A 141,599-nucleotide genomic window follows, 5' to 3' on the forward strand; every position below is an offset into this window, starting at 1 on the left:
GGTACTGTATGCATTTTCCCTTGCTTTTCTTACTCATGTCCTCTTCTCGGTGAAACAAACATCCCAAAAGGTCAAATATTATACCATGTTCCCTATGTTCAGTCTTCTGCAGTATATGAGGAGCTCAAGCTGGGAACCTTAGACAGTAGACTACTTACTATCTATGGTTATCCATTTACTGATGTCTTAAAGAAGCAAGAAGTAGAACTCCCAGCCAGCTGATGATGATGCCAGCGGCTCCTCCTAGTCTATCACCTCAAGAGGAGCTGTCAAAATAACAAATGACATATTTTTAAGTCGCAGGATTACCCCTTAGCTGGGCTCTCTTGGTTTGATTAGCAGTTACTTTTCCTTTTAGTGTCTTTCTTCATCTTCTTCTCCTTCTTCTTTTCATTTTCTTCCTCTGCCTCACTCATCAATAAAGGCCACTGCTTTAGGGAAACTGCTTCTCTGGGAAGAATTTAACAGTATCGTATTACAATCACATTGTCTAGTTCAGAATCAGGTGCTATTACCTGTCAACAGGGTTTTGGGCATAGCAAATGCTACCACTCAACTCAGCTGAGCTACCACCTGGCTTCTGGGCAGATAAAGTGGCAAAAGGAAAGAGCCCTTAGGAGGCCTCAAAATCTCATTTTCATTCCCCTTGCAGAGAAGAGACTGACTTTATTGACAAAGACGACTGAAAATTGCTTGAGCGTTCCAATAACCAGTCTGCGTTGAAGCAGAGAGACAGTCTGGCGGAGGCGAGCTCCCTGCTCCACCGCGTAGCTCCGCCGAGCCACGCTCTGCTGCAGCACAAGTCTGTGGCATATGCAGACTAGACTGAAAGGAGCCTCCTGTCGGCCTCCAAAGCAGCCCCCCTCCACCTCCACTCCCAGCCTGCTGGTGCGTTTCCTGGATCCCAACCATAAATCTGCATGAATTCAGGGAATCTCTGCCAGAAACTGAACTCTTAGACTGATTCAGGGGCCTGGGGTCAGGCCTGGGTTAGCTGGGCAAGACCAGTGTCCCACTTGCCACTGGAGTGCTCCGTGGCATGACTGCACATTCCAGGTAGGCCACTAGATGTCACCACCAATGATTCGTGTCCGTATACCCAAGTCCTGTTTGGGTATACAGACAGGAGAACTCCAGACAGAATTCCATCACAACCTTGATTGCAGGGCTGCTACACTTGCTATGACTGTCTGAGCTCCTCAGTGGGCCTCTTCTAAACCAGTTAGCATCTCACACCCAAAACAGTTGGACTGCAAGTTCAGCAAGACCTCTGTTAGCCAAGCAAAGCCCAACTCTCACAATTACATCCTCTGCTATTTCTCTTCTTCTTCCTAGTCACAGTTGGTTGTTGGGTATCCTTCTGGTTCAGTTGGGCCCTCAAAAAGAAATAAATTAATATGTAGCCTCACAGCACCCAGGATTTTAGATGTCGATGTGCTGCTGAAATAATGTAGGTCTGTGGCTTTTAGCAGAGAATATATGACAGACGGAGAATTTATAATGATTCTTGAGACCTGAACTATAATTATGAAGTATTTCTAGGTATCTATTCAGAATGCAAAATGTAAGGAACCTGGAGCTAATGCTAATTTATTACTGACAGCTGTATATATAATAATATATCATGTCTTTTAATCTTGCATTCCTTCTGACTTACATCAAGCAATCTTTTCATTCATTAATAAAATCAAGCCTTGCTATTATTCTTAATGATGAAGTCCCATTTTGAACCCAGAGGACTCCTATAATTAAACTCTGTGCTTCCATATACCAGACATCTGAAGCTCAAAAAAAAAAAAAAAAAGATAAACTGAACTTGTTTTACAAGCTAGGTTAAAACATCGGAAAGATGGAGCCCAACTGCTCACAGTTCCACAGCAGCTAAATAGCAAAATCAGGAATAATTTTTGAGTTTATCTTCTCAGCTCACATCACCACACCCTTTTCCCTTTTGGCCCTCCGGCCTCCTCTCATCCTTCCACAATCTTTCCTTTTTTGAGGCAGTATATTTTCTAAAGGTCATGATAAAAATTACAGCTAAAAGAAATACAGGTCACATGTCTTGTCCAATTTTCTGTGCTGTGCCAAAGACTTACATGATTAATCCCTTCAAAAGAAATCTAATCCAATCTTATTACACCAAAGACAAGGTGTCCTTCATAAGTATCAAGGCTAGAAAAAAGTAAGGTCTTCCTCAAGTTTCAAGTGGTTTGGTGCCTCATTCGGTTTATAACCAGTCATCACCTTGGAAACTTACTGCACTGTCCTTAGTGTCCCCCAAATTCAAGCAGTGCTCTGGTTTGATATATAAAGCACTGTGTATTATCAGACCTGGCCACTTTAGAGATACAGACACATGATACTTGTAGAAAAAAGCAAAACCTTTAACCTCATCGACTAATTAATGACCCCAAAGTAGAATAATGAGGCGTGTGGAGATAGGGATTCAGTTACTGGGTCATCTCTCCTCTGGAAACAGAATCAGATTCTACTGAATAGGCGCTAGATAACTGAGTAAGCAAGTTTCCTATCTATAACTCTAAATCTTACTATGATCGGTTAATTAAATCATGAGAAATAACATTCTACGGAAGGTACAGAGAAGAGTTTAGGTGAAATGTCCACAAGTTCAATGGAACTACATCTCAATGTCTTTACATTCCTGACTCAAAAATATTTTTTGTAAATTTTCTGGAGAGCTCTTTTACAGGAAAGAGAAACACTGAGGTTTTGTGTCACAGGTTTTCTGAAGTTGTCTAGGTTTTTCTCTTGGATTCTGCATCTTATACCTTCTCAGTCTCCAGTAATGAAGTTCCTAATTCTTTTGTTAACATTCCTTTCTGCCTGTAACGATTTCTTCCTATTGGCTCTGGCTCTTCCAGTTACTTTAGCATAGGAAGGAGCATCAGCAATGACTATGTCATGTTCCAGTAACAAACAGGTCCAAAAACCTCAGTGACCTGCTCACCCTACGTACCAACCGTGGGTCAGCTGGGGGCTCAGCTCATCACTGTCCCTCTAAGATGTTGGCCGACAGGGTGGCCACCACTTGAAACATTGCCAGTTATCAAGCCAGAGGGAAGAGAGTACTCTGGCAATTAAAAGCTCAGATATGGAGAGGACGCCCTCACGTCCACACACCATTTGTTAGCCAACCTCAGTAACACCCCCAAGCCACAGGAGAAACGGGAAGTTCTAGCTAACCTTGTGTCGGAAGAGGGGCAGTGGGAAAAGCTGGCGAATACCAATGGTGACTACCACAGGAACTTCAGACAAAGATACACTTTTTTTCATTTGCTTTAGAAGTCTCTTATTTTCCCTAGATTACATTTTCTCTATTTTGTTCTTGCACTGTCCCTAGATCAAATAATTCTCTGATTTCTTTTCTGTCTACTTTCAGATTCATGGATATTACAGTTAAGCCATTACTAAAGAGAAGCCTCTCTTCAGACAATTCTAAACCAGGATTGTCTGGGCCAGTAGCCCAAGGAAAGGAAAGGAAGGGAAAGATTTTCTAACACTAGCCGTTTGTTCTTACTTTCACCCTTTTGTATTTCTGGTTTTCCTTGATGTTTTTCCTTTTACCTTTCCATGCTAGTCTACTACAGAATCTCTTACTTTTTTAAAAAAAAAAAAAAGTACTCAACATTTTGACTTCTTCTTAGCTATTTTTTATCCAATTGGCAAAGGATCCTGTGGAATAGCAGAACTCTAACTTTGGGGGTTTCTCAACCCCCAAATTCGGATGAATTTGTACCCTGCAATAAAGGGAGTTACCAGCCTGTCAGAACTGTGGCTCTAAATTTTGCTAGCTTTTCCTCCCAGGACAAATGACAGCCCAGCCTGCCCTGAAGGCCTCTAACTGTATCTGTGATTCCCACGGGGTATCTCACCAAACAAGCCCAGTCCCTTGCTGTGACCAGAGTCTTCAGTTCTACCCCTTTCCTCCTGTCCATGGCCCACCTACTGAGTCACGACCCACGCTGTGTGTTCTAAATATAGCAAAACAGGATTCTTGGTTGGGCAGAACGCTTCACTCACTCCCTATTTCACTGCATTACCAGGGGACTTACACCTGGTATGTGTCCACGAGACGGACCCAAATGACAACCACCACCGTGCCCTCAGAGGACCGCAGGTGTGTTCCTGGGTCAAGCTACCCAGTCCAGCCCTACGGACCCCAAAAACCTCTCACACAAACACATTTCCAGAGCCATCTCTGCCCCTCAATCGGCACAGCTAAAGTAAGGCCATGAACCCAGCTAGGGCCTCTAGATTTTAGCCAGGAACACCTCAAAAAGTACAGCCCGACGAAAAAGAAAGAAGCAGGAAAACGTGGCTTAAAAGACGTCAGTGCCCGCTGGTGAAAGCCAGTTATGTGGGGGGCGTGGGGTGACGAAGCCGCCCACAGATTCAGGAGACTTGAACACACTCCGACCTCTAGACCTAGACGACCGCTGACACGACAGCGCAGAGGTCATTAGAGTCAGGCCACACGGGCCCGAACCCCACCTGGGAGCCGGCACTGTGGCGAACCCGCCCGGAACCTTCTTCGCGCCCGCCCGGCCTCGGCTCACAGGGATGCCCATGGGCGGGGCCTGGGCCTCGCCCCGCCCCCGCTGCCCGCCATTCGAGTCACCTGACCGACCCGCGGCTCACGTGATCGGTCCCCAGCGCCGCCATTTTGGAGCTCCGGGTGAGGAGGGGGAAAGCGGGGGAAAAGAGGGAAAACAGCCGGGAGGGAGTGGGGCGAGGGCGAGGGCGAGGGCACGGCCGGGTCCTAGCCGGCCAAAGGAGGCTCGCGGAAGCAGCAGCCACCGCCCGACCGCAGGTACTCCGTCCCGGGGCCGCCCCTCAGTCCGCTGTTAGCGTTGCCGCCGGCCATGTGCATCCTCCCCTCAGGCCCCTGCCGGCACCCGCTTCCTCCTCAGCCTGCCGAAACCTGCCTAGTGTTCGCCACATACCCCAAGTTCCGTGTCCCTGTTCTGTCCTCTGTGCAGCCCACGGCAAGGCCTGCGGAGACCTCGGGCTTGCCTTGCAGCTGGGTGGGTGGGAACCTGCTGCTCCCCGCTTACTGTCACCAGCCTGGTCCGCGGGCAAGTCCGCCCGAGGCGTTGCTTCCTTCCCTTCTGCAGATGTGAAATCGCTTAGGCCGGCCAGGATGGTTCTCACCGCATTTCTTGATTACTCTTGTCAACTGCCCACCCCCAGTCGTCCCAGTCCTTTAGCCACTGCGTAGTGTGGAAAAAGCTAGTACGGAAAAGCAGCCTTGGCCTTCTACACTTACTACCACCCTCTTCAATGGAATGATCTTTCCAGAGATCACTGACACCCTTGGAGGAAGCTCCCACCTCTTAAGACCTGGGGGCATCCGGAGTGAATGGTTTGTGTGAAAACCCAGGATGATTAGCAAGGCGGAGGCCACCTTGCCAACCCGAAGGCGGTCTGGGCTGTAATCTGCTATCAGTCAGCATCGCTCTTCTCGGGCAGTTAATGGATTTATCACCTCCTTGAGTTTGTGCTTCAATACTCTGCTCTGGCTAGGTGTAAGGGTTGCCTTATTGATTAAAAGAAAGCCTGGTCCTTCATTCCTTTACCTCACCAACTCCTTAAAAATTAACTTGGGGGAGGCCCAAAGATGTGCCTTCTGCCCTGACAGTGAACTATTTTATTTAACCATAATCGATAAGTTAGTTGCATTGTAGGTGAAACGAATAAGCATTCTCTTATCTTTTAGATGAATTTTAGCTAGTGTAAGAAACAGTAACAAAGAAATATAGGGCCAGGGTAGGAATCTGCATTAGAAGATATATAGGTCACGCCACTGTGTCAGATCTTTTTATGTCGCTGTTTTGCCCACTGTTTGTAAAATTTGCAGAATCACTTTTCAGATTGTATTTTTGGTTAAGATTAAAATAGCGATATTGCAGTTTATTGTTCTATACTCGTTAGAAAGTGATGTCAAAAACCCAATTGTGTTTTCAGTCAATTACTTAAATTCTGAGGTAAAACATAAAATATGCAATTATTGTGAGAAGTTTCCAGAGCTTTTTTTCCTTTTTCTTTTTTTCCCTAACTTCTGGAAAATCCTTAAGTATACTTGTTAGGTAAATTATGTGAATTTGCATCATGTAATTAGCTTGCATGAACATTCCTCTGAATTTCTTTTTGAAGTGGAATATTGGGAAATTTTTCACTGCCAAAACATCATTACTTTGTTTCATCAAGAAAGAGAAATGTTTGATACTATATACTTTCGTTCTTGGCCACAGCTGGATTTTGAAGATTGATCCAAGGGACTGTATTAATTTCAGGAATTGATTTGAAAGACACTGGCTCTGCCACTTAACAGCCATGTAACTTTGGGTAAGTCACTTAAACTGTGCTGAGTGTTTCCTTGTTTATGAAATTGTGTAACATCTACCTAGCCTGTCCCAAACAGTTAAGAAGATCAAATACACTAACATGTTTGATACAGCCTAGATGTAAGGGCCTGTTACTCTTTTCATTATCCATAGTTTATACATTTTTGTTCTCACTAAGAATTAGGAGGAGGAGTGGTATATTTGAGAAATCACGGTTTTAGAATCAGACAGGCCTGGATTTCAGTTCTTAAACCAGTTACTATTTAAATCTGTGAGCCTTAGTCTTCATCTGCCCAAAAAAAAAAAAAGATTAGTATTACCAGGAATTACATGAGTATTAAACAAAATCTACGTAGGTGTTACACCCTGGACTTGCAACTCAAGGGCAAGGATTTCCTTATATGTTTTTGTAGTCTCCAGCACTGTGGTTGGCACATTATAGGTGCTCAATAAATGATAGTAAATCTGAATATTGGTTTATGTTAGTTAGACCTTATGTCTTAATTGCAGCTGCCAAAGTAGAATGTTCTCTCAGGCTAGATGCCAGCTAAGAAACTCTAGACTATGAGATTCATACACTTACGATATTTATACTTAGTTTTTTCTTAGCGGCAATTAATAATTACATTGAGCTAAGGAGATTTTAAGTCAAATAAATTATAGCTGGCATTAGTAAGGTAAATTTATAAATAATGTGTAAGCAGTTTCCAGATAACTTTTTATAGACAGTTTATAATTCAGGGACCTAAAAGTTCATCCATGTCTACCATCTCATTTTACATCTGAGGAATCTAAAACCCACAGAGACAGTGACTTGCCTCAGGTCACACAGCTGACTTGAGGGCACTTAGGGGGAGGGGCCCATAAGCTTATGTCCCCTTCGTTCTTTTCGCTGGAGCAAAATAAATGGGGTTTTTTTTTGTTATTGTTTGCATTTTTTTATTGATTCATTCATTCATTCATTTAGAGACAGGGTCTTGCTCTGTTGCCCAGGCTGGAGTGCAGTGGTGTGATCATAGTTCACTGCAGCCTCCAACTCCTGGGCTGAAGCCATCTTCCTGCCTCAGCCTCCATAGTAGCTGGGACTATAGGCCTACACCACCATGTCTGGCTAATTTTTTTTCTTTTTTTTTCCTAATTTTTTGTATAGACAGGATTTCAGCATGTTGCCAAGGCTGGTCTTGAACTCCTAGCCTCAAGCAATCCTCCCCCTAGGCCTCCTAAAATGCTGGCATTACAGGTGTGAGCCACTGAGCTGGGCCAATGTTTTTATTTTAGAATTATAATCAGGAAGAATGGGGTATTGGCCATTACTTTTATAGTACAATTTTTTTTTCTAGTTGGAAAAGAACAAATTCTTATTCTGAAAGAGAATGTTCTTTTATATTGTACTGCCTTCACTTATATACAGAAAATTACAGCCTTCTCTCCGGGTCCACATGAATTGTTCAACTTGATGACCATGCTGCTATAACTAAAAAGAACTAATTACACAAATAAACCAAATTATAAGGAAATAGAGACAACCAAGATACTTTGGCTTTTAACTTTTCTTGGAAAAGACATTAATTATAAGCTTTTGCCTGTAGATACTGTTGTCAAGGAAAGATTTGAGAGACTTGGTGGAAAAGGCTATAGAATTTTTCTGGTTTGGGATACAACTTTTGTTTGTTTATTTGTTTAATGTATTTGTTCTAATGTTGTTATATCTAAAGATTCCAAACAAGAAATCTGTTTTGCTAATGCCTCTGGTCTTCTCTCCTAGTGAACCTTCCTGTTCAGCCATGTTGATCTTTTCACTAACCCCTAGATAGCATGCTTATTCTCACTTCCAAAAATACAGTAATGTTACGGCTGCCTTCCTTGTCGGTCTTATCCTTGTGTCACCTTGTATCTACAGTATTCTAAAGAAGCAAATGGCACATTCAAATTAGGATAATTCAAGGAGGGTATATTTACGGAGATACTAATAATAAAGGTGTTGGACTTACGTAGTCAAACCACAGGGATAATACTGTCATCTGGAGGTAGCAGCACCAGAAAAAGGAATAGGTACCAGAATCAGAAGAGTCTTGTAGAGCGGCCTACCTGGAGAAAAGTGGCCTCCTTTTGAAGAACACACCCAGCCCAAGGTGACCTAGAGGTAGTGAACCAGGACGATGAATATTCTGATCTCACTTTGCTGCCTCCCTCTGATCTGTCATGGCTCTCCGTTGGCTGACCTCAGCCAGAAACCAGAGAGCAGGGGAGCCTAATGATGTAATCTCTCCTGAGACAGGGAATGGAGTAGAGAGGGGGGATTCAGTGAGTCCAGAGGGCAAATGGGTGACATCTGGCACACTGCCCATCCTTTGGGATCCAATGTACATCTTACCTCTACAGGAAGCCTTTATTTACTTACCTTTTCCTAGCCGGAACTCTTCAGTCTCTTTTAGGACTTTGTCATTGACTATTGCCTTCTGTTTTATGTTGTGTACTATTACATTGTTTAGAAGCTATAACTTAATTCTTTTTAACTTATAAATATGTTTGTCTTAGCCACTTAGCTCAGTTTTAAACTATGAGTCCTATGAATTTAAAATTTTTCCATTCTTCTTAATACCTTGCTTTGTGCCTTGGACATGACAATTTTTTTCTAACTTCTTAGTATGAAAATTTTTAAACATTCACATAAGTAGAAAGAATAGTATAATAGACTCCTAGGTACACATCACTCAACTTCAGTTACAGAACCTGTCATTCTTACTGTATACCTACCCTCTCCACCTTACCCGCACACTACCACTGTGGTCATTTATTAAAGCTGTCTTTACACTGATCTCTGGGAGGCCAAGGGTAGTATGCAGATTATCATAATCCATGTTGAAATCATTATTGAGCCACTGGGATTATATTTGTATTTCTTATTTTCATCTCTTTTTTTATTTAAATAAATTTTACTTCACTTGACATGCAATCTCATATATATGCATATACCTTGCATATATACATGTGTGTATATAAATATATATCTCTGCATTTGTGATGTAAGTAAAATTTTTGTGACAATTTGAGGAGTTAGCCTTAAGGTAACTTCCCCTCTGTGTATCCTTTTTTACGAGCTGTTTATCTAACCGTTTTTTAACAGATACTTTTGTTTTTATGAGATTTAACTTGTGCATTGATTTTGCATGTGAACCCAAACTGGTTTTTCAGGTGTTTCTTGATGTATTTTATGTTGTCATATCTGTTTTATAGCTGCCATTACTGTACTTATCCTCAAATGTATGCAGCCTCTAAAATGAGATACTTACATAAATGTTCAGGGAAAATTGGAGCATCTGCTGCAAATTTCCATTAGCTCTTAATGCCTGAGCAGACACAGCTTTAAAAATCTGAATGTTTTGTCAGATTCTTTTGTATTAGTCTTTTCCTTGAGATAAGATGAACTCTTCTCCTCTTCATTTCACTTTCTTTTTAAGGTACACACTGAAATGTCCATGGGGAGCAATTTGTACTGCTCTTTGTCACTTCTGTTATATCATTAAGTAAAAGAGAGATAACATGAATCACCTTTGTAACCTTGTGGGTGTGCAAAGTCTGTTGAACAAACATTCACTTGTTAACCTCTAGATTATTGTCAGCCTACATGGATGTTACATTTCATGGGGAAGAAGACCTTAGATCTACAGTAGAGAGCCATACCTTGTCCAGAAAATTGAATGTTTGGGGATTCCTATATTAAACTTATTTAACTAATTTGCATTTAAGAATTGAACTGAAAGAAATAAAGCCTTTAAAAGTTAATCACCCTAAAAAGAAATCAGTAGTCACATGAAGAGCCACAGCTCCTCTTGGCCTAAAAATATGGAATTCTAAGGCAGTAGAGTGCCTTAGAAACTCACAGAAGGGTTTTTCTAAAGAAACAAATTGTTTCCCTAAGTCTCCTCTTCAGTGATTTAAGCTTGAGTGTAGCGATCTAAAAAGACTTGTTCTTTCTACCTGAGAAGGAGGAAACAGAACTAGTCTTTTGAGAGGTTGTTCAGGGGAGAGAGTGGCTGAAGGACCACTGGCCTTTGGGAGCTAGAATAGCTGTCACTGTTGCAATGTCTGTGGAACACAGTTCCTGCCATGAAGGCAGTCAGTGGAAAAGACAAAAAAGCCGATCCCATGGGGCAGAGTATTAGGGAGGAGGGAAGAAGTAGTACCAAAGAAGCCAAGAGTAAAATGTTTGTAGTTTTGCCTGGTATGGACCTAAATCTAGAAAGCTGGTGTGCCAGAGAAGTAGAAAATAGGAGAGGAAAAGCTGTAGCTGCTGCCCGAAATTGATGTGGGCGTCCTGGCACTGAAGCTGGTCAGAGCACTGGGGGGAGGGGGTAGTTTAGGTATAATCCTGGCAGGTGCCCAGGGGCCCTTACATGTTGATTCAGCCATGTGAGGAAGAGAAGCCATGATTCACCACCTAAAATAAGAATTCGGAGCCTGTGACTGAAGTTTAAGAATAGTATGGTCTTTGGTCTATAGCTAGTGCCACTAAAAATTTTGCTGGCATTTATTGAATGTTGTGAGTAAGATTCCAGAATGCACCTAAAATGTGGAAAAACAAAACTTGTTGCTGGAAAAAAGCCTAAACTTAAAAATGTGATCCAAGTCAACAAATTAATCTCACTTTAAGCCAAAGGAAATGTTTGAAATGAAAGTACTGCCAGGAAATATAAAGAGTATTCAAGACTTAGGCAGAAAGATTTATGAGTATTTTATGTTTAGTGACTTCCTTGGTCGTAATGCATTATTAGAACCTACAAATAACCTTTTCTAAGGGCTTCTGTTCATATCTGGACCTGAAATACAATTGGGATATAAACTTTTTCCTTCTCTGATGCCCTTTTCCCTTTCAGGAAAAAAAAAAAAAAAATACACATATGTGGGTATGAGTAATAGCTGACCACTAATGTGACCTCTAGAAAAAAACCACAGCATAGTTTGTGGTTTATCTTCAGGAAGATAAATCAAAGGAAGTAAAAGTAGGAACTGGATCATTGCTTTTATTTAGTTTCATTTGCATAGTACTTCTCAAAATTCACTATACCCTTTACAATAGGTTAAATGACTATGGTTTCACAATTTGGAGAGGAAAAAACAGAAATTTATGATTTTAGTAATAAAACTACAGTTATTTCGTGTAAGAATAGTTTCTCAAGAATTGTGTCAATCCGGCTGGGTGTGGTGGCTCAGGCTTGTAATCCTAGCACTCTGGGAGGCTCAGGCGGGAGGATCACTTGAGCTCAGGAGTTCCAAACCAGCTTGAGCAAGAGTGTGTCTCTAAAAATAAATAAATAAAAATTTTTAAAAAAGAATTGTATCAATCATTGGCTTTATAGAATATTATTTCTCAGTAACTTGAGGTGGTTCCCCATGCCGTGAGAATGGCTATATTCCTTTAATCAGGGAATGAGAGTCTTTTTCCTTGGCGTTGTGGAAAAAGGAGTACTGATTGGGTTCATCTGAATGTCAAGGGCAAGGAAAGTGAAGAAAAATCCAGATAAATGTGGTTAAAGTCATTTCCAAAGAAACAAGGGAAGGATAGAAGGATCTTCATCATCAGTCTTTACAGGACATTGCATTCCAGAGGAAATTCTGAACAATTTGTCTATATTGGGAGTAGCCAGGTACATTAAAACAGAACGCGCATCTTAGAAAACACTAAGATTAGCTTAAAATTGGCATATAGTTCCTGAATGCCTGTAAGTATCCTGTAACCTGTATTTTTTCTGTTGTATGTTACCCTTTTTAGATATGGAAGAAAGCAGCAGTGTTGCCATGTTGGTGCCAGATATTGGAGAACAGGAAGCTATATTGACTGCTGAAAGTATCATCAGTCCTTCGCTGGAAATTGATGAACAAAGAAAAGCTAAAACAGATCCATTAATTCATGTTATCCAGAAATTAAGCAAGATAGTGGAACATGAAAAGTCACAAAAATGTCTTTTAATTGGGAAAAAACGCACACGTTCAAGTGCCACAACACGCTCTCTTGAAACCCAAGAACTCTGTGAGATTCCAGCTAAAGTAACCCAGTCACCTGCTGCTGCTATTAGAAGGGCCGAGATGTCACAAACAAATCTTACTCCTGACTCTCCCGCCCAGAATGATGGGAAGGCTATGTCTTACCAGTGCAGCCTTTGTAAGTTTCTGTCATCATCTTTTCCTGTGTTAAAAGATCACATTAAGCAGCATGGTCAGCAGAATGAAGTGATACTGATGTGCTCAGAGTGCCATATCACATCTAAAAGCCAAGAGGAACTTGAAGCTCATGTGGTAAATGACCATGAAAATGATGCCAGTAGTCACACTCAATCCAAAGCCCAGCAGTGCATAAGCCCTTCCAACTCCTTATGTCAGAGAACAATAGAAAGAAATAATGACCCTATTCCTGATGTCCCAGTAAATGTGGACAGTCCACAAACCCATGCTATCCAAACTTCGTCCGTGGCAGAAATGGGTAGGAGGAAATGGTATGCGTATGAACAGTATGGCATGTATCGGTGCTTGTTTTGTAGTTACACCTGTGGCCAGCAGAGGATGTTGAAAACACATGCTTGGAAACATGCTGGGGAAGTTGATTGCTCCTATCCGATCTTTGAAAATGAAAATGAGCCCCTAGGCTTGCTGGATTCTTCCGTGGCTGCTGCACCTGGTGGGGTCGATGCAGTCGTCATTGCTATTGGAGACAGTGAACTGAGTATCCACAATGGGCCATCAGTACAAGTGCAGATTTGCAGTTCAGAACAGTTACCATCGTCACCTCCTTTAGAACAGAGTGCGGAAAGTGGTGTGCACCTAAGTCAGTCCGTTACCCTTGACGCTAGTGAGGAAGAAATGCTAGAGGTGATTTCGGACGCGGAGGAGAATCTGATTGCTGATAGCCTACTTTCATCCGCACAGAAAATCATTAGCAGTAGCCCAAATAAAAAAGGTCACGTTAATGTGATAGTGGAGCGGTTGCCAGGTGCTGAAGAAACTCTTTCACAGAAACATTTCCTCATGAATGCCGAAATTGAAGAGGGGAAAAACCTGAGCCAGGCAGAAGCCCAGATTGGGTGTGAAGGAACAGATGACGTTTATCATGCCGATAAATGTACCGTTGATATTGGGGGTTTGATCATAGGCTGGAGCAATGCAGAGAAGAAAGACGAGTTGATAAATAAAGGCCTGGCCCCTGATGAGAATGCCCCGCCAAGCCGAAGAAGGACAAATTCAGAGTCTCTTAGACTGCACTCGCTAGCTGCAGAAGCCCTTGTCACGATGCCTATAAGAGCTGCAGAACTTACAAGAGCCAACCTCGGGCACTATGGGGATATAAACCTTTTAGACCCAGATACTGGACAAAGGCAAGTAGATAGTACCTTGGCAGCATATTCAAAAATGATGTCACCGCTTAAAAACTCTCCAGATGGATTAGCTAGTTTTAACCAAAGTAATCCTACCTTGGTAGCGCTCCCAGAGGGAAGGCAGGAATTGTCAGTCGGGCAAGTTAAAACAGGCATCAGCATGTCCTTACTCACCGTAATTGAAAAATTGAGAGAAAGGACAGACCAAAATGCTTCAGATGATGACATTTTGAAAGAGTTGCAAGACAACGCCCAGTGCCATCCCAACAGCGATACCGGTTTGTCGGGAAGCAGTGTGGTAGAGTACATCCCTAACGCTGAGCGACCCTACCGTTGCCGCCTGTGTCACTACACGAGCGGCAACAAAGGCTACATCAAGCAGCACTTGCGAGTCCATCGACAGAGACAGCCTTACCAGTGTCCCATCTGTGAGCACATAGCTGACAACAGCAAAGATTTGGAGAGCCACATGATCAACCACTGTAAAACCAGAATATACCAGTGCAAGCAGTGTGAAGAATCTTTTCATTACAAGGTAAGTCTCAGTTGATGAAATCTTTCAGAGGACCTTAGAATTGTAGAGTGAGGTGGGAACTTTGTAGATCTAATCCAACCACCTCCTTTTATAGATGAGGAAACTGAATCCCAGATAAGTCTGACACTTTGCCCCGGGGATCCCAGCTAATTAGTGTTAAAGTTGGGACTGAAATCTAGACCTTCAGAATTTCTGCTGCTAACATCTTTCCCCTGCCTGCTGCCTCCTTAAACAACCTCCGTGTTTATTAGTGTTTTAGTGTGTATGTATATTTTTTAAGTGTTGATTTTCAATTATAAGGGAATATACAGTGGATTGACACGATACACACATTTGACTTACACAAATTTAACCATATATCATCAAGGTAAAAAATATATGTTTTTCATCTTACGTGGCCCCAAAATGCAAGTCATTCACTTCAGCTGCTACACACCCAACAGTAATTTGTATCATTGCAGAAGGAAAAATGGGCTATCTTGGGCTTATTGAAAGGCAGTACAGTGAAAATAGAGCCACATACACTGTTTTTTACAGCCGGTTTAAAGGACTTCAAAGGGTAATTTTGACGTGGTTTTCATCTCATGTGCTGACCTTAAAACCAACAGCCTGTGTGAAATCATTCTTTTGTAAAGAAAACTTGCATTCATTGAATCATTGGTTTAGAATTTTTCTTCTTCAGTAGGCCAGGTGACTCTTTGAAAATGTTTTAAAAATGTATCCTAAAGGGCTAACTGGGATGTAGACTTTTTCTCTCAGACGACCCAGACCTGGGGTCTAGCTGATAGTAAAAAGGTAACCAGGAACAAAAAACCTTTCAGTCTGAGATTCTGTGCTGCCTGGATTACCCTCATGAAATTCCAAGTAGCACGTCCAAATAGGCTGAAATGCAAGTTCCAGAAGTTTCTAGGAGCTTCTTTTGCTGCTGTACTCTTGATTCATGGGGGTGAAAGTAGAAGAGGAGGAGATCACTGGAGGAACAGTCCCAATTAGGTCTCTCTAGCACATTTAGTTGATATTTAAAGGCAAATATTAGGAGTCCAGTGATTACTGATGCGGATTTATTTTTGTGAAAGTGCTGCATTACTCTGAACACTGCTCTTTCCTCCTCTGGGCCAGCCAGCGGTTCAGTAAGCATGCACGTGCCATGCACAGACACCACCTGAGACAGCGGTGACTTCTTTTGGAGAGCATGAAAGAGGAACTGCCTTTTTGAAGAGATTATGATTTATCTAATGTATTTGTTTCTATAAATTGTCAAATATATCAATTAATCTTTTAGCAGATTTGATTTTTAAATATTGATAATATATTCTGGGTACTAGGCCATGAATGCAATAAACCCTTTCTACAGTAGTAACTGCACATGTGTATTTACTGAAAATCATATATTCTCTCCATTTTTTAGAGTCAACTGAGGAATCACGAGAGGGAGCAACACAGTCTTCCAGATACCGTGTCTGTAGCAACTTCTAACGAATCAGGAATTGCCAGTGATAGAACCGATGGAAAGTGTGTGCAGGAAGGTATCTGTGTGTTAATATTTTTTTATACAGGCTACAGTGAGTAACATACGAAGTAAAAATGCCCTTAGTTGTCATGTGGGTTATTTTCAGGACTAAAGTATACGAGTTCTCCCCTATTTTTACATTATGGATGTGAGTGAATCTTATCTCTGTTTCTGAGGAAATACCAAGGGCTAAATGAAGTAAATTATTGCTAGGTCCTAGGTAAGAAACACTAGATTAGTAAGAACTCAGCTTCAGCTGTGTAGGTAGATAGTGCATTTGAAATTCATGCTGTCCTATAAGAGCCAAGCTACAGCATAGACCCTCGGAAGGTGCCGTACCAGCAAGCAGGAGAAGCTGCAACAGAGCTCTCCCTCTCTGAGTACCCATTGACCTACTGAGAATATAGCTTTTGCAGATGGTAGGCCTCCACCTCAAACTTTAACTGAGGCTTCCTGCTGTGATCTTATTCTTATCCAAGTATGACTGCCAGATTTCATCTGCATTATTTTAAAAAACACACACACAAGATCTTTTTATGTACTAGTTAGGTAGCAGTCGGCCGAGTTTCTGGTAATAGGAATATTAGAATCAAAAGATTTAATTAGGGTTCCATGAAAAGGCGGATGCCACATCCGGAGACTTAGGGATAAAGTGCACTAAGCCGTGCTTCCTTGCTTCGGCTCACTTAAATTGATACACTTTAAATGTCTCGAGTGTAGCGCGTAGCGTTTATGGGAAGTAAAACATATTGGGGTGACTTTGCTTTTTAGATTTGCTAAGAATTAAAGTTAGAAACGACTACAGAGTGAAATGTTTTACCATAATGTTTCATTAAATTATACCCCAGAAAGCATAACTGATTCTAGAATGTTTCTGAAAGAACTGATTTTGACACCACTGTAGCACCAAAATTCCCTTGTCAAACAGATGTCATCCCTGTAAAACTATCCAAAACAAAAGGAGTTTATGACATCGCATCTGTTTCTGCAATAGATGGCTGAGCTAAAACAGTTTTGTTTCCTCTTTACAAAATAGCCCTAAATGCCTCCTTTTATTTTAATTCATTATGTTTCCATATCCCCTTTAAAGGAGACATTAAAACATTTGATATGATTGGACCATAAATCCCTAATGAAGGAATAAAGTATGTACTGCTCAGTAGCACCACCTGCAGTTAATACCAGCGCTGGAATATGGCTTTCCTAGCACCAGCTTAAAAATCAAAAATTTTCACTTTCAAAAATCAAAAATAAAACTGTCCAAATGAGTTAACAGATTAAAATTCACAATTTTAATAAAAAGATTAAGATGTCAACTCAAAATTAAACCATTTCCAGCTCTACAGTATTAGTGTCTATTCACCATATTCCAGTTTTGCAGCATCTTTTCTTTGTGGATCATACTTTTTTCCTAGGGACAAATGTATGGATTTTAAACTGCTTATGGTGCCTTTTTCTCACCCCACGTGGCTCCATTTGCTTTTATCTGTCACGGCATTAACAGTTCAGATGACTGTCTTCCTTCCTACTTACACCTGGATGGGTACTTCATTAAATCAATATTAGATATTGAGAAATCTGGTTGTCAGGCCAAAGAACAAATTTTTAGCTTACAAAGAAGGTAATAAATAATTTATGTTTTGTTAAAACTTCTTTAACCATTTAGTAAACTTACTAAACCAGAAGGGAGATGTGTGCCTCTGTGGTCCCTGTTTCTTCTGCCCGTTATGATAGCACAGATGCCTTAGGGCATGTTTTCAACTTAGAGATAGGGTGTAATTGTGCGTCAGACATTCCTTCGGCCAACAGGCATGGCATGCCTGCGTTCAGCGGGACACTGTGCTATGTACTGGGAGTACAATGAAGAGCGTCACTGCCCTTGAGGAACCCAGCTCAGTGAAGAAAACAGAGCTGGACTGATGGGTACAACAGCAGACACCACAGGTGCTCTGATAGAACTGTGGGCAAGGCACTTTCATATGGCCTTTCTTCATGAAATGCAATTAAATAGTTTTTTATTGGAAGCCTGTAATTTACCAAGCCCTGGGGATTCGGTATAAACAAAACAAGCACATCCTTGCCCTCAGGGAATCTACAGCTTAGTGACAGGGCAGAGACTTTACTGAGACATGCAGGTAATGTACAGATTTTCGTGAAGGAAAAATGCAGGACTTATTAAACCACAGCGTGAGGTTCTAGTATTTCCATCTTGTAGATGGGAAAACTGAGACCCCAAGAGGTAAAATAATTTACCCATGATCATACTGGTAGTAAGTGGCAGAGCAAGGACTAAGCCCAAGTTTTTGAACTTTAAATCCAAAATTCTTTCCATTGGAAACAGTTGTGTGAAGTAGCACAGGCTCTCATTCCGTGCTATATTAAGTTTTTCCATCTGTCAGTTTTATTAGTTGTCAATGATCTGTAATATTTCTCACACAAAACCATTATCCAATATTTCACACTTCATTTTTTCGGGATTTTTTTAAAACTGTATTTGGAACAGTGCCATTTATAATCAAGTCCAAGTTTTTAACCTACCAATTAAGAGCAATACTTAGATTATAATTATGATTAGTGTGTATATTAATGTTGTAGATTTATACCAGGAAATTAGGACATTTTGTTCTGCCTGGCAGTAGTTATTAGCAAAAGAAAGTTTCAATTTTAACTTAAGAATTTTCTTTGTTGAAATTTCAGTGTGGGTTTTCTTTTGTACCGTTAATTTTTCTTTTGTGCACTATGTACTAGTGTTCTACCTAAGCTTTCTTCCTGCCAAGGGACACAGCTCTTCCTGCTCTGCTTACTCTTCAGCCTCCATGCTTGCTTTGTTTCTGAATATGAAGCAGTCAGGGTGTGAGTAGCCTGTGGATTTTATGCTGACAGAGAGCAAATAAAGCATTGAATATCTTCAGGAGACACTTTCATATGATCAGATCATTCAACTTGTATTGTCATAAGCCTAGCCTGACTTTAATTACCCAGCCCTCTTGTTGCAGAGTGAGTTTACTAGCATGGCCTATTTCCATTGGATCTATGTTTCCTGCATTTCAGAGAGCTACATTCATGTTAGTCATAACCTTTGTCTCTGTGTCCTGTCAGTTTACTAGATGGAATTATACTACATTATAGAGCACTTAATAATTTGCAGGTGCTTTTTCTTCCATGTTGCAGTTAGCTCACATTTAGTTGTAAAGAAAGAAAACCCACAAGGTGAAAAAGCTTTTAGGCTTTTTATATTGAATTTGTCATATATGCTTCATAGCCACACTGTATAATATTGGATTATAGTATTGAATTACAGCTTGTCAGAGAATCACTGTTTCCTTAAGACAGTATGTCCAATATTGATTAGAGTAGCACCTATTTGTTGATATACATCAACAGCATGTCTCTGGTTAATTTAGCTGCTACACAGTTAGCAGGAAGCAAGTTCATTATAATTTAGAATTTTGTACAAGGTTATGCAGAAACTAACCCAAACTATCTAGGTTTATGGGTTAGAGACGATGTTCAGTTTTTATCAACTTATGCAGGAGAACCTATATAACCACTTCAAACTTGTTAAATTTAAGCAGTGAGAAAGCCTTGATTGAAATGTTACTACTACTGTGTGGTATAAATGTTCGTTTATAATGGAATGTAAATGCTGTCATTTAAATCTTATGAAAACATGCTGCTAAAACTCTGAAATACTTTGTCTAGGGAATAAGTCTTCAGTCCAGAAACAGTATAGATGTGATGTGTGTGACTATACGAGTACAACATATGTTGGTGTGAGAAACCACAGACGAATCCATAATTCTGATAAGCCATACAGGTAAGTGTGATAATCCTAGAATTTTAATACTTGCATTAAAAGATTTGATAGTAAGGAAATAAAACAGAAATAATCAAAAATTCACACCACTTACTGAAACACAGGTTGAGAACCGAGACACTTTTACTGGTTTTATAAGTCTTGTTTACCTTGTGAAGGAACATGAACTTTAAGTTTGAGTCTTGGGATGATAGAGCTTTTGTCTAGTTAAAATATAGGAAGATGCTTTATCTGTCAGATCTGTGTTTTCGTTTCATTTGGATATAAATTATCATGGCAATTTTCAATGCTTTAGAGTACATTTCAGTAATTTGGCTGTTAGATACTCAGTATTCCAGCAAAAGATCCTTAAAACTTAAAGGCAATAAAATTTTCTATGAAAGATTATAGTTTTGAAAATTAAGTTATCATGTGTAGAATAAGGTCACTTAGTTTGATTTTTCACAAAAGCAACTTCAAATATGTCTTTTAGAAAACATAGATATTCTCAGTGAATTAAGGTAGGCTGATAAACAAGCGCTAACCCCGTCACCATGACTGACAGTTTTAGGCCCACGGGCATGAATTCTTTTAACCCCCTTGGCAAAACTTGTTTCACGTTTTAATTCTCTCTCCAGGCTTTATAAGTATGACACAAGTGAGTGTGTGAAAGTTATTCTGTAAATCTAAATGAAAGCCTGACAGACTGTGCCAAAAAGGTCATTATTTGATTCTGTCGTGTGGCACTCTATATGTGGTTTTAAATATTTAATATGTGCTTAATTTCCTAATCAGCAGACTTATTTATAATTACTTTAGACAGTGCCTGTTTGCAAAGCCTTACAGCTCTGTGGAAGGTATTTGACCTTACCTCGGTGTCTATTTCTATTTAAAATGTTTTCAAAACTAGAATCCCTAAGAAAGATTTTTGTCCCAGAGTGCAATGAAGACCATTATTAACAGTAACTCAGTGCCATAACATTCTAGATAAGGATGGATAGGTGAGATGGAACATGTATCCCTTCATAATTTACACTGGGAAATAAATGTTTGGAGGAACATGGTGGAAACGGGACACAGTTTACCTGATAGGAGGAAAAGCTTTGTGTCAAATTCATGTGATTTGGGCAAGAATAAAATAACATTTTTTGAGTATAGAATGATTCTGTTCTTTCATTTATGGAGAAATATTTATTGAAAATGTGTTCCAGGGGCTGTGCTAAGTCCTTGAACTACAGTCATAACAAAAAAGGCCTCATCTTTGCCATCGTGGAGTTTGTAGACAATAAACAAGTAAACTCTAAAATACATAATCATGATAAATTTATTAGAGGTTAATGATTGATTCTGGAGAGTTTCACATCTACCTGAATAGATGAGTGTTACAGCTTAAAGATTCATTTTGATAGGTTTCAATGTCTTAGGGATGTTTTCTTATGTTCTTAAAATATTCACAGACTCATAGGATCGGTTGCAGTTTTTCTAGGATCTTCCTACCAGTAGGCAACATCCTATGAGAATCCTCTTTGTGTAACATCTGAGAAGTCTCAGTTTGTTACAGTTTTCCAAGTTTATTCACACCCCTCTTTGTCAGTGGTTTTGGCCGGAGTGTTTATGTCTTAGAAAAAACATCATACCTTCCTCCAAGTAATTATTACCAGGTTTTTCTCATAAGTCTTATTTTCTAATCTTGTGACTTCCCTTTTCACCCTCTTTAAATAGATATTTATTTTCATGGGATTTGCACTCTGCAGAGTATTGTGGATTAATATGTTCTATTCCAATATGTTTCTGGGACTTTCTCTTCATTGTCACATACCGTTTGCCTTAAGCTGACCTGGTAAGCATAGCCTTCATAATGTCTGATTTAATCTAAGGATTACAGTAGTTCTTCTGGTTTATTTCATACCTGCTTCATTCAGTTTTGTAGCCTCGTACGCTTATGGTCAGAGTTAGGGCTTGTTTTCTCAGAGTTCTTACCCTATGCATTTCAGATTTTACCTAAATTTTAAGAAACACACTCACAAGTAGCAGTGATGAATTTCTTGCAGAGCAAGAATGCGTTGTTGCACAACTTCTAGACCTTGCACAAGAGCACAAAAGGTTTATCGTGTATTTTAATGTGCCTTTTATGCAATGTAATAGATTTTACATGGTGGCAATATCTGTTCCTTGGCTTTTTATGCGGCCATTCTAGTCCTTCACTGTCCCCATCTATGCATCTGGGCAGTACAGCTTCATAGAGGCCTGGCTCGGGGGAGATAATCCTGGGATTGAACCTGAGCTCTCACACTTATGGGATTTGTGACCTTGAACAAACTGTTTCACCTCTCTGTGCTTGGTTCTGTCATTTATAGAATGAAAATGTTGAAGGTTGTAAGGATTAAATGCAATGCCGTGTAAGGTACTAGCACATAATAAACAGCCAGTAAAGGGTAGCTGTCTAATAGTTACTGGGCCCGGCTTTTATTCTCATCCCTTCTCAATGATTCATTGTCTAACAAAAAAAGGAGAGAAAGGGAAGAAAAGGCTGTTGACCTCTCATCCTTTGAGAAACAAAGACTAATTCTGTTCCTGGGTAGGCAGGCACAGCCTACCTTAGAAGAGAAATGCTGTGCCCCATGCTGTCACTGCTGAGGTCCCCATGCCATGTCTGGCTGCTTTAAAGGCAGTGTCTTGGGGAACATCCATGCTCTAGAAAGGTCCCAGGTGTGGACTGTACACTTCTTATACCCCACTGGTGACGGTGGAATGTCAAGCTAAGCCTCCTTTCCCATATGAAACTGGGGAGAATACTGCCTCATAAGGCTTTGTGAAGAGTAATGAGATTATGTTGCCTGATGTACTGAAGAGGCTGGCTCCCTTTTTTTGCTCATGAAGTCATGAGGTCATCCCAGAAACTCTATCCTTACTACAGAATGGAGAGCTGTTTTCCATTCCTGTGTAAGGACAGGGAAAAATTAAAATGGCCTCATCCCATCCCAATTTCTATCAAATGCAGTTAACTTTGTTTTTATTCTGTGTAAAACATATTCCAATTATAGTTATACTTGCTATTTATTTATTTAATTTTACTTTGTGGGGAGGGACAGAGTCTCCTTTCGCCCCAGCTAGAGTGCAGTGGTGTCAGCCTAGCTCACTACAACCTCAAACTCCTGGGCTCAAGCTATCTTCCTGCCTCAGCCTCCCAAGAAGCCGGGACTACAGGTGTGTGCCAACACACTAGGCTAATTTTTTCTATTTTTAGTAGAGACGGGGTCTCACTCTTGCTCAGGCTGGTCTCAAACTCCTGGCCTCAAGCCATCCTCACTCCTCACAAAGTGCTAGGATTACAGGCATGAGCCACAACGCCAGGCCTATACCTTCTATTTATAAAATTGACCCCAAAGTTTTACTGAAAGGTTTGATTCAAAGTTTTTCAATATTAGATTGTCCTCAGTTTAGTTTAATACTGCAGTACTAGAATTCCCCTGATTTACATCCCCCTAATACCACTGTTGTGGAGAACAAGATGGGAGAACAAAACGTTTTTCTGAGGTTACCAGGTTTCTAACCATATGACATTGAACCCATTTTCCCTTAGAAACACAATTGTCTTTGGTACTTAGGTTCTGAAACTCCAGTGTGGCAGGGGGAGCAAAAGGATGTAGAGGAGAGCATGTGGGCTTTGCACTACATACAGTACTCAGCACACTGCCTGGCACATGGTAGGTGCTCAGTAAATGTTGACTGACAGTTACCTGCATACCTCAGGTTTTCTCATATATAAAATGGCTCTCATTCTGTAAGTTTATTGTATAAGCTTAATTTATTATTGAAAATAAATGTGTAGTGTTATTACTATGCTTTTTCTTCCTTAAGTGGAAGAGCTACAACTTCAAATATTTAAGTTGAATTTTTTTAATACTCAGTCCAATTTTAATACCCGGTCCAATTTTAATACCCGGTCCAAAAATACCCAATTTTTCCCTAAATGTTTCAAAATATACTTTAAGAATGAGTTGTTCACATCAGGAACCAAACAAAGTCCAAACACTGCATTTGATTGATAAGTCTCCTAAGTCTCTCCCTCTCGCTCCCTCCCTCCCTCTCTCCCCCCCTCCAAATTTTTTAAATTGACTTTGTAATTGAAGTTAGCATACATCCTAAAAATTGCATAAATCATAAAGGTACAGCCTGATGAATGATCGCAAATTAAAATGTTGTATGCTTGCAACATAAAAAAACCACCTTCATAGGCCTTCCAGTCATTGACTATCCCTCCTTTCTGGTAACCACTATCTTGAATTCTAACATTATTAACATTATTAATTAGTTTTGCCTGTTTTTGAACCTAGTAGAAATGGAATCGTATGGTAAATATTCTTTTTTATGTCCAGGTTTTTTCACTCAACATCACTCCATGTGTGTGGTGTGTGTGTATAATTCAGTGTAGCACTAATACATTTCACTGCTATATAATATTTCATTGTAAGACTATACCACAGTTTTTTCTTTCTACTTATTGATAGATACTTGGGTTATTGCCTAGTTTTTCTCCTCATTATGGATAATGTCATTCTGAACATTCTTTCACATGTTTTTTGGGTGCATATGTGAAATTAGTCCATGTCTATTGAGTTTATAGCAAGGAGTGGAATTTCTTGGTAAGTGGGCACGCATATATGTTCAGCCTCAGCAGATATTGTCAGCACATTTCCAAACTGGTTGTACCAGTTCATATCCTTACCATCACTTTGTATTGTCAGTCTTTAATCTTTATCATTCCAGTAGGTGTATTGTGGTTTTAGTTTGCATTTCCCTGATAATTTATGAAGTTGAGCATCTTTTCATTTGTTTTATGGGCTATTTCCCATTTCTTTATTGGATGGATTGTCTGCCTTTTTCTTACTGACTTTTTAGGAGTTGTATATATTCTTAATTACAAGTCATTTGTTATATATATTGCAGATACCTTCTTTTTTTTTTTTTTTTAAATTTTGTTTTTTCAGACTGAGTCTCACTCTGTTGCCTAGGCTAGAGTGCCGTGGCTTCAGCCTAGTTCACAGCAACCTCAGACTCCTGGGCTCAAGTGGTCCTTCTGCCTCAGCCTCTCAACTAGCTGGGATGACAGGCATGCACCACCACTCCTGGCTAATTTTTTCTATTTTTAGTAGAGATGGGGTCCCACTCTTGTTCAGGCTGGTCTCCAACTCCTGAGCTCAAGCCATCCTCCCAGCTCGGCCTCCCAGAGTGCTAGGACTACCAGGCGTGAGCCACCAGCCTTACAGCTATCTTCTTAACCATGGCTTGCCTTTCTACCCTCTCAGTGATGTCTTTTGATGAACAGAAATTTTCTAGTTTTAATGCATTCAAGTCTATTAATCTTTTTCTTTGTGTTTAGGGCTTTTTTGTCTTTAATTTTTTTTTTCTTAAATAATCTGGTAAGCAAGGTAGATGACAATACAGAAATAAAAATGTGTGTGATTCTCAGGATGGTACATCAACTGGGCTGAAAGTACTGTACTGTGTGCCTATGTATTAATGAGCCCAATTTTCTAGTATTGCACAAAAACTAAAAGAGAAATCTCAAAAAATTCCAGAAAGATTTTGAGCAGTGGGAATGACAGTTTGAATAGGAATGGCAGGTTGCCTCTCAGTATGGTCAGTCATGATAGGATCTTTGAATAAATATATTGGAAATAATAGCTAACATTTTTTAGAAGACTTTGTGGGCCAGGCAATGTACTAAGTGCTCAATGTATGTCAGCTAACTTAATCCTCACAACAGCCCAGTACATAGGAATAATTACTACTCCTATTTTGTAGATATGGAAACAGAGGCTAGGATAAGTTAAATAACTTTCCTCAGGTCTCACGAGTGGCAGAGCCAGGGCTTGAACCCTGGCTCCTAATGACCATGCTGTCCTACCTGTCTGTGCTATGCCAGGGAGATCTCTTCACGAAGTGTACTGCTGCTGCGTGCCAGACCACCCCTACCTGGTGTGAAACATCATCTATTCCATTATGCTGAGGCATTCTGTAGGTCAGGAATTTGGAAAGGGCACATAGAGATGGCTTGTCTCTGTCCCATGCAGTCTTGGGTCTCAGCAGGGAAGACTCGAAGGCAGGTGACTCAGACAGTTGGGTATTATGGGCATCTGAGGGCTCCCTCACCACAGGACGCTGGCTGATGCTGGCTGTTGGTTGGGCCTCAGCCTGGAACACATACATGTGATTTCTCCTCCTGGACTTTGCAGGGATGCTAGTCCCAAAAAGAACCTTCTCAGACAGGAAGTAGGCAAAAGCTGTATTGCCTGTTATGACCTACCCTTGGAAGTCACATGCCATCACTTTCCACCACAGTTACAGACTTAAGTTTACTCTTTTAATCTGTGGGCATATTGACTTTTTAGTCTGGTATTGGCTTGGGGAAAAACTCAAGTCTTTGAAAAACATGAATTTGTTTTAAGGAAAACACTTCAGCAGATAGTTTGATTTGGAGGGAAAACATATGTTTTATTTTGAAGGGATAAATTGTTTTTCACAGTGGCATGTAAAGACTTCTCAGGTTCATCACAAAATTTGAAGTGGCTGTTTTTCTGGGCCCTATTTATTTATTTGCATGCATAAAAAATGAATTGAATGTGGTAAGACAATCCCTACTGCATATTTTCTATTGAAATCCTGGTATGTATGTTTTAATCACACTTGAGTCACCCCAAATCTTGTAAGACATCCAGTGTGTCTGCTTTCTCCTACCTCAAAGGCAGTGTCCTAATTGAATCAGACCGGGAAACTAACCAGGTACGGCCCAGGCCAAGGAAATGGGAGTGTTTGACCAGCACTCTCATCTCCATGGGGTTCTGAGACTGAAGTAACTGACATTAGCAATGGGAGAAACCTGCAAAAAAACTCAGTCCCAAGCTTTTTAGCCAGGTTCGAGAAGTCTTGTGTTTCCATGTTGGCTTTCTTTTGGTTGCCAAAGTAGCCTCCTTGTATCAGGAAAAATTAATTTTCCATACTGGTACGGGTGGGGTTTTATTGGATGACTCAGAAATTGTGTTCATTTTGGCATTCCAACGTTTTGGGCCAGTGGTGGCCTTATTTATGGCTACTTGAGGAGACCAGCAATTGAGTTCTCAGGGTGTTCACGTATTTCCTCGTGTCACAGGTGTGACTTTGCCTTGATAGACTTGAATAATTGAAGTACAAAATGGCTCCATCATCAGGAGCACCAGGCAGTTCCACTAAAGGAGCAAAACAAAATTATGGCAGATGATGTTATGATAAATATGCCCATACGCTGCTATTCTTTTGTCAATGCAGTTTTGTTTGGCTTAGATTTTTTTTGCTCAGTGGATGGGGTGGGGTAGGTAGAAGCAATTTATCCTAAATGGAAATGTGAACATTACTGGTCTGTTGGTGAGGTGGTTAGAAATGATTTGTTAGACATAGCCTCTGTTTTAAAATGTTACTCTCTTCTTTTGCATACATTTTATTCTGTATATTTGAGGTTTATACCATAATATTATAGGATACATATAGATGGTAAAATGGTTACTATATTGAAGCAAATTCACTTGTCATCGGCCGGGCGCGGTGGCTCACGCCTGTAATCCTAGCACTCTGGGAGGCCGAGGCGGGTGGATCGCTCGAGGTCAGGAGTTCGAGACCAGCCTGAGCAAGAGTGAGACCCCCGTCTCTACTAAAAATAGAAAGAAATTATATGGACAACTAAAATATATATATACAAAAAATTAGCCGGGCATGGTGGTGCATGCCTGTAGTCCCAGCTACTCGGGAGGCTGAGGCAGTAGGATCGCTTGAGCCCAGGAGTTTGAGGTTGCTGTGAGCTAGGCTGAAGCCACGGCACTCACTCTAGCCCGGGCAACAGAGTGAGACTCTGTCTCAAAAAAAAAAAAAAAATTCACTTGTCATCTTCCATAGTTTACTTATTTTTGTGACAAGAACAGCTAAATCTACTTATTTAACAAAAATCTCTAATACTGTAAAATTTTAACTATAGTCCTCATGTTGTACATTAGATCTGCAGTCCCCAACCCCCGGGCCATGGCCTGGTACTGGTCTGTGGCTGGTTAGGAAAACAGGGTCCTGCATCACTGCCTGAGCTCTGCCTCTGCCTGGGTCCCCACCCCCCACCTCCCCCACCTGCTTTTTGTGGAAAAATTGTCTTCCATAAAACCGGTCCCTGGTGCCAAAAAGGTTGGGGACTGCTGCATTAGATTTCCAGACAGGTTCATCCTACATATCTGCTACATTGTATCCTTTGGCTTACCTCTCTCCATTTCTTCCCCCTCTACTCCACCCCAGTAACCACTATTTTATTCTCTATCTCTGTATTTTTTACTTTTCCTTTTTTGGATTCCACATATAAGTGAGATCATGCAGTATTTGTCTTTTGGTGTCTTGCTTATTTCACATAGCATAATGTCCACCAGGTCCATCCATGTGATAATAAATGGCAGGATCTCCTTTTATAAGGCTGAATAATATTCCATTGTATTTTTACACCACAACTTCTTTATCTGTCCATCAGTGGACACTTAACGTTGTTTCCGTATCTCAGCTGTTGTGCATAATGCTGCAATAAACATGGGAGTGCAGGTAGCTATACAAAGTGGTGATTTCTTCTCCTTTGTTAAATACCCAGAAGAAGGATTGCTGGGTCATGTGGTAGTTCTAATTTTAATTTCTTTATGAACCTCCATAGTGTCTTCCATGGCTGTACCAATCTACATTCCCACCAACAGTGTGCTAGGATTTCTTCCCCCCGCCCCCACCCTTGCCAATACTTGTTATCTGTTTTTTTCTTTTTCTTTCTTTTTTCCCTCCTCTACTCTGAAGGAACAGTTATCTTTTTGGTAATAGCCATCCTAATGGGTGTCAGGTGATAATTTCATAGTGGTTTAATGTGTACTTAGTTCCCTGATGATGTTGACCACCTTTTCATACACACCTTGACCATTTTTATGTCGTCTTTGGAGAAATACCTGTTCAGATCCTCTGTTCATTTTTTAATCAGGTTATTTGTTTTTCTGGTATTGAGGTGTAAGAGTTCTTTATAAATTTTGGATATTAACTCCTTATGCTGTTTGCAAATATTACTTCCCTGTCCCTAGGTTGCCTTTTCATTTTGTTGATTGCTTTCTCTGCAGTACAGAAGCTTTTTAGTTTGTTGTAGTCCCGTTTATTTATTTTTGCTTTTGTAGCCTGAGCTGTTGGTTTCATATTCAAAAAATCACTGCCAACACCAGTGTCAAGGAGATTTTCCCCTAAATTCTCTTCTAGGAGTTTTATGGTTTCTGGTTTTACATTTAGGAACTTTATCCATTGGAGTTGATTTTTGTGTGTGGTATAAGATACAGGTCCAGTTTCATTCTTCTGCATGTGGACATCCAGTATTCCCAGCACCATTTGTTGAAGAGACTGTTCTTTCGTCATTGTGTCCTCTTGGTGCCCTCGTCAAAAATTAGCCAACCGTATGTGTTTAGATTTATTTGTGGGTTCTCTGTCCTGTTGCATTGGTCTGTGTTTCTGTTTTTATGCCAATAGCATACTATCAAAACATGTTTTCTATTATTTGTTCTTTCTCTGAGTACTACATGTACAGATCAAAAGCCTTAAGAATGGGTCTGTCCCAGGAATGTTCTTAACTCGGGAAAAGGAAGAGAAGGAAATCAAGGTGGGGCACACGGTCTCAAAGGAATGTTGGTAATGTTCTGTGTCCTAACTATGAGTGCTCATTTTTTCTTTATTATTCTTGAAGGTTCTTGGGTGAAAATGAACTTTATCCTAAAGGGTAATCAGTAATGCATTTATATTGACGTACAAGGTATTTGTTATATTAACGGCATTGTTTATAATCTCAAAAAGATCAAAAATATCCTCGATTTATATTACTTAGCAGAGTGGTTTATGTTATACTTTTCATAGGATGGAACATTATACCCCGTTGAAAATGCATAATTCTTAACTTTAGAAAATACTCATGGAACATTGTCAAAACTAGGATTAAAAATCTATAGAATGATTCTGCTTTTGCCTCAGATCTACATATGTACATTAAAAAAGAACAGGAAGTTATGCAAGTAGTTTTTTAGTTTTTGTGTTTGTACTTGCCTGTATATTCCATTTTTGTACAAGAAATATAGATTATATAATCAGAAAAAGTTTTAAAGACAGCATTTGCTGACCAGTTGAGTGGAACAAAAATTGGTGGAACAGCAATTTAAACTAACCATCATAAGCAGGGGGCTCTCATTTCAGACAACATAGTGGACTGGATAACCTGAACAGCTCTCCAAATGATGACTAATATGCTGGATGAGTATCTTAAATGTTTTACTTCTGCAGTTCCTGTCAGGAAAATCGAGAAACTGCAGAGGTAAAAACCAAAGTAAAAGCAGGTACCCTGTAAGGTAAATGAGCTCTACCTGTTAACATGGATGGATCTTGTTTTGTTTTCTTTCTAATTATCCCCAAGTCTGTGACATGGATCTCAAGAACACGGAACTAAAGATACAGAAGCAAGTCACAGAAGAACACATAAAGTATGATTCTGTTTATATACTCAAAAACATGCAAACAAACAGTTGTTTAGTGATACACAAAAGTAAAACTAAGGAAAAACAAGCAAATCATACAATAACAAATTTCAGACAGGTGTGCTTCTTTTCGAGGAGGAAAGGGTATGAGATCTTGGAGGGACACTCAAAGAGCTCTTAAGGTAGTGGTGATGTTCTTCTTTAGCAGATGTAGTTTACAGTGTTTATTATTTTTTTTCAATTGCATATCTGTGGGAGAAGTAATGGTGAGAAAATGGAATTAAGTATGTAGATTTTGTAGGTAGTTCAGTTTCTTAATTGTTGTTTTGAATGGTGAGTAGAAAAAATAAAAACTGTTTTTTCCCTACTCTCACCTCACAATAATCAACATAGAAGACTTCTGTGACCAACCAAGCAATTGGTTCTGCAGCTGACACCAACTGGGTATCCTCCAGAACACTGTGTATACTAGTTTCTTATAAGGGATGTTACAAAGGGTACAGATGAGGAGATAATGTACAGGATGAGCTATGGAGGATGAGGTGGGAGCTTCCATGCCCTCTCTGGGCACAACACCTTCAACTATCTGGAAGCTCTCCAAACTCTGTCCTTTTGGGCTTTGTGGAGGCTTCATTACTATGTGGGCATGACTGATCAAACCACTGGCCATTGGTGATCAACTTAACCTTCATTCCTCTCCCCTCCTTGGAAGTTGGAGGGTGGGGCTGGAAGTTCTAACTGTCTACTCCTGCTTGGGTGCTTCCTGTGACCAGCCCTCATCCTGAAGGGCTGCCTGCCCTCAGTCAACTCATTAGCATACAAAAAGACATTAATTTGGAAATTTTAAGGACTTTAGGAGTTGTATGCAAGTATGGGCTTTTCCGTTTCTTCTGGTCATTTATTCTGTACCTCACTAGTATTTTTAAAGTTTTCTTCATGCATATTATTATGTATATTTCTTATTTTGCATGTGTGTATATGCATACACATATATGTGTATATATATATGTATGCAAGTAGTCCTCAGTTTGTACAATAGCATGGGGCTGTAAAAATGACCAGTGACTGTGCACTTTGGAACCATGCAAAGTGATCTTAATAATAAATTACAATTGTTCCATGAACTTTAAATTTTTATCTTAAAACAGTAAAACCTCCCTTACTGTCAGTTATATAGGGAAATGAAAACTAGGAAAAGTAATATTTATTTAGAACACTGTGTTTCTGAGTCAGTTTTCTGTTGCTATAAACGAATACCTAAGATTGGGTAATTGATTAAAAAAAAGACTTTTTTTAGCTCACAGTTCTACAGGATAGTTCAAGGCGTGGCCCTGGCTTTTGATGAGGGCTTTTATGCTTTGTCACAACAAGGCAGAGAAAGTGAAAAAGGAAGAGGATGTATACGAAGAAGAGAAAAACTGAGGGGCGTCCTGGCTTTATAACAACCCACTCTCGGGAACTGATCCACGCCCATGAGAACCAGTCCAGTCTCAGAAGAGCGAGAGCTCATTACCGGGAGAACAGCACCAAGCCAAATACTTCCCACTAGGCCCCACCCCCAATATTGGGGATCAGATTTCAGCCTGAGTTTTGATGGTGATAAACCATATCGAAACCATACCACTGTGTCTTAGTCTGTTCAGGCTGCCATAGCAAAATATCTTAGACTAGGTAATTTAGAAACAATGTAAATTTATTGCTCACGGGTCTGGAGACTAGGAAGTCCAAGACAAAGATACCAGCTGATCTGGTGTCTGCCCAGGGTTTGTGCTCTACTCCAAAGATGGTGTCCTTGCAGCAGCGTCCTCACACAGTGGCAGAGGTGCTCCCTCAGTCCTCTTTTATGAGGGCACAATTTCATTCACAGGGGTTCCACCCTCAAGACCTAGTCACCTTCCAAAGGTCCCACCTCTTAATGCCATCACCTTGGGAGTTAGGTTTCAACATAGGAATTTCAGGGGGGCACCCACATACATTAGATCATAGCACACTGTAAGTAAATACATAGAAACTTTGAGAATTAAAGTTTTTTTTTAATTTCTTTGTAAGAAACTTGTCAAGAGTGCTTTGAACAGTGCCTGCCGTCTTCTCATCGTGCCCCTCATGATGTGCAGTGAGCATCTTTTCTATGCCTTGGCAGATTGTCCGTTCTAAGCATGAGTTGGCGTTCAATATTTTATCCTTTGCTCTTTCAGTATCGTGAAACATTTCCAAGAGTTCCTTTAATGTGGAATTTTTTGCCAGCATAACTCCCTTTGGGAACCGCAGGCCTCATCTGTGTCATTAGATTCACCTTCCCCAAGATCCTCTGGCTTCACATACAGTGTCTTCAGTGGCAGTAGTGGCAGCATTCCCGTGGTCAGCTATTCGTTCTCCAGCTTACTTACATTTGTGTCTAAATGTGCTTCCAGCATTCACTTTTTGGTTTTCTGCCACACTTCTATTTTTTTGGTCAGTTCTCCTCTTTTGATTATCCATTTTTATAAAATGTCACGTGGGGTTATCCCTGGGAGACAAGGAGGTAACACAACTAACCTGCTTTGCTGTATGTGCGTGAACTGAATGGAAGCACAGTGACCCATCACAAATAGACTTTGAAAGGAGTGACATCACTGGTCACGGTCACGATGCCTCTCTGTTCACACAGTGGACCGAAGAGCTGCCAGTGAACTTTGTGCTCCGTGATTACTCACAGTTAGCCTACCTATGCCAGTTAATAACTGAAATTTGAACAGTTATATGACTGGTGACATTTAACGAAGCCATGGTAACAAATTCATGCGTATCCATGCAAAGTGAGGGCTCTCAACACACATAGGCTTATTCCTGGGTATTTTTTCCATTGCTGTTATAAATTGTTTTTTCCTTCTTCCTAGCATTTTAATATTGTTGTTTTTATATAGGAAAGTTGTTGATCTGTGTAGAATGTTAGCTTTATGCCCTAATTGAGTTGTCTTTTTATAACGGTTTTTACTTTTCTTTTGGATTGTTAACTTATGTAACTATATATAATCTACAAATAATTTCTCCTTCTTTCCTTTGTATTTATACCTCCTCTTTCTTTCTCTTGTCTAATTGTACTGACTAGTACCTCCATAACACTAAACAAAGGGATCGTAAACATTCTTATTTTGTTCTTGGGCTTAATGGAAATGCTTCTAGTGTTTCCTCATTAAGCTTTATATACTAGGTTTGGAGTTGGGATAGATATATTTTATCATGTTGAAGAATTACCTATCTACCATATTGTGTAGAGAAGTTTTATCAAGAATATATATTGGTATAGAAGAGAGAGGGGAAGCTACTAAAAAAAAAAAAAAAAGATTGTACATTGTGTTTGGTATATTTATTGGGTTTAGCTGTCGTCAGCCTGATCTAAGTGCCTCCTGAGTGTGGTGGTAGGAAATACATGGCTGTACCCATGGAGCATATTTGTTGAAAAAAAAAAAAAGGAAGAATTTTTAAAAATCTGACCTTGAATCCAATGAAACCTATAGATCAATGATTCTCAACCAGAGGTGTTCCCCCACCCCAGGAATTTGGCAGTGTCTGGAGACATTATTGTTTGTCACAACTGGGAGAGAGGCTGGTACTAGCACTGAGTGGGCAGAGGCCAAGGATGCTGCTAGACAACCTAAAATGCCCAAAACAGCCCCTACGATAAAGACTTATCTAGCCCAGGCCGGGCGCGGTGGCTCACGCCTGTAATCCTAGCACTCTGGGAGGCCGAGGTGGGCGGATCGTTTGAGCTCAGGAGTTCGAGACCAGCCTGAGCAAGAGCGAGACCCCATCTCTACCAAAAATAGAAAGAAATTATATGGACAGCTAAAAATATATATAGAAAAAATTAGCCGGGCATGGTGGTGCATGCCTGTAGTCCCAGCTACTCGGGAGGCTGAGACAGGAGGATCGCTTGAGCTCAGGAGTTTTAAGTTGCTGTGAGCTAGGCTGATGCCACGGCACTCACTCTAGCCTGGGCAACAGAGTGAGACTCTGTCTCAAAAAAAAAAAAAAAAAAAAAAAAAAACTTATCTAGCCCAAAATGTCGAGTGCTGAGGTGGAGACACACTTTTCTAGATCTCACTACCAGTTACAAGAAATGTGAGGGAGATAGAAACATAATGAACTACATCATGAGAAAGTCTACAAGCCAGATGACCTGGTGTCGTCAACATATAAATGTATGATTAAAAGAGACTTAAGTTTATACCAGCCAAATATAATACATAGATCTTGTTTGGATCCTAATTTGAAAAAGACATTTGTAAAAAAAAAAAAAAAAAATCAGGGACATTTAAGTTGGGAGAATACATGAAACAAGATTGGCAAAATTCCGATAATTATTGACACTGGGTGATACAGATTCATTATACTTTTATTTATAATTCTGTCTTTAATGATTTTCATAAGTTTTTTAATAGATATTGAATATTTTAGATCATCTCAGCAACAATGAAAATATGACTTCTCTTCTGATCCTTTCAATGGTAAATCATAATAATAAATTTCCTAATACTGAACTGTCTGTATTCCTAAAATAAGCATTCCCTAAAAGAAAGCATATTCTGGTGTACGAAATAGTTTGTGGACTATGTTCTCAATGATTTTACCAAAAGCCTTCGGTGCGTAAAATTCTTATACAAAAATGATTGTCAACTTATAGAATTGCATTAATTAATTCCTTTTTGCTTTCTTAAAGAATAGGGTGATATAATGTATTAGTTTTATAAATTTTTCTTTGTGTGTGGTTAAATCATTTAAAGATTTTTTATATTACTATATTAGAAATCTTTCCAAATATTGTAATAGCTAAAGTAATCTGAGATGTTTGTCTTTATTCTTACAAATCCCTTATGATATAAAATACCTCCTTTCATTGACTGATTCTAGGACATCCATTCTAGGACCTCTCTGAAATGGATATGCCTCTCAGAATCAGTGACATCTTGGATTCAGTGAAATATGATATGTCTAATAAGGCTTCAGAAGAAGAAATTTAATAATTGTTATAGAATCATTATAATATTTTAAATGATACTATGGGACCGTTCTGATTTTACTCTTGCCTACCTGTCTTTCAGATGTTCTTTATGTGGGTATGTATGCAGCCATCCTCCTTCTCTGAAGTCTCACATGTGGAAGCATGCAAGTGACCAAAATTATAACTACGAACAAGTAAACAAGGCTATTAACGATGCAATTTCACAGAGTGGCAGGTATTTGATCCTATCCCTTCCCTTTATTGCTATATATACATTAAAGCTAGGATTAAATCTACTAGTCCTACATTATATCCCACTCAAAGTTTGGTGTGTTTTGTTTTGTTTTGTTTTGAAGAGTTCTAGGGAAATCACCTGGAAAGACTTTATTAAACAGCAGTGAAGAGAAAGCTGATCCTATCACTGGAAGTTCAGAAAATTTGGTGTCATCTTCAGAACTGATTTCCCAGGCTCCCAGTGAAGTTGTAGGTCCCAATGACAATGAGAAACTGAGCCCTACAAATAATACCTCATATAGTTTAGACAAAATCTCCAGCCTGGCCCCTGCTGGCATGGAGTATTGCGTTTTACTCTTCTGTTGTTGTATCTGTGGTTTTGAATCAACCAGTAAAGAAAATCTCTTGGAGCACATGAAAGAGCATGAGGGTGAAATTGTAAACATCATCCTAAACAAGGACCACAATACAACGCTGAACACGAATTAATGGAATAATTGCTCAAAGAGGAAAACAGAAGAGGATTCCTTTAAACCACAGTTTCACCTTTGCGCTGTCAAATAATAGACACAGAAGAAATAGTTGGTGTGATGTTTGAGAAATGACAGATGTGACTTTGGACCCAAACTCGTAATCTAATAAAAGGAATTCTAAATGGATAAGCATTAATGATATTTAAATATTTTGAGTGAGGGGAAGTGGGTTGAGGAGGAAGCAAAGATGTAATCCTGTATTAACTCTCTGTCACCTCTTCTTAGTGTTGAGTGTATTTATTAATAAAAGCTTATTATAGCATAGAAATGCAAGCAAAAGAGTTAAGAAAGGGCTTTTCAGGATCTATTCTAAAACTTGTTATAAAAGTGTCACAGTCATAAGCAGAACTTAGTTTTCTTCTCATTTTGACAAGCCAGCTCTAGAATGACAGGCCTCCTGTGAGAAATGGGAGGCAGCTCTTGTTTTTTTGGTTTGTTGGGTTTGGGTTTGGGTTTGGGTTTGGTTTTGGTGTCAACAACAGAGTCAACAAGGAAACATAATTAGAGGGCTTTGAACTTACATCCCTAAATTGATAGGAATTAATGATATACTCAATCTAAGATATGTTCCTTTACTCCTTAGAAAAGAAAAGAAAGACCTCTAAATTCAAATCTAGACTGCAAGCAGGCATTTGAAAAGTAAATTATTGTCTTAAATTTACAGTGAATTTCTTGTGCTCTAAGGAGGAAATAGGTGAATTCCCATCAGACTAAAACCAAATCTCAAGTTCATAGAAATGGTAACTGGTTGAGCTCAGCACACTTCTCAGAGGTTCTTTTCAGAGTGTTTGTCAGGACATGGCACACTTTCTGCATAGTTACATGGGCCTTCTGATCCTCTCTGCTAAATGAGACCACACTCATTGTGTGAAAGTGTCTGTTAAAACAGCAAAGTATGAAAATTTGCATTTGGTCATCAGGCCTTGAAAATAGTTTGAACTATTTCCAAAAATCACTTGGGGGATGAGGGGTGAAACTCAGAAGCTCCTTAAAAAGAGTACTGCTACTGAAATTTTCCTTCCTGGAGTTTTTTGATGTAGTTATATTCAGCGGAAGAGGAATAACCAAATGTGACTGAAATACAGTAAAAAATTCAGGTTGTTTATAAAAATCTTAATAACAGCATTTGGCAAGTCTGTAGGACTTCCATCTAGGAAATTCCATTTTGTTAGAGTACGACAGCACATAGGGCAAACCAACTACAAGTGCTTTTGCATTAAAACTTGCCACCAAATAGATGTAATCTCCTCGTTACTTACACATTTTGTATTATAATTATTTCAAAGAGTGAAGAAAATGGTGTTTTGGGTTTTGTAGTTCTGATCACTTATGCATTGTTTTGCTTAAGTAAATTCTGCCTACAAGTCAGGGTCAGTGCACTGTTTGGTGCACCATCTTCACGGTGCTATTTCTGAATATCTGAATATTCTGAATGTTGATTTCTAACATCTAGAATTGAGGCTGTGACTCTGATAAACTTAGAACATCCAGAAGGTTTTGAATGGGCTACTGTTTGAATGGGATACTGTAGGCACATTTTAGGAAGGAATTCTGTTCCCAAAGTCCGATGTGAATTAAATGAATTAATATTTTTAAAATTATTACTATTAGGAACTATTTAAGTGGGGCCAGGCATTTTGAAACATTGTCTGATTTGTTTTCTTAATCTCATCTGATGATGATATTTAAACAAACATAATTGATTATAATTCTACAGCTTTTTTATTTAGGTAGCTTTAATTTATTTATGAAAGTTAATCCATTTCTGATGTCATTTTTTTAAAAAGATAAAATGAATTTATAGATACTAAATTATATTCCCCAAATCCACTGAATGTGGATTTATATTCATTTTCTCCTATTTTCAGAATTGAAATATTTGTATTTCAAATTCCAATAAAATATTTTAAATAGTTTCACTATTATCACTCATTGTTACCACTCTTAAGTCAGTTTTTTCATCGCTGGTAACTATGACTCAGTGTTCCTTTATAAAAATATGTTATTCTGAAAATTAACAACCTTAGGATTTTGTTCTATAAATTTTCCTTGGCTTTGATTTTATGTTGTATTTGGAAAATATTAATAACCAAAAAAAAAATCCCAAAAATTTCAACAGTGTGAATTTTTAAATTACCTGTCTTCATTTCCTTAAACCACTTCCATTGATTCTTTCTTAAATTTTCCATTTGGAATCATGGATTTAAAATTTCCCCAGCTTACAGGGAAAAATTAATCCAAAAGTTCAAAGCCTCTGTTTTCATCTGATTCTGTCCTTAGAACGTCCTTAAAAGCTGTCCCATGGCCTGTCGGAGGAAGCATATATCAAGGATGTTCTGTACCTTTGCATTATCATTTTGTGGCAAGCTTTCAGTTAACAATGTCTCTCCCAAGAACAATTGAGTTTTCTAAAAGTTATAATGAATATTAAATATGTGCAATTATAATTGTAGAAGAAATAGCTCTTAAGAAGTAGGAACTCCCTTTATAGGAATAACATTTTATTTATTGGTACAGACCTTTTGTCATACAAAGCTCATAGTATTTGTTTTCTGCTCTAAACACTTAAAATTCTAAGATTTGATAGTGAGAATAGTTTTTAAAGGAAACCTATGGATATGGCAAAGGTGGGAAGGGGGAAGACGATGCATTCTGATCATTATAAATAATACTTATCAGGGCTCTATCATTTTCTCCCTTTCTCTGATAATCTAGAATATGATGGGTGTCCTCAATGTTCCAAAAATACCATGCTAATATTCCATTTCATCTGTAGACGGAGTTCTGTGGCCAGGCAGTGCAATGTAGCGACACTGACTGAAGCCTTTGTTGTAGGTCTTTCATCCTGTTCAAGGTAGCCATTGGTGGCTTTGTAATTATTTTTTCTGTTTTTTTCTCACAAAGCAAACGGTGGGCGTCCATGTTTACATTGTATCTCCCCGCAGTGTACTTGCCTTGACAAAGACAAGCAGGCTTCTCTATTGAGACTTACTATATTTTTAGTTTTCATAGACACTTATTTAATCTTTTTTATTGTACAGCAAGGTGCTCTAAGTAATATTCGATAAAATATATTTAATAGAAATTTGAGTTTGATATTCATGGACATGAATACATGTATTTTTTTAAGAAATAAGTATTGTGTAACACTATGGCATTGCTTCTATAGCCAAAGTATAAAAATTTCTGGAACACTGACATGTAAAGACTACAGTTAATTCTGACACTGTATCTTATTAAAATAGGATGATTTGCATTTTGTAAAATTATCCTGCACATTGAGCTGCATGCCTTAAAGCTGAAACTCTAGGATTGTGTTCATGGTAGAACAGTTTATCTGTTCAGAACAGTGAAGCAAGGTCTATAGCGCTTCTTTAACTACCTTTGGAAATACTGTACAATGTTAGAATAATTTATTTTGCTTTACAGGAGTTTGTCATGTATTGACTTTAATATTGTATTTTGGTAATAAATTTTTTGTTAAAAAAACTTGCCTCTAAGTTTTATTAACAAGTTATATCCATTCTTATCTTAGAAATATTGACTTTATTACTTAGAAAGTTGTATTTAAATTATTAAAAGCTTCCCAAGGATTAAACAAGGCTTATGATTACTCTTTGGTAACTTGTTAAACTATTGCTGACTACCATATAACTGTATTACACAAAGAGAATTGAAAAAGCATTTAGTTTTTTAAATCATTTTAAAAATTCGATCTAATTTTGAAGATTTTTTTCTCCTTGCTACACAGTTCTTCATTTTATCTTCCAAATCACACGCTTATATGCTTTCATTTCTGATGTAGTCAAAGTCCTAAAGACTACTTCTGCTAATGACAATTAGCATTGTTTAGTGAAGCCCAAAGATTACAATAATGTGTTCACACCTTGATCAATTTGTGGCCTGTGTCAAATATCTTTTGACATCATATTTTTGCATTGGCAAATGAACCTAACATCATCTGACTGTATCATTTATCTGGTTATCAATTTGTGCCCTAGAATCCTAAGCCACCTCAGTTTAAAGTGACTGAGGCCAATATTTCTTCCCAATAGCTGTAATCTCTTGTCCTGTGCTCCCCAGGGCAACATAATCATATCCCCTGTCTTTCAAGAACCAAATCTCAAACTGTGTCACTAAACTCCAAATTCGTTGTAGAAATCCTAGCATGGAAAGTCTGGAATATGTGGTCCAATTTGGTAGCCACTAGCCACACGTGGCTATTGGCAGGCACTTAAAATATAGCTAATATACTGTAAGTGTACGTAACAGTTGCAAAGACTTAGTACAAAAAGAAATGTAAAGTATCTTATTAATAGTTTTTTATATTGATTACATGTTGAAATGATATTTTCGATATCGGGTTAAATAAAATATATTATTAAAATTAATTTCACTTGATTCTTTTTTAATGTAGCTTCTAGAAAATTTTAAATCACATATGTGGCTTACATTTTACTTCTTTTGGACAGGGCTCGTATATTAGAGAGATTGGCAAAGGAGGCCCTCACTTCACATCCATCCTGCCACCTGTTTTTGTAAATAAGGTTCTACTGGAACACAGCCACACCTATTTATGTATCCTATATTTCTATTTTTGTGGCACAACAGCAGCAGTGGGTAATGTGATAGAGACTATATGGTTCCAAAAGCCCAAATTATTTACTATCTCTTCGATAGGAAAAGCTTGCTGACCTCCGAACTATTAATAGAACAGTTACAATCTGTGTGCTTTAAAGATACCAGAAAGAAAAAACTTTTTATAAAGAAAGTTTTTTGTACTATAGCAGTGTTTTTATAACTATATTGCTTCCTTCTCTGTAATTTTAGTAGACTACCTGATCTTCTACAGCTCTTACCTGTATTTTATGACTATAACCTAACTCACTGTTTCTTCATCTCTGATATTTAAAACCAAACAATTTATTTAAAATAACAACACAAGTTAAATAATAAAATGCCACTACGAAAAGTGTCATTTTCCTCCTGACTGCCTTGACGGTGTCAGTGTTAGCCATCCCTGCTCCACACTTCCAGTGCCGTGACTGCTGCTGATGATGCGGTCACACCACCTGCCTATGTAACCACGGTGCAAGGTAACCACAGTAACTAATCCAATCGACTGTGGTGACAACTGACTTGAATAATCCAGGATACAAAGAAAAGAGTCTTAGACACACCTCTTTATAATGAATAGCATGTGTGACTCTAAAGCCAAGTGTAAGGCTTGGGAGGCGGTTGTAGTTGGCTTTGGTGTAGAGCTGTTGATTAAACTGGCAGAGCTCAGAAAAAGTCAGAACTCTTCTACATAGATTTCTTCCAAATCAATCAGCAAAGATGTAAAATGAGAATGTTTTTGGCCCTATAAATTCTTAGAGAACTTTCTGTTTTTAATTGGCGCCATACGATAGGCTTACTTAGGTAGTGGGTTTTGGTGTGTATCTCAGAATTCAAATGAGTGTAAGATGCTGAAACCATTTTCAGAGTCCCACGTGTGCAGCAAAATCCAGTTTGCATTACTGTGTTAGGGGACTAAATACCTTATCTTTTCGGTGGTACGTTAATAAATATACTGTACCTAGTTTTATTTGAACTATGAAGTGTCTGTAAGATTATACAGCTTTGGTTTCTTTAATCTACTGATTTTTTTCCCCAATAATGCCTAATCACTGTTTGCCTTACAAAAGTAGATTATACAGGTTGTAGGTTTTCTTTTGAATTAAAAAGTTTAATCTTAGGCATTTAATGTAAATTCTTACTGCCATATAACAAAATCATCAAATGTTGGAATCTTTTTGCTTCCTAACTCAAACATATTTACACAAGTTGTGTTACTTAATCCAGATAGTAAAGGTGCTATTCTGTAACAGTTTGCAAAATTGCATATAAGACAGGTACTTCTATGGTAATATTCGGGTAAATGGGGCATTTATTTAAAAAGAACTCTACATATTAGGTGGATAGAATTTTACTTACACAAATCAGAAGATAATGAATCCTTGGCCTGTGAGCTCAGACCCAACTATTTCATCTTTCTGATTTCTCAGTTTTGTCCTTTGTTAAAGGAAAAATAAAAAGAATATTTATAATCATCCATGTTCTTGCTATGGATTAATCAGTAATCAAGTATGGTTTTTTAAATTAGTAACAAAGTATGTTATCTTAAATGTGTACACAATGGAAAATGGTGACCTGAAGGGAACCTGCAACAAAATAAAACATGTTCATTTTTCAGGTCTTTTATTAGCACCTGCTAGTGTTATTTAAAGGCTTATTCTCACTACAGTGCACATCTCCAAATTTTTTTTTTCTACTTGTCATTTCATTAATTTTAGTATCCATATTTCAGAAATAATGTGGCTGCATTCTACTGAAATAGGAACATCAGTCCACATCTTGCTCTTTTTGTTTGTATCTGCAGTCCTATTTAAATTCAGTATCGCCAACCACAAAAGGTGTTAGAAAATCCTATTTCAGGCTGATGAGAAAAAGTACAGCAGGATGTGGTTCAAATCTTAAGCTGTATTTATTTCTGCTCCTCTGTAGCTGGCACTGCACAAAAAATAGTTAGGCTGAAATAATTAAATGTAGGAGACCAGTGGTTTCAAGGTTACCTTCATTTTCTAAGCCCTTCTCCACGTGGAGCATGAGAACACAGTTGGGGAGGTGGTGCCTCCCTGTGATGCAGATACTGGCGTCCATGCGGAGCACCACCGAATGCACAGGTGAACAAAGAGGCGCTTCGCATCTGTGCCCACCCGAAGGAACCCTGTGCACAGTCTGCAAATGCTGATAAAAAGGCTCCAGTGTATTGTAGGGCAGTTTTCTTAAATTACTATTAAATAGCAGGCGGGGGGAGTGTAGATCTTCCTCACGGGAAAGCAGTCGCCACATCCCCTCTGAACAAGGGGGAGGAGGTCAAGAGCTGCACACAGGTGTGTATAGTTAACCTCATCCAACCTGGAATACAGTTTGGCTTTTCCTTTTTTAACCTCCGAGGCGTTCGGTTCTTTCCTCTTATGTTTTTCAACGTAAAATTGACAATAGAACACCTACCTTGTATAGTTGTATGGATTAAATGAGATTGTCTGTGAAATGCCTTGTCAAGTTCTGATGGTTGGGGCAGTGCCTGGTGCCATTCCTAGCTCAGCAAGCCATGTGACCTTGACTAAGGCATTCCACCTTTTTCGAGCCTCAGTTTCTTTATTAGTAAAACAGATGGTAATACTTACCTTTTAGGGTTCTTACAAAGATTAGCGACCTATATACAAAAGGCCCGGCCGCACAGGGGCTCAAAAAGTGCTTACTGTCACAGTTTGAGCACTAACTTTGAGAAGGGGGAAAAAAATTAAACTGCCCTCATAAATCATGGTGTCAAAGCTATTAGTTACAACCTTGGAAAGGAACTGCAGAACCATACCAATTTGTGTTACGAGGAAGGACACTCAAAACAAAATGTCCTATATCCTTAAAATACACCAAAAAAGCCAAACCTGGCTTATCAGGTTTATTTGCCTAGACTATTGTACACAATTCATGTTACATCTAAAAAGATAACAGTTTGGGAGAAAGTGTTAGAGCATTACCCTGTTAACATCATATTAAGTTCATGAAATTTTTGCTGTATAATTCTTCTTTCAAAGCTCTCAACTGCCATTAAGGAATCATTTTCACCTGCTGTTTGGATACAAGAAAAACGTGAAAATGGAGCTTTCCCTAAGTAAGATTAAGAGCTGGCTGCATTGGCAAAACAGGCCACAGCAGACAGACTCCTACTGCACTCAGTATAACGAGCCGACTACTGTAACATGGTAGCGAGTACCACGCATCGGACCATTTGGGGAAAGTACAAGTTCCTGGAGAAGGTGCAGAATGGCCTGTCACAGACTGTCCAAGTCACTCTTCTAACTGTCTCACAAGGACATTTCATCTGCAGCAGTCATACTTCCGAAGTGTCCCGCAGGCCAGTCCAGCGGCCAGCCTCCAATCAGGTGCTATCCCGAAGGCTTGGGGTATAGCCTTCCTAGTGCTACCGAGGCCTTGTGATCTGGTAGGAAGATGGCAAAGTGACAAAAATAAAACCAACTCAGCGCTTGTGTTTAACCGTAATCCCATGATATAAATTACTCTTCAAAGATTCAGTGGAATGAGAGCTGAGTAGCCACATTTGCAGCTGTGTTAATACCTTACAAAACAAAAAAAGAATATGGGGCCGGATGTGGGAGCTCACGCCTATAATTCTAGCACTCTCGGAGGCCAAGCCGGGAGGATCACTTGAGGTCAGGAGTTGGAGACCAGCCTGAACAAGAGTGAGACCCCGTCTCTACCAAAAATAGGAAAAATTAGCTGGCGTGGTGGTGCGTGCACCTGTAGTCCCAGCTACTCAGGAAGCTGAGGCAGGAGGATCTCTGTAGCCCAGTTGTTTGAGGTTGCTGTGAGCTGGGCTGACACCACGGCACTCTAGCCCAGGAAAGACTCTGTCTCAAAGAATGTGTTATGGGCGTGAGATACAAAGGGCATAACATCTAAAGCAAAGCAAAACCGTAAAACAGTAACACTGGTCTGGTGTGAACAGAAGTGCCAAAATTGAATTCTATCTGCACCCATACTTTGTATTAAATACCCTCAGGGGTTTTGAAATTCAAGACATCAAATCTTGCCTACACAGTAATTTGCATTTACATAACACCCTTCAGCTGATTTACTCAAACACTTAACAAACATCTACTAATTGAGTTTCTAAATGTCCCTGAGAGAACTCTTGTGGTAAAACCTATCCCATAAAATTCAATTTCCAGTTTAGAAAAAGAAATCTATGTTTTCCATGGGGAAAACTTAACAACTAGGGGTCCCAAATCTAGTAGCTGATCGGATTATCAGGTATCTCAGCGTGATGTTGGACTCTGGTTCTGCTCCATCCCCTACAGCCTTCTCACACACTAGCTGCTTTTTTGTTGTTTTTACTTGACTAGGCTCTATGGTTACAACTAGCTTCTTTATGAAATAATTCTTATGCTGCTTATGCTTACAGAGATTATGATCATCAACGAAACAGGACTAATAGTAGGCATGAAACAATACACATTCAACCTTAACCTTCAAAGGAAAATCTTTCACACGAGTTGTGGCAGACACTGCCCGGAGGTCATTCCCAATATCCAGTCTTCTCTTCCGTGATGGTAGAATTTTGGGCACATAGCTAGCTGCCCTGCTATACTGTATTTCCCAGCCTCCCTTGTAAGTATGTGAGATCATGTGACCAAATTGTGGCTACTGGGAAATGAATGATATATGAAAGTTCTGAAGAGATTAAGTGAAATTTCTAGGGTCACAAAGTTGAAAGTTGGCTGAGGACAATATACGAATTGTCCTTAAACCATTCACTATATTTGATGGCTATCCTTAAGCAAAGCATATTGTGATAAAAATATAAAATTTGGGGAGGCCATGGCAGGAGGATCACTTGAGGCCAGGAGTTCAAGTCCGGCCTGGGCAACGTAGTGAAATCCCATCTCTACAAAAATTTTTGCAAATTGACTAAGGAGTTGAAAAATATATATATTAATAAATCAACCACTTGAAGATAGTTGTGGGGAGGGAAAGCTACTTCAAAATTTCCTGGTGTCATAGCTGAAAATTTAAAAATGTCATCAAGAGACTGTGATTAAAAACCTCTAAGAGGAGGCTGCATTTGTTACCTACATCATGTGGGGAATCACTGATTTAAAGTACAGGCCGGGCACGGTGGCTCACACCTATAATCCTAACATGCTAGGAGGCCAAGACAGGAGGATGGCTCGAGGTCAGGAGTTCAAGACCAGCCTGAGCAAGAGCGAGACCCTGTCTCTACTAAAAAATAGAAATAAATTAACCAGACAACTAAAAATATATAGAAAAAATTAGCCGGGCATGGTGGTGCATGCCCGTAGTCCCAGCTACCCGGGAGGCTGAGGCAAGAGGATCGCTTGAGCCCAGGAGTTTGAGGTTGCTGTGAGCTAGGCTGATGCCATGGCACTCTAGCCCGGGCAACAGAGCGAGACTCTGTCTCAAAAAAATAAAATAAAATAAAAAAATAACATACAGACTCCACAACGTACAGTCTCCACACAGCTGTTGGGAGAGTTCGAGTCCCAGCCACTTTCGGGCCTGGAGAGTTACAATCAGACCTGTGAATTCTCATGCATAGGAGTCCTTCAGGCCACCTCATCACTATCCACGAGTTGACTCAGGAAGTTTTGCGGGGAGCACTTGATAAGTGTTCGTTAGTGAAAATCCAGCCCGGCGCTGGATTATCCGTAATTTTAGGCATGATGAAATGTCGGAATCTGAGAGTGTTAGAAACACATCCATTTCTGGCTGAAAGTCCTACTTCTTCCTACAGAAAAACCAGAGTTCCAAGCCTGACAAATACACCTTGGCATATGCTAGCAGGAAAAATCTGCTTCTGGGATTTTTAGACACCTGTGTATATGCCTGTTTTGCAGGGAATGACATTAGAGAAGTCCAACGAAACAAAGTGGAGGGACCAGCCACTGCCATTGATTCTTGGACCAGAACAGCTAACATCTAAGGAATCATCACATTTGGCAAAAAGCTTACATGATAAGCATCATCTGTGTTAACTGAAGAGCTTACCTATTCAAGTCCTCATTCAAAAATACATAATTACAACAGTTATTCTCACCATGGAAATGAAAAAAGTGTAGGTGGTAACCATGGAAATGAAAAAAAAGTACAGACAAGTAGAGGTAAGAAGAGTAGCAGGTGTTAAGGAAGAAAATGAAGCAGAACTGATCATGTTTCAATACTCTGCTAACTTTAACTTCATTTGATAGAATCTTTGGATAATTGTGCACATATGCTAATCTGCCTATTAATTTCACTATTTTAAACCACTACAAATCAAGTTCAAAGTTGATCAAAGAGAAAAAAATACAAATTATTTCATAATGCCTTTTCTGAAGCCTCTCACAGGGAAAAAAACATTTACTGGCAAATATTTTAAAGGAGGGAGGGAGGAGTCCAGTGTAATGTCAATTCCTGTGCAATTCTGGAATGATCTGAACATTGAAGAAGCTGATCCCTAGGACTCAACATGGCCTCCCTAAGAACCAAGCGTGCCAAACCAGGAGCTCTGACATGAGTCATACAGAAGGAGTGTATAAAGCAATCCAATAAGATGCAGGCAGAAAATATTAGGATTTCCATTTGTAGTTAGTTAAATGTGTTTACAGGTATACAGAGAGAGAGAGAAGACAAAAATTTTTGTCTGATAGAAGTTTGGAGATCGCTGCTCTGACTTTTGTCAAGACATTTGAAAAGTCAGCCCTTGTGAACAAGGTGGAGAAATAATAAGTTGGATCAAAATACTGTTGGAAAAATATATGTAGTAGGCCAAACTGTCCTTAATTGAATACCTGTTCATGTAAGGGAATATTCAGTATTGTGAAGAAAATTTCCCAAACATTTCTACACATTTTATACAATTTCAGTAAAAATCTCCATGGATTCTATTTTGGAACCTGGTAAATGATTATAAAAGTTATCTGAGCAAATAAATATGCAAAAATTGCTAAGATATGTGTTTAAAAGAAGCATAATGGTCAGCTGCTCTCCCAAATGTCAAAGCATTCTTCAAAGAAACAGTAATTAGAAATATGTAGAACTGTTTCAAGACTAATTCTTTTGTTTAACCACTGAAACATAATAGTGAACTTATAAATAAGCCATATACAAATAGGAATTTTGTATGTGGTACAGGTAGTTCAAATCATAGGGTAAGGATGATGGTAAAATAATTGACTATCCAATTAGAAAAAAAATTACATCTCTCTCATACCATATTTTAAAATACTAGGAGAAAGTATAAAAAAATTACAATCATGAGCTGCGGAAGGTTTTTCTAAGCATGATGGAAAACCCAGAAGTTATAAAGGAAAGATGATGGATTTGACAATATAAAAATGGAAAATCCCAACATAGCAAAAGACATCATACCAGATACACAATAATGAGAAAATATCTGCAATATACATGACAAAAGATGAATACCCATAATCTATACATAATCCCTTATCAAGATTAAGTAGATGAACTGGCCAAACACAAAAAGACAAATTAGAAAAAGAAATACAAACAGCCAATAACTTCTGATGTAATTGTCTCCACCTCACTAATAAAGAAATACATGTAAGATAATGATATATCATATTTGTCACCCAAGATTGGCAAAGATTAAAAATATCCACTATTGGCAACGGCGTGGATAAGTAAGTACCATTAATACCTGCTGGTGGAAGTGAAAAGCAATAGAATCCTTAACCTTTTTGGAATGTAGTTTGCCAATGTTTGTCACAATTTAGAATGCAAGTTCTAGCAATTCTATTTCTAGAAATATATCTTCAAGAATTACATAAATATAAGTATGTTCTTACAGTGTTGCTTGTAATAGCATAAAACCAGAAACAACCTAAATGTCCAATTAGATGAGAATAAATTATAACACATCCATATGAGGGATTATTATGTTGGTTATCTATCATATAACAAAATTACCTCAAAACCTAGTGGCTTAAAACAACAATAAACATTTATTATCTTCACAGCCTGTGTGTGTCAAATAATTGGGAGTGGCATAAACGGGCAGTGCTGGCCCGGGATCTCTCATGACATCATCTGAAGGCTGACTCTCCCACCACTTCCTGCCGGGGGGTCTACTTCCAAGACGGCTCACTCCCAAGGTTGGCAAGGTGGTGTGGGTTGTTGGCCAGGGGCCAGGTGCTGCCCATGTGGCCACCTACACAGGCTGTTTGAGTGTCCCCACAGCATGGTGGCTGGCATCCCCCTAAATGAGCTATCCAACAGAGGCTACAGCTAAAAATAGGATGTCTTTTGCAACCTAGCCTCAGAAGTCCCACACTGTCACTGCCACAGCACCTGTCAATCACAGAGAAGAGCCACGATTCAGTGTGATGAGGGTATTTATACCAGGCAGCAAGGATCATTCAAGCTGAGAGCTGAAGGCTAAATAGTAGCTAGTCAGGTGAAGAGAATGAAAGAATCACTTTTTATAAATGTTGGGACAAAACTTTGAAAGAAGTTTATGTGAAAAGGAAGTAAAGATGAAGAGGTAAACAGAGCCTCATGTGTGGCAGTCCTTGCAAGCTGTGTTAAGGAGCTTAATTTTTATAATAAAGTCCTAAGCCACAGAAGGATTTACATTTTAGTAAGATCACTCTGGTTGTTACATGGAGGATGGATGGAAGGAACAAGGACAGAGAACAGGAATGGAGGTAAGGAAGGTTATTGAAAGAATCCTGACAAGAAACAGCAACTTGGACGATGGTGGTGGCAATGTTGATGGAGAAAAGCGGGCAAGTTCTGAGATAATTTAGGAGATGAACGCACGGTCTCAATGTCTGATTGGATATATGGATTAACACAATGAGGAGGAATCAAGGCTGGCTCACAGGTTTTTGATTTGAGCAACTAGGTAAATGGAACACACGGAAGGAAAAGGTTTGGGTATTAGAAAAAGCTTAACACGGTGAGTTTGAAGTGCTTGAACATATGGGTATGGGTATGTCCAGTAGGCAGTGGACATATGAGACCTGGAAATCAGGAGATATGCCTAGACATAAAAACTTATCCACTATCAGATTATCAGTGGAAACTGCAGCCATGGGCCAGACAAATCATTGATTTTTAAGAGCAAGGGGAGCGGCAAGAGACTTACAAAGGAATGCCGGAAAGGTAGACAGAAGAAACACCCAGAGTCTATTGTCACAGAAGGCAGGAATGATGGAGCATGTTCATACAACCAAGTACAGCAATTTAGAAATGAGCATTGTATATCAAATAGGAAAAAAGCCAATAGAACAGGAGAGCTCTCAGCCCGTCCCAAGACAAGAAACTTCTACAGGAAGGATGTGATGATTAATTAGCGCAGTGCTTCTCAAAGTGTAATGTACATACAAGTCACCTGGGGATCATATTAAGATCTGCTTAATATGATCTTGGGTACTGCCTGAGACCCTGCATTTCTGAAATCCCAGATTACGCCCAAGCTGCTAGTCCACAGACCACAGTTTGAGTAGCAAGGTTCTGCTGTGGTTCTCAAACTTTACTGAGCACACAATCTAACAGATTAGGAGGCCCATGCCCCTCCAGATTTTGATTCAGTCGGTCTGGGGTAGGACCTGATGATTTGCATCTCTAGTAGGCTCTCAGGTGTTGGTGATCCCCAGACCACACTTTGAGTTGCACAGCTCAATTCTTGATAGTTCAGCAGAGAAAAAAGGCCAGGGGGTCCATCTGGGCTTCCAAACATGCTGCAAACAAGTATTCCTGTACACCACTGCAGTCACAGTCCGTTACCAGAGCTCAGTTCTTTTACAGTCCCTCCCTGACTCCTTGCTCATATGCTCAGAAGTGGGGGCAAGGGCTTACACGCATTATCCATTTTAACGTGAAGCAAAAATACTGTAAGTATACAGCCCCTGCCCTGAAGTCCATATGAGAGAAGACGTCAACAACAACAAAAAAAAAACAGCTGACATTTATTTTTATCCATTTGCAGACTGTTGTGCTTGTTAACAGCAACAGACACACAAAGGAGAAAAATGTCCAGCAGGGGTGACTAAGAAAGGCTTCCTAGATGGAGTAATTTAGTGTTGGAATTAGACCAATAATGAGCCGCTTTTTCACAGGTGGAGGTCCCAGAGGGCCATGCCTTTAACAAAAAATCAATTAACATCTAGGTTGAGTACGTGCTGACAAGTAAAACGTTTTACCTGTTTTTCAAAGCGCGATCAAGAAAGCTACCTAGATAGAAAGCACAGTACCTGCCCTCAAAAGAAAGGCTGCCAATTTAAGTTGGAGACGGAGTAACGTCTACGAGACTAAGAACATAGTCTCTTCGGAGATGCAGAAATATCTCCGTGCGTACTCTCGCTGGCAGTTAGTAAGTGACGTCCAAGCACAGATCCATGGCAACGGGACGCTGCGGGTGGCCGCCGGAACCCGGGGACCGGGCGCGCCAGGCCCTGCAGCGCGGATGCTGGAACGAGTCCAAGCGGCCGGTTTCCGTTCCTCACGCACGCCCTTACCGAACCCTTCGCAACGCTCAGCACAGGGGCACACGAAGGGAACAACGGGAAGAAGCACTTTTGGAAAGAACAGCCCCCTCTGCCGCCCCAGGCCCACACGGCTCTCGAGCACCCGGGGCTGCGCAGGGGCCGCCTCTCGGCCGTCGGACTTGGGCCGCTCTGCCCACCGGGCAGCCCTCCTCGAGCCGCCTTTCTCACTCAGGCCCAGGACCGCAGGCACCGCGGTTACGCGAGCCACGGAGCAGCGTGACGGCCTCGCTCTCAGACCCTGGAGCGACCGGGACGCAGCAAGCGGAAGTACGCCTCTTCCTTCCGGCCAGCGCCGCACGAGACGGGGCGGGGCTAGCGTTGACGGACGGCTCCCGCGTCCTATGGGTACGGCTGTGGCGTCCCAGCCTCCCTGGCGCGACCCTTCCCCGGGGCTGCGGACGCCCCCAGCCCCGCATTTCCAGGGCGGTGCGCGAAGCTCCGCCGCTGCCCGGCCTCCCTTCCGCGTGGTGCGCTGCGGCCCGTCGTGCGTCCCCGCCTCGCCCCGCCGGCCGCCCGCCCCGCCTGGACCGCGCGTGAGGACGGCTGAGGCCGCAGGTCTGTGGCTGCGGGTCGGGCCGCGGGCAGTGCGCGGGGACGCGTGGGCGCCGGGCTTCCGCGGCCGGCTCTCGAGGGTCCCGCGGGGCGGGCGCTGTGCCTGCCGAGTGGCGGCTCGCGGAGGCGCGGTGACAGCCGAGAGGCCCTCGGGCCGCCCCGCCCCGCCGCGTGGCGCAGTCGGGGGGCGCGGCCGCGGCGCTCCGGGAGTCCCGGAGAGGGGCGGAGCGCGGGATGTCCGCCCGGAATGCGGGGTCGGGGGCCGGGCCCGGGCGGGGGGAAGTTTGCGGAGCGACTTCTCCTCAAGCGGCCGCGCAGGCAGCGGGAGGGCCGGGTTCCACCCTCGCGGCCACTCGCGGTCGTGTGGCTGCCGCCTGCTCGGGTGGCTGTGTGATGGGGACGCCAGGTGCCGGGGGGACGCCAGGTGCGGGGGGGGGGGTGGTGCGCAGGTAAGCGGGGACGCCAGGTGCTGTGGGGACGCCAGGTGCGGGAGAACGCCAGGTGCCGGGGTTGTGGTGCACAGGTAAGCGCAATGGGCCCTGCCGCGCCCGGGGAATGCGCAGGACAGAACTTACAAAGAATTGCTTTCAGATTCCTTTCCGAGCGTTTAAGATGGCATTCTTTTCCATTTGATGTAAAACTTTTGTTTCATAGTTCTTGCAACTATCGCCGTGTCTGGCACATAACTGACACTTCAGTGTGTTGGCTTTCTGCCTTAACATGTTAGAATGTATGAATTGGGGGATTTTTAAAACTACTCTCCTCTCCCTTAGGGCATGACTCTAGGATTAGGTCACTTTGGGGGTAAGGCCATCTCTGGACCTTGCTGAGAGCACTCCGTTTCTTCCTCTCTGCCCCAGCTTCTCCATTTCCAGTGCTTGAAGGCATAGCCCTTAAATGTGTTTTTTCTCACTTTTTTTGTATGAATGAATGAAATGAAATGTATCATGTTGGTCTGTTCTGTTCTATAGAGCAAGTTTACCTTTGATTACTAGGAATTAATAAACGGTGGAAACAATCATGTCAGGCTTCTGGTCATATTTAATAAATAGTTAGTAAAACGCTGTTCATTATTCAGAGGAGTGAAGCAGGCTGTTCCGGGGGACTGGGACGCTTACTCACTGCCGTCACTCCTCCGCCTCCCACTTGCTGCTTCCAAACCAGGCTCCTGCTCCCTGCGGTTACTCCCACCGTTGCTCCCTGGGATGGCAGCTGCCCTGATTGGCACACCCTCGCTGTCATCACCACAGGGGCACATTCCTAAAGTTTCCAGTGTGAATTGTTTTAAAGAACACTGGTCTAGAAATTCAGATACATAAGAAGAAACAATATTTCAGTTCTTCAAAATCAGATTGTTAACAAATTTACTGTTGAATATCTCCCACGTGGTCGGTTCTGTGGGAGATAGAGAAAACCTATGACTGCCTGTGGAAGTGTAGAAAATAATATAAAACTGTATGATTATTTGACAGATTGCATGATAAAAGCTCGGGGAGGGAAAAGACCAGAGTAGCAGGAGCACCCTAGGAAGGAAGGCTTCCTGGGAGAAGGGCAGCGGCCTGTGTTGCTCACCTACGTTCCTGATTCCTGGCAGTGCCTGCTGCAGAGGAGCAGGCACTTCATAAATATGATTGACTTAAATAAATATTCGCATTGTGTCTTGAGTGTAGCTTTGGAGGCTGGTTAAGATACAGATGGGAAAATGGAGCATGCTAACGGGGAAAACCAGACAAGTCAAGTCCCTTAAGCCCAGGTGAGCACAGGCTGGCACATGTGGATGGGCCGTTTTCTTCTGTGTTGTTTGTAGGAGTGGTTGGAAGAACGATGCATGTAAGTCTGACATCATGATGTCCATCCGGCAAAGAAAAGAAATAAAAACCACAGACGTTTCTGAGGATTTTCCGGCACAAGAAGAAAATGTGAAGTTTGAAAATAAATTGCCATCTGGTAGGTGGCATTTTGGATTGCTTTTATTTCTGTGTATTATTACAAAATATCACTCTCCAATAGGGTAAAAGTTTGGTGAGACGCAACAGTTGAGGAAACTTGTTCTAGTATCTAGTACCCTGATGTTCTGATTGCAGTTTGTTTTGGTTTTACAGTTAGAATTAAATAAATGATGAAAGAGATTTGATTAGGACCCTATGTCAGCTGCCTGTTCATTTGCTTATGGTTACGCCAGTGTGATCTTTTGAGTCTCTAGAGTAATGCTTTTCCCCACCATTCAGATTTTAGTCTCTCTCTACATTTTCTATGTTTTGTATGCTTTTCATGCTAGGCAGCCTTAACTTGAGTGAGTTTCTCATTAAGTATTGAAAGGTGGATCAAGATGTTTTTTATTCTTTAGTTTCAGTCAAATTCCTGAAATTTTTCCCGTTTGCTTTTTTGTGGAGGGGGGGTGAGTGATCAGAATTTGGTAAATTGTTTATATAATGTTAAGGACTTAATAAGTGATGCATCAAATGGTGTTAATTACCAGCTTCTTGCTTCGTGAGTTGCTTTTGTAGTAAGTATGGTCAGGATTTTAAAAATTAGCATGAAAAATTTCATGCATATCAACCATTTTGGATATCTGACAAAATTTACATTTGCAGCCATGTCAATTCGTACCAGCCAGAGCTGGTAAAGAAACTTGGGGAAACAGATTAATAAAATAAAAGTAATCAAATGGGAGGTTATGCCATGCAGGTCAGCCATTAGCAAGTACTGCATTTCAGATAATACCAAGTACTTTCTACAGACCTCATACAATACAAATTCAAGATTTTTTTTAAAACTAAAACACAACTTTAGGGATTCTTCATTTTAGCAAAGCAGTATTTTATTCATCTCAGGAAAAAAACTGAAAACCGAAGTTAAAAAGAAGGAAAAAATATTCCCACAAGCCCACCCATCCTAAGACTACCACTGATGACACTATCTTACTGTAAATGTCCTACTCTGTACGTGTATATTCATAAGCCTTCATATGTAGTTTTACAAAATTGGGATCTACATGCTGTTTTGTAACTTGCTATTTTTCTCTTACGTTATAAACATCATAAATCATTGACTATATTTGTAAAATGTCAGTGTAGTATTCCATTGTGTGGCTGTAGCACAATTTATTTAACCAGATCCTTGTTGCTGATGATTAAGATTGTTTTCTAACCTTTTACTGATACAAACAGAACTGTCATAAATATCTTTGTGGTCAAATGTTTGTTTAAAACTTCAATTATTTCCTTGGGGTGTGTCTTAATCCATTTGTGTTCCTATAAAGGAATACCTGAGGCTGGGTAATTTACAAAGAAAAGAGATTTATTTGGCTCACTGTTCTGCAGGCTGTACAAGAAGCGTAGCGCTGGCATGTGCATCTGATGAAGGTCTTAAGCTGCCTTCACTCATGGAGGAAGGGGAAGGGGAGCTGGCGTGTGCAGAGATCACATAGCAAGAGAGAAGGCGAGGGTAGGGGAGGTGCTAAGCTCTTTTTAGCAACCAGTTCTCTTGCGAACTAGTACAGCAAGAACTCACTCATCAGGAGAGCAGTACCAAGCCATTCATGAGAGGTCTACCCCCATGACCCCGATATCTCCCATTAGATCCCAACTCCAACATTAGGGATCAAGTTTCACCATATTTGGAGGAGTCAAATATCCAAGCCATAGCAGAGAATATGCCTGGATTGAGAATTACTGGTCAAATAATATGGTGGCTTGTACTCACTATTGCCATGTTGCATTCTAGAGAGGTACCAATTTATTCTTCAACCAGCAGTGTTTAAAGATGTCTATTTTTTATATCTTTACTCAAACACAGAGTATTAGCATTTTTTAAGCTGTCAAATTGGCCAAGATTTCTAAAAGCATAACTAATCGTTTTGATTTGCATTTCAGCACTAATGAATTTGAACATCTTCTGTCTGTTATTATTGGCCATTTTTTCCTTTGTGCATTGCTATTCATATCCGCTGTTTCCTACTAGAGTATTCATCTTTTTTATTGTTGAAAGTATTCATCTTATAATAAGGATATTTAAGCTCTCTTACATGTTCTATAAATATTTTTCGTAGTTTATGTGTTCTTTAACTTGAGCTATGAGGGATTATTTATTCCTGTTTTTTTTTTTTTTTTAAGTATTAAGTGTTTTGGTAGCTTTTAATGAATAAGCCACAAATTGTAAGTAGATTGTCTAAAAGATTGATTACATCCCAGGGATGTAACCCATTTATTTCCTCCATTTACCAAACTTCACAGTTAAACTGTGATTGTTAAAACTATGCCGACACAGGCCCTAGGAATTAAAGATGAATAAGGTAACACACTTGTCTTCAAGAAGTTCACATTCTAATTGGCAAAATGGACAAGTGAACAGTAGATGCAGCGAGGTAAAACTGTAATAAAACAGGTCTGTGGAATCACAGAAAGGAGCCTCTGCTGGGGACAGGGAAAGCTTCACTAATGACAGGTAGCTAGAACTTGACTTACTTCATAGTCTGAAGTAGAACTATTAAATTCTAAATTTTTTTTACTGACTTATTTATCTGTTTCATTTTTCTGAAAGGCTGTACCAATAGAAGATTATGGACGATTCTGTCATTTACAATTGGTGGAACCACTGCCCTTTGCATTGGACTTCTTACGTCTGTCTACCTTGCCACTTTACATGAAAATGATTTATGGTTTTCTAATATTAAGGTATGAGGTTTCTATGACCATCGTGTGATTTATTCGTCAGTGTCTCCAGTAGTTAACCATGTAGATGAATGACCAAGACAACTCAGTTTTGCCATAAAAAAATTCAGTTTCTTGAAAGGTTTGACTATAGATGAAAAGACTTTTGTTTATTATTTTGAAGTAACACCAGAATCTTTATAATCAAGTGAGTTTTCTCTTTTTCATGAACTTCATTTGTGTGACAGTTACTCTGAATTACTATTTTTCAAATTATGGATTGTGAAATTAATGCAGTAGGTAATGAGTAACATTTATTCTGATGAAATAGAAGAGGATACTGTCACATATGGTAAGGTTGAGAAATGTTTTCTGAAACTTTTATATGTATATACAAATTGGGTCACTGTATAAAATGTATTTTTTTTTTCCCTGTGGCAATAGAGAAAAAAATCAAAAGCCCCTGCTATAGACCATGGAATCTTAATTCGGCTGATAGAGGGACTTCAACATGTTCATACTTTTCTAATACTATATGCAAATGGTTTTTTGGGGTAGGGAAGCCACAGTTTTTATCAGATTTTCAAGAGGATTTGTGACTATTTACTTTTTGGAGACAGAGTCTTGCTCTGTTCCCCTGGGTAGAGTGCTGTGGCGTCAGCCTAGCTCATAGCAACATCAAACTTCTGGTCTCAAGCGATCCTCCTGCCTCAGCCTCCCGAATAGCTGGAAGTACAGGGGCATGTGCCACCACGCCCAGCTGATTTTTTCTATTTTAGTAGAGGCAGGGTCTCACTCTTGCCTCAGGCTGGTCTTGAACTCCGGAGGTCAAGTGATCCTCCCGCCTCGGCCTCCCAGAGTGCTAGGATTACAGGCGTGAGCCACCACACCCAGCCTCCCCACAGTGTTTAATTCAGTGTTACCCACAAAACAGGTGCAGTAATATCTGAATATTTAATTCAGATATTCAATAAATAAGTGTCTTATGTGTGCCAGACACTGTTCTAGGCCCTGGGAATACAGCATTAAATATGATGTGGAGCTTAATTCTGGGAGGAAAAAAATCAGGAACAAAATGAAAATAAGCACTATGGTGAAAAACAGGATGATGAGATGGTCACTAGAAGGCCATTTGGAACTGGGAAGTGAAGCAGGGCACTCCTGAGGATAAGATAGTAAACCAAGACTTGAGTGATGAGAAGGAACTAGCCAGGCTAAGATCTGCGAGAACATTCTAAGCAGAGGGAACAGCAAGTGAAAAGACAGGTTGAGATAAACTTGGTAAGTCAGAAATCAGAGAGAAGGCACGTGTGGCCAGAATTTTATGAGCAATGTCAAGAATGGTTCGAGAGAGGAGAAGATCAGATCCCATAGGGCCTTGTAGGCTGCACAGGAGTTGGAGAGAGGTGAACAGTCAGAGCTTTTTAGGATATAGACTTGGGAGGATGTATTGATTCATCATGTGGAAGGCGATTGAGAGGGCAGGATCGTCAGTGACAATCTTTGTCCCATTTAGCAGTGGGATGGATGGATAGACATGCCATTTACTATGACAGTGACCACTGTGGGAGGGGGAGATCTGGAGGGTTTAGTGACTTGTGATACCAACTACCCAGAGCTAGGCCAGACTTCCTAGATTGAGGGCACAGTCTCTACAAAAATGCCCTTACTTCACATACTGGTTGCAAGTTTGGGGGTTCTCCAGGCAGCCCCCTCACTTCTGACCAGCTGACTACAAATCCTTAGGTTCCCACTACCCACTCAGGTTCAATAATTCACTAGAACAACCCACAGAACTCAGGAAAGTGCTATACTTATGATCACGGTTTTATTATAGCAGAGGGATGCAAATCTGAACCAGCCAAAGGGAAAGGCACATTGGGCAGAGTCTGAGAGGGTCCTAAATGCAAAGTTTTCATTCTCCTTTCCCTGTGGAGTCAGGCCCCGGTACCCTCCTGACACCTCAGCATGTGACAATATGTGGACTATGCCAACCAAGGAAGTTCACCCGAGCTCCAGCGTCCCATTTTCACGGGGGCTTTGTCATGTAGGCGTGAGATTGAATCATTGGCCACACGGTTGAACTCCATCTCCAGGCCCCTCTGCTCCCGGAGGTTGGGCTGGTATCATGTGGCTCAAAGCCCCAACCCTCTGGGCACGTGCTTGGTCTTACTGGCTTGGCCAGCCCCAGTCCCAACCCATCTCAGCACAAACTGCGGCTCACCCTGTCATCTGTTAGCACAAGTAGTCAGACATGGCCTCAGGAACCCAGCATGAACTATGAGGACTCTTACCACTCAGGCGGTCCAAGGAGTTAGAGGATACCTTCCAAGAACTGAAAGAAAGAACAGCCAAATTCTGTATTCCTAGAGCTTAGAGGTTACCTCCCAGGAAGGAGGGACAAAGGCCAGCCAAATGTTTCATTATCCTGGAAGCAAGGCAGGAAACAATGAGGTCACCTTTGGCTATGTTGTGAGGCACTTTTAAAGCTTCCCAAGTAGAGATACGGAATAAAGGAGGCTGGACTTAGGATCTGAAGGCAAGAGTTCCATCTGTGTTGGAAATGGACGTTTTCATATTGCCATGTTTTGGATGTGTGGGTGAGGTTGTTTCAGGAGTGTGTAGAATGAGAAAAGAAAGGGAACCTAGGCCAGTTTCTGTCTGTTCCTGAGATGCCATCTGGGAAGCTATAAAACAGGCCCCTCCTCTAACGGGTTTCTCCCCACCCACCACCATCCTGGGCTCCGGAAATTTACGATTGAGCTCAGAGTCTTAGTGCATTTTTTCTCTCTATTCAAGCAGTAGCTCATAGTGTACACTTTTTTTTCCTGTATCACAAGAGGAATCCTCCACTGTTGTAACTGTTTCTCAAACCTGATAATACCTTTGCACGGGCATTTGGTTTATTTTTTAGCTTAGCTTCTCTACATCAGCACTCTGTAATTAAGGAAATGTTCTATATCTGCACTGTCCATTTGAAATGTAGGTAGCACGACTCAGGTGCTAAATTTTAAATTTTATTTAATTTTTATTAATCTGAACTTTAATTTCAAAATGTAATAAACAATTAAAAATTATAACCATTACTGATTAAAGACATTACTTAGCCAAAGGAAAAACTCATTCTTGGAGTGTATATGCCTTCATAAATTTACTTCTATAATTTATACAATTTTTATATTGGATTGAGAAGGTTAAATCTGTTTTTCTTTGGTATTTGTAGGTTGTACCTTATTCTCATCAAAATTGGTATGCTAATGAAAATACTTTGATTTTATTTTGAATACTTTGAATTAGTTGTAATTATTTAGAGAGTAAAAATATTGCTTATAAAATGGACAAGTCATACATTGAGTTTATGCATTCAGAATGATTTTTTAAATGTTTGTTGCAGTGTTAGTATGTGAAAAATGGAAACAGCAACTTGAAAGATAAAAGGATATTGTTTTTAGATGGTCTTAGAAAATCTGTGTGTAGGATCCTTCCTCAGCATATTTTTTAAATTAAAAAGTTATTTTCCTATTGTCTTAACCATTGTGTTACATTTCCCTTGCTAGAAAATTGCAAGTGTTAGAGATTTTTAAAAAAATACCCTTTATTGAATGTTAGCTGTGTGCCTGGAACTATTACATTTTAGGAACATTTCATACATATTCTGTTCAATCTGGCTGTCTGCAGAGCCCAAACACTGTAAATTATCCTTTAAATGCAATCGGCTTTTTTGTTGCTCTTTATCATAAACAATCTAAAAGGGCAAAGGCCATGTTCCTGCTTGCTGTGCTGCACTCATGATGCCTGCGCATCATCAGCACTAAGCAGCTCTCACTCTGTCTGGAGGAGAGTCAGCCTCTGGGGTGAGGGGTGGCGTAGGCAGAGGCGGGGAGGCACCTGGCTGCTGAGAAAGGTCTCGGTTGCAGTTAGAGCAGAAGGGTGCAACTTTCGGAGCTTGCCTTTGGGGATAGGGTATAGTTAGTACTGGCAAGGGGAGAGCCAATCAGTGCTGTTTGTATGATTTGTGTTTAGTACATGCTATAGTAAAAACCTATGTGGTCTTGATTCTTTTTGTTTTCAACATGTATTCTGCTTTTTTATTATGCAAACTAGACTGTGACAAATTTTTAAATGAAAAGCATTATTCAGCATTCATTACCAAAAAGCAGTTTTCATTTTTTCCTTCCATTTTTTCATACTAAATACCTATATATTTTACTTATTTATGACCCTAATACAGTTTTTCTAATCTGCTTTATCTGATGTTACATCATATGCTTTTTCCATATATGGTTATATGTTTTCAAACAACTTTTACAATTGTTATGTAAATAATTATGGTTATATAACTTAATGTTTTTGAGGTTTTTATACCCTTAGTTAATTTACAATTTTCATGCTCCCAATTGTGGGTAGATTGTTTCTAGTAGTATAGTGAAGCTCCTAAAATTGCTTCCTTCTCATTTTAAAGTGGCAGTGTAACGATGTCAGTTCGTCTTTTTCTTGGAATTAACTCAGAGCAATTAAGAAAAATAAAAAATAGAGTCCATCTTTGATGAAACTAAGAGCTGTAATTTGGAGGGCTGTTAAATCCAATGAAACTCAAAGAAGTGTAGAAAGATACTGAGAGAATTCTCAAAGCTGTAGGTTTCAGATAAAGGTGGCAAAGCATAGTTCTAAGTTACTGGCACACCCTGAGATGAAACCAACTGTCCCCCGATTAGGGCCACGGGAGTGGGTGCGAGAATTAATGACAGGAGCTTTCTTGGATACGCTTTGGTAAGAAGCAGCAAGCTGGGCAGGTCAAAAGGAGTAATCACAGAAGCAAACTGTATTTGTAGGAAGTGCAATTTCAGAGGACAGGAACAAAGGGAGGCAACTTGCATTTTGAACAGCCTTGTAACTGTCGATCTCTGTTGACTAAAGTGAGGAAAAGAGTAAAAAATTCACTCCTATAAAGTACCCTGTGTAGGGAAAATTCTTGCTGGCCTGAGTTATGTCCCTGGCCTCTCCACCACGTGAACTTCTGCAAGTAGCTGGTATAGTAAGAACTTGTCACATTCAGAAATAACTACTAATCAGGAAGGAACTAGCGCAAGATTTGTACAATACTACAAGAAAAAAGGGAAGGAAAAAAACAAGAACAAATGAAGATGGGGTTTGATGAAGAACAGTTACCAGAAAAATTTTACAGCAGAGGCTGTCACCAAACATGTCACGTTAAAAAATAAACACATTAGATCATTTGCCACTGTGGAAGATGAATTCAAAGCAGATATGTAAGAAGGTATGTACCTTGTTCAAGGGAATGTAGGAAGATGACAAAAGGAAATGAAACATGAACCGGAGAAACTTAGACAAGAAATAGTATTAAAAGATATAACCATAATAGAAATTATGACCATGTTGGATGCAACATACGGGAGACCAGAATCTTTAGAAAGTACAGAAAGAGGGTGATAAAGATAAATGAAATTAGTAAAGTTAAAGTATTAGAAGAAAGTGACAGCTGAGGAAAAAAAAAGAACTGCAAACATGCATAATTTATGTCCCAAAAGAAAAGAACCAAAATAATGGAACAGGGAAAAATATGTATGTGTAAAGATACAATTGGAGAAAACTTTCACAAAAAAAAAAGAAAATTTGCATCTGCAGTTGAAAGGGCAGAGTGAGTCCCAGGAAAAATTGGCCTAGGAAAATCGTTAGTAGGTTATAGTTCTGTGAAGATGCTAGACTTAAATATAAAGAAACCTTTGGACACTCCAGACAAAAAGAGCAAGCTGCCTATACAGGGAGACGAAGGTCAATGTGGCTTTCATCTTTTCTGTAGTAACATTTAATGCTCAAAAACTGTGAACGACGCCTATAAACTACTCCAGAAAAGCAAGTGATTTACACATTTTAACCCAGTTATTCCACATCACGTATAAAGGCACTATATAGGTTTTTTGTTGTTCCTGGGAAGTATATATTTTTAAGAACACCTGCAGAAATTGGAGAAAAATCTTCAGCCAGCCAAGAAATAAATGGAGGCCGGGCGCGGTGGCTCACGTTTGTAATCCTTGCACTCTGGGAGGCCGAGGCGGGCAGATCATTTGAGCTCAGGAGTTCGAGACCAGCCTGAGCAAGAGCAAGACCCCATCTCTACTAAAAATAGAAAGAAATTATATGGACAGCTAAAAATATATATAGAAAAAATTAGCCGGGCATGGTGGCACATGCCTGTAGTCCCAGCTACTCAGGACGCTGAGGCAGGAGGATCGCTGGAGCCCAGGAGTTTGAGGTTGCTGTGAGCTAGGCTGACGCCACGGCACTCACTCTAGCCTGGCCAACAGAGTGAGACTCTATCTCAAAAAAAAAAAAAAAAATGGAAAAACAAGGGCAGAAAGACTGTCAGTTGGGCTCAAATTTATCTAACTGTAGGACTAATACCAAAATGTTACAGAACAAAATGTATATGACATAGGCAATCTAATAATATGATAATGTTTATGTAATGTTATGATTAATAATAACAAAGTAATATAAGATGAAACAGGAAGGGAAAGAGAGGGTAAAAGATGGAAGTATCCTGATTTCTTTATCCTATAGCTAGAAGTCAGAAAGTTTCATTTAACTGGTAAGTCAAGAAACAGGCAGCTGGGCATGGTAATGTGTGCCTGTAGTCCCCAGCTACTTGAAACGCTGAGGCAGGAGAATCACTTGAGGCCAGGAGTTCTGAGCTGTGGTGTGCTATGCTGATTGGGTGTCTGTACTAAATTCTGCATCAGTGTGGTGACCTCCTGGGAGTGTGGGACCACCAGGTTGTCTAAGGCGGAGTGAACTGGCCGAGGTCAGCAATGGAGCAAGTCAAAACTCCTGTGCTAATCAGTAGTGGGGCGGTTCCTCTGAATACCCACTGCACTCCAGCCTGGGCCACATAGTGAGACCTTGTCTTTAAAAAAACAACACAGAGATATAGTGTGTTTAAAAGAAAACTCCAAGAAAAATGCTATCGAGTAAAATTGGGCAGGAGAGTAGTATAAACTTTATAAGATTGTTATTACTCATCATAGGAAACCAGTAGATACTATGCATAGAAATAAGTTATCCTATGAAGTTATAGTTACAAAGGTAACTCCTAGAACAAAAACATAAACCTCCCAAATTAAAGGAAACATGCACACATAGAAAACAAGCAGACACAGGTAATATAGTGAAGGATTTGTTCTAAAAAGCAGTAAAAAGTATGACACAAAATGTGTTAACACACACACATATATATGCATGTTTATATGAATAAATATTAATATTTATTACTTAGCTAATAAAGGAGAAACTCCAGATCACAAAACAAAACCTAAACCACATGCTATATGCACACAGTCCTCCCAGAGCAAAGTGACTTGGAAGGATTGAGAGCAAATCCTTGGCTAAGGACTTGCTAAATGGATGCAGAAAGGGAAAAGAATGTTTCAGATAGAAAGTGTTAAATGAGACAAAGGGCAGTTTTCAGTGATAAAGATGCAGACCACAAATATGACTATTCATGCATCATATAACTTAGCATCAATATTCATAAAGTAAAAACTGTAGTAAAAACAAGAAATACAGAAACATTTAATTCCTCTTTCTCAGTTCATGAAAAAGCAAGTGGAACAAAAATAAGGATATAGAAGACCTGGGAAAAGTAATACAGTAGATCTAATCTGTAAATATCTAAAGGCAGCATTTACCTTGTTCTAAGATGTCCATAGAATGTTCACAAAAACATTGAAATGTTAAGCCACAAAGAAAATCTCAGATCCATAGATGTAGAAATTACGTGGATAATATTCTCTGATTATAACATAGTGGACAAGAAAAATGAAAACATGTCCACATGAAAACTTGGACATGAATGTTCATAGCGTTTTTTTATAATAGCCAAAAAAGTAGAAACAACCCAAATGTTCATCAACTGATAAGGGAATAAATGTGATATATCTATAAAGTGATACATCATTTGCCAATTTTGCAGTGAATTACCAATACATGCTACAACATAGATAAACCTTGGAAATGTTATGTTAAATGAAAGAAGCCAGGCACAAAGGACCACATCATGTGTGATTCCATTTATATGAAATGTCCAGAATAGGCCAGTCTAAAGAGACAGACAGTAGATTAGTGGTAACCTAGGGCTGGGAGGCATGAGCATTTGCAGAGATCTTTAAATGGTACATGGTTTCTTTGGGGGGTAATGAAAATGTTCTAAAATCGATTGTAGTGATACATGCTCAACTCTGTGAATATAGGAAAAGCCTTTGAATCGTACGCTTTAAATGGGTGAATTGTATGATATGTGAATTCTATCTCAGTAAAGCGTTTTTTAAAAAAAAGGTACATTTTAAAATATGCTATGCACACATCTCAGGCCAAATGCCAAGGCGGTACCCCGTAGGGAAACAGAGCTATCAAATAGAACTTTCTGTGATGATGAAAAGTTCTTTATCTGTGCTATGCTGTCTAATACTGCAGCCCCTAGCCAAATGTACTCAGGAACTAAGGAACTGAATGTTTAATTTTGATTAAATGTAAGCAGGCATATGTGGCTACAGGCTAATGAATTGGACGACACAACGCTACAAGCTTATCTTCAAGCCAGAGCTACCGCTATTACTACTGTTGTTTAACATCGCTTCAGAGATACCAGCAACACAAACATGGGAAAAAGTAAAAAAATATATATATAAAAATTGGAAAGGAGAAGGTAAAATTATCATTTGCAGATGATGTGATGCTATATCCCTGGAAACCCCATGAGAATAATCTGAAAAATATTACAAACAGTAAGAAAATTCAGATGGTAGCAGAGTACAAAATTAAATGTACAGAAAACAAAATATTTTATTTTAAAATTTGCCAAATTGAAATTAATGGAGAAGGAAGAGCCCCTTTATTGCTGCCTGGTAATCCTCCCACACTTCATCCATTTCCCCCAGCCCTCCTGGACCACCGTGGGATGCTTTTCCCCCCTGACACCTTCACCAGGCCTTCCCCAGTCTTCACCCTCGCCGACGGCCTCTTCTCATTTTGCTGAGAAAGTGGCAGCAGACTGAGGAGGCCTCCATGTGCTCCTACTCAGTATCGGCCTGGGTCTGTGCCCGTTTACGCTGACTTTTCATACTGTCTTGTGTGTGTGATATCCTATCCCCTGTCTCCTGAAGCACATTATGCCAGCAGTTGGTTCTCTCCTGTTCCTTCTCCCTTCCTGGGGGGGGGGGGGGGGGGGGGCGGGGGGGCGGGGTGAGTCTTTTGTGACCCCACTCTGTCTTTCAGCTACTGTCCCATTTTTCTGCTCATCTTAACACCAAAACTCCCCCAAAAGTTGGTTGACCTGTTTCTCTCTGATTTTCTGTCTCTCGAACCCATTCCAATCAGGCTTTTACCCCTTACACTGCTCTAAAAATGTTCCTGTTACAGTCCCCTTTGACCTGCAAGATGCTTATAATGTAGTGGTCATTTCTCAGTCCTCAGTTCACCTGACCTATTAGCATTTTTCCCTGGCTTCCAGGACACAGGCTTCTGGATCTAGTCCCGCCTCCCCAGCCGATCCCTGGGGCTCCTTGAAGGCTACTGCTCAGCCTCCGGCTTCCCATTAGCAGAGAACCCCAGGACTCAGGTCTTGTAATTTTCTGCCCACCCTCATTTCTAAGAACAATCTTGTCTTTGGCTTTAAATACCGTCGATATGCGGATGAATCCCAAACGTGTAACCACTGCACAGACCTCTCCCCTGAACCCCAGACCTTGCTATCAAGCCCGCTCCTTGGCCACCTTCATTTGGTTGCCCAACAGATGTGTCAGACTTAATAGGTCCAAAATCAAGCACCTGACCGTCCCTGCCCCCAGGTGTCTCTTCTTCAGTCTTCTCCATCTCTCTTCATCCTTCAGTGGTTCAGACCAGAAACCTTGGGGAATCCTAGTTCTCTCACATCCCACATTACATCCTCAGCAAATCCTAACTGCTTCACTTTTACGATATCAGGAATCTGATCATCTCTCGAGACCTTCACCTTTATCTCCACCTGGATTATTCCAGCAGCCCCTTCCTCATTGGCTTCCCTGCTTTGCCCCTGCCCCTATAGCCGGTCCTGAACACAGCAGCCAGTGTGGGCCTTTTATTCTAAAATATGAATCAGGCCAGGGCTGTAAGGCGGCTCAGGCCTGGAACCCCAGCACTGTGGGAGGCCGGGGCCTGAGGCCAGGAGTTCAAGAACAGCCTGGGCAACACAGCGAAACCTCATCTCTGAAAAAACTATATGGTACATATTTTGCTTGTTTATTTGTTGTCTTCTCTCTCTACTCTAGATTATAAATTTCATCAAGGCAGAGATTTTTGCCTGTTTTATTCCCTGCTGAATCTCGCAGCACAAAAATGCTTGTCACCTGCTAGTGGTCGATAGGTATTCTTGAATGAATGAACGAGGAGATAGACTTCAGGAAGCAGAGACCAGTTAGAGGCACAGAGTCCCGCGAGGAGAGCTACTTCAGTAGTTGCAACAAAAAGCTGTTCATTTCTTTCATTTGATACTGGTGTTTCCTTGAACACAGGCACACCTCAGAGATACTGTGGATTTGGTCCAGACCACCACAGTAAGGCAAGTTGCACAAATTTTTTGGTTTCCCAGTGCATGTGAAAGTTATGTTTATACTATACTATACTCTGAGTGTATAGTAATAGCATTATGTCTAAAAAACAACGGACATACCTTAATTTTAAAATACTTTAGTAAAAATAAACTGTAGTTACAGGTGTCAAAATATCCTTATTGCTAAAAATGCTAATGATCATCTGAGCCTTCGGCAAGCCACAGGCTTTTTGTTGGTGGAGAGTCCTGCCTTGAGTTTAATCGCTGCTGACCGATCAGGGTGGTGGTTGCTGAAGGTTGGGGTGGCCGTGGCAATTTCTTAAAATAAGACAACAGTGAAGTTTGTGGCATCAATTGACTCTTCCTTTGACAAAAGATTTCTCTGCAGCATGAAGTGCTGTTTGACAGCTTTTTACCCACAGTTTCTTTCAAAATTGGCGAGAGTCCTCTCCAACCCTGTCACTGCTTTATCAGCTACATTTATGTAATACTCTAAATCCTTTGTTGTCTTTTCAACAACATTCACAGCATCTTCACCAGAAGTAAATTCCATCTCAAGAAAGCTCCTTCTTTGCTCATTTGTAGAAGCAACTCCTCATCCGTTCAAGTGTTATGAGATTGTAGCAATTCAGTCACATCCTCGGGCTCCACTTCTAATTCTAGTTCTCTTGTTATTTCCACGCCATCTGCAGTTATTAATACTTCCTCCCCTGGAGTCTTGAGTCCCTCAAAGTCATCCAGGGAGGGTTGGCATCAAATTCTTCCTAACTCCAGTTAATGTTGATATTTTGACATCTTCCCATGAATCACAAATATTCTTAATGGCATCTAGAATGGTGGATCCTTTCCAGAAGGTTTCCAGTTTATTTATTCCATCAGAGGAAATACTGTCTATGGCAGCTATAGCCTTACAACATGTATTTCTCAAATCATAAGACTTAAAGTCAGAATTGCTCCCTGATCCATGGGCTGCAGAATGGATGTTGTGTTAGATATGAAAATAACATTAACCTCCTTGTACCTCTGCATCAGCATTCTCAGGTGATCAAGCTGTAATAATTTGAAAGGAATCTTTTGTTCTGAGCAGTCTTAATAGAAGAGTAGTCAATAAACCATCCTATCAACAGATATGCTGTCATCTGGGCTTCATTGTGCTATTTATAGAGCACAGGCAGAGTAGATTTAACATAATTCTTAAGGGCTCTAGGATTTTTGGAGTGGCAGATGAGCATTGGCTTCAACTTGAAGTCACCAGCTGCATTTGCCCCTAACAAGAAAGCCTGTCCTTTGACGCCACGCCTCGACTTGTCTCTAGCCATGGTTATCCTAGATAGCATCTTCTTCCAGTATGAGGCTGTTTTGTCTACATTGAAAATCTGTTCTTTGCTGTAGCAGCCTTCATCAGTGATCTTAGCTAGATCTTCTGGATAACTTACTGCAGCTTCTCCATCAGGACTTCCTGCTTCACCGTGCACTTTTATGTCAGAGGGACGGTTTCTTTCCTTCAACCTCATAATTCACCCTCTGCTAGCTTCAAACTTGTCTTCTGCAGCTTCTTCATAGAATTGAAGAGGATTGGGCCTTGCTCTGGATTAGGCTTTGACTTAAGGGAATGTTGTAGCTGGATTGATCTTCTGCTTCGATCACTCAAACTTCCTCTGTATCAGCAGTAAGGCTGTTTTGCTTTCTTATCGTGTGTGTGTGTGTTCACTGGAGTAGCACTTTCAGTTTCCTTCAGGAACTTTTCCTTTGCATTCACAGCGTGGCTGTTTGGTGCAAGAGGCTTAGCTTTCAGACATCTCAGCTTTCAACATACCTTCATCTCTAAGCCTAATCACTTCTAGCTTTTGATTTCAAGCGAGAAATGTGCCAGAATTCTTTTAACTTGAACACTTAGAGGTCCTGTTGTAGGGCTACTAATTTCAATATTGTTGTGCCTCAGGGAATAGGGAGGCCCGAGGAGAAAGGAGAGGGACAAGGGAAGGGCCAGTCAGTGGAGCAGTCAGAACACATATTTATTGATTAAGGTTGCTATCTGCTATGGGTGTCATTAGTGATGCCCCAAAGCAATTACAGTGGCGACATCAAAGATCACTGATCCCAGATCACCATAATAGATACAGTAATGAAAAAATTTGAAATATCGCAAGAATTACCAAAATGTGACATGGAGACACAGTGAGCACATGCTGTTGGAATAGTTGTACCAATAGATATGTTTGATGCAGAGTTGCCACAAACCTTCAGCTTGTAAAAAAAAAATACATTATCTGCAAAGCACAGTAAAACAAGGTCTGCCTGTAGTCATTTTCCCTTTGTTTACAATGCATTCTTCTTTCTTGTTGAAACGTGAACTCCTCCAGTCAAAGAGTAGAGTCTTACACCTTCTTGTTGCCCCAGCAAATTAATGTTCACGGATGAGGAAAGGTAATTCTCATTTGGCTGTAAGCACTTAATTACTTTTTTTTTCTTTAGTTTTTTACCTTGTGCTACCATTTTCTGCTGTTACTCACTCACTTATTTGACATTGCAGACATTGCATGTATTCCCATTGAATACTCCTGCAAAGCAAGGAGTCTTTAGAATAAACAGGGTAATCCACGCAATAGTATTAATAACTACAGTGGTCCTAAAACTGCTGACGGCTTCAGTGCAGGCCCAGTGGAAGCACTGTCACTTCAGCAACGGTGCAGCCCACTCACAAACCCTGCTTGGCAACTCTCATGTGTCACGGCTTTCATCAACTTTAGGGCAAGAATCATTCCGTTCTAACAGATGGACATGAATTTAACCAGACAATAAACCATGTATGAGCCATAAATATGTTTGCTGAGGGCACGATTCCCAGTACAGAACTTTTGAGAACAGCTGTCTTATCATGAGCTACTGTTTCTTGGTGAGATGATTTGTTAACTAATTCTGAAAGAGATTACATTCATAAAGTTAATCTTTCAGCGGCTTCCCCACTACCCGCAGCCTAATTTGGGGGGACAGTTTTTACAAATAAAAGTTATTTAGATGAGCGTCTATTTTTAAAGCAAGGTGAGGAAGACTTTATTCAGGGCAGTCGTAACAGGCATAGGGACTGCTCCAGCAGGGTCTTGCAGTCGGGGGAAAGAGATTGGGCTCATGTCCTGATACTGCAGGGGCAAGTGGGATTCATAGCCAGAGTGGGTTGGGGGACAGTGGGTTGGGAAATGACTACAGAAACATCCGGAGTAATAGGAGATTCTAGCTCAGCCAACCTCACAGAATTCTTGCGGAAGGCAGGCCAGGGTGATCTGACATTCCCTGAGGGATCTATTTGTATGAGATTTTTAAAAACTGATGTGATGTTTTCTTTCCAGATTTGGTGTAATTTGTGTAAACAGGTTTGTTAACCCTTTTTTGCATGACCAGCAACTTGTCTTAGTGCCTTGGGGGATGCAGATCATTAATTGTGAGCAGTCATTTTTTTCCTTGATGCTTTTTTCATTTAGTACTTCTGTTAAATTACTGTATGAACTATTACTTAAATGGTTTTAGCTATACAGTTCTTTAAAAATACAATTCTTTTGTCTTTCTGTTTCTTTTCTGTCATTATCTTCAGAGAAGATGTTTCATTCTCAACAAACATTGCTTTCCCCATGGAACCTGTGCAAATTAAAATATGAAGTGTGTGTTCGTTTTGCATTCTTTAGAGGATAACTTCTACTGGGGTACATTTTCATTGGCATGATCTACCAGGCAAAGTATAAATTGCTGTAAAACTGGAAAAGTGTTTGAATGAGTAAACAGATGTTCTCTTAGCATGAGGCAGATGTAAAACTCGCAAGTGTCTGTCTAATAAAATATAGCATTTGGTTCTATTCAGCTGGTGCCAGATTGCCAATTAATCATGTTTGAATGTATTTTTACTAATTAGATCCCCCTCTGTTCTTTACACATTCTGGGTATATTAAAGGGATGGGGCGCAAAAGCTTTCTACTTTTAGTACTTTGAGCAATGTTTTTTCTTGTTCCCCAGTCTTTTATTGTTAGGCTCATATAGGCCGGCCTTTTATCCCTAATGACCCTCCAGTCTGATTTGGGGATGTAGGTTTGATGTTAGGATATTCCACTGAAGGCAACAGTTAGTACTTTGAACACTTTATGGCAGCTGGAGAAAAGAAAAGGAATGTAATTAAACTTAATGTTGTTTTTCTTCTTATTTGCATGAACAAAAACTAGTATATGTTCACTTAACATCAATTCATAACCTCTGTGGTTATTTGAGCAGGGGTTTGAACATTCTAGAAACAAGTGATACCAGTCTGTCAAAAGCAATAGAGCAGTTTTTCTCAAAGATTAAAGAAGAATGAGTTAACGTAACTACTAAGAAGAGTTGCCTTTACTGCTATGAAAGATACAACACAAATCAGTAGCAACTGTGAAAGCTAAAAAAACTGTATCATTCCATACTGTCCTTTTTATAAAGTAAGTGTGCTAATGAAATTAACCTGGTGGGTTTTTTGGTTTTTTTGTTTGTTTTTGTTTTTTTGTTTTTTTTTTTGAGACAGTATCTTGCTCTGTTGCCAGGGTTAGAGCACAGTAGCATCATCATAGCTCACTACAGCCTCCAACTCCTGGACTTGAGCAATCCTCCTGCCTCAGCCTTCCAAGTAGCTGGGACTACACGCACATGCAACCACACACCCAGCTAATATTTGTATTTCTTGTAGAGACAGGGTCTCGCTATTGCCCAGACTGGTCTTAAACTCCTGGGCTCGAGCAGTTCTGCCTCGGCCTCCCAAAGTGCTAGGATTACAGGTGTGAGCCACTGCACCCAGCAGTGGGCCTTCTGTTCATGCTTGATTTCCCCAGGATAAATTTGTTTTCTGTGAAAGGATATTCAATCTATAAGGTTTGCTACCCTACCTCCCATTTTTCTAAAAAGGGTTAGTTAACAATGATACTAATAAAGCATAATAGTTTGGTTTTTGGAGTTGGTGATTGGATATTTACACTCTTAAATAATTAAGAGAATTTTTTTTCAATGCTTTATTCGTGAATTTATTATAGTTTTGTAATGAATAGGAGAAGTATTTAAAGAAATATTTAGAGCTCAAAAGAAAAATTTTTTAATAAATATTTAAAGGGTTGGAGAAATATATTAAATAATTTCTAGGTCTGAAGGTAAATACCATGAGTGGTTCTTTTAATGCAATGTTTATTACCATTTGACAATTAGTTGGATGTAGGGAAAACAAAGATATGCTAAAACAAGTTCATCTGCTAGAAAGTGAGATGTTCCTTGCTTATTGTCTTCCCCCAAAAAAGCTGGGTTTGTGGAATGTGAAAAAACATAAATGGAAATACAGTTTAGGTAATGTGTTGTAGATTCTAGAATCTGGTTTTTTGAATACCGGTGTAGAAGTATCTATAATGACATAGATTATAATTTTTTGTTCATTTATATAATAATTTTACGTGCACAGTTGAATATCCCTTATCTAAAATGCTTGGAACAAGAAGTGCTTTGGATTTCAGATTTAGGAATATTAGTGTGTACATAAGAAGATACCTTGGGGATGGGACCTAAGTCTAAACATGAAATTCCTTTATGTTTCATATATATCTTATGCACATAGCCTGAAAGCAATTGTATGTAATATTTTAATAATTTTGTGTGTGAAACAAAATTGTACATCGAACAGTTAGAAAACAAAGATGTCACTTTGTTGACAATTTTTGGTTGTTTGGTATCGCCATCATTCCTGACTCTGCATTTCTATTGCCTTTATAAGCAATCTTTTCTCATATTTATTCACATACAAATACTTAACAGTAAAAAACATGACAGGGAAAAAATAACGTGTTCAGAGTAACTTGTGGCATCATGTTGGCTCTCAACAAGTTTTGAATTTTGGAGTATTTCAAATTTCAGATTTTTAGATTAGGGATGTTCAACCTTTATATAAAATATACAGTCTAAGAGTATTCATAAGATTATTCCTGAAAGTCTCCCCCATACTTATTACCATTGCCTCCATATTTTATGTTAATGATTTAAATTTTTAAAAAAGTATTTTGTAACCAAATTGACTAATAGCTATTACTTATATCTTCAGTTCTTCTAAGGTTAAATACTTATCTAAAATCAGTTTAAGATCATCACCTAAGTGCACATTTGGGAATAACAAATGTGTCGGGCAGATGAGGGGGAGGAGATGGGTGTATACCTATATAATGAGTGCGATGTGCACTGTCTGGGGAATGGACACGCTTGAAGCTTTGATGGGGGGCAGGGGGAGGGCAAGGGCAACATACATAACCTAAACTTTTGTACCCCCATAATATGCTGAAAGATGGGCGTGGTGGCTCATGCCTATAATCCTAGCACTCTGGGATGCCGAGGCGGGCGGATTGTTTGAGCTCAGGAGTTTGAGACCAACCTGAGCAAGAGCGAGACCCCGTCTCTACTAAAAATAGAAAGAAATTATACAGACAGCTAAAAATATATATAGAAAAATTAGCCGGACATGGTGGCACATGCATGTAGTCCCAGCTACTTGGGAGGCTGAGGCAGAAGGATGGCTTAAGCCCAGGAGTTTGAGGTTGCTGTGAGCTAGGCTGACGCCATGGCACTCTAGCCCAGGCAACAGAGCGAGACTCTGTCTCAAAAAAAAAAATATGCTGAAATAAAAAAAAATAAAAGCAGTTTAAATATTTCATGTATCCATTTACCTACATGAACATCTTTCTACCATGGTTACACTTGTCAAAGTAACATTCATATGTAAAAGGTCTGCCTCATTTGACTAAGAATACTTTATAGAATAAAAAGAAAATTATTAATCTTATATTGTTAGCTTTTAGGCAGGTTTCTAATGCAATTATATTTCTTTTCATTTGGGAGAGTTTTTTAATAGCGTTCCTGTTTTCTTATTTTGTGTCTTGCTAATATTCTGTGGGTATGGTGATATATTTTTAATTTTTTAAAGTTTAAACGTTCACAAAAGTAGAATAGTATGACAAATCCCATTTTATCTGTCACCAAGCTTCAAGAATTATTAGCTTTCTGTTCTTGTTTGCCACGATTTGAGACCATATCTTTAGAGATTTTTCTCTTTTAAGTTGTAGTTTCCGAATCCTTTCTGCAGTGCCAATACATACTTAAACAAAACTAGGTCAAGTAAACCCAGAGATCTAACTTTTTTTCAGGAAGTGGAGCGAGAAATCTCATTCAGAACAGAATGTGGACTGTATTACTCCTACTACAAGCAAATGCTGCAGGCTCCAACCCTCATACAAGGTAATTACAACTAATAGTCTGATTTGGGGTCAACTCTATTCTTTTTAATATTTTAGTCAAAAATACTTTGCATGGAAGCATTTTAAATGCTCTATAGAACTTGTGTAGTTTCTCCTTGTTGACATCTGATCATTCTATGGAAATGTTTTTTGCTCTGGAAGAAGTTATGTAATACTTTATATAACTCTCCTCTCCTTGCCCCATAGTAATTTCTTCGTGATTTCTTGGTTTTGTTGCTGATTTTTCTCATGATCATTTTGGAAGCAGTCTTTGCAGGTGAAAGGAGTACTGTCTGAAAACTGGAGGTATTTGGGTAATACCAATGAAAATTATAGTTGTTCCTCTTGTCCCCATTCCTTCCTTTATTTTGCAGTTGCCATTTTCCTACATTTTCACTTTTCCTAAGTGGTTTACTCCATCTAATGAGAGCCCCCAGAAGGATCTCTTCTACTTAATACATCCTTGATGTGCTTCACGTGGGCGTACATGACACAGAACCGCCCTTTTCTGGGCTTTACTTGGATTCAGCTGTGGTATTTTGGCGAGAATTCTTCTCAGGTGATGATTTGTACATCGGATTTTATAGCGATAGGAGACATGAAATTTTGGTTATCTTTGGTTTTGTGTCATAAAAATGAATCAGTGTTTATAGCCAGACTCATCCACAATAAGGCCAATTATGCACCAGCCTTTCACTTAGGGCTTAGCAGCCCTTGATTTTGCCTGTGTCTATTATTTCCATAGGGCTCCGTCAGTCTGGGAACTCTGAGGTGCAGTTTGCACAGGAAAGGCAGGCTATGTATTGATGTTTTTCCCCTATAGTTGATCCTCGTTATTCACAGATTCCATATTTGCAAAATCATCTGTTTGCTAAAATTTAGTTATAACACCAAAATCAGTACTCATGGCCTTTTCACAGTCATTTATGGACATGTCCAGAGCAGTAAAAAATTTTAGTCACTGATGTGCATGTTCCCAGTAGAACCAATGAGGTGACACTCTGCCTTGTTTGACATAATAGAGCATCCTTTTCTCAGTCTATTGCATGCTGTGCTTTTTACTTTTTTTTTTTTTTTTTTGCTGTTTTTTGGTGATTTTGCAGTTTACGGTGTCCCCCCAGCATAGTGCTAAAATGCTGTCTAGTGTTCCTGAGCTCAGGAAGGCTGTGATGTGCTTTACAGAGAAAATACATTGTTCAATAAGCTTCATTTTAGGCATAAGTTACAGCACTGTTGGCCATGAGTTAATGTTAATGGATTAACACCATATATATATATATATATATATATATATATATGAGAAAGTGTCTTAAATAGAAGCACACATAAAACAAGATCATGTGTTGATCAGTTGATGCAAACAGGCTCGTAGGAGCCCAGCCTTTATTTCCTACTCACTGGGTCAGTATTTACCAGTTCAGTTTTATTGCAACTTAACAGAATGTAATTGCTGTGAATAATGAGTATTGACTGCATTTACTAGTTCTCAAAATTATGAGTTGCTTCCGTAGCATCCTCTGACCAGTGGTTCTCACTGGGGACGTTTGTGTTCCTTGGGCACATCTGGAATGTCTGGAGATGTTTCTGGTGGTTACAAGTGGAGGACAGGGAGTTGCTGGAATCCAGTGGGCAGAGACCTGGGAGCTGCTGAACATCCCACAGTGCATGGGCAGCCCCCACAGCAAAGGGTCATGTGGCCCAAATCTTAGCAGTGCTGAGGTGGAGAAACTGCTCTGAAGGCGCATGATGAGTATTTTCTTTCTCGGTATCACCACAGACTCAGCAGTATTTATGTTAATTTTTGTCATTCATTAAGATTATTCTTTTAGAACATTTCAAACATATAAAAAAAAATAGAATCCTCTAATGGGGTTCTGTGTGTCTGCCAACCAGCTAAAAGTTACCAACTCATGACCAATCTTGTTTCCTCTATACCCCTGCCCTCAACCTGGATTATTTTGGAGTAAATCCAAGACATCATATTGCTTCAGCTATAAATATATCAGTATGTTTCAACAGTCAGTGTTCTCATTTCCAGTTGTCTTACAGATTTTTCATACAGTTTTTGAGATATCCACATAAAGCCTGTAACACATTATAGTTGATATGTATCTTTAACTGTTTCTTTAAATCTATCATCATCTTTCCATCTTTTTTCTTGTAATTTTTTGTTGAAAACACTGATTCACTGTATAAAGAAGTTTTCCACCTTCCGAATTTTACTGGAATCTCATGGTGTCATATAATGTTTCTCAGTTTCCTCCTGTTAATTGGTAGTTGGATCTGGAGGCTTGCTCAGATTTAGGTTCTACTTTTTGTTAAGAATATTTCCTATATGGTGTTGTGTATGATTACATCAGAGGGCACATAATGTCTAGGCTGTCTCTCTTGGGCTAAGACTGATCCATCAATTGTGAAGTTCCTGGTTAGCCTTTCACCTTATGGTTTAGAACCACTGATGACCATGACCCAAATTTGTTAATTTCATAAGGACTTAAAAATGGTGTTAATTCTAATTCTATCATTATTAGAATTTATCTCTAAAGAAAAACATTTTCTCCTCACCTATTTGATAGCACAGTTTATTTATTTTTTTTTTTTTTTTACCTAAATTTTTTTTTTTTTATTTAATTTTACAGAATCAAAGAGTCTAACAGTATATCTTGTTAGATACAGTATGTCCTCATAATGTATACATTATTTCTTGTACAATGATATGAAATAATATGGGAAATATTCATGATAAATTATTAAGTGAACAGTGCAAGTTAAAAACAATAGTTTCATATTTTTTTCCCCACCCCCCCTTTCCCGAGTCAGCACCTTCAAGTGTTACCACTCCCCAAACGGTGCGCAATGCACTCATTGTGTAGGCATACCCCCATCCCCTCCCCCACCCCCCACCTCAGTCTGATGTCCAATTGGTGTCGTTTCCAGATTTGTATTTAGGTGATGATCAAGGAAACCAATTTTCTGGTGAGTACATGTGATGCTTGTTTTTCCATTCTTGGGATACTTCACTTAATATAATGGGTTCCAACTCTCTCCAGGAGAACCATAGAGATGTTGTATCTTCATCATTCCTTATAGCTGAGTAGTATTCCATGGTATACATATACCACATTTTACTAATCCAATCATGTATTGATGGGCATTTGGGTTGTTTCCACATCTTTGCTATTGTGAATTGTGCTGCTATAAACATTTGGGTACACGTGCCTTTGTTACAGAATGACCTTTTTTCCTTTGGGTATATGCCCAGTAATGGGATTGCTGGGTCAAATGGCAGGTCTACTTGAATCTGTTTAAGATACCTCCATAATGCTTTCCACAGAGGTTGCACTAGTTTGCAGTCCCACCAGCAGTGTATTAGTGTTCCTGTCTCTCCACACCCACGCCAACATGTGTTGTTTTGGGTTTTTTTGATAAAGGCCATTCTCACTGGGGTTAAGTGATATCTCATTGTGGTTTTGATTTGCATTTCCCTGATGATTAGAGATGTTGAACACTTTTTCATATGTTTGTTAGCCATTTTTATATCTTCTTTTGAAAAATTTCTATTCATGTCCTTTGCCCACTTTTTGATAGGGTTGCTTGATTTTTTCTTGCTGATTTTCCTGCGTTCTAAATAGATTCTTGTTATCAGTCCTTTATCTGATGTGTAGTATGCAAAAATTTTTTCCCATTCTGTAGGTGGTCTGTTTATTCTCTGGACTGTTTCTTTGGCTGTGCAGAAGCTTTTTAATTTAATCATGTCCCATTCATTTATTTTTGTTGCTGGATAGCACAGTTTAGTTCATAAAGGAAAGGCAGGAAAAATAGTTGACCTTTCCCTTTATTCTATTTAGAATGAGTTGTCTTTCTACCATCTTCTTAAGATTTTGCTTTTTAAGTAGCATTATAAACTTGTGGATTTTTAACATAATTGATGTGTTTCGATCCTTTGTATTATTATTCTTATATTCAGATTGCCCAACCTTTGTCCAGTGGAATCCTTTCAGATTAGATTGATGGCTTTTTGATGTGACTCCAGGGGTCTTTGAAAACTCCCTTGCTTTTGGGCATGACAAGATATTTCAGCTCCATTTTGTATATTTCCTACCCTTGATCTGGAATCAGCCATTTGTCCAAGGAGCTCTAGTTCTTTTTAGTAGTTCTTTAGAGACCACAGTTTGGGTATGAGGGACGCTTATTGCTACTAGATTGGTCATTGTTTCTAGGCCTTTTTAGTGAGCACAGCTAGGAAGTGTGAATATGTCTTCCTAAGAGAAAATACAGAGATAGATATTTTCAGTTCAAAATTAGGATAACAGGGTTTTTACTTTTTGATTTTGTATTTCTTTCTCTTTTCTCCTTAAGTTGAAAACTTGGGTTCCATATGATATTAAGGTTATCACTTGTTTTATGCTACTATGTGTGTTACTTTCAAAGTAACAATAATACTATTGCTACTACAATATGATTACCTGACAACAGTTCACACTGTCTTTGCGGCTCTTTTTCTCATTAGGATCCAACCCACCTAGTCACATTCCTCTGTTTTCAAGTCATTCGAAAGAGCTCTGTCTTTTGTGACCAAGCCACCAACTCAATAGCTTTCTTTGTTATATCTTGCTTTTGGTTTTCAGGGATTGTATTGTAAAATTTTTTATACTAAAAACATTTACACAGTTCTAAGTCAGAGCTATAAAACGCAGCATTCAGAGTAGTCCACTTCCATCCCTGTTCCCTCCACCCTGTTTCCTTCCTTACTCTTTAGGTAACCATTCTTACAGATAACCATTTTTATTAGTTTTTGTTTTATTCTTCCACTTTTAATATTTTTAATATAAGCAAATACTTTAATATATTCATGTTTCCCCATTGTTATAGAAAAAAATCTGCTTAATGTATAGTGTATACACTGTTCTCTATTTTGTTTTTTTCACTAAAAATCTTGGGGATCGCTCTGTAGTAGAAAATAAAGATATTACATATTCCTGTTTGCCAACTGCATAGTGCTCCTTTGTATGGAGCACTATGGTCTCTTAAAGCCTCTGCTCAGACGTGGTGTGTGGCACGTCCACTGGCATGCCATCGGTCAGAGCAAGTCAGATAGCCAGACCCAAACTGGGAGTGGGGAAGGCTGCTCTCCCAGAGGGTAGTCTCTGGGGGAGAACACTCTCCCAGAGGAGATAGTGCAGGTCGTGTGGCAGGAGGGCAAGGCGGGGAGATATAAAATCCCATTGCCCAGATTCCTATAGAAGAACCATGCAGGTTTTTTTTCATTGCCATCACAATAGTTTTAATGTTTTTATTGGTTGTGTTTTTTTTTTTTTTTTTTTAAACAGAGTCCCACTCTGTTGCCCGGGCTAGAGTGCCATGGTGTCAGCCTAGCTCACAGCAACCTCAAACTCCTGGGCTCAAGCAATCCTCCTGCCTCAGCCTCCTGAGTAGCTGGGACTACAGGCATGCGCCACCATGCCCGGCTAATTTTTTCTATATATACTTTTAGTTGTCCATATAATTTCTTTCCATTTTTAGTAGAGATGGGGTCTCGCTCTTGCTCAGGCTGGTCTCAACTCCTGAGCTCAAATGATCCACCCACCTCGGCCTCCCAGAGTGCTAGGATTACAGGCATGAGCCACCAAGCCTGGCCACAATAGTTTTGATTTACCTATGTTTGTGTAAACATTTAAATACTGTCCGTCTAATATGTGGTGAGCTCTTTGAGGGTAGGACTGTGTTTTTTGCTTATTATACATCCCCAGTGCATTCCATGCTCCCTGGCACATGCTAAAGAATCTATGAATAGTTTTGAATGAATAAATAACTGTAAATGTAATTATTTTCTTCCTCATCTTTCAAATATCAATCTTAGGTTTTCACGGCTTGATATATGATAATAAAACTGAATCTATGAGGACAATTAACCTCCTTCAACGAATGAATATTTACCAAGAGGTTTTTCTCAGCATTTTATATAGAGTTCTACCCATACAGGTATGTTGTGTTCTGCAACATGGAATTGTTAATATCAGATGAAAGTCAAAATCTGCCATTTTGAGTAGAAAGTTTTCACATATGTTCTTCTGGTCTTCAACTGGTTTGGTAAAAAATCAGCAATACCCTAATTTTCTCCACGTATATTGTGAACTTTGCTTTCTATTAATATATAAATAGATATTGCTTTTTATTTATATTTTACAAGATACAAGATCTTTGTACATATGTGCTTCCTGGCATATATTGTAATATATATTTGCAGTCTTAAAAGCTGATAAATATTTTCATTTGGAAATGTATATCACTCCTGATTTATTGTTCAGATTAAAACATTATAAAATTACCAAATCACAATGAAAATTGGACAAAGGTGTAAAACTGGTCTAGAGTAAAGAATGAAGCTAGACTCTCATGAACTTCCCTCTTCTCTTCTTGGTGGTGGGAAGAAGGGCTGCTGGCACACTCCCATATGAGAGGGGGTGATGTGGGCTGACTCCTGGGACGTAACAGCAGGCTTCTGAGTATTACATTTCTACTGTCGTATTCTTTAAATGACAATGAAGAGGGTTAGGGCTTCTTTGACAAACATTTTTTATTGTTCCCTATACAGAAATATTTAGAGCCAGTTTATTTTTATATTTACACCTTATTTGGACTGCAGGCGATCTATGTCACGGCTCTTTATGTAACCAGCTGGCTCCTTAGTGGCACGTGGCTGTCGGGACTGTTGGCAGCCTTGTGGTATGTCACAAATAGGTGAGTTGGAATCACTGTGTCTCTCTTCTTTCTAAAATGAGAGTAAAAATGCAGTTACTTTATTTGAAGTTCAGAGGGATTTCTTCTGCCACGTGTGTTTGGGTAGGAGCATTTTCTCTTTGGTCTATCTAGTGGTTTATAAATTTTTCTTACTTAGAAAGGTAGAAAGTGCTACTTATATGTGTTTCCAGCTGAGGAACAGAACATTGAATTGCAAGTCAAGAGCATCATCCATAGTAATCCTAATTCTGTTACCTGTTTGCTGTGTGATCAGTATTTCTCCAGCCACACAGCTCACCTCTTAATGGGTTTTAATGATATTTTCACCATCCATCTCAGTAGGGTTGTGTGCAGCTCTCAATTAGCAAAGCTGTACAAATGCAAGGAAATTTTTACATTGTTTAATTAAGCACTGGAGCCTTATGAAATAGCATTTTAAAAAAACATATTCAGGATATATTGAATTATTGCCTGATCTACAGTAGCAACACCAATAGTAAGTGGGAGTCTTAAAACTTGAACACAAGTTCTAATATAGGGGGGTTTTTGGTAATCCTGAGCAAATTACTTTTATTATAACCCTGTTGGGTGCTTAACTATATGCCGAGTACTTTAAAAAATGCTTTGTATGTATTCTTTTAACAACCTTATAGAGTAGGTCCTATTATTATCCCCATTTTAGTGATGAGTAAATTGAGGCTTATAAAGGTTAGTTTTTTTGTATATACACACATTCATATGTAGGTGTGTGTTTTGTGTGTATCATTCATGAATGGCTAGTATGTGCAGGGATGGTCTTGATGTTGAGTGTACAAAGATGAAAAATCGTACTTGCCCTCTCGGGGTTCACATTCAAGAGAGGCAGGAAGCCTTTAAAAATTACTACCAAAGACAAACTTAAGACTAAAGTATAAAGCACTAAAGAAACACAGAGAAGGAGAATGCATAGCATTGTCTGTTAACATTAATGAAGTTAGAAATAAAAGTAAGAGGTGCTTTGGCGTGATACATTCATGGGTTTAGGAGTCATAGTGACATGGGCTTGAAAGCCAGTTCTGCCACTTACCAAAGCATAGCCGTGGACAGATCACTTACATTTTCTCAATTGGCATGGGATGATGATGATGATAAGGACAGTTATTGAGAACCAGTGACCAAAATCTAAGTATACTTATCCTTAATGTAATACATCCTTCACTTCAGGAAATCTTTGAGGAAATTATTGTAAAAATTACATTTTGGCCATTCGTGTTTTCTTTTGTGCAGAATAGATACCACAAGAGTTGAGTTTACCATCCCACTGAGGGAGAACTGGGCACTGCCATTCTTTGCAATTCAGATAGCAGCAATTACGTATCTCTTGAGACCAAACTTACAGCCTCTTTCTGAAGTAAGTCTTTATAAAAGTTTATATATGTTTTAATTCCCCAATTTTATATAAGAAGCTTCAAAAAATGTGATGTGCGTAGTGTCCCAATGCATGTGAATAGTTCTTGTTACATGACCTATTTTTTTTAACTCGAGTTAAATTAAATTCTTTATCTGAGCTTTTTCCACTTTCCAAAGAAAATGTTTTCATTTTTGATGTTAAAAATGTCCTCTACATAATCTACCCTTAAATAGTTGGAGCAAACCCACACACAGTTTCTGAGAAACTGTCAGAATTTTTAAGCCATTGCTCTTGAGATGTGATTTTGTGCATTATTGCCTCCATAATAGTGTGGAATACACAGAGCGTATGTGAATATTTATATGCAGAGTGTCACTTTATGATGTTTAGAGCTTAAATAACAAATGCAAGGGTTTTTGGAGCAACAGTGTATGGCTTTTCTATCTGGTTTATAGAGATATTGGCTGCTCTTGATAAAACTTGTCTGCAAGGTTTTTTATTACTAGAGACATGTAAATTATACAAAGGTTTTCTTTTTACAGAGGCTGACACTTCTTGCCATTTTCATATCAACTTTTCTCTTTAGCCTGACATGGCAATTTAATCAATTTATGATGCTGATGCAGGCATTAGTGCTGTTCATACTGGACTCCTTGGACATGCTGCCAGCAGCGAAGGTAAGCTTTGCTTTATTTTCTCATTTGAGATTTTCACTGTTTCGTGTTTTGTATTATAGAATGAGACGAAAATACGCACGTACTTCATGATAAAACTGAAGCTCCTTCTTAGAGCTAAGTGTGCTGAGGTCAATTGAGACTGAGTAATTTATGCAGCCTAGTTTGACCATCTTAACTTTTATTCTGCTTGTTTCAAGTTAAAATGGATTTATTTGGCATAAAAATGTCTAGGTCAATTGTTATTTATAGAGATGACTTAAAATTTAAAATATAAGATAGCTCTTTTAAAATTTCTGACTACATATTGCCTTATGTGCAAAGAATTCAATGGGTATGTAACAACTTTTCTGTAGCACTTCATAAAATTTTCATAGTAACATTTAACCAGCATGGGATGTGAATTCCTGTTGACTGGCCGAAGGAAATAAGGAAACCCATATCTGTCTCTCAGTGTCTGCTCCTGTCATTTAATCAGTATGTGGTTTTTTTTCCATGTGCACAAACGTGTACATTTTTAATGCATACATTGTGTGCATTTTAAACATTGTTCATAGTTACGTTGTCAGTGAAGGCCATGTGAGGAGCAGTAATGAGGCACCTCTTCCCTTCCCAGCCAGGATGGCGTCAGCAGAGGCCTGCAGGGAGCCTGAACTTTCACCTGCACTCAGTAAGGAAGCACCTTAATCCCCCTGCCTCCCAAATGTCAGTGGGTACTCTAGACTTTCCTCTCTGTCTGGAAATAATGAGACAGCATTTTTCTTTCCCTACCAGCATGAAACTGGCACGGTGCTATGGTTTGAATGTTTGTGTCTCCTCAGGATTCTTATGTTGAAATCCCAACCCCAAGGTGATTGTGTTAGGAGGTGGGGCCTTTTAGGAAGTGATTAGGGCCATTGCAAAATAGGCACAAGGGAGCTTTTTCACCCCTTTCACCATGTGAGGGCACAGTGAGAAGGTGCCATCAGTGAACCAGCTAACAGCCCCTCTCCAGACACTGAGTCTGCCAGCTCCTTGATCTTGGACTTCCCAGTGTCCAGAACTGTGAGAAATAAATTTTTGTTCATAAGCTACCCAGGTGATGGTGTTTTGTTAGAGCAGCCTGAACAGACTAAGGCGCATGGTGTGAGAGGAGCCCTGCTGACATAGAAGATTCAAGTAAGATCCAGAGTCCTGTGGGGTAATAGGACACAACTGAAAATCACTCCTCATATGGAGAATCAGGAAAATCTCCCTTGAGTGAAAAGAAGCAATCAACAGGTGCCAACACCAAGGCACACAGAAATTGGAATTATCTGACAAGGAATTTAAAGCAGCTATCACAGAAAAGCTTCACTGAACAGTTAGTTAGAAACACACTTGAGGCGAGTGAAAATATAAGTTGTAAGCAAGAAATAGAATATATAAAGAAGCAAATGGAAATTTTGGATTTGAAAAGTTTCAGTAACCAAAATTAAAAACTCGGGGGACAGGCTCAACAGCAGAATAAAATGGTCAGAGGAAAGAGTCAGTGACCTTGAACATAGTCTAAAATTCATATGATCAGAATCCCAGAAGGAGAGGAGACAGAGTATGAGAATGAAAAAAATATTCAAAGAAATACTTTTGGAAGAAATGACTGAAATTTTCTTAAATTTGGCAAAAGACAGAAACCTACAGAATCAAGAAACTGAGCTAATGTCAAATAGGGTACACCAAACAGAGCCTCACCAGGTGGATTTTTTGCAGAAATTGAAAAGTTGATTCTGAAATTCATATGGAAACTCAAGGGACCCAGAACAGCTAAAACAATTTTGAAAAAGAAGAATAAACTTGGAAGACTCACACTTTCTGATTTCAAAACGTACTACAAAACTGTAGTAATCGAAGCAGGGTGATACTGGCAGAAGGATAGACATTAGGTCATTAAATATGAAATGTCTGATTTCACATCAATAGTGTATCTGTGTTATCTCTCAAACAAGAAGCAGTACAATTAATCAAACTGTGCGCCTAAACTATCGACACAGTTTTGCCATCTTTGACATAAACGGCAGCTTGTTTATGCCAGCAGCAAAGAAGCCTGGAAAGCAAGTGGCAATGAAATTATGAAAAGTGTTTTCCACAGCGTGTTGAGAATTGAATATTTTTCCTTACAAGAAGTAGTCCAAAACCTGGAAGAAGTGGTAGTCAGTTGGTGCAAGGTGTGGTGAATACAGTGTATGATAGTTTCCAAGTCCAGCTGCTGTAGTTTGAGCAACATTGTGACACATGTGGTCAAGCTTTGTCTTGCAAGAGAATCGGCCTGTTCTCTATTGACCAGTATCAGCTGCTTAATCACAAGTATCCTCATCATTTCATCCAGCTGGTTGCAGTAGATATCTGCCATGATCAGTTGACCAGGTTTCATTAATCTGGAGTGGATAATACCAGCACTGGACCACCAAACAGACACCATTAGCTCTTTTGGATGAATATTCAGTTTTGGACTGTGCTTTGGCACTCCATCTTTATCCAGCCATTGTGGCGAATGTTGCAGTTATCCAAAAGAATCCATTTTTCATCACACATAACAATATGGTGTAGAAATGGTTCACCTTTATGTTGTAACAGCAAAGAAAGGCAGGCTTCAAGACTGTTACTCTGCTGACACTTGTTTAATTCATGCAGAACCCATCTATCCAGCTTTTTTACCTTGCTGATTTTTTTCAAATGGTCCAATATGGTTGGAATAGTAACCTTGCTGCTAATTCATGCATGGGCTGCGGTAGAGTCACTTCCACTTCAGCTTTCGGCTCATCATTATCCACCTTGGTCTGAGGTCACCCACGTGGCTCATTTTCAAGATTAAAGTCACCAGAACAGAATTTCTCGAACCATCAACGTACTGTGCGTTCATTAGCCGCATCCATCCCAAACACTTTGTTGGTATTTTGTGCTGTCTGCAATGCATTGGTTCCACAATGGAACTCATATTCTAAAATAACACAAACTTTTTACTTATCCATGGTTTCACAAAAATTGCTCTAAAAAATTTTTGAAAGATAATCACAAGCCAAAGCATGCATTTGAAAGACTGAGAGTGTACCTTCAGAATAAAAATAAAACAAGAAGTGTCAAAGTGAAATGTCAGAGGTATCAACTGTCAAACTTAGTACTTAAGGAAATTAGGTATTTCATACTTAATAACCTAATAAATCCATGGAACAGAATTGAGAGACCAGAAATAAACCTTCCCAGGAAACAAATAGTCAATTGATTTTCAACAGGGATATTAAGATAATTAAATGGAGAAAAAATAGTCTTTTCAAAAAATGATGCTGGAATAACTGGATATCCAAATGCAAAAGAATGAAATTGGACTCCTTCCCCTCACCGTACATGCTAATTAGGTTAAAATGTGTCATAGACTGGAGTGTGAGAGCTAAAACTATATAGCTCTCAGGAAAAAACATAGGAATAACACTTCATGACTTTGGAGGTAGTGCAAGCCTTCTTGATACAACACCAGAAACACAAGTGACTGAAAAAATACACTAACTGGACTTCATCAGAATTAAAAACTTTTGTACTTCAAAGTATACTGTCAAGAAAGTGAAAAGAAAGCATAAAATAGGAGAGAAATTTGCTAATCACATATCTGATAAAAGACTTCCAGAATATATAAAGATGTTCAACATCATTAGCTATCAAAGAATTGCAAATCAAAACCACAATGAGGATGGCTAAAATTAAAAAACAGATAATGACAAATGTCAAGGATGTGAAGAAGTTGAAACTCTCATATGTTCATCATGGGATTGTAATATGGTGCAGTCACTTTGAAAAACATTTCTTCATATTTTAAACATAGAGTTACCATGTGATTTAGGAATGCCACTCCTAGGTACATACCCAAGAGAAATGAAAACATATACCCACACAAAAGTTTGTATATGTATGTTCCTAGCCAAAAAGTAGAAACCACCCAGATGCCCATCAGCTGATGAATGGATAAACAAAATGTATATGTATAGCCATACAATAAATAGTATTCAACGATAAAAAAAAAGATACTGATACATACTACAACATGGATGAAACTTGAAAACATCGTGCTAAGTAAAAGAAGCCAGCCACAGAAGAGTACATATTGTATTAATCCATTTATATGAAATATCCAGAATATACAAATCTACAGAAACAGTGCATTAGGGGTTGCCAGGGGCAGGGGGAAGGGATAACGGAGAGTGATGTCTAATGGGGATGGGGTTTCTTTTGAAGTGATGAGAATATCTTAAAATTAGACTGTGGTGATAGTTGCACAACTTTGTGAATATACCAAAAATCATGAATTGTACACTCTCAGGGGGCAAATTTGATGGAATATGAATTATATCTTAATAAAGCTGTTAGAAAGGAAAAACCTGTGCTTCTCTAACCAGTAATTCTGCTTTTAAGACTCTTTCCTAAGGAAATGTATTTATTCATTCGTTCCTTCCTTCAGTATGTACTGAGTGACACGATTCTAGTGGGGTTCTTTTAGGTGCTGAGAATCCAACAATGAACAAAGTAAGGATTAAAAACTAATCAGATGTAATGATCTGAGGTTTTTAAAGATGGAATGTTCATTATAATAATTTAATAGTAATAAAAAGCTGGGAACACCTAAACGATCCAGTGGCGTAAAAATTATGGCATATGGTAAGATGTGAAACCATTTACAATTTAAGTTTTCACAGAATAGTCATTGATGTGAGAAAATTATACTGTATAATATAAAGTATAAAATGCTATATATGAAATATTATACACTGCTATGAAATCAGTGTTATTTCTATAGATAATAGTATTGGGTTTTGACTCCAGAGCCCGCCTTTCCATCAGTTGCTGTTTCTTTTTTACGTTTTTCTGAATTTTTAAAATCAGTAAGATACATTATGATCCTAAAAACTATCCATATCCATTTCGCTGAGTTCCTTACGCCAAGCGAAAGTGCTGAACTGTTGCGGGCCTCACTTCTCAGTGCTTGATGTAGGTTTGTTTCCTTTGAGCTTAAGAGAACAAAACCATGAGGAAAGTCGGATTTGCTGCTGAATAAAACTAGTATTTTTATATGCCCGTATGAATATGGAGTTGTCTAATTTGAAAGAGAATAAGAAAACTAACAGGAAAAGTATCAACTCTTAATCAGGTCCTGTCTTTTTTTTCTTTGTGGCGTGTTTTTTGTTTTTAAGTTGGTTGCAGGCCGGGCGCGGTGGCTCACGCCTGTAATCCTAGCACTCTGGGAGGCCGAGGCGGGTGGATCGCTCAAGGTCAGGAGTTCGAGACCAGCCTGAGCAAGAGCGAGACCCCGTCTCTACTAAAAATAGAAAAAAATTATATGGACAACTAAAAATATATATATAGAAAAATTAGCCGGGCATAGTGGCGCATGCCTGTAGTCCCAGCTACTCGGGAGGCTGAGGCAGGAGGATCGCTTGAGCCCAGGAGTTTGAGGTTGCTGTGAGCTAGGCTGACGCCACGGCATTCACTCTAGCCTGGGCAACAAAGTGAGACTCTGTCTCAAAAAAAAAAAAAAAAAAAAAAAAAGTTGGTTGCATTTTGTCTCCTTCAGTGTCAGCCTGTCAACAATTTTTGTTACATCGAAGCTCTCCTTAATGAGTACTTATTACACATCCGAGTCTTCCGGCAGCCCCTGCTGCTCCTCTGTGAGGAAGGCAGAATTGTCTGTCTTTACAGATGAGCCATTTCCGGCACATTAAGGTCACACGGCTGGTCTATCGCAGAATCAGGACTGTACAGTGTAGGCGCCACTGACGCCCGGCTCCTGTTCCTGACCACTGTGCTGCGCTGCCTGCTGTGAAGCTGCGAGGTGCCTCCCCGCAGGGGGAGCTTTGGCTCTGATCAGGGGGTTTGGGCACACACACAAACAGACAAAATGCAGCAATATACGGTACAGTCCTGAGGTGCGTAGTACGGAAAACTAGGAAATAATGGAATGCACAAAGTGCTTACTGTTGGCTGTAAACAGTAACCGTAAGAGAATTTAAAACTGAAGATTACAAATGGCACTTGCCAACTCCAAAATACATTTATACCATTGTTTGCTTCCGCTGCTTCATATCGTCCTCATTCATTTGCCCTTTAATTAATGTTATAAGATTGTAAGTGTTCTGTCCTTAAAAGATAAATAAATGGTATGTATATGCTTTAGTTTCCTTTTTTAGATGGTGTTTCTTGAAGCTAAGTGTGTTTCCTGCATTATTTGTAACCTGGAATGTACCCACCTGATGACCAGTGTGTCAGCATGTGGTGTCTCCTGATAAAATCTGTTTAACCATCTCCTCTTCGGCTGTTGCAGGCAACGTGGCTGTATGGCATACAGATAACAAGTTTACTTCTGGTCTGCATTCTTCAGTTTTTTAATTCCATGATTCTTGGATCATTGCTTATCAGTTTTAACCTTTCAGTATTAATTGCAAGAAAACTTCAGGTAGGAGTTTTTTGTTCTTTATGAAAGTAAACTTTTTTTTTCATTGTGCGGTTTGTTGGGCCTTATTTTCATACAGCATGCAAAAGAAAATTTATAACCCGACTCCCACTAAAACATGAGTGGCATTGTTTGCCTTTTTAAGTGCATGTTGTAGTATTGTTGAGCCCCCTGAGATCATGTGCCATCCCTTTAACAATTATTTCTTAAGGAATTGGCATCTTAATTCAGTTCAGGGATTAGCCATAGATGCTTAGTTGAATGTTACTGATTTATAGTTGAAATAAAAGAGAATTCTAAGTTTTTAGCGTTTGTGTGCATGTGAGCTCAAGAGTGAGGAGACTCTGCTGCTCATGGGAGTGTTCATCACAGTGTCTCGAGTTGGCAGACACCTGGCTGTTGCTTGATTTAGTGACACTACTCTTTTCCTGGTCCTTCCGTATTGTATTGCTGATTTTTCAGTGAATTAACATTAACTCTATTTTGAGAGTCTAAATAAATACCTTTAGAAATAATGGGACCTTTCCCATATTGTGAAATCATGCTCGAAAACATCAACTTGATCTTTTGGCTTTATTATGTAATTACATTTCTTAAATTTACATGAGGTTTAAAAGTCATTTGTTTTTGCTTAAAATGGTAACAAAGCCTATTTTCTTTCTCATATGCTATAAACATTTCTATATCAAGAAGCCATTTTGTTTTCCACTTTGAGAAAAATAAATCTTTTTTGTTATTATTTACTGTTTTGAGTGAGAATTGCTATGGACAAACTTTCAAAAAGATTTTTTTAAAACCAGGCTTTTAATTGACTATCAAAAATAGCAGTTTTCATTCATTCGTTTACCCTGAGTTATAAATAGCACTCTAGATATTTGAACTCTTTAGATTTTATATTTGACAATGTTATCTGAAGATTATAAGAAACCTATTATATATCAAAGGGCACAATTAATTTTTTTAATACTGATAGGTCTTTTTTAAATTGAGTTATAGGTATGCCTCTGATATATGAATTAAAGGATAAATGGTGTAATGATTTGTTCAGTCAGTGTATCTGAGTACCTTCCAAGTGGCAGACCCCAATACTCTGGTTTATGAGGGTTTGTTTTTTTTGTTTGTTTGGTTGGTTGGTTTTTTTTTGAGACAGAGTCTCACTCTGTTGCCCGGGCTAGAGTGCCATGGCATCAGCCTAGCTCACAGCAACCTCAAACTCCTGGGCTCAAGCAATCCTCCTGCCTCAGCGTCCTGAGTAGCTGGGACTACAGGCATGTGCCACCATGCCCAGCTAATTTTTTCTATATATATATATTTTTAGCTGTCCATATAATTTCTTTCTATTTTTAATAAAGACGGGTCTCGCTCTTGCTCAGGCTGGTCTCAAACTCCTGAGCTCAAACGATCCGCCCTCCTTGGTCTCCCAGAGTGTTAGGATTACAGGCGTGAGCCACCACGCCCGGCCTATGAGGGTTTTAAAAACAAAAAACAAACAAAAAAAAAAACCTCTGGTTTTGAAAGTCTCAAAGAGAAAAAAGACTAGCACACATTTTTCTCCTTATGGAGCTCATTTTTAGGGGATTCATTTACTATTAGAAAGTTGTAAATATTAAGACAATGAAACCCCATAAAGATTAGTAGGTTATATTTTCCACATGTATTTTCCATTTATGTTGCATGATCCAGTGTTTTAAATCCTCAAGTAATCTCATCTTCAGTGTTACGAAGTTGTATTAAAATTTAAGAATTAAAACACAGCTCTTTTTTTATTTCCAGAAAAATATGAAAACTGGAAGCTTCCTTAATAGGCTTGGGAAACTTTTGTTACATTTATTTGTGGTTTTATGTTTGACACTTTTTCTCAACAACATAATTAAGGTAAGTTAATAAAATGACATATTTAATGTGTTTTTAAATTTGCTTATGGCATTAGAGATAATTTTTGAAACTTACTTTTTTTTTTAATTAATTTTTTTTAGAGACAGGGTCTTGCTGTGTTGCCCAGGCTAGCCTCAAACTCCTGGGCTCTAGCAATCCTCCTGTCTCAGCCTCCCAAGTAACAGAGACTACAGGCATGCACCACTACACCCAGCTTTTTTGAAACTTTCAATTTCAAATAATTAAATTCTTGCTTTATAAAGTGTATTAGCATTGCTGGAGAGAGTTACCAGTTTTACTTTAAAAGGCTCAGTTTTAACTTTGTTTTAGTAACAAGGATTATTTTGTTGATTTTAATCATTGATGTCTATTCAGTCTTTCTAAATGTTCTATTAATACCTTGAATGCACTTACCTTTTAAGTTATTAAATTTTTAAAAGCTCAACTTTAAAAACATTAAACAAATATTTCTGTAAATTTAAAAAATTCTATTTGGTATCATAAGAGTACACATGGTTTTCTACACTATGGTACTGAAAAAAAAATGACACGATTTTTATTGGGTTCAGTTAATAAATAAACTGACCTCACTATCTAATGTCTGCAAGAAAGACAAGTTGAGCTCATTTTTGGTAGCTGTTCCCCGACATTTGACTGACTTACAATTAACAACCCTAACAGCAGAATGACACATATAGTAACTTAGGCATCCATTTGTTCTATGTTCAGTAGGTGCTTTGCTAAGATTTTTTTAAGTGCCCTCGGGGGCTCTGCTTAGTTTAACATGCTTTATTTTTTACTGTATTTTTTGCATTTTATTTTATTTTAGTTATTTTATTCTATTTTGCTTTATAAATATATTTATAAAATATATAGTTATGTTAATAAATATAGAATAACTATATACTACAAGTAGATAGTTCTTGGACCATAATGTCCTCTTTGCTTTTATGTTAGAGCAAAACTACTGTGATTTCTTCAGATGATTTTGTCCCTGCTAGGAGGCTAATCTCAGGAAAAGAGACATTTGCAAAACAGGCTCCTTCTCCATAAAAGAATGGTGGCCCTTGCTCCTGTCTGTTGACTGTCAAAGAAAAAAAGACTCTTCTCTCAGCCAGCCACGTTAAACACCTTATTCCAGATCCTTGTCACTGTGTTGTTAAACTCTTGTACAGTTCAGTACTTATCCAAAGCTTATTTGAGCAGAACAATCAGCATTTCTGGAAGATTAGCTGAAAGATATGCAGTTCATCCATTTGCCCACTCTACACATTCAGTGATCTGTTCTTGCATTAAACCGACAGAGAGCTGCATCCCAGGACCACCGGTTTTTGACTCCCCAAGAATAACACCTATATTGAATTGCACTTGGTATTTTGTCAGTGACCTACAATAAAAGGGATTAGAAAAAATAGTCTTTGAAACTCCTTGCTGTTTTTACTGTACCCATGGGAAAAATTTCTTTTGAGCCTCAGTTCTAGGACTGTTGGGCTCTCTTCTGAGCACCTGGTTTGTTTACTCTTAAGACTCTGTGAGTAAAATAGATGCATTTATCTCCCTCTTTGCATTTACTCCTTGAGCATGAGACCATCTTTGTGGCTCATCTCTAATGAATATATTTTGCAGACTAACCACATTTCTGGCTTCATCTTATTTTTTTCCCTATCTTCATTTTTCTTCTGATGCAATGTCTTCACCATTTATCTTATATGGATTTTTGTAAGCTATAAATTAAAAATGAAAATATTGGGAATTAAAATAGTAATCAGTAATGATGAACACTGGCATTTGTCTATTCACCCCTTGAGAGTTGCTGCTGTCTTGAATTGTGTTTGAGTGAATAAGTCTTAGCATCAGTTCTATCTGCAGACCAAAAACCCCAAAGCAAAACAGGCCTTGTGGGCTATGTATCTGTTTGAGGTTTCAGTCTGTCCTATTATCTGGTCTGAAAAATTGTATTTACTGTGCTTCAGCCTTCTCCCTCTCCTTGAAACCAAAAAAGCTCATCCTTTATCTATTTTGCATATTTAACTTATGTATGTTTTTTGAATAAAGGATTATGCTAAAATGGGGGGAGGGGAGGGAGAGAAGGGAGTTTGAAATTTCCTGCTTTAGAATTCCTCAGTTCTGAGAACTACTGTGAACATTTACTAATTTTATACACACACACATGCCTATGAAATTGGACACTGAATATCCATATTCAGTGGGAAATTATCAGGAAACCTGCCTAAGACACTAATAGCAATTTTTTTCTCTCTCCTCAATAGAAAATTCTTAACCTGAAGTCAGATGAACACATATTTAAATTTCTGAAGGCAAAATTTGGGCTTGGAGCAACAAGGTATGACTGTATCGAAAATCTGTGTTTGCTGTTTTATTTTAAGTCAGCAGGGACTGTAAAATTTCAGGCATCATTATGCCCTAGACTATTAATTGCAGACTCGTTTTAAGGAAAAGTATAATGTAGTTTCCTTGCCTTGTATTGAATTTAATGCTTTGCTTTCCATTTGTACCCTAGGGATTTTGATGCAAATCTGTATCTGTGTGAAGAAGCTTTTGGCCTTCTGCCTTTTAATACATTTGAAAGGCTTTCATATACTCTGCTTTTTTATGCTTACATATTTGTTCTGTCCATCACAGTGATTGCAGCATTCGTTGTTGCTTTTCATAATCTCAGGTATGGCTTATTTCAGAACTCTAACACTTTGCTTTAATGAACTTGTTACATGTCGCAGAAAAATTGCTAAATTGAAAATCAGAATATCAGACACAGTACAGAGTAGTAGTATTAACCTAAAGGGGAAACATCGGGTTTGGCATGGACCCCAGTCTCCATAGCTAAGCCACAGCAAAGAGGAATGGTCACAGTGCATGCTGGTCCGGGTTTAAGTCTTAACTTGCACACTTGAGAATAAGTGATCTTTGAGTCAGTTATGTAACTTTCCCATATTTCCATTTCCTTGTCTGTTGAGTGGGAATACTAAAAATACTTAGTCTACAGGGCTTCATGAGAAATAAACAAGTTAAAATAATATAAAGTACTTAAAATAGTGTCTCATGCTTATAATATTTGGTAGATGTAAGTTATCATTAGCTATTATTGACTCATAAGTTGCTATTTTGTTTCCCTAATTTCCTGTGTTTTTCTACCTTCTTCCTCTAGCGGCTTTCTAAAATTTCTTATGACATATCAAGAGTTAATTATTGTTCATTTGTTTTCTTGCATCTTGTTTCAGGGCTTATAAAGTTGGAGTACACCATAATTATTAATGTCTACTAAAAGTTTTAAGCAATAATTGCCAGTTTTTTAAAACTTCGCATGTCTACTAGTCTACTGAAAGAAAAAATCAGGAAATATAAAGCCTTTTTAAAAACTTACAGAATACCTGTCTATCAAGCTGGTAGGGGGTTTGCATTTACTACTTGTGTTAAATTGAAAGAAAATTAAATGAAAGAAGTTGAAGCTACTGTCATTTGTGAAAGCTTAATGAAGCTCACAAGGAAGCCCTTTCTCTCCGTAGTTACCTTGCCAATTAAGGTGCTGGTGAAGTATGATTCACAGCCACAAGAGAGGTGTCATTAAAATGAGTCCAGATCAGTGAGGTGTTTTATGATTATCAAGAATGAAGCAACATTGAACCATGAAAATATTTCGTTGACTATGAAGTAGTTCAGTATCTTTCAGATGTGTCCTTTTTTGTACCTAGCCCAAGATAAAATTTAGTCCTGTGACAATAGATGGAAATTACTCTAGACAGTGTAATTTAATATTATTCCAGACACCAGGTGTCGACAGGACTCTAGACTGCATACAAAGCAGGAAGTTCAGTTGGCCTGCAGTACCTTTTGACAGTGTCTGCCACGCTCAGTGTGAATCTGTGAGCCGTCTCTGGAGCTGATTTGGTATATGATCATAGATAAAGATTTTAGAGCATCCTCATCTACCAGGTAGGGATATTAGGACTAATAAGAGGAAAAGCACTGCATTAAAGTAATTAAAGGATCATAGTACAGTGATGCGTTACTTAACAGTGGGAATATGTTCTGAGAAATGCATCATTAGGCGATTTTGTCGATGTGTAAACATCATAGCATCTACTTACAAACCTGGATATAGCCTACTACACACCGAGGCTATCTGCTATAGCCTATTGCTCGTAGGCTGCAATCCTGGACAGCATATTACTGTATGAAATACTGTAGGCAGTTGTAACACAATGGGAAGTATTTGTGTATCTAAACATTTAAAAGGTACAGTAAAAATATGGTATAAAAGATAAAAAAAGGTTTGCCTGTATAGGGCACTTACCGTGAATGGAGTTTGTAGGACTGGAAGTTGCTCTGGCTGAGTCAGTCAGTGGTGAGTGAATATGAAGTCCTAGGACATTCCTATACACTATTGTAGACTTTATAAACACTGTACACTTAGGCTACATTAATTTTATTAAAAAATAAAGTAATTGTGCTACAATGTTACGGTGTCACTGAGTGATAGCAATTTTTCACCTTCATTATAATCTTATGGGACCACTGTCTACTATACTGTCTTTCGTTGACTGAAATGTCATTATGTGGCACATGACTGTATCTTAATATGCATTAACTTTTAAGTAACTTGAAGGATATTTTATCAATGCCAAGTACTTAAAGCATTTCTACCTTTTTAGTACTGGGGAGGATGATACTATTAACACTTACACAACACATCTGCATTAGTGTGAAGGCTACAGCTGAAAGGGCACGGTGTTATATATTCACGGGATTAATAAGAGCCTTCCAGCTTGGCTGGGGTATTGGGGAAGGTGTTGCAAAATTCTCCCAGGTATCAGGGGAAGATAAGAGCATATGTTCTCCTTGTCTGGAATAACCTTTTAGTATCTATGTAGAAGCCAATGTTTGGGTTGTAATATTTAACATTTAAGTAAAGATTACTACCAATGGTGAAAACTGCCTTAGAATATCACTTTACTTTTCCTGTGTATCTACAGTAGTGAAAAGAGGATTTCTAGGAAGTAAAATCTCTGTAGTTATATAGGGCAGCATTATACAGATCCAGTTCTATTGGATATGCATGAAGGATCAGTAGGGCCTTCATGAAAGTTTTATTTTTATTTTAAACTGGCAGCCCTCACTGCTTTCTTTTCCCTCAACAACAAATTGTGTGACATCTAAACCCACTCATCAATCTTAACATCACTTAAGTGGAGACAGCCAGTTTGTGCTTCCCAATGTGATGCATTCAGTAGGCCCCCCTTTTCGTGGGGGGTACGTTTCAAGACCCCCAGTGGATGCCTGAAACTGTGGGTAGTTGTGCACCCTACACACTACTGTGTTTTTTCCTAGACATACATACCTATGATAAAGTTTAATTTCTAAATTAGGCACGGTAAGAGATTAACAACAATAGCTAATAATAAAATAGAACAATTATAACAATATGCCAGCATCACTACTCTTGTACTTTGGGGCCATTGTTAAGTAAAGTAAGGGTTACTTGAACACAAGCAATGCCATGATAATTGATCGGCTACTAAATGACTAATGGGCAGGTAGCATATGCAGCGTGGATACACTGGACAAAGGGATGATTTATGTCTCAGACGGGACAGAGAGGGACGGCAAAAGATTTTATCACATAAAACACAATTGAAAACTTATGAATTGTTTATTTTGAGAATTTTCCATTTAATGTTTTCAGACAGCAATTTCCGAGGTAACTAAAACCACCAAAAGGGAAACCACAGATAAGGGGGGGACTACTGTACATCATGACCCTGTGAGGAGTTTGTGCCCAAACAAAATGAACTTGACTCTAACAAACCTGTAGCTTATAAGTTTACAAGAAATATGGAAATAGAGAATGTATTAAACACCACATAAAGCAAAATACAGAAGATGGGAAGAGTTACAGGACAAATGTTATATTTTCTTCAACAAATAAATGGCCTTTTTTTAAAAGGGGGGGATACTTTTATAGATCAAAAGATATTTAAAGAGATATATCAGTGAAATGCATACATAATCTTTGTATCCTGATTCAAAGAAAAAAAACTACCAAAAAAAAAAAAAACAGTTGCTACAAACAGGGAAAATAGAACATAAACTGGGTATTAAATGATGTTTAAGAATTAATGTTAATTTTATTGGTGTGATAATGTAGCTATATTTGATAGAAGTCATCTCTTGGAAATACATCATGAGGTATTGATAGGTCAAAAATGTGATTTTGGATTCATAAAATTGGTCCTAAATTTTTTGATGTATTTTTGCTTTTGCTTATTTGTAAACATTTTAAAAATACTGGTAATAACTAGTAAAACATCTTTAAATATCTCTTCCAGTTTCAATAACTCCAAAAGGATTTTTTTTTTTGCTATTCTCTTTTAAAGAATTGATGCACTTTAAGTTTTTACTTAAATTGAAGGCTACTGTGAAATTTTAGCTTTTCTAATTACTAATGCATTTATACTGTGACACTTTTACCCTCATATATTCAAAATTGATCAGTACTAATATATTTCATCTTAGGGAAATAATACATTTCTAAATATATAAAGACATAAGTTTCTTATATCTTCTTCTTTAAGATTTAACTAAGGTAAAATTTTTCCAGCTTTAATTTTGTATGTTTGCTATTTTATTCAGTGATTCTACAAATCAACAATCTATGGGTAAAATGGAAAAATGTACAGTTAACCTGAAACCAGAAACTGCCTATAACTTGATACATACCATTCTGTTTGGATTCTTGGCCTTGAGTACAATGAGGTATTTTTGTCTTACCTGTTTCTTTGATTTATTTTTTAATTTGACCACTGTTTATTTGACATTACCTAGCAGTATAATCTGGAAACTGACAATCATCTGCATTAATGATTATGGTTCCCATAAAATTGTCATGATGTTCTGTCTTCTCCCAGTACAAAATTTTACTGATAATTAGTTTTTTCTTAATACAGAAGTCCTCTATGTTTACTTACGTGATAGTTTTCAGAAGACAAGGGAATTAATAACTGACCCTTTAGCAAATGGTTTCTGCATAGTTTAAGATTTTACTGTCATAGACTGAAAAGCTGCCTTTACAGTTATCTCAGACTCTAGGTTTATACACAACTAGTCCTTTGTTGACTTTTGTAAAAACTTCCTGTTCTTACAGAATGAAGTACCTCTGGACATCACACATGTGCGTGTTTGCATCATTTGGCTTATGCAGCCCTGAAATATGGGAGTTAGTTCTGAAGTCGTTCCATCTTTATAGCCCAAGGAGGGTCAGTGCTGTTCCTTTTTCCATTGACTTGTTAATGATTTTTAGTATTTCTTTCATACCAGTTCTTTTTTGTCAGTAGTTTCCCATACATCGGTCAGATAAAATGGATACTAAAATTTGAAGATAAAAATAGATAACTGATGCATTCAGATTTTATAAGGAATTATTTTGTAAATAATTTTATTTTTAAAAATCATTTTTTCCCCAGACTATAGATTATATGTTAATTGTACAGAATTTGGAAATATTTAAAAAAGCACAAAAAGAAATTAAAAATTACCAATAATCCCCTTATCTGAGTTGTAACTATTATTATAATGTATTTTCCTAAAAATAATTAAAGTGTATAATAATGTTCAGTAGCCTAGAAATGCAGTCTTGGATTGTTCTGCCCTATAAATTCACTAGGTGGCAATATGGTAGAAGCTACCAATATCTTATAAACGATTAGAACCCTTATATTGACTTAGTTGTTTTGGGTATTGGAGGCTCATGCTCCGTTACATTATATTTCTGTTGTTTTAAAAAAGAATAAGCGGCATCTATTTACAAAGCAAAACCGTTCAAAAAATCCGGGCATGATGGTGCAGGCCTGTAGGCCCAGCTACTTGGCAGGGTGAGTCAGGAGCATCGCTTGAGCCCAGGAGTTCCAGGCCAACCTAGGTAACATAGCAAGACACTCCATCTCTTAAAAAAAAAAAAAAAAAAGTGTTCAAAATACTTGTAATCTAAATAGTGTCTTTCTTATGTAGATATATATAATGCGATATTCAGTACCGATATTAATACTGCTGTATCTATGCTATAAGGTAAGATGGATTTTCCTCATTCTTGTCATTAATCTATTTAGCATAATAATTGCTTTGACTCAATATGTTTTGTGCATTATTTGGCAAAATAGAGTGGCTTGTGGAGGTTATAAATACCTCTTTAGCTTCTTATTGCAATTGGCATTGATAGAACAAGTAAAAACATAACAAACAAGGAAAACAAGTAAAATATAACAAAAACTACTATAGCATTTAGTCATTCTAATTAATTTTGGTTTTTGATTCTCACTATTCAGCTGATGCAAAGTCTGAAAATAAGATGTTTTCGGACCTATTTTGAAATGAATAAAGTAGAAAAATTGTTTTCCCCATCACCTAATTTATATCGAGTAAGAGATTTTTATTAATAAATGTATCTTACTTAATCTAGGCCTTTTATCTATCCTTCAGTTTCAGTAGGAAGTAATGGAAGTTTTTCATACTCTCAGTTGACTAATATCTGAAACAACATTAACTCTGCTTGAATTCTGAGAACTTCCTACTAGAGATGATTATTGATCAAGTTGTACACATCTTTGGGATTTAAGGCTTGAATTATCACCTGGGCAGCTAGCACAGATTGTTTTATCCAGTTGAGTTCCTGCCCTCTCTTTTTAAAAAATTTTACATATTTTTTAAGTTTAGATTTATTTCTCTTCAACTTTTAAGTTAGAACTGTGGATTTCAAACTCTACTGTAAAGAGCCCCTGATTTGGAGGGTGGTAAAGGTCCCCATCCGCAGAGAGGGTCAGCCGAAGCCGTTCCGCTTTGGTCTTATTTATATTTTCATGTAAAGTTTTGTGAACCAAAGGTTTTAGGCTAAAAAAAAATATTTGATAAGCACCGTAAGTATTTTAAAAAAAATACGTTCTGGCCGAGCGTGGTGGCTCACGCCTGTAATCCTAGCATTCTGGGAGGCCGAGGAGAGTGGATCGCTCGAGGTCAGGAGTTCGAGACCACCTGAGCAAGAGTGAGACCCCCGTCTCTACTAAAAATAGAAAGAAATTATCTGGCCAACTAAAATATATATAGAAAAAATTAGCCGGGCATGGTGGCGCATGCCTGTAGCCCCAGCTACCCAGGAAGCTGAGGCAGTAGGATCGCTTAAAGCCCAGGAGTTCGAGGTTGCTGTGAGCTAGGCTGACGCCACGGCACTCACTCTAGCCTGGGCAACTAAGCGAGACTCTGTCTCAAAAAAATAAAATAAAATAAAATATGTTCTATTATCTTCCTATACATCAAAACATTTACTATCATGGACGGAGCTCTATGCTAACTCCTACATGTTGGAAAACACAGAAATAGATTTCTGCCTCTCTGCCTCTGTAATTTTATTGGTCTAATGTAAATAAGTGAAACTTACTAAAAACATGTGGGAAGCAACAATTAAAGATTAAACAGAGTGTCTGGGCCGGGCGCGGTGGCTCACGCCTGTAATCCTAGCACTCCGGGAGGCCGAGGCGGGTGGATCGCTTGAGGTCAGGAGTTCAAGACCAGCCTGAGCAAGAGTGAGACCTCGTCTCTACTAAAAATAGAAAGAACTTATCTGGCCAACTAAAAATATATATACAAAAAATTAGCCGGGCATGGTGGTGCATGCCTGTAGTCCCAGCGACTAGGGAGGCTGAGGCAGTAGGATCGCCTAAGCCCAGGAGTTTGAGGCTGCTGTGAGCTAGGCTGATGCCATGGCACTCACTCTAGCCCGGGCAACAGAACAAGACTCTGTCTCAAAAAATAAATAAATAAATAAACAGAGTGTCTGTTAATGAGGAATCAGGTAACGTCACCTGTACACAATGATTTTGAGGATTAAAACACCCTCCTCACGGGAAAGAGCTCTTCATTGTTCCTGTCCCACCACTAAAGACACATGCAAACTGGAACAATCTTTTCCACTGCCTGTGTGCATGTAGTCCCCGTTCTTTTATGTACCAGCTGTTTATTGAAATTTTATTGATTTTTTTGAAAGCTATTTGAGGACCAAGGTCCCTCACTCTTAGTAAAATTGAGGAAGGGCGTTGTAGAGAAATGAGCTATACTAGAGAGCATCGGCTCTTCAGGTGTGGTCCCCAGACAAGCTGCATCAGCATCACCTGGGAACTTGTTAGAAACACAGGTGTTTGAGTCCCACTCCAGACCTATTAGATCAGAAACCCTGGGAGTGGAGTTCAGCCAGCCCATCAGGTGATGCTGATGTTGTACCCATAAAGTTTAAGAAACCCCTGCTGTATTGTTAACAGGGTTTCTCAACCGTGACGCTATTGACATTTTGGCCAGATAATTCTTTGTCATAGGGGGCTGTCCTGTGCATTGTTTAATGTTTTAGCATCACCCTTACTTCCTACCCACTAGATACTGATAGCACCTCTCTCTCCCCTAGTTGTGACAAACAAAAATGTCTCCAGACATTGCCAAACATCTTATGGGATGGGAGGGGCAAAATCTTTCCCCTCACTCCTCTTGAAAACCACTGCTGTAGAAGAACCAGTGATAGCACTGAAAAAGTCATCATTTCCTGGAAATTCTTATAGATTTTTTTCTGAGTAAGAGATAATATCCTAAAGAATCCTCTGAAAGACTGTTGGCCTAGCCCCTCTTGGTATAGGACTTCAGGAGAAACCCTAATGCATTCAGCTTTCACTATATAAAATAGTTTGGATGTTTCATCTTCTCAAAATTTGTCAAATATGAAATTATAGAGAAAATAAAGATGTTATATATCTTAGAGGTTGCCCTGAAACTGAATCTGTTTTCCAACTGTTACAGATTTATCTGTAAGTAATGTGAATTCATATATTTCAAAGCCTGAATTTATATCACAGTTGTAATGAGGGTTTAAAATTTCTTGTTCATGATACCAGTTTTGCTATATCTCTGTTTAGGATAATCTTATTAAAAGGGAAAAGCATGTACTGGTCTCTACTCTGAAGTTAAGAGTGTAATCAAATTATTACTCTGGTGTTGATTAACTTATTGGGGTTGCTGAAATCTCATGTAAACTACTGCTGATGGGTAAAAACAGCATGTAGTTAATTCAACACTTTCACATTGTTAAAGGAGTTTGCTACAAAACTCTCACTAGATTTTGACATTTTCAGAATTAATAGCAGCAACTTTCAAACTAGAAAAATATCTAATATCCATTGAGTTTACAGATTTCAAATGTTTTATACTGAAAGAATTAGAGCATTTCATTAAAATGTTGGCATTCTATTGATTATCAAGTTAATAGGGAAAATGGATAATTGAAATATTACAAAGGTGTCATTTAATCTGTAACTTCTGCCACATCTCTTCCAAAAGCTAGAACCAGAAGTGCTGACTCCTGATTTTCCATCCCCAGCAAATTCCCTGATTCATCCACCCAGGAGATAAGATTTGAATGAAAAGTAAAAATGGCTAAAGATGAGATGACAAAAAAAAAAGTCATAGGGCTAAAACACAGCCATAGACCAATCAGTGCTACTTTCTTAGTAGTTCTTAAGTAAAATTGTATTTTCTACATCAATGAAGCATAGATACATTGTTGTTGGTCTTCTGTGCCAATATGTGAAATGAATACTGCAGCTGATAAGAGCAGATCTTCTTAGTCAACCATCATTTGATAGAACAATTAAGATTTAATTAATTGTTGAATTAAGTAGCTTTATGTTATTATATATTAGATAAGTGGTGAGTTCAGAGTGTAATTTTTACATTATATCTGCATAACCTTAAGTAAATCAAGTTCACCAGGAGGCACCAATGGTATAGTCAAATATATCAGATTTTCGTGGAGAGTCCTACATTCAAATGTTCTTCTCTCTCATTTTACCAGTAATTATATTAATGTATGTCAAACCATTTGGTCAGATTTCTAGTACAAAAAATATAATCACAATATTATGCAATGAAAAGGGGGCTGAATTTGGAGCCAGGTTCTAAGTCATGGCTCTGCCACTTGTGGCCTGGTCAACTCAGGCACCTCTCTGAGCCACAGTTTCCGTACTTGTAAAATGAAAAGCAAATCCCAGTGGTGATGTTGCCTTCTGCATCATCTGTCTCGTGGGTTATTGTGAGGATAAAATGAGATTCTGTGTTGAAAAACATTTTTCCAGCTATAAAATGGTATTAGGCCTATGGGGTACAGTCTACTTTTTAAGGGAAGATTGCATGTTAGTTAATTACATTTTCCTGATATATTGTGAGCTTTCTCATGGTTGGCATTCTTGTCATGTCAAAATAATGTTTTACTAGATATTAACACCACATGCAATAATGTTTTTGTTAGAGAAAAATAAAAGCTCATTTATAAAGTTGGCAATACCTTTAGTCCTAATTAGCTTCAGCTCAAGATAATTTCAAAGTCTTTTCTCAGACTTCAGCTCCCTTGTGCTTAGGGGGGTTGAGTACAGAGATGAAGGAATTTTATATTCCAGTTGCCATGTTTATTTAGGTCACAAATTATGTAGAGTTTCTTTTTTTTTTTTTCATTTAATATTAGTGATAGTTGTGGGTATGGGGGTGGATTTTGTTTTTGTTTTGTTTTGTTTTTAATTTCAGTTCTGGCCAGGAATGATGGATGAACTCTCCGAGTTGAGAGAATTCTATGATCCAGATACAGTGGAGCTGATGAACTGGATTAAGTAAGAGGATTTTTTTTAACCTTTAAAATTCTAAGTGCCTTTTAAGAGTCACTATACACTTCATTAGTTTTTTAGGGGTTTTTGTTTGTTTCTGAATCTAATTATGAAAAAACATTTATTAAATTTTTCTTTAAAACTCTATATTTGGAAATAACTTCTTTCCATTCAAGAAATATTCTCTCCAACTATATCCCATGAAGAAAGGAAAAATACCCATTTGGAGAGGAAAATAGAGTGGAGGAATAAATTTCAAACCACTGACAGAAAGGGCAATAAAATGTTATTTATCATCTGTGTTAAAACTCACCGTTTTATACTCTCTTCCAAATTTATCTTTATTATTTTATCATAATACTGTTCAAATTTTCTATTCATGCTGACATTTGAAAGTATTCTTTCGTTGTTAATTATTTTTAAATTGTACTGTAAACTCCATTTAATTAGAGTCGTAATAGCTCAGTGCAGATTTCAATTTAGCTAATCGTATTGCCCAAGCCCAAGCCTAAGCCTAGAGAAAATGTAAAATACAAAAACTGGAGCTTGTTTTCTCTTGAACATCGTAATGCTTTAGCACGATATTGGTTCTTATTTTCACCTGTGCTTTGTTGCTCTGCCTCAGCCTTCAGCATCAGAATGAAATTCGTGTATTTCAAAGCTTTGTTAATGAAACCTGCCTTCTACCAGCAAAAATAAACTTTTCTGTCCAGAGCAACATTCCCATGCCCTGTAATACTGTATTTCCCTACTTTATAATCAGAAAGCAGCAGTGTTGTTATTCACACATAAATAGATGTTGCAAATCTTGTGTGACATATTCTGAAAGCATGGGCTGTATTGTCTCCATCACTTAGAATTTTTGTAGCAGTATTGGCACCTGGTCATGACTAATGTTTACTAACCAGTACAGTTTAGCGCTGCCTGTGTATTAAGAGATGGTAAATGTTTGATAGCCTGGGTCTCTTGGGTGCAATACATGGATTTTATAGAGATCTATGTCTAAAATATATATGTGGCTTTGGTCCCAATGTTGGACTGGGTTTGACTGATGCAATGAGTGTAATTTTTCACATATTTCTGGTGCTGAGAGGGTTAAGCAGTGCTTTGTTTTTTATTTATTTAATTTTAAATCACGGCAGACAATTATAATAGAGTGAATGATTCCTTCAGTATTTATTATACATAGGAAAAGAGAGTTATTCGGATAAAAGAAAGCTAATTACTTCTACATTAACATATAGTCAACTGGAAATTTATGACATGTGCATCTGAAAGTGAGGCTGATGTTTTCTGTCTGTAAGATCATACGTGGAAATGCTGTAGGACACCCACGCTCTGGTAGCATCCCCAAGAGGGTAGATCTTTTCCAGATCTGCCTGGGTTAGCATTGCAAGCCCCTCGTTTCCACTCCCGTCTTTCAAGAATTAATTCCAGTCACTCAAAATGTATTCTAGCAGAGCCACGGGTTATCTTCCGCTGCCCCAGACTGGAGGCACTTACTCGTGGTGCCTTTATCTTCATGCTTTTTCTCACGGAAGATGACTTAAAGTAACATTCTGGCTCTGAAAAGTTGTGAGTGAGAGGTTATTCCAGATGTAAAGAAGACTGTGATAGTCTGTTATTCCTCCTTTTGGGGAAGTGTCTTTGTTCCTAGATTTCCTCTTACTGGCAGCCCCCTCTCCCCAAGCTGTGCCTTTGGAGACAGACTCTTCTGACTTTTTTTTTTTAATTCTCAACAACTGAAGGATTTGTATTGTTCAAAAAAATTTGTTCCATTGTGATCTAACTTCGCCTTTTTTTCCTCTAAAATTCTTCTAATCTAAATTACCGTTTTTGTAAAAATAGCTGCGTGGCATGTTTGTGAAATAAGCTTAAGTGATGATGAATGTATGCCAAAATAGGGTCTATTTAGACATAAAATATGTTTGTTTAAATCAACATTTAAATCAGCTCTGGTCCTCAGTCTTCCATTCCAAACACAAGTGAATGGACTTAATATTCTTTTAACCTGCCCTGATTTCTTCTGTTTTCGAAACATAAAATATGGCCTTCAGCTTTCACTTCACTGCTTTGATTAGTCACAGCGTCCATGGCATTAGAAAGTGTGAGTTGTGCTGGGGAAAAGACCGTGGCCTAAGGGCACCTGGAGTGTACCTGAAAGCAGCTGTTGGCTGTCTGGTGGGGAGCTGCGCTGTCGGTGGGGGTGCCTCAGTTCCCTCCATCCTGTCTTCTGTCTGTGCTGTTCTCAAGCCCCCAGATGTCTGTCCCTTGTCAATGCAGTCATGACGGACGGTGTCTCTTGGGCAGGGGCACAGCCTCCATTACCAGATGGCTGCCATTGGGGTGAGTCAGAACTAGAGAAATGGTGACCTGCGGAAACCCTAGGGGACCCTCATTTTTGCACAGGGTAACTCTCATGTAAAGTGTGGAGAAGAAGCTTATTTGTCATCTTCCAGCCTCTGCTCCTTGTACTTGATGCTGGGGAAACCTCAGCCTCACCTTACGCATCACTGTTGGGCTCCAAGGACTCTGAGCTTCCGCGTGGAGATTCAAACTTTGCAAGCATTTGCTGAAAGCATCTCTGCTTTGAGGGTAAATTGAAAGATGACATCGCCTCAGTCAGAGTTACTTACTTTCTTTTCTTTTTGAGAGACCTGGTTATGACCTTTTCTAGGCTAAAGAGATATCTTCAAGGGAAAATAAAGGACATTCCTTTAGGATAACACTTATAAATTCGAGAGGCATCATGCCAGAGGGATTGGATTTCTGTGTAAACATTTAAAGTCTTAATATATAAAGTTATTTCACATCTGAAGTTTTGTACTTATTAATACAATTCAGCAGATGTTTATTGAGCACCAGCTATGTGTTAAACGTGTTGACGCCGAGTAGCAGTCCACTAACTGCCTCTTCATTAGGGTAAACATTGAACTTCATCTCAGCACCGTTGTCTTCATTCTTTTCTCCCATGTTCGTTCTTTCAACTCCATTTTAAGATTTTCAGAGGCTTAAAAGGTTTAGTGGAAAATGTTTTTAGAGTTCTAATTTTTAGTAATAGAAAATGTTGCTTTACACTTTCCTATCTTTAGTTCCTTAAAGGAATGGAGATTTAAGTATAAAACTAAGAATGTTTAGGGATTAAATTGCTCTTTTTTACAAGGATATTTGGACATTTTAATCAGAGACATTTTAGTTGGTAAGGACATTTTGTTAAAATCAGGCCACCAAGATGTCGTAGCCCCAGCTGCCTTCCCTATGAGAGCTAGGCGGTCAGCTCACCCCCTGCTGTCCACACCCCTAGCCTGTGTGTGCACCTGGCTGCCTGCTTTCCACGCTGCACTGAGGTGTCGCATGCTTCGTTTTCAAGCAGATTTAAATGCATATATTCATATTTACCCCTCTTTGCTGATAATGTTTCCTAGATACAAACCTGGGTGGTTTGTTGGTTCTTTTTTTTGCCTTCTGGTATCTCTTTCAGCAAAAACCAGGTGGTACTTTTATAGGTTTCATGTGTGATTAGAAAACACATTTACTTCAGCAAGGCCAAATGCAGTAGCAATCTGTGCTTCATACCTTGTTCCTTTGTGTCCTTGAATGTTTCGTTTTTGATTCCTGAAAATTTTCTTTGACATTTTGCAATTAAGATAGACAGATCTGCAGATTTGAATATTTTGAGGTATGACATTTTAACTACTTGGCTATAGGAGATTTTCACTAGAAATAGTCTCTTTTCAGTAATGAAGCGTGTATGTGCAGTATATTCTCAGTGAGACTGAAAAAATATACCAAGTTTCTTTCACATTTAATCAAAGCAGAAAGAGTTACTGTATTTTTTTAATATGATGTAGGCTAAGTTCAGATTTTAAATGCCTGTAAACTTCTTTTATATTTAATGAATCATTTTGTAGCATTTGCATAATTCTATAAATTTTTGAAGTGTAGGTAAAGCAAATGTTCACACATTATATTATAATGCTCAGTTTACCCATTAGTTCAACAGTAATTAACTTGTTGAAACTTAGAGCTTAAAAAATCAATGAGATTATTTTTTCGAAAATGCCATCAGGTCTTCCTGGAGTGACATTTAAATTATATAATGTAAATCCATTTGACCTGTGAGTCCTTGTTATTATGTAGTGACATTTCTTACAGAACAAATTGTTTGCAGGTTGGGCAGCCTGCGATGGAGCTTGGCAGAGAGCTAGAAAAACAAATTATCCTTTCATTTTATACATCATTTGTTCATACATTTGTAAAAATTGCTTTGTTTTTCTGTAATGGAGAAGTGTCACTCAATGGTTAAAAGCACATTAGCTATTTTAGATACAGACCACAGACTGTATCAGGCAAAAGTATCTGTGAAGGAAGAATGCCCAGCATTTTATCTGTCATTGTGCATATTTTAAGTTAAGGACAAAGAATCCCGTTTCCCTTTGTCTGCTAAATTTACCACGGAAACTATAAAATACAACAAATATAGGGGTTTGTTTTTTTTTTTAAGTTTAGAAATTGTGTGATTGATTGTTTTTCATTTTTTTCCACTTTGCTTGTTGCTTTTACTTTTGCATTTATGTTACCGGTAAAGTGAAATATTTAAAGTAGCAAGTGGTACAGCCCAGATTTACCATGAAGCTGGCATTTAAAACCAGGTCAAACAGAATAAAGTAAATAAACACCATCTCTGCTATCCTCAGAGGTCAGTAGTTTTGAAAGAACTATTATTTCTAATTCATTTTATAGGCATTAGGATACTTGTATTTTAATACTTTAAAATAAAACCAAGGGTCTTAGTGAAAGACTGTTAACCATCGTGAGGAGTGTTGCACTCACAGCTTAAACAGATTATATTTCTTTCAGATTTTCTGATTTTTTGCTAATAAAGCCAAACACGAGGACCTTTTCAATTTAACGAGCTTTATTCTATTTTATTTTTTATTTTCTTATTTTTTATATTTTATTTTTATTCTATTTCTTCATTTTTTTAGTTTTTTATTCTATTCTATTTTTTCCTCAATTCCTCTAAGCAGTCATGTGACACATCACCGTACTCTGCTGCTGCCTTGGGGGCTGTGCCTGTAGGGGCTTAGGAGGTAGGAAGCTCTCAAGTGCTGTTAGAGCATCCTGAGGAGGGAGCAGCTTTAATAACTGTGCGTTTAGTTTCCAGCGTAGAAGGCCCACGGTAAGCGTTAGCAAATGTGTGATAGGCTAATTACGGTATCGGTGTATTTGAAGTGCTTGCCTGTCATGGGAGCTGAGCCTGGCTATATTAACTAGTAAGTTTCTTGAAAAGAGGGTATCAAACCTTGTTTGCCAGCCCAGCACATAGTAGGCCCTCAGTAATATTTTTTGAGTAAATAAAGAACAACTTTGTAACTCCCTCAAGAGCAGTTCAGGAGTTTTGACATTTAAACCTCTGTGAACTCTGTAATTCGTCAAAGCATTATGATGAGAGTCCAGGAAGGAGGCTGAAACCTCAGTCGTTAGCTGTGAGTAGATAACAAGGTCCGTCACCTGTCTCTGCTGTCGTTATAAAATACACGCTATAAACAGCTCTGCACATCTTCTTGGTGCTGATTCCTATTACCTATTCAAAACGGTGATGCTAAGTCTTGTGATTTGAATGGGTATTGTAAGCTCGGCTGCTGGGCTTGTCTTTTGTGTCGAAAGACCGGCGTGGCACTCTTAGGCAGTAAGACGTACAAACCAGGATTGTTCATTGCGTCAGCTTTCGCCTCTGCCTCATGCTCTGCCACACGTGGGAACCAGACTCTTCCTCTTTCTGCATTCTGTGTCTGTCTAGTTCAGAGGCCCCAAAGACAGCCACTTTCTGGTATTAATATATGATGTTATTATATCATTTCTTGCAGTGGAATGGCTTATGTCAGTTGAGAGTATACAAAAGGAAAGAAGACTGACTTATAAAAATGATGGCACTTTCTTTAATTAATATTTGTTCGTATTTATTTTCTTTAGTAATAATGGCACACCACAAATGAAGGTAGCACGGTATGCAAGGCCCAGAATAAGTGTAAAGTGTCAGTGGAATCAAACTGAATTTCAGTAAAACCTTTCACTAAGGAATTCTGTGCACCTTGACATGTTTTCATTTAAACCCACCTGTTCCTCTGACCATGTGGGACAAATGTTAAAGATCCCCCGTAAATTGTTGGTATAGGGGACAAAGCAAACATGTGTTTGTTCTTGTGTTCCTGGATCTGATTGTCAGAGCGATGACAGCGTATCAAGTACAGCCAAGCCACGCAAAACTTTTTTCTGCCGGAATCCACATTCTAGACTCTGGCATGGGGGGCGGGGATGCAGATTATGTGTCATTCCTTGTATGCTCATTGAAATTCCATCCGTTTTTTTTCCCCTCACTTAAGAAAGCTTATTGGAATGCGAATGAATGAGAGTGTCATTGTTAGAAAGAAAATCTTGAATTTTTCAAAAGTAAATTATTTGTAAATGTCACAACTTGAGTTGTAGGATGTCTTGCTCATAGACATCCAAAGGCCTTAGTTGGATGGCATTCATGCTGTAGTCTTAGCGCTAAGTTGAAATACATAAAACATCCTGGTGGGATATATGAATATGATGAGGCTTCTCTTAGAAACCTCAGCAGCAGAGCAAGTTTCATGCCCTGTTCTCCAAAACCATTGAGGGAAAGAAACAGCCTGCCAGAGCTGCTTCTGCAGAGGATGTTGAATTTTAATGATTTCATATAAAGTCTTCAAAACTATCTCCCGTATTTAGCTCAGTCAACAGGCATGGATTCCTCTTTCTTAACCCAGAAAGGATAAATGTATCTTGCAGTATTCCTACTGGGCCTCAGGAAAAGTGTGCACTGGGAAGAACCCCTAAAAGAGCTGTGTGGTCTCCACAGTAAAATAACACCTTATCGGTTTGCAGGTGACTCTCAGGTTTCCAAAAAATGGAAATTAAATCAATTTCTACAGTTCTTTGTTTCTCCGGGGGAAAAGGAAACATGCTCTCTCCATATTCTAGGAATCTTTCCTTGGGCCCATCATGGTGCCCCACACCCCACTGGGAGGCAGAGGATCATAGCGTGGTGGTAACTGGAGAGTGAGGTTGTACTTTAGTATTAGGGTGCCCTGTAGTCCTTAAACTGCACATAGTTTTTCATAATCAAAGCTAAAGAAAAGAAATGTGTAAAATATTTTTGTTTCCACGTCAGAAGTATTTTACATCCCCATATTGAGTAATAAGATATTTGCTATTTCAGGATCTTCTTTTCATGTTCTTTTGTTTTTATTAATTCTGTTTTTCATAAAAGTAATTTATAATATCTGTGATTTTTTTTTTCATGCTTTTTACAAAAATCCTTGGAATTGACTCATGATCACCAACAGTTTCTGGCAATAGTTTGTTATAGTTTACTCTGGGCAGCCCTTTAGTTAAGTTTAATATAAAAAGCAGTGGCAGTCTTTCGAGTTCTTTTTGTTAGAATCAGCCCCTCTGGAACAATAGCAAGAGAGGGTTGTGGATTTTAGCCTAGAAGCCTCAGACTCAGGAGCTACCTGCCTCTTAAGACAATTCATCATTAAAGTAAAGTCATCCAAACAGTAAGTTAGAAGCTTCCCAACCACTATTCTAATGAACAGTCAAAAACAAACACAAAGCGTTTATGTAATAGTAATAGTTTAAGTGCAAATCAAAACCCAAGCAACCTCCTGGTTTTTTCCCCCTCCGACTCTTAACACTTGCTAACATAGCTGCGTAATTCTGAAAGATTATGTATGATACTGTCTTCTTTGTTGTCTTTGAGGAAATCTTAGCGGTGGTGTTAATTCAGACTCTAAAATCTTTTAGTTCTAACACTCCAAGAAAGGCTGTGTTTGCTGGAAGCATGCAGTTGCTGGCTGGAGTCAAGCTGTGCACGGGAAGGACCTTAACCAACCACCCACACTATGAAGACAGCAGCCTGAGAGAGCGAACGAAAGCGGTGAGGCCCCATCTGTGCCTTTTCTCACTTGGTGACCCGGCCGTGGGCTGGGTTTCCCCATGTTTGGTAAAGATGGGGCGTCATGCTGCACCCCCAGCTCGTAGGTTACAAGGGGAGTCAGAATACAGTGCACAGCTGCGCCTGCTGGTTCTGGACCGCGGGCGCCCCTCCCTTCGAGGGCGCCCCTCCCATCGAGGGCGCCCCTCCCATCGAGGGCATGCTGTTCAGGCCACAGGTCCTAGGGAAGAGCTGAGAAGGCACCTGCCTCGAGGTATAGGTGACGGAGGGTTTGGGGGCAAAGCCCTCAGAATTTTTGAAGTGGGGAAGGGAAGGAAAAGGAATTGAGGCGTACTGCTCACCTTTTTTATGGACCATTTCTGTTGTATGGTGTTAACTTTTTAAAATAGATAAAACAGCCACACAGTTCAAAGTTCAGAACATACAAAAAGAAAGATAGTGAAAAGTTTCCCTCCCACCTCTGTATTCCAGCTACTGGTTCCCCTCCTGGCAGACAAATGAGGTTACCAGCTTCTTACGTAGCCTTCCACAGGTATTTTATGCAGGTACAAATATGAATTTTTGCCATATTACTTTCCCCCCTTTTTACAAAAGAAGTAGCATTCTACCTCTTGCCTTTTTGGCATTTAATGTATTTTGGAGATCATTCTGTATCAGTATATTAACAGCTTCCTTGTTATTTTTAAAGCTGCATAATATTTTATGTGAATGTAGCATATTTAACCATTTCAATTGTTTCCCTGTTTTTTGCATTTATATAGACAATGCTCCAAATGGACTTGTATATGCGTCACTCTTTACAAGTACGGTGTCTGTCTGTACGTCAGATTCTTAGATGTGGAGCTGCTGGGTCAAAGGGTATTGGCGTTTGTGATTTAGATAGATAGATGTTACCAAGCCGCCGTCTGCACAGGTCATATCAGTTCACAGTGCAGGAGGGCATCTTTTTCCCTTAGTCCTCACCAGTAAGATTTCAGATTTTTTAATGATTCATGTTGGTCACTTCTTAATGTTCGAAATTGAAAAGTTGTTGAAAAAGTCATGTTTTGAGGTGGGATTTGACTAGCCTAAAAGCAAATGATTTTTACTAAATCTCCTGTTTTTTATAAAAACCATCTGAATTTAGACACCTGCTAAAATGGGAATTTTTCAGTTGGCCCAGGTGTTCAGATCGTTCCAAGTTAAGTAGAAGAATGGGGGGAAGTGTCCCTGCTCTCTGGACACAAGGTTCGGGTCAGGAGGTGGCCTGTCCCACTTGGACTGAGAGCTGTGGAGAAGACAGGTCAGTGCAGGGGGGGGCGTCCTTCTGTGTACCACCCTCTCCAAGAGCCAGTCCCCACCGAGGTACCAAGTGGTATGCCCTCAAAATTGTCATCCTCAAGTTCCTGCTGCTCCTCTTCAGTCATGACTTTCAAACCCTTGGAGTGCCTTCGGTCTGAGACCGTGTGCTGGACTGTAGGATGACCCCACAGTTTTCGAAGTGGAAGCAGCTCACCTCCCCACCATTTCACCCGTACACACGGACACGTTGAATCAGGCCCTCATACCCGGTCCCTTACGTCAGAAACCGATCATTAGAAATCAAGGGACAACAGAGGAAACAGTACCTCCCTTCATGGACCCGTAGACCCACAGAACAGCCCACACAGCCTTTGCCCGTTGCAAAGTCCCAGCACAGAGGACTTCGTATGTTCGTCACAGCGTGTGGCAGTGGTGGATGTGCCGGCGGCGCCCCTGCTGCGCTGCCCCTGGTGCTGCAAGTTGCTCTTGCTCTCGGGAAGGACGGGAGGTAGAGACGTGTTAGGGTCTCCTTGTGATCAAGCGCCGTAAAGCTACAGGTGCTGCCCCAGCCTAGGACCAGGGACCGCACGGGATCCTTTTCCTCGCCTGCCATTGTCAGACACTGGGTCTCCTCCTCACTAGACTGCACCGTCACCCCTAATGGACCAGTTTAGTCTGAAGGTCCCTTTTTAAAGGTAGAGACTCTGTCTTATTGACTCAACCGTATCATTTACCTTGGCGAAGCATGCTTAGAATTGGCATCTACTGGTGAATATATTCATAACTCAAAAGAATACATTCTGAACCCGAATGTATTCAGCATGGCTCACTCTCCCTCTTCCCAAGGCTGAGCAATTACAATATTCCGTTGGAAAATTTCCACGCACGCTCCAGGCCTGCAGATGAGTGAGCACAGCAGTGGCCCAGGCAGGGAGAGGAGGGGGACTCAGGTGTTTAGGTCTTCGATTCAGCCCCTGTGGGAGGTTACATCACATTCCTCGATTAACTCCATGGCATTGAGTGGTATTTTACCCGATTCCATTTGTGTCTCACTGTGAAGGTTTATCAGATATATGCAAAGAGGTCTCCAGAGGAGGTGCACGCCCTCCTGCGGTCCTTCGGCACTGACTACGTGATTCTGGAAGACAGCATCTGCTACGAGCGAAGGCACCGCCGGGGCTGCCGGCTTCGGGACCTGCTCGACATCGCCAACGGACACGTGAGCATGTCCAGCCACGTGCGGGGCATCTCCCTGGGGGCGGGATTCCAATCTGAATCCTAAGGGGAAAAAAAAATGAAAATCAAGGTGTGAAACTGAAAACTAGTTTACTAGCTAAATACAGGTACAGATGTAGATATATCTACATATTAATAGATACGTAGTATAAATACATTTACATGAAACATGCAGGAAAAAAGAATGTCCATCTTTTTACACTTCATGTCGAATAGAATGACATTATGAATCAAGCATTCGCTTTCCTCCTTTCCTGCAGAGCCCCCTACCTCGGCACTGCAGTGACTGCCCCAGGGGCTGGGCAAGGGCAGACAGGAGAGGGGAGCTCAGGGGGCCCAATTTCACATCAAACCGAGCAACCCTGCCTTTGGCCGGTTTGTATGATGGGGCTCTGCATAAAATTTATCTTTTAAGGACTTTTCTGCTAAAAACAAAACCTCAGCTTTGAAAGCCACTGCTCCGAAGCTTCATATTGGCTCATCCCCAAGTGGCTGGGACTGTGGGGCCCCGTGGCGGATTCTCACTGCTCTCCCTGTCCTCCCTGGTGTCCTGTGTCCACTGGGACACTGCCACAAAAATGGCTTTCTGTGGCTGAGCTTGCACTGCAGAGCAGAAAAGCAACAAGCCATTTCTCCTCCTCCCTTCTGAGAAAAATGTTCTTAGAGCTATGCCAGGTCTCAACACAGCAAACAGAAGATTTTCACCCCTGAGAGGTGTGATGTGTGCTATAATTAATGGTAGAAAAGCTGATAGAGATTTGTAAATAAGTGGGACAAAATGACAAACATAGCCTAAATTTAAAAAAAAATAAAAAAACTTGACTATACAGAATTGGAGATTCAGAGTTTTGCGCAAGGAAAATAATAGTCCAAGCTATCTTGAATTCAGAGGTGGTACAGACCAAAGACATACATTTAATTTTTGCTTTGTGTGTACCGTGTTCTAACTTGGCCATCTGATGAGCTAGAGAACTTTCTCTGGTCGTGGTAGTCCTCTGTATTTCATTTTTGTTGGAAAGAGTATAGTATGTTCCTGAGAACAAGGAGGTCTGAGTTCTGCTTCTGGCTTTGCCATTAATGGCAATCATTGTGTGACACTGTACTCCCTTCTCAGCCTCATTTTGTGCTTCGGAAGGGGGAGAGGGTGGACCAGATGATCTCCAAGTAGCCATTGACACTGAAATACTGTAATTTAATTTCACTAACATAACATTGATAAAGAAACCCGATACCTATTCCTGTATCTGTTGTCTTTTATAAATACAATTTTCCTTCCAAATTGTATTTGGGTTTGTTTGGGTTTTAGATGATGGATGGCCCCGGAGAGAATGACCCCGATTTGAAGCCTGCAGACCACCCTCGCTTCTGCGAAGAAATCAAGAGAAACCTGCCTCCCTACGTGGCCCACTTCACCAGAGTGTTTCAGAACAAAACGTTCCACGTTTACAAGCTGTCTAGAAACAAGTAACAAGGATTTCTGTCCAGTCTCTATTTTTGATACAGCAAAACTGCATCCTAATGAAACTCAGTAGATAAGGTTTCCTATGTACGTAGGTAGCCGGCACCTTAAAGCTGTGATATGAGTAAGTTCTTACCAATGTTTACACAAGCATTACCGTCCTCAAAAGTATCTTCTGCGAGCTCAAGTCATTTTGTCTCGTCTGTATCTTTTCCATCAATGTTCTTTAGCCTGAACATTCACAGCTTTCTAAGAGTGGTGTAGAATTTGTTGCTGGGGAGAATATGTGTTCCATAGGTAGCCTGGACAGCCGCATACCACGTAGGAAGATGAGAGCCTGTTCAGGACTTGAAATGCTTCTAATTTTCAGTTGACTTAAGGCAGGTATGGCTGAGTCGAATTGAAAAGATGATTAAATTATTTAATGTTATTTCATTAGTGAAGGCCAATTGGTGGCTTTTTTTAAAAGTTCTTTATTGTCCTGTTTCACTTTAATATTTTACAATGCTTTCCAATTGTCATGTTTTTAACATTAACAAAAAAAATCATGTTAGATCTTTGTATCAAACATTTTGTTACACTCTGAAAGGTAATATGTACCATGTCAGTAGTGTGTGTGGTCTGCTGAGAGAGAGAGTGTGTGTGTATGTGTGTGTTTTAATGCTGGGCACAGAAAAGTGTTACAATTTCCATACTGTAAGTCCTTAAAGGGGCAGAAATGTATGTAGACAAGTAGAATTTGTTACTGTTCAGTGTTATTTTAAAACCTGATACTCTTTTAACCTCTCTCTACTGCAAGTAAAATAGTTTTGCTTTATTTCTTACTCACTTCAATTTATTGGGTTTGCAAAATTTTGTAAACTTTTTGTGTTTTTACCCTTTGTATTTTTTGCAGCCTAGAACTTGCAAAGTCTGAATATTTTTAAAATGTTATATCTTAACTAGTTCACTAATACAGTATTTTTAGCAGACAGCATTTTCATACCAAGTTTGACTTGTGGTCTCCAATCTTACTGTGAGGGCCCTGGCAGCATTATTCTTTTCCTTCATAAAAGGTAACCAAGTGCCTCTAAGTCATGCTTATTTGTAACAACAAAGAGGATTATATGTACCTGCTCAAGATTTTTTGATAATTGTTTTTATAATTAATTTCCAATGATGAGTACCTGTAAAAGTTGCTGATATGAGCACTTAATTAAATCAAAGATGACTAATGAAATTAGCTTTCTTCCCTGTTCTTGCCAGTTGGAAATGATGCAAATATTTCTCCTTGCAGTTGTATTGAAGTAAATTACCATAGGCATCGAGATGGATACATCACGTTTTCAAATGATCTTACAGTCAGCTGCTACTTACCAAGCAGCATTCAAAAAAATTTTTACACTGTCATGTTGGACACAAGGATACTCAGCTTTTATCAAAAGGTATTTAAATAAATGTTGAGAATAGTTGGGTTATTAAATTATACAACTGAAACTTTCAAATTATATCTTTCCTATATCCCTTAATAAGGTTGGAGACCACTACAGTTTAGGATAATACAATAATAAGGCATTTTAATCAGTACTGAAACTTTAAGCCAGCAGTGATGCATGCCTGTTGGAGCTGACAGCATGGGTCAGAGCATCCTTCAGCGAGTGCCTTACTCTAATTGAAACCAAGCACATGTAAGGTACAGTTTGTCAGACTGTGTGGTTTTGTTTTTAAAATCCTCTGTTACCTTTTCAGATGTGTCTAAATTTATTTTAAATATTTCTATATGTTTTCATCTAAGCATTTGGGCATTTGGAGTCTCAATATACAAAACATGTACTTAAATCTTTATGCTTATCATCACCACAGTGATGGCATACAGTGATTTTTTTTTCATTGTTTAGGTACCATTGTTGCCAAAACATTTAGTGTCAGTCTTCAGTGAAAAATACAAAGTGCCAAAACAATCTTGCAAGACAGAATCCATACTACACTCTTTCCAAGACACTGTGACCATGTACAGTAAAGTTTTTCCTGATGACCAGGTCTCTCAACGAATCATGTTAAATATTTTTAGCACGCATTGGTATTGTCTTACGTGACCTTCTCATTGAAGTACACATGAGGACAGAGAGGAAAAGCATCTATCTGACTTCTGGCTCTGGTTTCTAGCCTCTCCTAATAAACTGAAGCACGAGAACTGTGTCCTAAGCCCCGTGCCACACAGACCTTGGTGGCTGTATTAATACTTGGTAATAGCCACAAATAGTGGCTCTGTATTTTATGGATAGAAAAACTACTTGATTTTGCTTCTGAGTTAGCAGTCAAAAGACCCTCTAAGTACAGCAGAAGTGCTCTTAACTGACTCTGCTTCTGTGACTCTCCAGACCCGGAAGTCTCCGTCCCTCTTGGGATCTTCCTGCCCCAGCACAGCTGGGAGGCTGCTCCCCGGTGTTCACAGTGCTCTTGCTCCCTCCCGCCCTTGAGTTCTATGCCCACACCAAACTTCTCCATGCAAGTTCTACTTCTTATTGTAAACAGACAACTCACTTACATAAACCTAGGAACTACAGGTGTAAAAAGAAAGAGTTATTTCTGCAAAAATTAAATTGAATGCTTTGGTAAGATTTGATAAAAGTTGAGTTGCTGAGAAAGGTTGCTTGTCAATTAGATGTGGTTAGGAAAATCATAAAATATTGAGGAAAACATAAAAATCAAGAAAATTTCTGAGCTTAGATTGCTTTGCAGATTTACTTAAGTACTCATTCCACCTTTAAAATATCTAAACCAATAGGAAAATATTAAAATGTACCCAAATCATGTTATTGGTGTGATTTATGCAAGAAGTAGAACTGCAGTCATTGGACCCTCATACAAAAGAAAGACTTTGTCTGTACATCAGAAGATTAGCAAATAAATGTACAATTCCACATTTTAAGTTATGATATCCTGCTTTAACCTACTTACTTCATTAAATGACCAACTACTGGTACTGATCACAACAGTTATGAGAGATTCTGTTATAGTTGAAAGGTTCCAGTGACTTTTATTACAGGCTTTTGTTAAAATAGGGATTCATTTCAAATGGGTGTTACCTAGACAATTTGCTGTCCTCTTAAAGATGATTTCTTGCCCTTTGTGAGATCAGGTCTCTAACTGTGTGTATGTTTTGAGTGGGTGCTGCCAGGTGGCAAGGGCATATATAGATGCTTCATCGGATCTGCATCTTTATTTCACAGTTAACGAAAAATAAAAATGTTTTTTCTGATTCTACATTAACTTTGTCTATAAGGTAAAAATTTTAGCTTTGGCCAAAATCTATCCGAATTAACATAGAAGTATTTGATTTTTAAAATTCAATTCAAATCTTGGAATCAATGGGAAGATACTAAAATGTTGTCAGATTATATATGTTGGTTAATATGCTCCCCAAATGCTTTATACATGGCAACCTTTTGGCCTAAGAGTGTTCGTTCATGGAAAAAAGCTTTTGAGATGAGAGGGTTGCTTACTTTCTTGTGGCAATTGATTTTCAGTTTTTGACATCTTATGGGTAAAATCTTACAAAGAGGTTTTATAATTTGTCGTACAGAATTGTTTGGAGATTATATACTAAGTAAAGTTCTTTTTAAGTTATACGAGGTGAGTGTCTTACATTTCTTTGAAGGTCAAAAACGAAGGAACCTGCTTATTGAAGTGATTAAATATTTGCTAAATAGAGTAAATCAGCTGGATTTCAGCCACTCTGGTAGGTGTGTAATGATATTGTAGTTTTAATTTCCATTTCCCTAATGACAGATGATGTTGAGTATCTGTTCACATGCTTTTTACATCTCTGTATCTTCTTTGGTGAAATGTCTGTTTAGATCTTTTGCCTGTTTTTTAATTGGGATATTTTCTTTGTTATTAAGTTTTAAGAGTTACTTGGATATTTTAGATTCAAGTCCATTATCAGATATGTGTTTTAATAATATTTTCTCCCATGCCATGTCTTGTCTTTTCATTTGCTCAACAGTGTCTTGCACAGAGAAGACGTTATTAATTTTAGTAAAGTCCAACTTACCAGTTTTTTTATTCATGAATTATTCCCTTCGTGTTGATATTAAATTAACACTAGCCTCAAAGAATGAATCATGAAGTGTTTTCTCTGATTCTGTTTTCTGGAGGAGATTGTGGAGAATTGGTATTATTTCTTCCTTAAATGTTTGGTAGAATTCACCAGTGAGATTTTAGACCATCTGGGCATGATGCTTTTTTTTTTTTTTTTTTTTCTCTTTTCTTGAAGGTTATTAATTGTTGATTCAATTTCACTAGTAGATACAGGGCTACTCAAATTATCTGTTTCTCCTTGTGTGAGTTTTGGTGGATTATGTCTTTCAAGGACGTCCACATACACAAAAACGTACCTAGATATAGACCTTACACCTTTCACAAAAGTTAACTCAGATGAATACAGACCTAAATGTAAACTGTAAAACTACAGAACTTCTAGAAGAAGACATACAAGAAAATATCCTTGACCTAGAATTTGGTGATGAGTTTTTTGTTACAACACCAAACTCATGTCATTGATAAAGATGTGCATATGGGTATTGTCTAGAGAGGCGAAAAACGAGAGCTGAAAGCACCCTCTGAGCCCTTTCTGTCAGCTGTAATTCCTTACACCGTCTCCCCGCACAGTAAATGAAGACAAATCTGAAGGCTGCACAGAAATAGACCCTTAGGGCTCCAGACCATTTACATACCAAAAGCACATTACTCAAAAGCACTAGGGTATCAAATGGGTGTCACATCCAATTTGTTTAAACAGACATGTAAATAATTGTAGCCAAATATGTCATTGGACAGTTTAGAGCCATATCTTTTTTTTTTTTTTTTTTTTTTTTTTTTTTTTGAGACAGAGTCTCACTCTGTTGCCCAGGCTAGAGTGAGTGCTGTGGCGTCTGCCTAGCTCACAGCAACCTCAAACTCCTGAGCTCAAGCGATCCTCCTGCCTCAGCCTCCCGAGTAGCTGGGACTACAGGCATGCACCACCATGCCCGGCTAATTTTTTCTATATATATTTTTAGCTGTCCATATAATTTCTTTCTATTTTTAGTAGAGGTGGGGTCTCGCTCTTGCTCAGGCTGGTCTCGAACTCCTGAGCTCAAACGATCCGCCCACCTCGGCCTCCCAGAGTGCTAGGATTACAGGCGTGAGCCACCGCGCCCGGCCCATATCTTTTTTTTTTAATCCTAAAGTCACAAAAGCTCAAGTTTAACCCCAGACAAACAAAACTATCAATTGGAAAAAAAAACTCTTTGGCCTAACTCAGAAAATCCATTCAACTTCGTCCCATGGTCAGTGATTGATTAAGTCTTTAGAAAGATCATAAAAGTTTGTGTGTTTAAAGCAAGATTATTTCTGTGAATAAAGCTGAATGTTCTGAGAGGGAACAGTTAGAAAAGGAGCCAGCCAAGGAGGAAGCGGACATTGAACAGACCAGTGTCTGACGTGGCCAAGAAGCCCTGCACTGACTGCATCTCAGCAGCAGGAGAGGAGACACAAAGGACACCATCCCCACCTCTGATGCTGGATCACCAGCCCTGAAGGTATTGCAGGGATGGAACTGTGGAGCCACCCAGGCCTGGTCAGAGCCATCGCTCAGCACCGCCCTTGTTCCGTGAGCGCAGTGTCCTCACCCATGGATGGAGAAAGTAATGATCCTGAGTCTCATAAGGACATGGTGAGAATTAAATGAAGCGATGTACCTGGACCTTACAAAGGGCCAGCATGTCACAGGTTCTCAGCAATCCCCTGCCCAGCACTTCTCATTCCACCTTTGGAAATTATTAAGAGAGATTTCCAAATGTATAAGAGAAATGTACATTAAACCTGCACCAAGGTACGCCTCTCACTTATGACATTAGCAAATATGGAATCCCTGTGTGACAGAGGTGGCATTACAAGACACAACATTCCATAATGGGGTTGGGACAGTCTGGACAGGAAAAGGTGAAATTGGAGCCCTACCTTTTACCCGATGGGTAAAATTCCTCATGGATTATAAATGTTTAAATTGGAAAGAAAAAACTTTAAAAATGCCTAGAATAAAATACAGGATAACATATTATCTTGAGTATAGAAGGATTTCTTAAGACACAGAAAGCAGTAACTATAAAAGAAAATATCAATAAATTTTACATTTGGCATGTGCCTGTGGTCCCAGCTATTTGGGAGGCTGAGGCAGGAGATCATTGGAACCCAGGAGATCATGGCTGTGAATAGCTCTGTACTTAAGCCTGGGCAACATAGTCAGACCCTGTCTCTAAAAAGAGAAAAAAAAAACTTTTGTTCACTGAAAAATACCATGCAAGTTATGTAAGATGTTAATATAGGGGAAGGTGGGTAATGGGAATACAGGAATTTTTTATACTATGTTGCAACTCTTCCATAAGTCTCAAATTATCTCAAAATGAAAAGTTTAAAACAAACCAGAGTAGTGCTCCCTTATCCTTAAAGGATAGGCTCAAGACCCACAGTGGATGCCTGAAAGCACAGATAGTACCAGACCCTACCCACACTGTGCTTTTTCCTGTAAGGTAAGAGGTAGCGTAGACAGCTGGACACACTAAACAAAGGGATGACTCACATCTGGGTGGCACAGAGCAGGACAGCGCAAGATTTCATCATGCTACTCAGTGCAGTGCAGAATTTAAAACTTATGAATTGTTTATTTCTGGAGTTTTCTGTTTAATACTTTTGGACCACAGTTGACTGGGTAGCTGAAACTGGAAAGCAAAACTGCCGATAAGGGGGCACTACTGTATATATAGATTAAAATGAAAAGGCAAGCCACAAACGGGGGAAAATGTTTGCAGCACGTGTAACCAGCCAAAGGACTGATGTCCAGACTGTGTGAAGAACTGCCACGAGTCAGTAAGAGAAAACATGCAAATAACCCAGTAGAAAAAAGCACATACACCCAAAATACTAAAAACGAAAACAAAAGCATGGACACTCATTTCACAGAATGGCCTGTACATGTGAAATTTATCCTTAACTCATTAGACATCAGGGAAATGCAGCTGAAGACCACTGTGTGTGTGTGATCCACCTTAAAATACTTGGGTAAGTACCCTCAGTGGGGCGATGAGGAGAAGGGGCCGGTTATACTATTCTCTCTACTCAGGAACATTTGAGAAGGTTCATAATAAAGATTAAAAAAAAACCTACAGTGAGATACTGCTTTTTACTCAGTTGATTGGCCCCAATTAGGAAGCCTGACGTGTTTTGGTAAGCATGTGGACCCGTGGGAACTGCCCACTGCTGGTCAGAGTGTGAACTGCCAAAATCCCTCTAGAAAAGAGCATGGCAATTTTGCAAAGTTTAACACATGCATATTCTATGACCCAGCAGTTCCCCACTATTGTGCACCTAGAGGAAATACTGCACTTGTGCCCCAGGAGACGTGGAAGATTATTCAGAAGAAATATGATTTATAATGGAAAAAAATTTTAGAAGGCGGTAATCCAAATGTCCATCAACAGAACAGCTGCATAGAGCTAGAGTCACAGAATGGACTTCTCACTACAGTAGTGACAATGGATGAACTGCACCTACCTGCACCAATCCGGATGAATCTTAGAAATACAGTATCGAGTGGTAAAAGCAGGTCGCGGAAAGCCACATACAGGATGATGTAATTGTTGTAAAATTCAATAAGGGAGGCTAAACAATATATTGTTTAAGGATACATATATATGTAATAAACTTTTATTTTTAAACAAGGGAAAGAAAAGCTTTGGGATAGTGGTTACCTCTGGAAGGAAGGCAGGAGATAGGATATGTAACATCCCAAGGACAGGCAACTGAAGAAGTAATTGCTAGAGAGAAATTCCCAGTCGTGTATACGATAGTTATTATGTATATGTTTATGATAGTACTAAATTATATTCTAATAAGAGACTAGTTACATAAGCAATGGTACATGCATGCGACAGATGTCATGCAGCCATCAAGAATGTTGCTCTCACTGGGCACAGTGGTTCACACCTGTGATCCCAGCACTTTGGGAGGCCAAGGCAGGAAGAGCACTTGAGTCCAGGAGTTCAAGACCAGCCTGGGCACCATAATGAGACCTTATCTACAAAAAAATTTAAAAATTAGCCAAGCGCAGTGGTGCACTTAAAAACGGTTCTAGCCACTCAGGAGGCTGAGGTGGGACTTGGAGGTTGCAGTGAGCTATGATAACACCACTGCACTGCAGCCTGAGTGACAAGAGTGGGACTCTGTCTCTAAAAAAAGGGGGGGGAAAAATCTCAAGACTACCTTAATATCTTGGAAAATACATCATTTCATGGAAGTTTCAGAACTGCACAGAGAGACTAGATAAAGATGGTGTGCCCGGTAAATGCCTAAAAATGGCAGGTGTACATACTCCCACATATACATGTCTGCATTTTTACATCTATGAACAGTACTGAAAAAGGAAGGGGTGCCTTCAATGAACCCATGACTAGGAGGAATCCCTGACATTCACAAGGCAGATGGGCCTGATTCGGAGGACTTGCCGGCCTAAAACATGCCCAGGAGTGGACTTCTGTGGAACACGGGAGCAGCTGAGGTGCTGAGGCAGGAGGGGTGGCCTGGGGTGTCCAGCCAGATGCTGGCCAGCGCTGCAGCCGCGGCCACAGGTGGGTCTGCTCACTCTGCTCCGCAGGCTGTGCCAAGCAGGGGCAGAAGAAAAGGGGATGCCTCCCGGGAATCCATGAAGCAAGAATGGGATGTGTGAAAACGAACATGTAAGAGCCTTGGAAATGAGTGGATGGGCCAAGGAACAGGATGAGCAGAGAGTGAGCAAGAGAGGAGCAGCGTGGTGGATCTGGATACGTGCAGACCAGGAAGCCTAAAGGCACCAGGAGTTCTCAACAGCTGGAGGTCCAGAAGGAGAAGGGAGGAGAGAAAAAAAATAAAGAGTAATCAGCTCAAAAGAGACGAGTCCACAGAGCATCATACAGAAAGAATGAAAGAAAGGGAGACCTGCCCAAGACCCAGTGTGTGAAGTTCAGGACGAGAGAGAGAAAGAACTCTTAGAAGCTTTCAAAGAAACAAGAATCAGTAGACTTCCCATCAACAACCCCAACTAAAAGATAACAGAACAACTTGGTCAAGATTTTGACGGAAAACTATCCTGCACCTAGAATACTATTCCCAGCCTGATTATCTTTCAACACTAAGGGCGAGGTGACAAACACAGCCTTCAAGGAATCAGCAAATATACCACGTTAGTGACGAAAGATACCAACACATGTGTAGGAAAGTCTTGATAGACAGATTATGTTCCCGGTGACCTTAGCAGGGAGACGGGAGGAAGCGAGAGCTCCTTGTGGGAGGGAGCAACATGGATACTGGTGGATTCTAAATCTTAGGAGAATTTAATCATTCTGTTGGATCGTTGATCCAATTCAATTGAATCATTGATCCCAAGGAAACCCGGATCGTCATCTACTCAGGACGCTCTCCTCCTCCCAGCGGGAGGCCATGTGCACGGTGTGCAAGGGTGAGATGTAGAAGACAGAGTGTTGAAGAGACAGTTGCACTTTTCGCACCAGTGAAAACCCGAGTGTTAAGGACACACCAGTACGGTAGTTCCCCCATATCTGCAGTTTTGCTTTCCACGGTTTCAGTTACCCACAGTCAACCACCATCGAAAATATTAAAGGGAAAATTCCAGAAATATTTCATGTCTTAAAATGTGTGCTGTTCTGAGTGATGTGATGAAATCTCACAACATCCCACTCTGTCCCTCCCAGGACGTGAATCCTCCCTTAGTCCAGCGACTCCATGCTGTCTGCGCAGACCCACTCGTGGGTCACTCGGTAGCTGTTATCCGATCGACTGTCCCAGTATGGCAGAGCTTGTGTTCAAGGAACCCTTCTTTTACTTAATAACAGCCCCAAAGCTCAAGAGTGGTGATGCTGGCATATTATGATAATTGTTCTATTTTATTAGCTGTTCATCTCTTACTATGCCTAATTTATAAACTTTATCATAGATGTGCATACGTAGGAAAAACATAGTATATATAGGGTTCAGTATTATTGGAGGTTTCAGGTATCCACAGGGGGTCTCAGAATGTAGTTAAGAGGGGACTACTGTGCCCAGCACAAAATCTTCTTTTGAAAATTAAACCAAAGGTATACATGTCCCTGTGCCTAGTGAGGTGAGTTCTGTAGCACTGAAAGTTGTTTATGGTCAGCATTATTTGTCATGTTCTCTGTCTTTTGTGGGCCAGGAGCCAAGCCCAGCACTGCCCTGCCTCAGCCATCTCCGGTATTACATACAGAAGTACCCACGCGCCTTGAAAAAGCTCTTTCCTAGGGCCATTTTCTCCTTATCAAATCATGATTAAGAAAATATGACAAAATTCTAAAACAAAACAAAACATGACAATAAAACCTGATCATTTGCTAAACATAGAATTATTGGATCTGATATATCACAAAACCTTACCACAATGATAAAACAGCACAGAAAAAGGTACTGGTGGTTAATTTTATGTGTCAACCTTGAATTCTCAGTTTATAAAGTGATTTATAGCTTCATAATCACCAAACAGGTGAAACAACACTTTTAAGATAACAAAGTGACCTGTGGTAAGACTTCTTAAAATTAAAAGGTCCATTCCTTTTAGCCAATATTCTATCATGATACATTAAACGAAAAAGAGGACCTCGCCAGTAAGATTTTTTTTTCTTTTTGCATAAAACTCTTAAGTTCGCAGTCTTTAAATAAGATAGACATAAGTTGGCTCTGTAGAATTTTGGCTGAATTATTAACTTAGGATTCAGCTTCTTACTTGTAATAAGATTGAAAAAGATAAAGAAATTAAGCCTTTGACCATTTTATCCCAAAATATAATTTCTTCATTATGAGGAACAAAACAGAAAAGAAGTTAAAGAACTTCCTTCATAAAAGCACTGAACTGCCACAAGTCTAATAGACTATTAGGGCCTAGATGAAAATAGAAAATTACCTAATAAAAATTGCAATTTGCATAGATTTGCCCCATAATTACAAAACTTATTAAGCTCCATTTTCCAGATACTATAATGGGGTTCACCTTTCATTTAATGCAATTTGTGATCACTGACTACTGCAGGCAGCAAACGTTGGTAAAATCAAATCCATAATTACATTTTTGGTTCACATGTGAAAGACTGAAATATTCATTAGCTGATATATATACTATTTGTTAAAATTAAGTAGAATGAAAAATTCCGAAGAAGGTTCTACTCAATTCTTTAGCTTTTCAGGGCTTTGGTCCATTGATTCTGTGCAAGCTATGCCTATGAAGGTTACAAAACAGGAAAAGGAAACACTCACTTTGGGTCTGTATTCGTTCAGTCTAATTAAATATAGTAAATGGTAAATGCTTGTTAAAATCTTCCCACATGTGTGGTCCTGTCTGCAAATGTCTGTTTCATGCTGAACCTTGTAAGTCGCAACTGCCTTATGGTTTTGTGGCAGTCTGAGACAGTAAGGCCCCAATGAATCATGCCTCCCTGGGTTCACGTCCCTTTTCAATGTGACTCTGTGGCCCCTCCCATCAAGTCGTAAGGTCTATTTCCACCTGAATCTAGGCTGGCCCTGTGCCTTGCTTTGGCCGGTAGAATGCAGCAGATGTGAGCCTGGGCCATAAGAAGCCTTCATCTTCCGCCTGTTGCATTGCTCCTGCTGTGGGGGGAGCAAGGATGATGAGAGACCGAGTATTCGGGAAAGGCCTGGCAGACGGCCAGAACTAAGACCTCAGACACGTGAGGAGGCCAGCTTGGACCCTGGAGCTTCCAGAAGGCTACAGCCACGTGAGTAGTCCCGGACAAGACTCCCCCAGCTGAGCCTAGGAACCCATGGAATTAGGAGAAAAAATCAATCATTACTGTTTTTAAAAAGCACTGTGTTTGGGGATGGTTCGCTCAGCAGCCCTGGGTTGCTGATACCATCTCCAAATGCCCAGTTTCCCAGGAGAGAGTCTCTGCGGTACCAGAAACCATGCTAGTGGGTGTGACAATCAAGAACCATCCCCAAAAACCCAAATATGTCTTTTCATTTTTTTTCTTTTCTTTTATTTCTTTTTCTTTTCTTTTTTTTTTTGGAGACAGAGTCCCGCTCTGTCACCCTGGCTAGAGTGCCATGGCGTCAGCCTAGCTCACAGCAACCTCAAACTCCTGGGCTTAAGCAATCCTTCTGCCTCAGCCTCCCAAGTAGCTGGGACTACAGGCATGCACCACCATGCCCAGCTAATTTTTTCTATATACTTTTTGTTGTCCAGATAATTTCTTTCTATTTTTTTTTTTAGTAGAGATGGGGTCTCGCTCTTGCTCAGGCTAGTTTCGAACTCCTGACCTCCAGCAATCCTCCCGCCTCGGCCTCTCAGAGTGCTAGGATTACAGGCATGAGCCACTGCACCCGGCCCTTTTCATTTTTTTCACTAGTAGTTATTGCGACTAGCTCAAATGCACTATTTCTATATTCTCCATCAGTCTCAATAACATCTCCTATAAGAGACTTCTAGGAAAAAATAACACATGCGTGGTGACACATGCAGAACAAATTTCGGTGCGACCGTTGCTCCAGTGAAGTCGTGCAGAGTGGTCTTGAAGTTAATGCTTCCACATCTCAGTCCTGCCAACGTCCTCGTAATCGTACAGCAGACTCTCAAGTACACAAGTTAATTGATAGTTTGATTGGTGAATTTATTCTAAAGCAAAATCCATTAATATCTGCCTGAAGGTGGTTCTTTCCCAGAGCTCGGTTTAGAAGCGCGGTGGGGAAGGTCCTGTTGCGCTCTGGGCGGCCCCCGCCCCACGGGGACCGCCCCCGCCCCACGGGGACCGCCCCCGCCCCACCGCCTCCCTTCCTCACCTCGCTACTCCTCACTGCCTGGTGCCCTTCCTTCCCGCCAGACTTGGTTAAGTCTCTCTGGCTCTGAGTATCAAAACCCCCTCAGATCAGGGTCAAGGGAGAATTTATTTTGCATCAGAAAAGTTATCCAAAACTTGATAAGATAGATTGGCTGGGTGTTCTCTGGGGCAATCCTGCTTCTGCGTCCTTCATTGACTTTGTATCGACTTGGCTATCTCAGGTCTCTGTAGGGGCAGAGGTGAACTAAGAGATTTTCGGGGTAGATATGCAAATAACCTCTGACCAAGTAGAAAAGATAACCCCAGATATAGGGTTTTTGACTCTGTTGGACATTAACCAATTTACTCTCTCAACCAGCAATCCTAACATTCCTTTATTAAGTTGCCTGAAACAGCCAGTCCCTCAAGTGCACTTGGAAGCAGTTTTAACATCTTCCTGGTCTCCATATTAATTAATGAGTCAAAGAAAATCTTTGGCACTTGTTCTTTTGATTGCTGAATCATGTTATTTAATCTTTTGTAAATTATACCTTAAAGTAAGGCCCCCAAAAGGGTTTCAGAGAACCCAGGGACTGGAGGAACTATTCAGCCTCCCGAGGCAGCCAGTACCTCACGGTCCATTTCTCTCTCTCTCTCTCTCTCTCGCTCTCGCTCTCGCTCTCTCTCTCTCTGCTGCACTCTCCTCTCCTCTCCTCTCTCTCCACGCCATTAGGGAAAACGGCCACCCCACAGCCTCACGGTCCATTTCGCTCTCGCTCTCGCTCTCGCTCTCGCTCTCGCTCTCTCTCTCTCTGCTGCACTCTCCTCTCCTCTCCTCTCTCTCCACGCCATTAGGGAAAACGGCCACCCCACAGCCCTCAAGTTTGTACATTCTCGATTTAGAGGAACAGCCCAGACTGACCACAGTTGCAGAACCTTAAATCTATTTCTAAGAGAGAGACTGAGCTCACTGCAGTTTGGTCCTGGCCTCTGCTCCTTGAGCACTGGAAGACAAGGACGAGACTGAGAAGTTTCTGCATCTGTGTGACCAAAAACATCACTGCAGCCCACCTTGGGCTGGGCAGTGGCCAGCCTGAGGCTCCCGCTGCCTCCCTATGCCCAGAAGCGAGCTGAGCCCGTGGAGAGAAGGGAGTGTGGGTGTCGTGATGTTATTAATCTCCCCTCTCAGGTTCGCCAGCGTTTTTCTTTTGCCTGATTAGCATTGCCAAAATTTAAGTCAGTTTAAATTTTTTTCAAGAGAACCATTCCTTATACTAAAAATTCCACTCTAGTTCTTGTAATTTGTTGTTCTCTGATTTTGTCTCCATTAGTTCCATTTTTATTTCTCTTAGCTTTATTTTATTGGTTTTCTAGCTTTTTATTGAATACTGAGTTCGCTTATTTTCATCCTCTCTTGCCTAATAATGAAAACACTTCATCCTCCTGCTTTGAGCAGATTTGGGTGCATGTCTCATAAGCTTTGGTTCTTCATGTTCTCCCAGTTTCTAACTTCTAAGGAGCCTGTGATTGCTACTTGGGTCTGCACTTTGACAGAAGGGGTACTTAAAAGGCTTGTTTAGCTTCCAGAGTTTGAATTTTTTAAATTAACCTTTTGTAATTGATTTCTAGTTTTATTACATTGTTGTCAGAAAATGTGCCCTGTGGCACCCCTTGCTGTGTGGAACTGGAGATTTTCCTCTGGTGGCTGTTGCATAGGTTCTAAGATAAGATGATTATACCCAGGCCGGAATGCCCCACGGATCCACAAATCAACCTTACTATAAAGCTTCTTACTCTTTTGTTTTTCCTATTTGACCTGTCAAAGATTGAGAGTGCCATGATAAAGTGGCTCGCTGTGATTTTCCTTATGACAATTTATTCTTGAATTTCTTCGAGTTTTGCTTTATACATTTCAACTTCAGTAATTTGCTACATTTGTGTTAGTGATATGAACATCTTCATTGTGAATCATACCTTCTGTACCGTTAATATGTTGACCCAAATCTATATCACATGTTCATAACATAACCCCAGTCTTTTATTGCATCTGCCTGATATTCGCTCAGATATTTGAGCATCTGCCATGTGCCAGGCACTGTGCCTGGTGCAGGAGACAGAGTGGTGAATGGACCCAACAAGGTCCCTGTCCTTAGAGAGCTCCTAGTGGAGGAGAAAGACTGTGATCGAATTTAGTGACAATGTTAGACTCACACGCTCAGGCACACACTCTCACGTTCCCACATTCTCGTATACACACTGATGCTCTCAAACACGCACACACCACTAGATGCTCGCTAAACGCAGACACACTGCCACTCACACACGCACACACTTTCACACGTGCACACAGTCATACACCCACGCACGTTTCAACCTGTAAAAGTGTTCCTGTGGGATGGACTGTTGGGGAATTTGGGGGTTGAAAGTCGTGGGCATTTTAAATTGACAAAAACTGCCACATTTATGTTCTCCGAAGACAGTACTGCCACGAGCAGAGCAGGAATGCTTCTCTTCACACCCTTACCAACACAGAATTTTTTTCTAGATTTTGACATTTAAGCTGGTCCAAGAGGTGACAGTGCCATTTTTTGCTAGTATATTAATATTTCTTTGAGTCATAAACATGAGCACCTTTTCCTGTACCTTTATCTATTTTTAGAAGCCCTTTACTCATTCTGGCTACTAACACCTTGCCATACTCACAAATATGTGTTCAATTTTGTTATTTGTTGTTTAACTTTATCGATGATGTGATGTGTACATAAGTTTTAAAATTTGGAGTGCCCTCTTTTTTCTTCTGTTGCTTCTAGATTTCTTTCCATCTCTCAGATTATGAAAACACACTCCTATATCTTCCTCTGCTACTTTAGTGATTCTTTTTTTTTGCTTTTAGAGTTTTAATCCATCCAGACTTGTGAATAATATGAAAGCAGAGATGTAATTTCTCCTCAAATGAATAGCCAGTTGTCCTGGCAACATTTATCGACTAATCAATGAACCAGTCCACCAAAAGTGAAATACTATTGCCAGAGCAAGGGGTAGAGAAAAGGGATGCTGGGCAGAGGGAAAAACACAAATGTGTATTCCAGTGCATAAAATCTTTCCAAGCCGTAGAGCCTCTATTCTGAAAGGAAGCAGTAACTGCGTGGTGAGGAGCCATTTCCAGCCCCCGGAGAGCTTGCTTTATTTAGGGAAGACAGATCTTGTTTCATGGAGACCAGGCTTCTGGTCTGAGTCCAAGATGCAAAGAGGTGGCCACCCAGTCATGAGCAGAGCCCCCAGATCTCAGGAAACAAACACCCCAGGAGCAAAGGCGGCTGATACAGCATGCAAGCTGTGATGAACACTTCCAGGGTGACCAATTTAATACAAAGCCAAGTCCTTTGTTTTGATAAATCTCAAATGCTTACCTTGAAGAGAAAGGTTGTCATGGTAACTCTTTCAGAGACAATATCTTCACTGTAGACCAGTTGTTTAAACTCTAGAGAACAATCTTTTCCTCTATGATGACAATTAAAACCCAACAAGGAGGCCAAACGTGGCAGCACCAGTATGAACCACAGGGAGTGGTATGAAAACCTTCACTGGTTTTCAAAACACTTCAAAAATGGCAAAACAAGGACTTAAAGATACATGACACCTTTTTTAAGAGCTAATGTCAATTGTTGCTTAGGTCAACTGTTTTATAACACAGATATGAATTGGTAACAAAAATGACAAAGTGAATAGCATGATAATTATAATAATATTACAATGGGTTTGCTTCTTAAAAATACGAGTATATTTAATGCTAAATTAAAATGCACAGCCGAGAGTGGCGTGCAATCACGCCTGTAATCCCAGCATTTTGGGAGGCAGAGGCAGGAGGATTGCTCTAGCCCAGAAGTTCAAGACTGGCCTGGGCATGGACATAGTGAGATTCTGTCTCTGCTAAAAAGAAAGGAAAAAAAATTAGCCAGGCATAGTGGCTCACACCTGTAGCCCCAGCTGCTTAGGAGGCTGAGGTGGGAGGATAATTTGAGCTCAAGAGTTCAGAGTTTACAATGAGCTGTGATGGTGCCACTGCACTGCAGCCTGGGCAACAGAATGAGACCTTGTCTCTTAAAAAAAAAAAAAAAGTAAAATAGAATAAATTTAATTAATTAATTAAAATACATGGACCTAAACTGTCTCCATTCTTATCACCTGCAGCTTCTAACCTATTGTCTTATGTCTTAACCCTGTTTCTGGGTAAGAAGCACCCACAGCCTGACAGAACCAGGCTGAAACTGAGCCCGGCACCTCCCAGACACGTGGCTAAAGCAGGCACAGTCCCTGCCGAGTGTGCAAAAGGTGTAGCAGCTGTGAGAAAAGACTGTCACACAGGTGTGCGCTGGGTTATGGGAACCAACAGAAGGTAATGAAACATTTAGGGCCGGCAACACCGGGAAGATGTCATCACCCCTGGGCCTGAAGCGGTCAGGGAATGGAGCAGTCTTTCTGGAGTCCCGTGAGAACTGCGGTTGTGGGAGGGGGACCCCTCAACTCGAGCTGTGGCCTTAGGAGGCTGCCAGGTGCAGAAGCAGGCTCTGGAGTTTACATCCTGCCTGGACAAGCTACCTGCTTTGGTTTCCTCATCTATAAAGAGTGGATAATAATACTACCAATGTCATGGGGCCAAGGATTAGAATTTATGTAGTCCCTGACTTACAACGGTTTGACTTTCAATTTTTGACTTTATGACGCTATGAAAGAGATACACCTTCAGCAGAAACCGTACTTTGAGTGCCCATTCAACCATTCTGGTTTTCACTTTCTGTACAGTATTCAGTAAATTGCATAAAATAGTCAACAGTTTGTTATGAAATAGGCTTTGTGTTAGATGACTTTGCCCAACTGTAGGCTAATGTAAGCACTGTGAGCATATTTAAGGTAAGCTACCTGTGGCCGGGCACGGTGGCTCATGCCTGTAATCCTAGCACTCTGGGAGGCCGAGGCGGGTGGATTGCTGGAGGTCAGGAGTTCGAGACCAGCCTGAGCAAGAGCGAGACCCTGTCTCTACTAAAAATAGAAAGAAATTATATGGACTGCTAAAAATATATATAGAAAAATTAGCCAGGCATGGTGGTGCATGCCTGTAGTCCCGGCTACTCGGGAGGCTGAGGCAGGAGGATTGCTTGAGCCCAGGAGTTTGAGGTTGCTGTGAGGGAGGCTGATGCCACAGCACTCTAGCCCAGGCAACAGAGCGACACTCTGTCTCAAAAAAAATAAAATAAAATAAAAAAGGTAAGCTACCTGAGCTGTGATGCTCGGTAGGTTATGTGTGTTAATACATTCAGTCCCCAGGCCACACAAGGCAGGAATGAGGAGTGGGGTGGGGGAGAGAGAGCATGAGAGAGTGGCAACTAGCAATATGCATAAGGGAATGAGTAAGATACGGGTCACTTTAAGTCCACAGGCAAATGCCTGAATGGCCCATTTAAAGGAATCAAGGAAAGAAAGCAGGGTGCCTGGTCTGCTAGACAGGAGCTTTGCCTCTGACTTCTTGTGTCTGGCCACTGGCTGGGATGTGATGTTTTCACGCCCCGGCAGCAACCTTTGCTGTGTTGCTCCCGTTACAGGGAGTCAGTCCATAACCTCTGTGGACTAGACACGCAAGTATATTAATTACAGTTGCAGACATAAACATTAGAAAAACTAGAAAATGGCGTGAAGTGACTGAGACGGGAAGATAAAGAGGCAGGGGTCTGTTTCCATTATAAGCAATTTTCCATTATTTTTTAACCATGTGCACAAATGGATAAAACAATTTTAATTTTTCACTGAAGATCATTTCATGACATCTCAACATATCTTTGCTAATATTCAGCAGGTGGGTTTGCCACTTTGAAAAGACCTGATGAGCACAAGGGAGAGGGTGACATAGATTGAGAGACTCGCATCTCTGTCAGTCACAGTGCACGGACCATACCCGGAAACTGATTATAACAGACAAGCTACAAAGCACTCGAGTCGTCTGAGCACTTACTGAGTAGATATTTCATAATAAGGAATTGCAGGGAGAAGGAGGCTGATAGGATAATGATTCTGTGGATTTTTTTTTTTTTTACTATTAATAGTTCTTATTTTTTAGAAATACATACTGAAATATTTACAGATGAGATGGTACGATGTCTGGGACTGCTTCCAAATCCGCCGGTGGGAGGAGGGTATGGATGAAACCAAACTGGCTGTGAGTTGATAATGTGGAGTTCATCATACTATTTGCTCAACTGGCGTATATGTGTGAAACTTCCTATATTAAAGACAGAGAAGAGGAATGTGTATACGAAGTGGCAACAGCATACATTTTGACATCGTATTTTTAAATATTAAATATATGCTGTTCAGTTTTAAAATATCAAGCCCTAATTTGGGCAGATCGTCCCCTTCGAAGAGATTTGAACGTAAATTTCCGAACCGCAGGACTGGGGTGCGGGTGCTGCTGGTGATGCTCCGGCTCCCAAGTGTTGGGGAACAGAGAGAAACTGGCAGTGCATGGAAGGGAGGCATTCATCATGCTCCCCAAAGTCTGAGAACCCCCGAAATAGTCCTGCGTCCGTCTCACTCCAGCGTAGCACCCGATTCACTTGTCAGGCTGGTTTGCCGTGCCAGGCCAAGGTGCCGCTTTGGCAGGGAGGCGGAAAATGATGAAGTAGGAGGGGAAGGTGTGGGCCAAGGTTTGAGAGAGAAACCAGACCGTCTGCTAGAACAGTGCATACAGTAGGCACTTAATGTTTGCCTGAATGGATGGGAACCAAAGCACAAGCACTGAGGAAAAGGGTGAGAGAAGAGGTCTGTTGATAAAGGCTGTAATATTATAAAAATCTACCTGATTTTTGCTATGGTCTGAATGTTTGTGTCCCCCTCCAAATTCATAAATTGAAATGCTAATCCCCAAAGTGATGGTTGGTATTCGAAGGAGGGCTTTGGAGAGTGATTTTTTTTAAAGATTTTTTTTATTTCAGCATATTACTGGGGTACAAATGTTTAGGTAATATGTATTGCCTTTGCCCCATCCGAGTCAGAGCTTCAAGCGTGTCCATCCCCTAGATGGTGTGCACCACACCCATTAGTTATGAATATATCCATCCCCTCCTCCCCACCTGCCCTGCACCCGATGAATGTTACTACTACATGTGCACATAAGTGTTGATCAGTTAATACGAATTTGATGGTGAGTACATGTAGTGCTGGTTTTTCCATTCTTGTGATACTTAGTAGAATGGGCTCCAGCTCCATCAAGGATAATACAAGAGGTGCTAGATCACTATTGTTTTTTGTGGCTGAGTAGTACGCCATGGTATACATATACCACATTTTATTAATCCACTCATGTATTGATGGGCACTTGGGTTGTTTCCACATCTTTGCAACTGTGAATTGTGCTGCTGTAAACATTCTAGAGCAGATGCCTTTTTTTATAGAATGTCTTTTATTCCTTTGGGGAGATGCCCAGTAATGAAAATTGGGCATTGCTGGATCATATGGTATTAGATATGAGTGCAGAGGCTGTTTGAAATCAGGCTCTGAACAGTGAGTTCTTCAGGATTGGGATTAATGCCCTTAGACAAGAGACCACAGAGCTCTAGCCAGCCTCTTACACAACTCGAGAGCACAGCAGGAAGGCACCATCTCTGAGGAAGCAGGCACTCACCAGACACTGAATCTGCCAGCACCGTGGTCTTGGACTTCCCAGCCTCCCAAACTGTGAGAAATTTCTGTTGTACCCGGTGTGTGGTATTTTGTTATTACAGCCTGAATAGACTAAGACAATTTTCAACAAAAAGTCAAGGATTTCCTAACAGGAATGAGTGCCAATGCTCCAAATATTCCAGTGCTCTTCTGAGGGTCATTCTTGTCAAAGAAGCCTGAGGAGTTTCTGTGATTCTTGTCTAAGCTCATTTCTAACCCTCCAATGTTTACCTTTTTGGAGTTTCACATTCATTTTCTACTGTGTTTATTTATCGATTTGCATAGTGTGGCCACAGCAACCTACCCAGTGTCATAAATATGCAAAAGGAAACCATAGGCATAAGTCAAATTTTGAATTTATGAAACAAAACATTTTTCAAACATGTGACTTAGAAATAAGTGAAAAAGGCATTGCAGACATGGCAAGATTCCATATAAATTGCTTCAGCTGAATTTAGACACTCAATTAGGCACTTAATTATCCTGAAGCCTTATTGATGCCCTATTAGGAGTGGCCCCACCCCCGAGAATCCAACGGAGATACAGGTCTGCTCCCTGGAGGGGCCCAGAGGCAGGTCTGATGCAGGTGGCCTTCAATCCACAGCCCCCGGCCCCCTCCCTTCCCGTTGTCCTGGTCACACCACTCAGGGCACAAGCATTTTCCTCCTGAGACCCCTCAAATCTGAAATTTAAATGTGGGTTTTCCTTCAGGACCACAAGCAGATAGGCACGCGGCCTGGCCCCACCGTAAGGGTGTCAACCTTTAGCAACAGCTCAGACCTTCAAGGGGTCATCATCCGAGCCACTCTGATAAGCTGCCTGGAGTTGGGCTCTGACTGATGGAGTCAGTTAATGGTCCCTGGCCCTCTCATTAATAACGTACCTCCACAGGCGGCCAGCTCCAGGTCTCTGCCCCTGGCATCACATTATATGATAATTATACTCAGATTAGTTTTTCATACCCTTTGGACAGAGACATGCTAATTTGGATTATTAGACATTAAAATCTTATAAAGTTCTCTAGTGATTTTAGGTCCAATTTCTTAAATTGGGTGCTCTATTGGAGAGAAAAGATAGGGCCACCAGCTTCCTGTCGAGAATCGCTTCCTGGGTAGGTAGGCAAGTGAAGTGCCTCTGCGGGCGGGGATGTTACGTCTCATGCCAAACTCAACACCTTATTTTAAAGTGTCTGGTAGAGAAAGACAAACACTGTATGATCCCAGTTATATGTGGAATCTAAAAAAGTCAAACTCACAGAAGCAGAGAGTAGAATAGGGGTTTCCAGGGGTTGGGGGTGGGGGAAACGGGGAGATGTCCAAGGGTGCAAACTTCCAGTTATAAGAAGACATTCTGGAGATCAGTTGTGCAGCATGGTGACTACAGTTCATAAAAATGTATACTTAAAATTTGCTAAGAGTGCAGATCTTGGATGTCCTCATCACAAAAGGAAAGATAACTAGGTACGGTGATAGATGTGGTAATCATTTCACAGTACAGCTGATGCAGGAACAGCATGGGTTGAACTGCACGGTCCTCTCTTACACAGACTTCCCTCTGCCTCTGCCGCCTCTGGGACAGCAAGCACAACCCCTCGCCTGCCTCCTCCTCAGCCTTTGTAACATGAAGACGACAAGGATGAAGACCTTTATAACGATCCGCTTCCACTTAATGAGAGGTAAATATATTTTCTCTTCCTTAAGATTTTCTTAATAACATTTTCTTTTCTCTAGCTTACTTTATTGGAAGAATATAGGATATAATACATATCCAAAATATGTGTTCGTCAACTGTTTATGTTATCAGTAAGGCTTCTGGGCAACAGGATATTAGTAGTTACATCTTTGGGGAGTCAAAAGTTATACATGAATTCTTGACTGCATGGAGGGTCAGGGCCCCTCGCCCCCATGTTGTTCAGGGGTCAGCTGTGTGTATGCACATCAAATCATCACACTGTACAGCTTCAGTTGACACAATTCCATGTGTCCATTATACCTCAGTAAAACTGGAAGGGAAATGTCCATAGCCTCTTTACTGGCCTTCTTACAACTTGCCCAACAGCCCTCGTCTTCCCCACCCCAGACACCCACAGCACGGGCAGCAACAGGCACCAGAGATGTGGACGGGGAGGAGCTATACATGAATACAGACTCTTGACGGGAAGCCAGACCTTCGGGCCTCTCGGAGTGTAAAAACTCTGACAACTGTCATGCTCTGAACCAACCGCAAGGACCCTGCAGCTCTGTCCCTGCAGTTGTTACAAGTTTGGCTCCTGTGAGACACAAGGCTGTTGACCCAGAATGAATCCCTAATAAAAATGTATTTTATTTTCTTGTATCTGAATTGTCTCCTGAGGGACTGAAGAAATGAGTCCCCAGCCGTTGGGTGGAGTATCAGCTGGACTGCAACAAGGATGACTGCTACAGAGGGACACTGGACGCTGCCAGGCTTCTACCCGACGTCCTTGTGAGTAGACTGATGTTGTACGGCCATGAGTCCGGATGTTTAGTTGGGTTTAAGAAGAGCCCCCCCCCCGCCCCCCCCCCCCCCCGCGTGTGTTCCTCCCCACCAGGGTGTGCTGTGCTCTGAATAAATGACAATACGTGGTGCTGTGTAGCAGGTGCTCTTTGTGCCCCTCTGGGATCCCATTCTTGGGCTGCTGGGAGTGTTGACTGCAAATGGCTCCCAGCTGCCCCTTCTCCAAAGAATGGCCTCAACCAGGCAGGCTCTTCCTTGCCTAGCAGGTTATATCTGGCTCTCTGCTCCAGGGGCAGCCAGTGGCCAATGACTGAGTGACATGGGGGTACAAGAGGCTGGCCTCCTCGCCTCTAAGTAAGTCCAACTCTGTGGTACACTTTGAGCTCCTGAGCTCCTTGTGCAGCCAGACTGAAGACAGATACCACTCAACCTTCGCTTTCTTCCCTGCCTTGCGCCCTCATTCCCGTAGCCCAGGAGTCAAGAGTTCCTCTCACCATTACTCCTAGTGCTCCACGAGCACATGTTTGCTCCTGTCTCTGCAACTGTGCCTCTGCTGGTTTGGCCCCAGGGGAGGAGTGCTTCCATCAGGGGTCACAGCAACGGCTCCCTTGACCTGGAAACCGAGACTGCCTCTGACCCTTTTGGGATCCTCATGCCACTGAACCAACAGGAAAAGAAGAGGGCTGCTCTCCTGACCGCAGTGATTGAGGCTGACTGTCAATAGGAAACACGTTGCTACCACACACTAGACACAGGGAGGAGTAAGTCTGGAGCCCAGGCAATTCTCCAAAGTACCTCTTAGTGTGCCAGTATTTGTGGCAAAACTTAATGAGAACTACAAGATCTATTAAAATGAGGAAAACTATAAAACTTTGATGATTGACATCAAGGAACTAAATAAATGGAGAGATAGTCCATGTCCATGGATAGAAAGACTCAGAATTATCAAGATGTCAGTTCTTCCCAACTTGACCTATAAACTCTATGCAATGCTGGTCAAAATCCCAGCAAGTTATTTTTTGGGGATCAATAAACTGATCCTAAAGTTTATATGAAGAGGCAAAAGACTGAGAGTAGCCAACACAACATTGAAGGAGAAGAACAGAGGCAGAGGACTGGCACCACTCGACTTCAAGACTCGCTGTAAAGCTCCGGTGTGGGATGTACAAACAGATGAATGGAACACGACAGGAGCCCAGGGATAGATTCAGTAAACACAGTCAACTGACCTTTGGCAAAGGAGCAAAGGCAAAGAGAGTCTTTTCAACAAACAGCGCTGGAACAACTGCACAGCCACATTCAGAACATTAATCTAGACACAGACCTTACACCCCTCACAAAAATGCATGCAAAATGGATCCTACACCAAAATATAAAACGCAAAGCGATAAAACTCCTAGAAGAGAACAGAAGAAAACCTAGATGACCTTGAGTACGGAGGCGACTTTTTAGAGACATGAAAGCCACAGCTAGACTTCATTAAAATTAAAACCTCTGGCTCTGTGAAAGACAATGTTACCAGAATGAGAAGACAAGCCGCAAACTGGGCGAAAACACTTGCCAAAGACACGTCTGACAAAGGAGCGTTGCCTAGATTATACAGAGAACTCTCGAAATGCAACACTAAGAACATAAAAACCATGATGAAATAAGAGGCCCAACACCTTAACATATACCTCACCAAAGAAGATAGAGAGATGGCAAAAAAGAATGTGAAGAGATATTTTGTGTCATATGTCATCAGTGAAATGCAAATTAAAACAACGAGGTACCATTACACACCTGTTAGAATGGCCAAAATCCAGAACACGTGAATACTTTACAATCCACATTTTAACTGACACAATTAAACCTCTAAAGGAGTCAGGTGGCGCCGTCTGGGCTGTGACTGTCCCGCCCAGCCTGTTCCTGGCCCCGCGGCAGAAGCAGCCAGGCGGAGGGCAGGGAAGGCCGGGGAAGCAACCTAGAAGCGAGGGTTTGTCGGGAAGGATGTCAACTCCGACGATAACGGGAGATCCCACGACGTTTCCGTGCCTCCGGGTCCCCAGCCCTGTCTGTTCCCAGAGCCGAGGCTGCCGCGCCCGGGAGGGAACGGGCGGCACCCACAGAGCCCAGCCCCGGACTTGGGGGGCCAGGAGTTCCCGCGGCAGGGAGGGGCGGTGGCCGAGCTCCCTCATCTGCCCGCACCCCGGGGCCGGGGAGGGGGCCGTGCCGCACCGGCGCGTCTGCAAGTCGCCTGCACGGAGCGCGGGGGGCGAGCGGCCTCGGGGGCGCCGAGAGCGGAAGGTGCCCTGTAAAACCCGACGCGGTTTTTGTTCTGCCGAAGTCTCTGTTGCAAAATTAATCCCATAAACGGCTGGTAAAGGGCAGTCAGCACCGCAGCGCGGCGGGACAACCGTGAGGACCCGCGACCGCCCGTGCCCAGCGCATCCCACCCTCCCTTCACCCGGGGCGCATCAGGGGCCTGGACTGTGGTGAGCAGAGCCACCTGCGCTGGGCAGAGTCCGGTGACCCTCGTGCGTGACATGTAACTGCTGAGGGTGAGGAGAGGGACTTTGCGACAAAGGGAGCCACGGCCATGAGGACGCCTGGCCCAAAGTGCAGTCAGCCAAGAACCCACAGAGCCGCTGTGGCTTTTGTCTGCATGTCATGAGCAGAGGACTTCTGTGGCCAGAATGA

General features: G+C 39.9%; 2 protein-coding genes across 2 annotated transcripts; both read left to right on the top strand.

Moving 5' to 3' along the window:
- Positions 1–4,772: 4,772 nt before the first annotated feature.
- Positions 4,773–36,414, top strand: ZNF507 (zinc finger protein 507). Its single transcript, XM_069457131.1, has 7 exons — positions 4,773–4,831; positions 6,273–6,366; positions 12,139–14,270; positions 15,679–15,796; positions 19,483–19,597; positions 35,205–35,339; positions 35,461–36,414. Exons 3-7 carry the CDS (start codon positions 12,141–12,143, stop codon positions 35,825–35,827), a joined length of 2,865 nt encoding a protein of 954 aa, XP_069313232.1. The 5' UTR covers positions 4,773–4,831; positions 6,273–6,366; positions 12,139–12,140; the 3' UTR covers positions 35,828–36,414.
- Positions 36,415–51,439: 15,025 nt separating this feature from the next.
- On the top strand, positions 51,440–119,480 carry DPY19L3 (dpy-19 like C-mannosyltransferase 3). The gene is made up of 19 exons (XM_069457162.1): positions 51,440–51,563; positions 53,368–53,507; positions 56,103–56,236; positions 73,997–74,087; positions 79,947–80,068; positions 80,682–80,827; positions 82,094–82,217; positions 82,760–82,894; positions 89,214–89,345; positions 91,116–91,217; positions 93,488–93,561; positions 93,739–93,897; positions 97,866–97,988; positions 98,377–98,488; positions 99,240–99,296; positions 103,839–103,921; positions 111,749–111,881; positions 114,241–114,399; positions 115,723–119,480. The coding sequence occupies exons 2-19, from the start codon at positions 53,405–53,407 to the stop codon at positions 115,882–115,884; spliced, it is 2,151 nt and encodes a 716-aa protein (XP_069313263.1). The 5' UTR covers positions 51,440–51,563; positions 53,368–53,404; the 3' UTR covers positions 115,885–119,480.
- Positions 119,481–141,599: the final 22,119 nt, after the last annotated feature.

Source organism: Eulemur rufifrons, chromosome 24, assembly GCF_041146395.1.
Source record: "Eulemur rufifrons isolate Redbay chromosome 24, OSU_ERuf_1, whole genome shotgun sequence".
In the NCBI taxonomy this organism is placed as follows: domain Eukaryota; kingdom Metazoa; phylum Chordata; class Mammalia; order Primates; family Lemuridae; genus Eulemur; species Eulemur rufifrons.

Bases quoted from the DNA above. Each gene is read 5' to 3' on its own strand.
- ZNF507 (XM_069457131.1), top strand. From the start codon at position 12,141: ATGGAAGAAAGCAGCAGTGTTGCCATGTTGGTGCCAGATATTGGAGAA. The intron at 15,797-19,482 runs GTATCTGTGTGT...TACTTTGTCTAG, and splicing joins TGGAAAGTGTGTGCAGGAAG to GGAATAAGTCTTCAGTCCAG. The intron at 19,598-35,204 runs GTAAGTGTGATA...CCTGTCTTTCAG, and splicing joins AATTCTGATAAGCCATACAG to ATGTTCTTTATGTGGGTATG.
- DPY19L3 (XM_069457162.1), top strand. From the start codon at position 53,405: ATGATGTCCATCCGGCAAAGAAAAGAAATAAAAACCACAGACGTTTCT. The intron at 89,346-91,115 runs GTAGGAGTTTTT...TTTTATTTCCAG, and splicing joins TAATTGCAAGAAAACTTCAG to AAAAATATGAAAACTGGAAG. The intron at 98,489-99,239 runs GTCAGTGCTGTT...TTTCTTATGTAG, and splicing joins ATCTTTATAGCCCAAGGAGG to ATATATATAATGCGATATTC.